Genomic DNA, 144,179 nt, shown 5'->3' on the forward strand with positions numbered 1-144,179 from the left:
TAAAGTGGTCTTAAATTGCAGATCATATTCATAGCTGTCATGAGTTTTTTTGACTCTCCATTTCCAGGAGTGTATTAAAAAACAAATACTGATAAATAAAAAATTATTTTTTTAAATTTGTTTAGTTCTAATTACTAATGGCAGAAGGTTTCAAAAATATTTTATTACTGTATTATTATTCATGTTCGGGGCCTAATAGGCCATGCAATATACCATACAAGGCTTTTTCAGAGTATTGTTTTAGATTTTCTTTGTGCCCGAATTAATTTCAGTCTTTTAGAATGGGCTCTTTTCAGTCGTTGAACCAAGTTGTTCCAGTTATCTCAGGTTTTTCTGCCAGGTCAACTGTACAGTCATGAATGTTGTGTCTAATTTTTTTTCTGTCTACTACGTCAAGTTTTGTTATTCCTGCCTCCTTCAGGCCTTTTTTTACAGTTCAGATTCATTTTCTTCATCTTTTGTTCATCCTGAATTTGGAGTATGTTAAATCAATTACTTTTTAATGTTCTTTGCCTTTCTATTAGCCCAATATTGTTTCCTTCTTTCTGAGCTTGCTTTCATTTCTTCTTCTGAGATTTAGATCATTTATTTGGTTTTGATTTTGTCTTTGATCCTCTCTTTCTCATCTCTGGTTACTTTTTTTTGCAGTTTTATCTATGAGTATATTTTCAGTGATTTCGATTTCTGTTAAGTCCTTCTCCAATTCCTTAAACCAATTTGTTTTTTTGTGATAGTAAGCAAAAACGTTTTTGGTTAATTTATTTGGGTTCATTCTGAGGATGTGTCGATAAAAATCAATTTTTATTTTTCTCATTTTGTCAGAGAGGTTTTTTAGTAGTTTGATAAAGGGTTTCATTTCTGATGTAGATTTGTTTCTAGGTATGGAATCTGAGGCCAATGGTTTTTCTTAATATCTTCCTTTCTTTGAACTCCAGCCTTTTAAATGGGCCATGATTGGTGATGGACTGTGTTTCAGCTGCATACGGGGCTTTTGGTTTGATTACTGTGTTACAATGTCTTATTTTTGAATTCCTTGAGAGGGAATTTTTCTTACATGTGATTTTGGTGATTTCATAGTCTAGTTAAACTTTACTATTTCTGAGTTTCTTTGCCTTTTTCTTGAGCGCATTCCATTTGTTCCATTCTCCAAGACATTTGTGTTCTTTCATAATCTCTGTTTTTTGTTCTTCCACTTTAAAATGTTTTCGTTGGTTTTTTATGTGTCTCATTTGCTTGGTGTTTTCAAAAGGTGAGTTCAGCCCTATTTTTTCTGCTTGTTTTGTAGTCTGAGGGTCTGTTCTTTGGCTTCTTCCCATGTCTCAGCTAGTAGCACCATGTCATCTACAAAGGCTAGACAATTGACTTTGACACCTCCATTTTTGATTCCTAATCAGATTCCACTCTGGATCTTTGTGTTCCATCCTCTGACTACATTCAAAAGTCCTAGTCCATTAAGTCATATGCTTTTTGGAAGTCAATGAAAGTGACAACACACGATTTTGTTCTTGGCATTTGGTAGTCCATGAGGATTTGTTTTGGGCAGGATATTCCTTTCCTGAAACCTGTTTCATGTTCCCCAAATTTATGGTCTAACTGGGGTTCTGCTGTGTTTGGTAGCACTTCAAGTAGTAACTTTTATTTTACATCTAGGAGTGAGATACCTCTGTGATTGTTAGGGTCTGTTTTTGACCCTCTCTTATGGATTGGACGGATGAGGGCCATCTTCCATACATCTGGGATTCTTTCATTTATCCAGAAGATGCAAAGCTGGTACTTTTTGCCGATGATACAAGAATAGCTATCACACCCAACAGTCAAGAATTAACTGGTGAAATTGTAAATGATGTTTTTCAGAAAATCATTAGGTGGTTCTCTGCCAATGGGCTCTCATTAAACTTTGACAAAACATAGTATATACAGTTCCACAAAGTAAATGGAATGACACCATATATAAATATAGACTTCAATCAGAAATCAGTAGCTAAGGTAGAATATTCAAAATTTCTAGGTGTATGCATTGATGAGGGGTTGAACTGGAAAAAACACACTGAGGATCTGCTGAAACGTTTGAGTTCAGCTACTTATGCTATTAGGGTCATTACAAATTTTGGCAATATACATCTGAGTAAATTAGCTTACCACACCTATTTTCATTCTCTGTTTTCGTATGGCATCATATTCTGGGGTAACTCATCATTGGGTAAAAGAGTGTTCATTGCACAAAAGCATGTAGTCAGAATAATTGCTGGAGCTCATCCAAGATCATCCTGCAGACACTTATTTAAAGAGCTAGAAATCTTCACTGTAGCCTCACGATATGTATATTCACATATGAAATTTGTTGTTAACAATCCAAACAAATTCAAAAGTAATAGCAGTGTACATGGCTACAACACTAGGAGAAAGGATGATCTTCACTACTCAAGGTTAAATCTAACTTTAGCTTAGAAGGGGGTAAATTATGCTGCCACAAAAGTCTTTGGTCACTTACCTAATAGCATCAAAAATCTGCCAGATAGTCATATAGCATTTAAAAGGAAATTAAAATAATTTCTTAATGGCAACTCCTTCTACTCGTTAGATGAATTTTTGGATATAGTAAATGAGTAATTTCCCTACCTTTAAAAAAAAATTTTGTGTTATGTAATATTTTGTGTAATGTAATATCTTGTATAGGCATCTTTTATTAACTTGACACGTTCCACATCATTACGAAGTGTCGTATTCATGATCTGTGGAACAAGTACTAATCTAATCTAATCTTCAAAGATGTGTTGGAGAAATTCCTTGGCATTTTTTGTGACTTTTTCCGAAGTTCAACTGTGATCTGCTTATCTCCTGAGGCCTTATAGTTCTTGAGATTTCAAATGACTGATTAGTTCCTCAGTGGTGCATGGTTCCGTGTAGGGGTGATAATTGTTGAGGTGTTAAAGTGCACTTTTTCTATGAGTTCTTTGCAGTATAGGGGGATTTGAAATATTCTGCCAATATTTTGCAATCATCCCTGTTGTTGTGGGCAATATTGCCATTTATGTCTTGGAATTGTAGAGTTTGTGGGCTGTATTTGGATATATCTCATTTAGAAAGTCATTTAAAAGTTCTTTGCAGTGTTTTTGATTAAGTCTTCATTGATCTGAAGGAGGAATAAGTCATCTTCAGATTTTTTTTAAATTCTTTTGAGATGTTTGCTCACCAATTTTCTTACACTTAAGGTTTGTTGTTTACATTCATTTTTCTGTGATTGCCACCGTTGCCACACTTTTGTTCTTAGTTCAAGGAATCTGCCACATTCTTCCATCCACTAGGAATGAATTTTGGCTTTGGTTTTTGAAGCTAGTTGTTCGAGCCTAGTAATTAGGCTTTCTTTTACTTGCATGTCTTTAGTTGTGAGGGGAAACTTTGGAGTTTATTTCCTCTTTAGAATAGTATTTTTTCTTTTGGGATTGTTGGTTTAGTTCATCAGTTTTCCTTTGGGTAGTGATCAGAATCTCCGTTGGCTCCTCTTAGGACTTTCTTTATGGAATCCAATTTTCTTTCCACATATTGAGTTGGAATTCACTGAGGTGTGGATTTTGTGAGACCCATGTTTTCTGTTTTCTAGCTAGCTTTTTAAATGCTGTGGATTTCAGGAGCATGTTGTGTACTAAACGTAGTTCTATCAGTCCGATGTCATTTTGGTTAGTTCTGTTAGTGCTGCATGGTTTTCAACTTTCTTTTTTCTCCTTCCTTACCTGGGCACTGAAATCACCCATAAGTAGGACATCACATTTTTCTGGAATTTTTTGAACAATTCCATCTACAAGGTGGCGCACGAAATGTGTTACCAATTGTTTCTTTCACAATTTACGACGCACATTAGATATCCCGCTGGGATCTCTACAGCAGTACTAGCAGAGATTGGAAAAACAAATGAGTTACGAAATGACGTGTAATTCACGATACTGCCGCTAGGAGACTAGTAAGCAGCAATGGCTGACAATGGAAGAATGACAACACAGCAACGATCGGCAATTGTGTTACTTTTTCATGAAACAAAAAGCCTTGTTGTGACTCAGAGGCATTTTCGACAACAGTTTAACAAACGATGGGTCCCTTGCAATATGACCATCTACAGGTTGTACGATAAATTTGTACAGTAAGGAGCATAACTGGAAGTGAAGCGACCTTGGCCTAAGCCTGTTTGTTCGCCGGAGAATATTGAAACGGTACGAGTTGCTGTACAGAGAAGTCCTGGGAAATCATGTAGAAAGGCAGCAGTGCAACTGGGAATATCCAGACACTCAGTTCAATGCATTCTTAAAAGTGACCTCCATATGTACCCCTACAAGATGAGGTGTGCACAGAAGCTCACTGAAGAACACAAGCAACGGAGACTACTGTTTGCTCAGTGGGCGGAGGATAGGGAAGAAACTCTCAACAACGTTTGGTTTTCAGACGAGACGCATTTTCATTTAGATGGTGTGGTTAACAAACAAAATGTATGCTCTTGGGCCACTGAAAACCCACAAGTGCTTCATGAACAACAACATTATGCTCTGAGGATTACAGCGTGGGCAGCAATTTCCAGTCACGGACTTATTGGACCCTTTTTCTTTGAAGACACTGTGAACAGCAAGCGTTATTTGAGCATGCTTCACAATAGCTTCATTCCACAGCTTTTTGCCACTGCCTTGCCCTTCAACACGCAGTGGTTCATGCAAGATGGAGCAAGGCAACATACTGCAAACACTGTGCTGGAGTTTTTACACGAGCATTTCGACATGCGGATCATTTCACTCAGGTTTCCAGGTTGCATCAATGAGGGACAAAATGCCCCCCCTCCCCGCCGCCCCCCAATAGTCCAGACCTCAATCCATGTGACTTTTTTCTTTGGGGATACCTAAAGGAAAAAATATTCCTGAAACGTCCACATGATTTAATGGAGCTCAGAAGACTTATTCTTCAAGCTTGCAGTGAAACTACAGAAGACATGTGCCATAGGGTAATCACTAACTTGAGTGTTGGTTTGAAGGAAGCATGTGCTGAGTTAGAACAAATCTCCATGGAGATATATGTTCCTTTCAGATTGTATTGACAATAAAGTTTATATTCAAAAACAAAATGGTAACACATTTCATGTGCCACCCTGTAGCTGGGCCCAAAAATGTCCCACATTTTTCTTGTCCTCTCTATTGTCGTCATTCTTGGGGGCATGCGCATTCACAATAATGTATATTTTGTTAGCAAATCTGAAAGTAAGTGTGCAGAGTCTTCATTTTGTCATTCTAACTTGATAAAAGAGTCCAAAATATTTTTGACTATTGTGAAGTCAGCTCCAAAGTGCGATGTGTTTTTCATATTTTTTTGCCTATCTTTCCTTTGCATATTGCCATTTTTATGTGCTATAAGATGCACCTCCATTTTTTTAAAATAACACTTTTATCTTTTTATTATTAGATTGCAAAGGCAGACTAAAAACATTCTTAATTTATGAAACTGAACTAATGTTTAAAATCCCTGAAAATCATCATCTTCTAGTTTTGGCCATTTCGCATTCAGTCCTCTATCTGCATCTTTCATCTTCCTCAATTTTTCATTTCTTCTTTACTGGTCTGCCAAATGCAATTCTTTTTTTTCTGTTGGTGGGCGGCTGAAATACTGCTCAACTGCTCTGTTTCCATATTCTTCTACATATACTATTACTTTCAATTTATGGGCCTCATTATATGAACATGTTTTACTTTTTCCATCACAAAACTAACTGTTAACAGAAATATTGCACTGTTACTGATAACACAAATCACTTTCAGTTCAAGTTAACTGGCACTGTAGACTGCAATGATGCATGATAGGCTAGTCAACGTTCTGGGTTTTAGATGTCGGGGCAAGAGGGAGACAGTATTAGCAGTTTGCGAGTCCCGGCAACTCATGTTTGTCACATTGTTGCTCTGCTGCTGCCAGTTGAATCCAATGTTGCCAGTTAGAGATAGGTTTCCCATGGCGTTGAATATATGGCCATTTTTAAGATTGGTGGGAATTTTAAATCAAACACTGGATGTTTTTATAATAATCTTGAGTATAGGACACACCTGAATTTTGGAGGCAATTTTTTGAAGATAAAAGTGTGTCTTACAGTCTGTAAGAAACCTCTAAAATCCAAATTGTTTTCAGCCATGAATCTTGTTTCTTTTAGGACTGTTATGAAAATTTTGTAATTTTTGAGAATATCTGTAACATGTTTTAATTTTCCAGTTTTTAGAAGGGAATTTGTGTTGAAAGGATCTATGTAATTCGGTTTTCTATATTTCATCTTGCTTGAGGTTCCAAGACACTTCAACTCATGTTTGTGCAATGCTGCAGACTTCCCAGAATCTGATTGTCTGCTGTGCACTTTAGTGTAGTAGATTGTCCATCTAAGGTAATCTGTTTCATACCACAGTCAACAGTCTTCCATGATGTATGGAGTGGCTCTTATTGTTAGAGCCACTGGTTTACAACCACAGTTATTAGTGCTGGTATTTTTTCTCAGAAGCCATTAACCTGGAGAAGAGATGCTGCCCAATCTGAGGACTGTCACCTTAGGATTTTGATTTCTTTGATGGTCCTTGAGTAGTATTTTACTTCCCACCTACTCTGCATCTCTGTAGAGCCTTCCTCTATCTGGTAGGGGAACAGAACCTCTCCCCTCCCCCTCTTTCTCTCCTCTCTCTATCTACCTTTCTGTTTAAAGCCCTATAATGAAACATTAGTTTGATGATTGTGTTGTAATGTCTCAGTTTTGTGTATTTTGAAAGGCATATTTTGTTTGTTATTGGTGCTTCAGTAATAAGTGGAGTTGTTTTGAAATACAGACCTTCTTCTTTCTGAATATGGAAGCCAGACTTATGGCCCACTGAGTCACTTTCTTATTATAAATTTTTTGATGTCTGTGAATTAGTTTTAGAATTAACATTTGCTCTGGGCAACATCTGTTTTATCATAAACCTTCCTGATATTCATATATTTTGCTTGAAAGTTGTTAGAAGAGAATTTTTGTGGAACTGAAAGACGGAATATCCCTCTAAAATTAACACAGTTCTGTCTCCCTTATTATGTAATAGATGTAGCAAGGCAGCTACCCAGTCACTTGGAATTTTCTCAGCTCTCACAATGTTTTTTATGACCAATATAATATCTTATAAGGTTTTTGGGCCAGATCATTTCAGAAGTTCTGCAACAATTCTGTCTTCAATAGTGCTTTGTTATTTTTACAGACTTTTTATTTATGTAGCAGTTTCCTGTTCATTTATTACTTGTGAATCTTGATTGGTTTTCAGGGGAATTTCTGGTAGAATCAGTTTAGGGACTTAATAAGTTTTTCAAATATTTGCAAGGTTCTCTGCAATTTTCTTGGTTGTTAAAGTGCTAATTGTCCACTTTCCTTTTTGAAGGTGAGACTTTGGTCTGGTACTGTTTTAAATGTGTTATAAGAGTCCTGTGTACTGAATACTCCTTGTCTTGTGGATACAAAATTTAAACATGAAGGAAGAAGGAAGGAAGATCAGGGTTTAACATCCCATTGACAGCACAGTCATTAGAGATGGATTGCAAATTTAATCAATTTGGAATTCATCTATATTCTGATTTGTTTTTAGGGTTTTTCTTAAAATGGGTCAATATAATTTTGAGGTTGAAATTTCTGCACAATTCCATCAGTCTCCCTCCATTTTGATCAGACTATTTTTGTGCAGGGAATTCACCTATGATTCTCCTGAATTTTCTTTTTTTTCCTTGCATACTAAAGTTTCCCATTACAATTTTGACATTATTATGCGGAATTTTGGAGATTACATTTTCTAACTCTTCCACATCTTAATTACTTTTTCTGGGTTTATATAAAAATGAAAATAATAAATTTTTGACAATATGATGTTATTCAATAGATTTAAAAAAATCTACTCACAAGTGGTGGCAGAACAACACACACATAAATGGAGATTATACTTATGCAATCTTTCGGAGCCAGTGGAGAAGGATGAGGGGTGAAGGAAAGGGGCTGGAGAGATTTAGGAAAAGGAGTACATTTCAGAAAAGTCACTCAGAACCAGGTCAGGGGAGATGTACCAGACAGGATGAGAAGGAAGGTCTGGGACTGTTTTATTTTATTAGTTGATTAGCATATGTGTATTTATTACCATGTACATTTTATTTGTACATACTGGTATCAAGGAAATTGTCATTAATCTTTATCATGTGTTGTTGTTCACAGTATTTTAAGGAAATCAACAGAGTAACTTCAGCACACCCATTTATGCTCAGAATCCATTACAGTTACAGTATATCATACACACTTGCTGGAGTGTAGAACTTACCGGAGATGAGCTTAATATGAATTGCACTTGTGGTGCTTGTGAGTATGACCATGTTAGGATTTCTTGGTTTGGTGTCCAATTTTAGCATATAATGGTTCAGTAAAATCAATGCCTGTTACTGCAAATGATCTTTTGGGTTGAACTCTGTCCTGGTGTAGTTGCACCTCCACCTATTCACATTGATGACTGTATTACCTTACAGTATAGACAAGAGTGAAGAGCTCTCCTAACAACTTCTTGTACTCGCAAAATCCAAAACCTTAATGCAGTTCTCCTAGCACAATGTGTACACTGCGATGATGCAAAACTACGTGCATACATTTTATCAGAAGCTCCATGAAACAATAACAACCACCCAGTATAACTGGATACTTCTCTCAGTTGGGCAGTGCACCACATTGCTGCTTACCATCAGACAGGAAAGGGATGTATCAAGCAATCTTTGATCCTTTGGGTAATTGTTCTCTTTTACCCAATACAGGTAGTTTGTCAGCAAATATTTCCTCTTGAACTCTTATGATCCAATGTGTCTGGGGGTTTTGTAACTCCAGGACATTCTGACTGCCAGCAGTTCTAGTATTGATCTTTGTTATATCAATAAATCAAAATACAAGAGCATTTATGTGCAATATTTGCCAGTATGAACTGAATTTTGCAAAGTTGAATAGGTGTTCAGTGATGCTGATCAGAGTGACACTTGTTCAGTTTTTGGATTCTGGCAGTCTTAAGTGGAGCTGGGATGTCAAGTGACCATGACTGCTTGCCTCCTAAAAGCCATGGTACACCATGCTGCAAGGTGTCAAGTATTACTAACAGATTTGCTTCTAGTTTCTATGTGATCTATGAGATTTTGAATTCTTGAACAGTGTGTCCATTGGCTAGGTAATGTGTAGATCGGTGTTCGTGTCACTCAGTAATAAGTGTATGTTTCCCATTTCTTTGGATCATTTCCTACCTACTCCAAGGTGACAGTTCAGTTGCTCCACAAGGTAGCTCTGTTGGCATCAGACTCTGTTTCCTGACAAAAGCAATAAAGGAATCATGTGTTGACTGATGTGTGCTGTGTAACCAGTTTCAGTAGTTCTCGGTATACAAAAGACAGTACCATAAGCTGTTTCAGATGTGTCACAGAACACATGCACATCTGCAGAATCACTTGTGCCTGCCATACTTATCTATGTGGGAATGTGCAATTATGACAAGTGATGAAGTTTTGAAACGCAGGAGTAGCAAGTACATGCAAGATTTGTGAGTAATACTTCCTTCCATGCAAGACCATTCAGTTACCTGTTTTGGAAGAGTAGTTTAGCAACAATTCCAATTGGTATGAACACAACAAGAGGCTCATAAAACAGAGCTGCTGCGTGAAGAATGTTTCTCTTAGTTGATATTTTATCAATCAGGCCTTCAGCTGTCTTCTGGTAGTCTGTGAAGATCGGTAATTTTCTGTATTCCAGTTGCTTCCCAAGATTTCAAGGCCTTCAACATGCCATATAGTCTTGAGATATTTCAAATTAGTCACCCATTTTGGAATTGGAAGGCTTATTTGCAGGAAGAGTTCTGTCGGTTCATGAGAAACAGTTGCAATCTTGTCACAGGCTTTCACATTAGCTGAAAAACTGTATCCATGAATGCAGAGTCATCTAAGAGAGCTGACAATCATAGATATTTGTTGCTGTTTGGTCCTGCTATCTTCCTTACAGCTGGTGACAAAAGAAATGGGCATGGCAGAAATACAAACAGCAAATGTTTGAAATGAGATGTTATTACATCATTCACTGTTTCTTCAACATGATGCCAAAAGAACCTAGTTAGATCTATATCCTCTTCATTCTTGGTCTGTTGTAATAAGGCTTGGTCCACACAACACACTAGTCCCATCAGTTTGTGGAATCATAACAACTTTGTGAGTATGCCTTGTGGTAAATTTGGTCCTCTTTTGATAGTGTCATTCAGAGATGGAAAGTCTGGGTTGTGTGATGTCACATAGAAAATGATCCTGTATTTGATAGCTCCACTGCTGCACTTGTTAATTTACAACCCTGAAGCTCAGGAGCTATAGTAAGTCAGAATAACTGAGGGTATGGTTTGGGAGAGACAGGTGACTCATGCTGAAGTGTGCAGAGAAACACCGGCAAGTGATTCATTGACTTTATTGCACTGACAGCATGCAGCCAGGCTTCCGCTGATCCTGGTAATGGTGCTACGTAGCTTTCATGTGTGGGTCAGCACCCATGCCAATGGCAGAATCTACTGCTTTGGCATCTAGCCACCCAGCCTTGAAGGCACGGCACTCCTACTCACGCCATGGCTAATTGCCTGCCATGTGTGTTGGCAGTGCTGACAGCCTGAGACATGGCTGACTGCTCCCTCAAGCACAACTCATGGACCCCATGTAGAGTGTAGAGTGCTGAAGGGAAATGGCCATCTACTGTCATTGTTCTAAGCCTTAGCAGCTCTGGCTGTCTGCCCAGGACAGCTCAGTCAGTGACCATCCCATTGACATAGATATTCAACAGTAAACTATTGTAGCAGTATGTGGATGTATGTCTGAAAACCATTAATGAGGCTTATCAAAAGTGCACTGGCCATATTAAATGTGTATATGGGAGGGTTGTGAAAAGTGAAAATAAATGACTGTGGAATGCAAATGTCCACCTGTCAGCTACATCATTTACAGTAGATAGTACTGCACTTCCACCCCCTATTTTTTCAGCCAGTACGTCAACACCGAGGACAACAAATGAAGAAATAAAGAAGGCAAACATCATCACAACTTGTCGAATCTTGCACACTGTTTCAACTTGAGAGTTGACAAGCTCAAAACAAAATAAGATGCAATAACATTGTTCCACATTTTATATCAATTTCCCCATAGTACAAAATCCGACAACTACCACTTATAAGTGTTCACTTGTCAACAGCTAGCCAGCAACTGGTTGTTTCTGCAGTCATAGAAAAAAAATCAGGCATGCACACTATGTTTGCCTGCAAACAAAGAAAGTGCACCTGATTCCGTTGTTGGCTTCAACAATAAAAAATAAGGTTGGATGCTTTTGAACAGCCCTCACATACTCCCAGGAAATATTGCTCAATAGTCTTTAAAAGACTTAAACTCAGTAGCTTCATCTCACTCGTTTTTTAATAGTGTCCATTACAGTCACAGTATATGACACACAACTGCTGCAGTCTATAGTTTTCAATAAGATGCCAACAGATGTCACAAGTGTCTTTTATTCCACAACACCTATATTATGGAACTAAGAATGTCTTGTGGAAGTGTGAATGCATTACCCATAACTGGTGCACTTATAAGGATTCTTTTGTCTCTTTTACTTTTGAGCATCCTGTACTATCCAGAATCAAGAATCTCATCTGTCAGTCTTGTCTCTTGCATGGCTAAAGTTTCAGTTTTTATTCTTGAAGTGTTTCTGCTAATTTGTAGAGCTATCCTGGCTTTATGAATGAGTAGATATTGATTGTGCCAAAGAAAATTTTGGCTTTTTGCTGGAGTGGATAGAAGACTCTGTCTTCCTCCAGTTTGTGATACAGCATCTCAGCCTGGTCTCCCCATAGTCCATTACACTATATGTGGTGCTGATGGCAGAAGATTTGTTACCTCCTGGGTTAAGTCTGTGATTACTACAATGCTCCATTGTTGTTTGGAATTAGTATGTTGAGTTCCTCAAAAAGAAAAAAAAAGAAAAAAAGCAAAAGAAAAAAGGCCATCAGTGTTTTAAGACTGGCTCCAGAATACGAAGTTCCAGACGCATCTCTTGTGAATAGATGCAGACCATATTCCCACTTGCTCCAAGTCAGACAGAAAGTCGAATTTTTATGAGTCCACATGCTTGAGCTGTTAGAAAGGAGTTAAAAATAGCTGTAACAGAATAAATGTGCAGATGTAGTTACAAGCAAAGTCAAAGTTGTGGCATCTGTTTACTAGGACTTTAATGAACTGCTCATGTTATTTCAGGGGCCTCCAGTTCTAAGTGAACTCATTTGCAAAACATCTGCTGATTGATGAGCTGATTCCAGACTTCAGATAACACCAGTTCCTTCATATACAAAGTTTTATCTGCATATTAGAGAAATATACATATGCTAATGCTTTAGAGAATCAGCGCTTTTAATGAATCTACAGAATTTGATGTGCACATATGGCAAACAGAAAGCTCTCACTTTTTTAAGAACTATAATCTGTAATATCAAAATAAACCTTGTGTTTATGAATGTGATGGAAATTTCAAAAAGTGTTTCAGAAAATATCTAGAGATTGTGATAGTGACAAAAGACTTTTGTTGTTTCAGTTCTTGGAAGAAGAAGCAAAATCCCGAGGGATATCATTAGAGGCAATAAGTAAGGGATCTAAAAAACAAGAGATTACAACTGAGACAGCATTCACTGTTCCACCTTCACCTCCCATTCCTCTGACTAGTTCAGGTTAGAAATTCAGCCAGTTTTTTTTTTTTAATCTTCATGTAAATAGTGAGTAATTTTCTGTAACACTTTCTAGTCTACATAATGTTAATACTTTTGGGTTAACACACACACACACACACACACACACACACACACACACACACACACACAAACACACACTCGAGCACGTGCGTGCGCGCATGTCACATAACAGCACTGCTGCAAACACTGCATAGCGTATTATGTCAGCATGACTACCAAGCTGTCCACCAGGATGAAGGCCACCACAAAGCTGTTACAAAGAACAAAGTTGACCACCTGATGGTACAACATGCAACTGAGCACAACACCCTCAATTTCAATGGCTGTTTCACAACCCAATTCATCTGGATCCTTTCCCTTCCCACTAGCTTCTCTAAAACCAGTACAAAGAACTGAATGTCTTGGGGTGTTAGTGAAAGTACAGTGAAACAAATTTCAGGAAAATATAAAGAAACTTCATTTCCTGTATCATCAAAAAAAGAGTTCTGGTGGGCAACAGAAGTATATATCGGACAAGTTTACACAGGAAAATGGTCTTGCCGCAGTGGATAAACCGGTTCCCGTCAGATCACTGAAGTTAAGCACCGTTGGGTGTGGCCGGCACTTGGATGGGTGACCATCCGGGCCACCATGCGCTGTTGCCATTTTTTGGGGTGAACTCAGCCTCACGATGCCAATTGAGGAGCTACTCGAGTGAATAGTAGAGGCTCCGGCCACAGAAAACCAATGACCAGGAGAGCGGTGTGCTGACCACACGCCCCTCCTATCCGCATCCTCAGCTGCAGATGACACAGCGGTCGGATGGTCCCAATAGGCCACTTGTGGCCTGATGACAGAGTGCTTGCTATACTTTTTACACAGGTAGTCATAACAAATATGGGAGTCCATATTTTATTTTCTCAGGCTTGTCTGACATTTGGCATCACCCCCAAAGGCCTCACACTTAAAGTTCCCATCTCTGGCTGCAACCCTTCTTTCCATCAGTCCCTATACCAGTTCCAAACCCAACAATCCATTGCCCTCACCCACCTAAACCTTCACCTACACATCCACTCAGCCAATCAACACACCCATCAACTCCTATCCTTAATAAAAGTCCTCAATCTTTCCTCTCCCACACCCACACCGGTTGTTGAGAGCATCCTCCTACAGGCCAACCACAAATTAGAACAGCATGCCACCCTCCACCTTAAAAAACTATCCAATCTCCTGGTTTCCCACCTCCGGAAAGGCAACTCACTCACCCTTCACAACCTTTCCAGCAAACCTCAACCTCCTCTCATTGCACACAAACCCAGTCTCTCCCATCTACTCAATCTCCCACTTCCAGCTCCACTCCCTCCAAAACCTCAAAATTCCAATCAACACTATCTGGAACCACAACACCCCAATTCAGTAGTTAACCTTTCTGCCAAACCTCTCTCCCAATCCGAAACCTCTGTCCTATCCAAAGGCCTCACCTTCAGCCCCACTCCCAGATTTAACCAAACAGCCCTCGTCAAAGATTTACTGTCCTACACCCGTACTCTCTGCTGGAAATATCACTTTGCCACGAAGAAAAATGATCCTAATCCTACTCCTAATGATCCAACTCCCCAAGACACTATCCAAATTGAACCATGCCTGGAACAGTTCCGTCCACCGTCACAGCGCGACCCACCTCCTCTTCCTCAAAATCACCCTCTCCTAACCTTCCAGGAATTTCTGACTTCCAGCCTTGCCTCTCAATCCTTCTTAAAAAACCTTAATCCTACTCCCAACATCACCACTGCTGAAGCCCAGGCTATCCGTGATCTGAAGGCTGACCAATCCATCGTCATTCTTCCAGCGGACAAGGGTTCCACGACTGTGGTACTTGATCGTCGGGAGTATGTGGCTGAGGGACTGCGTCAGCTTTCAGACAACACTACTTACAAAGTTTGCCAAGGTAATCCCATTCCTGATGTCCAGGCGGAGCTTAAAGGAATCCTCAGAACCTTAGGCCCCCTACAAAACCTTTCACCTGACTCCATCAACCTCCTGACCCCACCAACACCCCGCACCCCTACCTTCTACCTTCTTCCCAAAATTCACAAACCCAATCATCCCGGCCGTCCCATTGTAGCTGGTTACCAAGCCCCCACAGAACGCATCTCTGCCTACGTAGATCAACACCTTCAACCCATTACATGCAGTCTCCCATCCTTCATCAAAGACACCAACCAATTTCTCGAACGCCTGGAATCCCTACCCAGTCTGTTGCCCCCGGAAACCATCCTTGTAACCATTGATGCCACTTCCTTATACACAAATATTCCGCATGTCCAGGGCCTCGCTGCAATGGAGCACTTCCTTTCACGCTGATCACCTGCCGCACTACCTAAAACCTCTTTCCTCATTACCTTAGCCAGCTTCATGCTGACCCACAACTTCTTCACTTTTGAAGGCCAGACATACCAACAATTAAAGGGAACAGCCATGGGTACCAGGATGGCCCCCTCGTATGCCAACCTATTCATGGGTCGCTTAGAGGAAGCCTTCTTGGTTACCCAGGCCTGCCAACCCAAAGTTTGGTACAGATTTATTGATGACATTTTCATGATCTGGACTCACGGTGAAGAAGAACTCCAGAATTTCCTCTCCAACCTCAACTCCTTTGGTTCCATCAGATTCACCTGGTCCTACTCTAAATCCCATGCCACTTTCCTTGACGTTGACCTCCACCTGTCCAATGGCCAGCTTGACACGTCCGTCAAACGGTCCCTTCCCTACAGCCTAGGTCTTCGTGGCAAACGAATCTGCTCCAGTTCGGAATCCTTGAACCATTACACCAACAACCTGAAAACAGCTTTTGCATCCCGTAACTACCCTCCCGACCTGGTACAGAAGCAAATAACCAGAGCCACTTCCTCATCTCCTCAAACCCGGAACCTTCCACAGAAGAACCCCAAAAGTGCCCCATTTGTGACAGGATACTTTCCGGGACTGGATCAGATTCTGAATGTGGCTCTCCAGCAGGGATACGACTTCCTCAAATCCTGCCCTGAAATGAGATCCATCCTTCATGAAATCCTCCCCACTCCACCAAGAGAGTCTTTCCGCCGTCCACCTAACCTTCGTAACCTCTTAGTTCATCCCTATGAAATCCCCAAACCACCTTCCCTACCCTCTGGCTCCTACCCCTGTAACCGCCCCCGGTGTAAAACCTGTCCCATGCACCCTCCCACCACCACCTATTCCAGTCCTGTAACCCGGAAGGTGTACACGATCAAAGGCAGAGCCACGTGTGAAAGCACCCACATGATTTACCAACTGACCTGCCTACACTGTGAAGCGTTCTATGAGGGAATGACCAGCAACAAACTGTCCATTCGCATGAATGGACACAGGCAGACAGTGTTTGTTGGTAATGAGGATCACCCTGTGGCTAAACATGCCTTGGTGCACGGCCAGCACATCTTGGCACAGTGTTACACCGTCCGGGTTATCTGGATACTTCCCACTAACACCAACCTGTCAGAACTCCGGAGATGGGAACTTGCCCTTCAGCATATCCTCTCTTCTCACTATCCGCCAGGCCTCAATCTCCGCTAATTTCTAATTTCAGTTTGCCGCCGCTCATACCTCACCTGTCTTTCAACATCATCTTTGCCTCTGTACTTCCGCCCCGACTGACATCTCTGCCCAAACTCTTTGCCTTTACAAATGTCTGCTTGTGTCTGTGTATATGCGGATGGATATGTGTGTGTGTGCGAGTATATACCTGTCCTTTTTTCCCCCTAAGGTAAGTTTTTCCGCTCCCGGGATTGGAATGACTCCTTACCCTCTCCCCTAAAACCCAAATCCTTTTGTCTTTCCCTCTCCTTCCCTCTTTCCTGACGAGGCAACCGTTGGTTGCGAAAGCTAGAATTTTGTGTGTATGTTTGTGTTTTTTTGTGTGTCTATCGACCTGCCAGCACTTTTGTTTGGTAAGTCCCATCATCTTTCTTTTTAGATATATTTTTCCCACGTGGAATGTTTCCCTCTATTATATATATATATATATATATATATATATATATATATGCGAGTGTATACCTGTCCTTTTTTCCCCCTAAGGTAAGTCTTTCCGCTCCCGGGATTGGAATGACTCCTTACCCTCTCCCTTAAAACCCATATCCTTTTGTCTTTCCTTCTCCTTCCCTCTTTCCTGACGAGGCAACCGTTGGTTGCGAAAGCTAGATTTTTGTGTGTATGTTTGTGTTTGTTTATGTGTCTATCGACCTGCCAGCGCTTTTGTTTGGTAAGTCTCATCATCTTTCTTTTTATATATATATATATATATATATATATATATATATATATATATATATATATATAAAAAGAAAGATGATGAGACTTACCAAACAAAAAAAAACCAAAATATATATATATATATATATATATATATATATATATAAAAAGAAAGATGATGAGACTTACCAAACAAAAAAAAACCAAAATATATATATATATATATATATATATATATATATATATATATATATATATATATAAAAAGAAAGATGATGAGACTTACCAAACAAAAGCGCTGGCAGGTCGATAGACACACAAACAAACACAAACATATATATATATATATATATATATTTAAAAAGAAAGATGATGAGACTTACCAAACAAAAGCGCTGGCAGGTCGATAGACACATAAACAAACACAAACATACACACAAAATTTTGTGTGTATGTTTGTGTTTGTTTGTGTGTCTATCGACCTGCCAGCGCTTTTGTTTGGTAAGTCTCATCATCTTTCTTTTTAAATATATTTTTCCCACGTGGAATGTTTCCCTCTATTATATATATATGGTTATAATAGAAGGAAACATTCCACGAAGGAAAAATATACCTAAAAACAAAGGTCTTTAAATATGTCTGCTTGTGTCTGTATATGTGTGGATGGATATGTGTGTGTGTGCGAGTGTATACCCGTCCTTTTTTCCCCTTAAGGTAAGTCTTTCCGCTCCTGGGACTGGAATGACTCCTTACCCTCTCCCTTAAAACCCACATCCTTTCGTCTTTCCCTCTCCTTCCCTCTTTCCTGATGAGGCAACAGTTTGTTCCGAAAGCTTGAATTTTGTGTGTATGTTTGTGTTCGTTTGTGTGTCTGTCGACCTGCCAGCACTTTCATTTGGTAAGTCACATCGTCTTTGTTTTTAGGTATATTTTTCCTTCGTGGAATGTTTCCTTCTATTATAACCATATATATATATATATATATATATATATATATGTCTGTTATAATTTGTAATCTAATTACCAAACACATAGATAAAATTATCATTCACAAATTAGAGTTGAAAATTTTTAATGATAGTATATTTCACAGAAGATAATTGCTTTAGGAATTATTATGAGATGGTTGTGTTTTCTTATGATTTCAAATTTCAGTCTTCTCTAACTAGCCCATTGTGTGTTACTCATCTGTGCACAACACAGATGCTGTTTTCTATGCTTATCTCTCTATGTACAGTTCCAGCAGCATGAGCTGCAAAGGCTGGCTTCCTTAAGATGAGATAGGCAACCAAGGTAAAACACATCCCCATGTAATCTCGAACAAGGTGGCAGGCCTGTATTGTTTATTTGTGTATCCCCAATGCTATCAAAATATTACATACTACTACTTTTTTCTACACTGTCTTAAATATACCTGAACTTTTTTATATTCTTTATTTTTGCAGGAAATACATTAAAGATTATTTAACGTTTATATGAAATACTTTCCTGATACACAGAGTATTCAGAAACTCCTGTTACAGACTTCTAGGATCTGTAGAGATGAGTAAGTACATAATATTTTGAACAGTAACTCGTGTCTGGAAATTTACCATTTCCATGTTACAACCATTTGAAAACATGTTAGTAATGCGACCATTTTTACAAGTAATTTATCAGGCATGAGCCAGTACATCACTTGTTTTGCAGTTCCACTCATTAATAACCAAACAAACAAAAAGGAAACTTAATCATTTTTCACAAACATACTTCCAATTCGGCTGTGCAGCATCTCCCTGGAGCACCACAGTTGTACCTACTAACAGTGACTGTACTCCTTTCTTGAAGCTGTTGAGTAACTGTGGCAAGAAGGGAGTCAGACATTGTGGATAACGATCTTAATAGATGAGTAGCTCTTCCATTACAGTGAGCTTCACCATATAGAAGGATTATGTCGAGTATTCTGCAAATGTGCACTCAACCATGTTGCTCTGACACTTGCAGACTTGTAAATGAGTCTAGAACCACGTCAGAAAGGGAGGATGGACATCAAATGACCAGATGATCCAACATAAGCACCCCCCCCCCCCCACCATGTCTACCCTGTTGCATACCAAGCTCTAGGGCCCTTTTATGTACTTCTCTATGAAAATTATTTCAACTTTTAGTTTCACAACTGTAAACTTGGTTGTTTGATGCTAAAGATACACTATGTACTTTAACACCACATTCATACGAATTTGAAAATGTTTGTATGCTGGTAGTCCTTTTCATTATTTCTAGTGCTTTTAATTCTAAATGATCTTTGTCAAAATCTTGCATGTACCCCCAAACATCAAACCACATAACAGGTTATGCACATTTGCTTAGCAAGCATATATTGTTTATGTTCAAACAAATTTTGGGCTTGCAGTCGGTCATTGTTCAATACTTCGCATAATATTTCAACTGGGCACCTGCCAGTCATCTTCATCTTCAGGTGAGTCTGCAACGGCTCACCTGAAGATGACTGGCAGATGCCCAGTTGAAATATCGTGCAGAGTATTGGACGACGACCAGCTGCAAGCCCGAAATGTTTTTTAACCGTCAATTCGCCAGGAAAATTTTAAAATTCATATATTGTTTATATTTTCAGCAGTCCCTATACATTCTTAAAATCTAATGGTATTAATCCAACTTTTTGTTCAGCAGAGCAATATTTTTTTTTTTCTCTTTGTAAATTATCATGTAACCAAACACATAGAAACTTGATGTAAGATATTGTTCAATGCCACTGTTGTTGTTGCCTTCAGTCCAAAAACTGGTTTGATGTAGTTCTCTACAGCCAATTCTGTGCAAGCTTCCGCACAGCTACTGCAACTTGCATTTACTTGAACATGTTTACTGTAGTCAAGTTGTCATCTTTCACCACAGTTTTACCTCCCTCCCTCCCCCCCCCCCCCTCCCTCCCCAAACACATACACTCCCCCCGTTACCAAACTGACTATTCTTTGATATCTCTGGTGTGTGTGTGTGTGTGTGTGTGTGTGTGTGTGTGTGTGTGTGTGTGCAAAACATTTTGTTTTGAGCTAGGGACAATCAACATTAATGTTTATCGGGGCCAAAATGAACATAAATTGAAATGAATTTGGTTAAAACGTAGAAAATTGCATGAAATAACTAAAAGGCAAGTTGATATAAAATAACATTCCCTCTCTCCCAGTCTCACCCACAATCACCTCCTCAGTCACACTAGCTCACCACATGGAAAACAATGCCACAAATGGGGAGGTGTGCAAAAACTGGCAATTGAAACACAATTAAGACTGGAGGAAAACTAAAGGAGATTCACAGCTATGTGACTGGTTGATTACTCATCAAAAACTCAGATGACCTACCCACCCTGAAAATAAATTATAAATGGCACCTTAAAATTTAGAGGAAGAAGTCTGACAATTCACAGAATTTTAAAGGTCATATCACATCAGTTTGACTGTCAGCTAAAATAGATGGCATATAAGCTTCTGCACTGTAAGTTACAGCTGACGAGTCACTGTTGCAATAATGGAGGAGGAACAGAAAACTGCAAAATCGTCCACCAATAAGGGGCATTGTACAGGACTTCTTACCATAGATGTGATACTATTTATGGCTACGGCAAAACACTACCCTGAGGAACATGACTTTCCTGCTCAAAATGATCCAAAAGTGTGTCATCGGGACCTAAAAAACCACTTACTCAGGAAAGACCATATGAATATGGCGAGGTGGCCATGAAAGCTCCATTGATTGAGCTGCATGAGAAATCTGTGTTTCCTACTATTGTTGTACGCCTTACTGAAGTCAAAGAATATACCAAGACAGTAATGTACACGTAGGTAAGCCTGATGAATAAGCAGGGTCAGGTCGTCGACAGTGGTTCAAAATCTCCAGAATCCACACTGAGTGGGGCTAAGGAGTTGCCTGGTCTCTAATAACCAGGTCAGACCATAGCTAACCATTCGTTGCAGGGTCTTTCCTACACAGCTCATTAAGGAGGCTCTCCGGTAACTACTGGGACATGTTCGGACCTTTCCTGCATTCAGGAGAGGTATCTTGCCTCTCTCCATGAGTTGGGAAACTAAACTATCTGCCATGTCAAATTAAAACAGTCGAGAAGGATTTTCTATGACACTGGTGGCAAATGTCAAAGCATGCAGTATCAGATTTGGTCATGACCAGATGTGATATCGCAAGTCTCAGGCAGCACTGAGTCCAGCTCTCTCATGGAGACAGGGCAGTTGTAAGAATCAGAAGTGTTTGCTCTAAAGTCCAGCATGCCCATCTCTATGGTACACAGTAGCAGAAGAATGCTGGATCTTGGCTAGCATTGGCAGGAGTCATTGCAAAACGCTTTGCCATCATCTAAGTGATGTCTCTGGGTATTGTTTGGAGACACTCCTGTTTCAGCACCACTGCTATTGAGAAATGACTGTTTACCAGAAATCCTCCTGATGGCTTTCCACACTTTCTTAAAACAATTGGAATCACTGATGGAGTCCAGGAATGCTTACCACGACCTTTGTTACTTGCCTTAATGATGTGTCGAACTTTGGCTCCCGTGACTCGAAAGGCCATGGAGTTGTCTGCTGTTGGGCAGTATTTAAACTGTCGAACAGCCACATGGCTGTTCACATTGCTGAGCACCACTCATCACTCCACCAAGGTACAGGTTGCCCTCTTAAGGTGATCTGAGGACATTGGAATGAATAAGCCAGTATTATGAAGGATTATGTGTGTGAAGTAGTTCACCAATTCCTGGATGGCGTTGCAGTGTTCAAACACAACCAGCTGGCTGAACAGTGTCCAATTAGCTCTGCTGACCATCTATTTCAGTGGCTTCTGTTCAAGTAATGCCCCATCCTATAGGTGGATCCAACGTGGAAAGTAGTTACTGAAATGATCATCAGTTGCTTCCAAGTGAGCAGAGCTGCAAAGGCTGGAGAGCAGAAAAAGAGGTCGATAGCTGAGGATGATCCAGTAGCAGTGGAGAAATGAGTGGGAGCCACCTGTGTTGAGGATTCACAGCTCCTTAGATGACATGAAGCTCTCCAAGGATTGACCCCTAGGACAAGTATAGTTTGAGCGCCATTATACATTATGCACATTGAAATGCCCATTAGGGGAAATGGAAGGGGCAGTTGTTCTGTAAGGTCTGCAAGAGCTTCAGTGTCTATTGCATCCTTTGGAAGTAGTACAGTGAGAAGATAGTAACCTTCTGACCCGTATGAACCGTAACGGCTATGGTTTGTATTTCAGTACCCAGGGAGACAGCAGAGGAGTTGACAAATACAGCAACCCTTCCCTTGGTCCTTTCCTAGTCATGTAAACATAGTGATGAAGGGTATAGTTCTGCAATACAGGGGTATCACATGCTTTAAAATGGGTTTTCTGCAAACACGAGCACAGGGTGCATTCCTGTGCTACGAGTTTCAGTGTTTCCAAATGCGTCCTGAACCCATTAATACTCTACTGTAGTATGGGAGCGATTTATGATGGGATTGCACTTTCACTGGCTTTCTGATGAGGTCTTGGGCCAAGATGAGTGCCCCACAGGGACATCAAGGTCCATTGGCTCCAAGGACCAATCCTGAGAGACATCACGGAGAGTGACGTCAACATCCTTGGACTGCTTTCTTCCTGCCTCTGTCAGCGGCTGAACTTTGCTTCTGGTTTTTTGGCCTGTGGAGGCTTCGGAGCCACAATCATTACAGTGGTAGTGGCAGTGCTGGATGGTGGAGTAGGCTGAACCTTTGGAGGGGCAGGGAGCACCGCGATGTCTGCAGCCATGGCCTTTTCTGGGGTTCTGAGGGTAGGGTATGGGCTTCAAAATAAATGAAGCAGCTCAAGTGTGTTGACAAATGCAGGTACTAGTGCTGACACTGGCAACCCCTGTCTGTGTAGAGGCATCAGTCTTCTGAACTGGTAGTTTAATAGCAGAAGCAAAGGAGGTAGTGAACGTGGGGGAAGGGTGGCTGCATAATCTTATACATCTTTTTGGCCTTACCATACAGGATGAGGTTCATTGTTTTAATTTCCTGTATCTTCCTTTCTTAAAGGAAGACACTGCAATCCCTACTCCAGACAGGCTGATCCCCAGAGCAACTTCACACACTTCGGAGGAGACGAACAGCCAACTCCATCGTGGGTGACCTGATCATATTTGTTGCAAGTGGCTTCTTCCTTACAAACAAGAGTAGTGTGCCCAAAGTACCAGCAATTAAAACAGTGCATTGGATTTGGGACATATGGCCACATGCTTAGGCGAAGAAAACCTGCCTTGACATGCTCTGGAAGTTTTGTGCTGTTGAAAGTCAGTAGAAATGAGTCCGGTTTGATAAAATTGCCATCAACCCTTTTCATTATGTTTTGCACATCAACAGTGCCTTCTTGGATCCACTCAGCTTTCAGTTCTTCTCTGGGGATGTCAACCAGATTTCTGCAAGTCACAACATCTTTGCTGTAGTTTTAATCTGCCAGGAAGTTTCATCTTTGCTGTAGTTCAAGTTGTTTTGCAGTTCAGCTTCTATTGAATATTCCCTGAGGCACTGAGCTGTCTGGAGGTTCTGTACTTGTTGGGACCTCTTACCAACAGTGCCCTATTGTGCAATCGCTTGAAAGATTTTAAATTTCCAGCAATCCCCTCTTCTGAATGTGAAAGGGGGGACACTTTCTCGAAGCCGCCCTCTTCCCTGTTACCTATTACAAACTCATTCTAGCCAGCAGTATGCATTCTGTTACTATTAATATAAATACTTTAAGAAATCCCTGTCAGGACAACTGGCTACATGAGCTCTCTTGTTGGATTGGGTGTCGATATACACCAGCAGCCCCCCCCCCCCTCCCCCCCTGCTCATTCCACTGTAACTCGAAGAATTTAATTTTGAGGATTTCACTTCAGTCTCATGAGAAGATATGGAAATACAGATCTACTCAGAGAGCTACATGCCTAAGTAAGCCTTATGCAACTTAAGTCCACCAGGTTCCCCAGGGGTTGCTCACTAATGACTGTCCCACCCTAACAGCCATGTGTCTCATCAGCACACAGTACACCTTGAGACTGAGGGCTTTTTTAATAGAGGTTTTTTCCATCACCACAATCCAGATGCTCAAGCCAAGATCTGCGTACCCTTTGACACACAAAGTTCCACTGCCGTGCTGCATAGTGGCTGCTAAAGCATATCTAGAACTTAAGGTGACAGAGGACTGGTAGCGCTTCCCAGCACACAGCTCAGAACACCAGGGTTACCAAGTCTGTACACAGTAAACGAATTCTGAACCCCTGAGGGCAACTGATCCTGATTCAGTACCTATTCATTAGTTACTCGATCTGCACATCTAATCTTCAGGATTCTCACTACTGTCAAATCTGCATTTTACGTTACCTGTACTTCAGCTATCTTCACGTATCTTGTTTCCCAACAGCAAAACTCTTCTAACACTTTGCGTGGCTGATTTCCTAATCAGACTCCCTTAGCACTGCCTAATTTAATTCAGCTACACTCAATTGTACTTCTTTATCTTTTAATGATGTTTATCTTGTAATGTCATCACAAAACACTGCCGCCCATTCCGTTCAAACCATCTTCTCCAAGTCATTTGCTGTCACTGACAGAATTATAAGAAAATCTTAGAAGTTTTTATTTTTTTGTTTCCAGATACGTTGAAATCCTTTCGAAATTTCTCCTTCATTTCTTTTCCTGCTCATTGTAAGATTGAATAACGTGGGAGACAAGTAGATGGGTGTCCGTGTCGGCAGTAATAATGATTTTGCAGAAAAGCCTGCACTGATGCAGATACCCACGTGCATATCTGCATATAGTTAGGATAGTTTTGGCAGAATGCAAATAACTTAGCAGTAAAGGTGACTGCTCACTAAATAGAAGCAACATTGAGTCATCCACAGGCATACAGAAGAGACAGTGAAAACTTGCTAGCTTTCAGTAGAAACCCTGTGGTAACCTAGTGCATCTCCCCCCCCCTCCCCCCTCCCACACACACACACACACACACACACACACACACACACACACACACACACACACACACACATATCCATACATTGTGCCAGCTTAATACAAAATGCCAGGATTGCAGTTCAGCAAGTGGACCGGGGGCTGAGGTGGATAAGAGGGAGAAATAAACAATAAATTATGGTCAGTATCCACATCTGATCCTGGGAATGTTTTGCAGTTTAAAATCTGGCTTATAGAGCCATGTTTTATCATTACGTAATCTGTGAAACCTTCCAGGTCTCCACGTCTCTACCATGAATGCAACTATCTTTCATGATTTTCATATTAAGTATTTGCAATGATTAAATTGCACTTTGTGCAAAATTCTACAAGGCTTCTGTCCGTTTCATTTCTTTCCCCCCAATTCATGCTCGTTTATTATTTTTCTACATATTTTTTTCCTTACTTTTGAATTCCAGTTGCCCGGTACAATTACATTTTCATCACCTACAGACCCCTAATTCCAGGATTATACAGTAGTGCTTACAGCTCTTGTTCTTATGGCACCAAAGCCAATCAATATTGTTTTCTTCTCCTTTATTACCATGCAAATGTGTCTAAATGATCTTACTGCCATTTATTCATTTATGCTGATTTCTTTTGTTTTTTCTGCAGAGTTGAAAGGGATTCTGTATGTGTATTTACTAAGAGATCTGAATTATCCGTATCACATCGATTAGTGTGTGCTGCTAATGCAAATATCTGGGTTGTTTCCTTTGTCGAATGTGGGGGTTTTACAATCTGTACAACACCCTAGAAACATTGATGCTGTGCATGCTGCTCAAATGTCTGTGTTCAAAGAGCACTCCAACTTCATTTCCTCTATACAAACTTCAAAATGTGCAAAAACTGAATCCTAATGATTGTGTACTGCACCTAGAAATATGTGAACAGCTTTTGAGGTATATGTAGCCTCTCCACTTATGTAAACCATGTATATTTTTTGATTAATTATTGTTGTGGAATATGGCCACTGCACTTAAAACAGCAAACATCAGTGCCAACAACGTAAACAGCACAAGTGTCACTGTAGTTTGATGAGCCCAAAGCTGTAAGTCTGAAGCATTCTGCACAGAATAATATTTGTCAGTATTTCAAGCTATGAGAAGTATTTCCATAATATTATCAGTGGTGTACACATAACTGAATTCAACCTGAAACTGGTACTCAAAAATGTAGTAGTTGTAAGATCAATTATGTAAATTACACCCCACAAATGATTTCAGCCAAGCCCCACAAACGAATCTGCTATGAGTGAGCTGTTCCTGTCCAGCAATGACTTCTGGTAGTGTGATGGTAAAGCTGAGTCATCCTATATCAGCAGTATTTGGTGGGCTGCTTGCAGTAAAAAAACGAAAGGGATTTGTGGGATACATAACATAGCCTACCCTCAGTATGTAAGGCATGTATTGTTAGTGCAGTTTTGGTGTGTGTGTGTGTGTGTGTGTGTGTGTGTGTGTGTGTGTGTTCGTTTTCGTTTTCTTTTCTGAATGCTAAAATCCAACAGTCTACAACTGAATGAGCCTCTCTGCTGTTCAGTGCCTTCCCACAAGACGCCGAAGTGGCGTAAACTAAAAAGGACTTACAATACGGCGGCCAAACATCCCCGAATGGGGACTCCCGGCCAACAATGCCATACGATCATTTCCATTTGTATGTGGTGTGTAATCTATCCTAATATTCATAGCACAATAAAAATAATCAATTTTTAACGATATAAATTACATAATTGGATACATAAAAAAACTACTCACCAAGCAGCAACCGGAGAACACACACACAAAAAACAGTTTTAGGTAGGCAAGCTTTCACAGCTAGTGGCTCCTTCTTCTGGCAGAAGTGTTGAAGGGTAGGATGAGGGGTGAAGAAAAAGAGGTAAAGTTTTGAAAAGTCACCCAGAACCCCAGTTCAGGGGACACTTACTGGATGGGATGAGAAGGAAAGACAATATTCATATGTTCACGGCCAGTGGATGACAGGAGGCAACATTTACAGTTACAACACATTAAGACTCTTAATGACCCTACAATAGTTATCGGAAATCTGTGTGTAAACAACACTGTCTGTTAAAGAGGTTACATAGTACTATGGTCTCACTGTCTGTATTCAAAGAGAGGGAGAAAACATTGAAGTAGAAAAAGTTTCTTTTTATCAACTCAATTAGTATGTACAATAATTTTTATCAGTTTTTGAAAATAAAAGTAGATTTACATGTAATACAGAGATTATATTAGCATTTGTACATTATACTTTTTCATTGCCATTCCAGGTTTCATTGGATGGCGATCTTCCCTGCAGTCTTGCTCCCTTGAGAAAGTTGGTCCATTCTACATTAGCCCAGTTCATACAATTGAGCCACCAGACCTGCCAAAACAGAAACCACAGCTTACAATTTTCATAGGCTGAGACTCAGTTTGTAAGTAAAACACACACACACACACACACACACACACACACACACACACACAAAACCAAATAAATAAAAAAATAAAAAAATAAAAAAAATCATTTGATAGGGCTGGAAAAGTGTCTACCATGTTCATGACAAAATTGCAAACATAACAGAAATGAATTTGTAAGCTTCACAATGATCTTACAAGCAGTGTAAATGATCTTATAAGCAGTGTAACTGAGAATGAACTACATTTTTACACTTTTGAGTGTTCCAGTAAATAGGAAACTTTAGTATTGTTCTTCTGTAGGAACCATGAACACAGTAAAGCTTCAACAGGAAATTTTTCAGTGATATAATGCACTCCTTTGATGTCACATTAACAATGTATGGTATGTTTATTTGCTACAATACGAGTAACATCAAAATGAAACAGAGAGTCACATAGACAGGTAGAATTTCAGCACATAAAACTTTACATCTAAAATGGTAGGTGGTACTGCGCATAGTGGCAATAGTAGATCAGCTTCTCTCAGGTACATTACAAATTTGTTCAAGCATGCAAAGAGGTTAGTAATGAAATTTAGATAGCTGAAGCTGTGTAATGGGGCACTGCAATATGATGTACTGTAGAACAATTTTGCTTAAGTGCAGAAAAGTCTCCATCTAGTATGGTTGTGAGAGTCTCAATAAACATGCTTTCAAGCCATCAATTATAGCTCTCATTAAGGTATGATATTTTTTGCTAACACTAAATCTATACAATTGAAACTATCATAAATACACAGCATGTTGAACTGGACTGAAACACTCTGAACCTAGAAGGGGGTGCATTGTAGTTACCAACTAGGTAATTATACCAAGAACACGTGACGATTCTATGAAAGAACGCAAAAGCTCTTCAGAATACATCAAATCTTACCGACCATTTTAAAATATTGAATGTGAAAGCTGTGTATTCACTTTAAGGAGGTTTGGGTTTCATGATGGCTGCTAGTGCTGAAGGACTAATGTTATGATTGCACTGCAGTATACAGTATATTTATTTACATACCGTATTTACTCGAATCTAAGCCGCACTCGATCTAAGCCGCACCTGAAAAATGAGACTCGAAATAAAGGGAAAAAAAATTTCCCGAATCTAAGCCGCACCTGAAATTTGAGACTTGAAATTCAAAGGGAGAGAAAAGTTTTAGGCCGCACCTCCAAATCGAAACAAAGTTGGTCCATTGTAATATGAGACACAATTTAGGTCGAATGAATGACGGTACTGCTACAGTAGTTTGGTTCGAGTCGTAAGCTTAGCAGTTAAGCTTTACTACGTAGCCATTGCTATGCGTCAGGCGCTCCGTCCGTATTTATACGGGTGCCCTTCCTTTTTCACGTGCTTCGTCTGGTTTGAATCGATTGCTTATTTTGCTTTGAGCTGACAAGTGCCGTTTTCTTTGTTATAGGTGTTTGCGTCACTCTTAAGCTGAAAATGCATTACTGCACTGTGTCATGCATTGTTTGTCGCATTCTGATAGTGCGTGTTTACGGCCTGTCGCGGCTCACGGCATGGCTTGCTTTTGTGCGCGCTACCGCCGCGTACAATTAAAAAAGAAAAGTGAGGAATCGTCTCATTAGCTAAATAATGGCAAGAGACTGCTATTTGTTGTTACTTACACTGCTGCTTTCTTTGATAATGATCAACAAGAATCAAATAATAGACTGCGTATGATAGAACATGTTCTGAACGAGAGTTAGGCGAAAATTTTTCTCCGTTTGAAAATCTTTGCGGCCGCTTCTTTATTACATCAAATTCTGCACAGAAATTAGAGTCATCTTAGATTTAAAAATCTAGTCACTTGCCGTGCTTCATTTCTGACTGTATCGCTGTTAGGCATAAGAATAATACGAATATAAACATGACACGATACGTATATTCTTCCGCGTTTGCTGTTGTCTCACTCTAGTTTCGTAGTTTATTAGGCAGACAGGATTTAAATGAGAGAGCAGCAAACACGAAAGAATACATGGCAAAATGTTTATATCCACATTATTCTTATGGTGAAGAGAATACTGTATGTGATTCAAATTTCATCAGGTTCCTATTAGCAACCATCTCTTCTCACAGATAGGAAAAAATTCAGAACGTAGAGTTGGCCATATTGACAAACATCCCAAACAGTCTTGCCAGTCAGATTTTCGTAGTACACTGAAATTGTGCTACATTCGAAGATGAACAATACGGAATTTGTATTTACTTCGTTGGATAATGTATGAAAATGCAGTGGTCGAAACTCGCGGCGGAGAAAAGAAAAACTCGTCTTCCACTTTTTTTTTTTTTTAATTTATTTACTGACACAGAGGTTTTGGCGCCAGTATTTATCTTTGTGCCTACAGAGCATGCGTGCGTAGCGCTACATATATTCGACGGCAGAAGTTAGTTGTGGCGGTACGTACCAACATTTTTCATAACTTCCGCTTGCTTTGCACTCGATTCTAAGCCGCAGGCGGTTTTTTGGATTACGAAAACCGGAAAAAAAGTGCGGCTTAGATTCGAGTAAATACGGTATATAAATTAGCCTGACACCACTCACAAGATAGTGTCATTTTCTTCCTCTCAACAGCTACTTGACACAGTGTCTACCACCCTCAGCATGCACAGAACAGTATAAAAGATTCTGCTGCAGCCCATGAGAAACATTGGTGTGTTTCAAATCTCACTGTGGGGCATTGCAATCAGAACAGTTAATTTGAAGTTGGTATCTCTCAACATTAAGACAAAAATTGATAGGGCCACCTAATTCCTTGGACTAATCACAATCCTGGCACACTTACTTAAGCCTGTATTACCTAACTTGCATTCACGGATGTCCTATTCTAAAATTGACTGGAGAACATGCCCTGAGTGTTAATTAATATTCTATCAATTTTACGGAATTGTGCTCTACATTCCTACTTTGCAAAACAAACATATAATGTGATTGGCACAATAATGTTAGAGAGGAAAATTGAGTTTACAATGATATTTAAAATTATTTGCTGATTTGGTAGAATAACAGAGTTAATGACTTATGGAATAAAAAGAAACAACTTTGTTCAATTAACATAATCAGAAATGGCTCTTTATGAACAATAAAAAATATTCCAATATGGAAACAATACATACAGTAATCAAAAATCTCAGTTACTTCTTTAGCATAGCCAGATATTTTTAAATATACAGTAATGAGATATTCAAAGAAAAGTTATTAACTTACAATAATAAGATATCAGTTGAGTTCTGTTATTGCTTTAAAATATAACCATGTGACATGTATTATAATAGTGCTAATATAATAAACATATTCTGTACAAAAACTATTTTCATTTAAATGTTAGTACTGAAACAAACCTTTTTACACCCCAAATCTTTTCTTTGCAAGTGTTGGAGGCAACTGTGAAATTAGGGTGGATGGGCTTACTTCAACAACAGCTAGTACGCCATCTGCCAGCCACTCTAAATGAACAAGATGCTGCAACAAAGAAAATTAGCAGCTTGAGTAACTAGTGTTTGAGCTTCAGTGTGTGTGTGTGTGTGTGTGTGTGTGTGTGTGTGTGTGTGTGTGTGTGTGTGTGTCTTTGCGGCTGTTACATTAACACAGTTGCCACTTCTAAAATCTGTGACTTGATGTTAAAACTATGACTGTACCATGGATAATGTTTATAAGAAAATTAAAGGTAACATAAAAAATAGCATGTAGCTGCTATACACAAAAGTTAAGCTGTCTATCTTTACTTCCTTTTCCCTCCACCAGGTTCACTTCCACCCCAGTAATTTTTTTTTTTTTTTTTTTTTTAAATCTGTGTTAACATGTATGTTTGGAGCTTTACAGTCATGCTAGAATTTCCACCATGATCTTTATTTTTTGATAAAATTCATTTAAGTATACTGTAAAATACTTTATCTCTTAGTAAGACAATGTGAAATAGAGGAAAAGGCCATCATTTACAGAGTCAAGAAAACACAACATTACTCACTTTGTATTTTTTAACAATGTGAAATGCGTGCACTATTGATGCAGCAGGTGACTGGCGTGAAATATTACTCTCTTGACTGTCTGAAGCAGGTGAATCTATTCTTGGTATTTTTGCTTCATTTGCAGGCAGTTCCTGGAATACAAAATAATGACTGTAGAACAAGACTAAGAGCAGCAGGAAATTATTCTAACCACTTAGTATTTTATAAAAATATAAGGAATACAATTTAAGTATTACTCCAAATAAACAACAATGGAGAAATCCTCAAAAGAGAAATAACAGTCTACAATCAATAACTCTTGCAAACAGGTATTACATTTCATTATTCCAGAAATAATATCTGCAATTGAACAGGGCCACTTTAAATAATTCCATGAGTTTCGCTTAGTACATTAAATCGTGAGAGATCCTTGGTCATTCATACATATTATAAAGACGCATCACTTACCTTCTTTTTGTCTACAATACAGAAGGTGCTGTCATCCTGCAACATTATCATATCTGGGTTTCTATTGTCAAATATGACATTTGTTACTGGGAAGTTCCGCGACAGCCACTGCTTGGGATGTCGACCGTCAAGATCTCGGGAAAACTTTGTGAAAGCTTTCCGTCTTAGATCATACTCAGTAATCTGTAAAGGAGCAAAAGAAGTTTTTCTCTGTGGTGTAGTAAGTGTACAGAATTAGGAAAGATGCTTGAATTTATCAGTTACTAACCTTGTGATCTGAATACACCACAACAAAATTATTGGTCTTACTAATGGCTGCTGCAGTTGCTGGACAGCGATAATGAGGAAGAGTCACATAATGCTGGAAAGAAAAGCAAATTAAATCAAAAATACAAAACAGAGATTACCATATTGTACTTCATGGAAGTTACAGTTAAGAATTTCCAAAGCGTAATTATAAAAGAAGGCAAGGCAAAAAATGTGGGTACCATAATTATCTGTACCTGTCTTTGTAGCCAAGATTGCTAATGCATGCACATGTCGTGGTGCTCAGTTCAGAGGTAGCTGGTTCAAATCTTGATGGTGAACAACATTTTTGTCTCCATTATGTGACCGGTATGGGGAGGAAAGATAGTGGCAAAAAATTCCTGATTATGGGACATTGTATGAATATGCCGGGCCAAATTCTGAACCTGCCCACAAAGTCTCAAAGTGAAGGCAAGAGACAAAGTTGATGTGAGCTATATGTCAATGGGAACATAGAGTTTGGTATTATTCAAGAGATTCTTCAAATGGTTCAAATGGTTCTGAGCACTATGGGACTTAACATCTATGGTCATCAGTCCCCTAGAACTTAGAACTACTTAAACCTAACTAACCTAAGGACAGCACACAACACCCAGTCATCACGAGGCAGAGAAAATCCCAGACCCCGCCGGGAATCGAACCCGGGAACCCGGGCGTGGGAAGCGAGAACGCTACCGCACGACCACGAGCTGCGGACAAGAGATTCTCTCTTCTTCTTTCATCAACAATGTGAACACAAAAATAATAAGCCACATGCCCTCATCACATCACTTATACTTGAGAGATAACTTTCCAATACAACTCTCACACACTGTGAAAGGAGGTGCCCCTGGATGCAAAGTAATAGAATCTTTCCAATTACGTGAACAACCCTACCTCTAGGAAATCACCAAGCCAAAAAACTCATACAACTTTATATCAAGCTGCATGGAAGAAAACTGACATTTCCCATCTGGTTTGATACTGCATGGCCTCACTATGGTGGATGGGCTTACCTAACTAATAGTGCCACAACTGTCAAAAGCCAAACTAGTGCGGTCATACACATTACACAGTACAATTAGTTTAATGTGTCATATTGCGATTCATCTGCCATTTGTAACTAAATCCATTTATGTTATGATGCTTAAAGTGCCATCTAGGGGGAAAATTGTTAATGAAAATTTCCCCCCTCCCCTCATACAGTTCCCCTCTTCTTCAATAATATTCTGTTCAAATTTGACATCATTCTGAGCAATTTTTTTTAACTGGAACTTCAATTATAAGCATCCTGTATATTATATCTAATGGCAAAAAAATACACTTGACCTTTATGAGGATGTCCACAAAAAAACTGACTACAAAGGAGATGCAGTAACAATGATTATTAAATATTAAGGGCAACAACAACATGTACAAAGAATTACATATTCTATAAGCTAGATGAAGTGGTAGTAGTGTCATATCTCAAGGAGTAGCTATAAATATTTAGTTCTGAGCAGGAGCATGCAGACAAAGTGTGGCCCAAGTTTACAAAAGTTGACCAAGCACTGAATAGTTATGTACCCAGCAGAACAGTTCATGATAGGAGGGACGCCCTTTGGTAGACAATCACTGTAAAGGAACTTCTAAGAAACGGTGACAGTTGCATAATCAGTGTACAGCAAAGTGTAGGATTATAAATAGAAAGATGATGTATGAAGTGAGTTTGCTGCCAAAAGGGCAAAGCATGAGGCAGTCAATGACTACCTCAGCAGAATCTTGGCGAAAGATCGCTCATAAAACCTGAAGAAATTTTGGTCACATGTAAAGGCTGTCAGTGGCACCAAATGTAGCGTCCTGACATTTCTGAATGACACAGGAACCAAAAATGTGGGTAGCGTAGCAAAAGTAGAAATGTTAAACTCTACTTTTAAATGTTCTGTTGAAAAGGAAAATACAGAATCAGTTCCACAATTTCCTTTTGTGCAACAGCAAAAAGCTGAATGTTATAATTTCAAGTTGCCGCCGCTCATACCTCACCTGTCATTCCACAACATCTTTGTGTCTGTACTTCCGCCTCGACTGACATCTCTGCCCAAACTCTTTGCCTTTACAAATGTCTGCTTCTGTCTGTGTATGTGCAGATGGATATGTGTGAGTGTGCGAGTGTATACCTGTCCTTTTTTCCCCCTAAGATAAGTCTTTCTGCTCCCAGGATTGGAATGACTCCTTACCCTCTTCCTTAAAACCCACATCCTTTAGTCTGTCCCTCTCCTTCCCTCTTTCCTGATGAAGCAACTGTTGGTTGCGAAAGCTTGAATTTTGTGTGTGTGTTTGTGTGTCTATCGACATGCCAGTGCTTTCGTTTGGTAAGTCACATCATCTTTGTTTTTAGATATTAGTATCAGTTTCAATAAAGAACAGTTCAAACCATTAAAATTAATGAATTTGCAAATGAGATAGTCCCCCTTTTAACAGCTATATTGTAGAATCCTATAACAAAAAACTGTGATCACTGGTTACATGACTTCTAGCCAAGGATCAAGGCTACATGTGGATGTGGTATTTTTTATTTCCACAAATTATTTGACTCAGTACCAAAAAATGTTTATTAATGAAAGTATTATTACATTGGTTAATAAACAAAATTTGTGAATGGATTGAGGATTCACTTAAAAAGTTTCAACAGGCAGTATCAACTAAAGAATTGAGGAATATTTTTCAGCCACAAACATATTCACCCACAGGGACCCCAAAAACGAGATTAGATTAATTACAGCAAGCACAGAGACATTTAAGCACTCGTTCTTCCCATGATCGAAACTCAACTGGAACTGGATGAGAACTTAACACCTCGTACAATGCTAAGTATCCTCTGGCATGCATTACACAGTTGTTTGCTGAGCATGTGTGCAGATAATCAATAAGTAAAACCCCTACCTGACTCCAGAAAATACTGCCTATCAGATGAACTTGACATCATCTTTTCGGCTCTAAGTCTCTGGCTTCCACAAACAGCTGTTTCATTTCTGATCTGAAGAGGTGGACCCACATTAACAAATTTGTACAAAATCAGACAGATACTTTTTAACACACTCCAAACATAGAAAAAATTTTGTTTTGGTCAATGTGACAACAACTTGCACAAAGCTTTTTCGTAGTTAAGTCTTGATATAAAAAGTACCAAATTCTTTTCATCTGATAAACCTTTGGTGTCAGATATTTCATATACCTTTTGTCCCCTATCATCCAATACTTTATTGTTCAGAGAGGTACCGCCTAGCTTGAGTTAACCCGCTTGTATCTTATCTGTTGATAATGGAAGAGTAGATTGCTTATAAATTTTTACCGACTTTGGATGAAACTCTGTGTGGCACAGCAGAAAAAAAGCAGCACAGTATGTGCCACTCAATCAATGAGGTCAACATCACTGATGCACATGCAAAGGTAAGTAATAAAAATATAACTTTTGTTGTATGGTGTGTTTATTACTGCATCCTCTAAAACATTTAGATTTATTTGGAATAAAGTGAAGTTAAAATGGTTTTTAGGTTGCAGAAATTCAGTTTTACGAAACTGGAAGTTTTAATCTTTCACTATTGAACTAATTCTTTCCTCAGATGTAGCAACACACTCACATTTGTATGCACACCACTCATTCATACATGACCATTATCATCTCCACGCACTTTTTCTACTTCCTGGTGCTTCCTTGTCAAATTCCCAACAGCACACACTTTCCACCCACTTACCATACACACCATGACACACTGACTTCCCAGCCACCCTGTAGCAACCAACTCAACTGCTCAAAACACACAACAGCCATAAATATTGCACTCTGTGTCCCACATTCTCCTCCAACAAAAGTATTCCTGGATGTTTCCACCACCTCCATTGACACATATAAATCTCCCTGGTCCTGTCTGCACCACATATACAAGGTGGTCCATTGATCATGACTGGGTAAGAACGAAACTTGTATAGTTTGAAGGGGAAACCAGATAGCGCTACGGTTGACCCACTAGATGGCGCTGCCATAGGTCAAACAGATATCAACTGTCCCCCCCCCCCCCCCACTTTTTTTAAAAATAGGAACCCCCATTTTTTATTACATATTCGTGTAATACGTAAAGAAATATGAATGTTTTAGTTGGACCACTTTTTTCACTTTGTGATAGATGGCGCTGTAATAGTCACAAACATATGGCTCACAATTTTAGACGAATAGTTGGTAACAGGTAAGTTTTTTAAATTAAAATAAAGAACGTAGGTACATTTGAACATTTTATTTTGGTTGTTCCAATGTGATACATGTGCCTTTGTGAACTTATCATTTCTGAGAACGCATGCTGTTACAGTGTGATTATCTGTACATACCACATCAATGCAATAAATGCTCAAAATGATGTCCGTCAAACTCAATACATTTCGCAATAGGTGTAATGACATTCCTCTCAACAGCGAGTAGTTCGCCTTCCGTAATGTTCGCACATGCATTGACAATGCGCTGGCGCATGTTGTCAGGCGTTATTGGTGGATCACGATAGCAAATATCCTTCAACTTTCCCCACAGAAAGAAATCGTGGGACATCAGATCTGGTGAACGTGCGGGCCATGGCATGCTGCTTCGATGACCAATCCACCTGTCATGAAATATGTTATTCAATACCACTTCAACCGCATGCAAGCTATGTGCCGGACATCCATCATGTTGGAACTACATCGCCATTCTGTCATGCAGTGAAACATCTTGTACTAACATCGGTAGAACATTACGTAGGAAATCAGCATACATTGCACCATTTAGACTGCCATCGATAAAATGAGGGTCAATTATCCTTCCTCCCATAATGCCGCACCATACATTAACCCGCCAAGGTTGCTGATGTTCCACTTGTTGCAGCCATCATGGATTTTCCATTGCCCAATAGTGCATACGGTGCCAGTTTACGTTACCGCTGTTGGTGAATGACGCTTTGTCACTAAATAGAATGGGTGCAAGAAATCTGTCATCGTCCCGTAATTTCTCTTGTGCCCAGTTGCAGAACTGTACATGGTGTTCAAAGTTGTCGCCATGCAATTCATGGTGCATAGAAATATGGTACAGGTGCAATCGATGTTGATGTAGCATTCTCAACACCAATGTTTTTGAGATTTACGATATTCACGCAATTTGTCTGCTACTGATGTGCGGATTAGCCACAACAGCAGCTAAAACACCTACTGGGGCATCATCATTTGTTGCAGGATGTAGTTGACGTTTCACATGTGGCTGAACACTTCCTGTTTCCTTAAATAACGTAACTATCCAGCGAACGGTCTGGACACTTGGATGATGTCATCCAGGATACCGAGCAGCATACATAGCACATGCCCGTTGGGCATTTTGATCACAATAGCCATACATCAACACGATATCGATCTTTTCCACAGTTGGTAAACGGTCCATTTTAACACAGGTAATGTATCACGAAGCAAATACTGTCAGAACTGGCGGAATGTTACGTGGTACCACGTACTTATATGTTTGTGACCATTACAGCGCCATCTAACACTAAGCGAAAAAAGTGGTCCAACTAAAACATTCATATTTCGTTACGTACTACACGAATATGTAATTAAAAATGGGAGTTCCTATTTAAAAAAACGCAGTTGATATCCATTTGACCTATGGCAGCGCCATCTACCGGACCAACCATAGCGCCATCTGGTTTCTCCCTTCAAGCTAGACGAGTTTTGTTCTTTGTAGTTTTTTTGTTTGGAGCTTATTTTGTGAGATATTTGGCCCTGTCACGATCAATGGACCACCCTGTATATGTGGTGCAGACAGGACCAGGGAAATTTATATGTGACCACCCTGTATATTCCTGCTCCTTGTACCTAACAGACCTGCTGTACACCTTGTCTTCAATGTAGCCCACAAAAAGGAGTCACATGTGTTCAGATCCGGAGAATATGGTGGCCAATCAAGGCCCACGCCAGTAGCCTCTGGTTACCCCACAGCCAGAATGCAGTCCCCATAGTGCTCCTCCAGGACATCAAACACTCTCCTGCTTCAATGTGGTTGAGCTCAGTCTTGGATAATGGGGATGAAACAATCTTCCACACCCTTCACATACTGTTCGGTGGTCACCCTGCCATGAAGGAATATTGCACCAAGTACTCTGACTGGACACTGCACACCACACAGTGCACCAGAGGGTAAAGAGACCCTCAAACGCACCAGTGTTGCTTATTGATAAAACCCATCCAAATGAACATAGGTTTTGTCATTAAACCAAACCATATTCACATCAAAGTCCTTTTCATCAATTCTGTGAACAATGGTTTTGGCAAAACAACCGTTGTTCTATGGCCCTTGGGCTTAAGGCTCATGGGTTTGAATTTTTTATGGGAAGAGATGCAGGTCATCAACAATAATTTGTGGCTGGCAGTGTCTCACAGTTGACTGCCACCCGTTGTGCTGCTTGTCTGATCGATTTCCTGGGGCTGGGTTGAAACACCATATTTGTCTTCTCTATGTTTTCAGGTGTTTTCACCCTTTCTGGACGACCAACATTGCCAACACTGTTGACACGACCGACACTGACAACACTCTCATCATCATGTTCTCTCAAACTTGCGAATCAAATTCTTGATTTTTAACACACTTGGACCAGTTGTCTTCAGCTTGAACTTGGTCACAAACTTCCTTTGAGCCACAGCTGGGCTGTTATTGCTTGGACAGTAGCCTTCACAAGCTCTATACAGCCAGGCATGCTGGATCATAACATTTTCATGTGAAAATGGCTAACAACATGTGCATGCTTTTTCCCACCATGCCCTGTGGCCAATTGTGCAGTTTGAACGTCCTAAAACAAACCATTCAGAAATTATGATGACTTTATTTCATACTGTTCAATAATTTTCATATCGTGCGCGCGCGTGTGTGTGTGTGTGTGTGTGTGTGTGTGTGTTTTATGTCTATGGAAGGACTTGTCCAGTAGTGTAGTCACCTTTCAAATATACTTTAAATGTTCCTCTCTGTTGCCCAACACCTCTTATGTGGTTCCATTATTTAGTTTTTATCCTCAAAATAAAGTGTTCATTTTCAAAAATCATACCATAAATGTTGATAAAACCAGGATCAATGTTCATTAGAAAATGAAGATTTTCATTTTTGTCAATGAGTTGATTCCTGAAACAAATCATATGTAACAAATAAAAAACCAGTTAAGTTTGAGTAGAACTCGCACTCTCAGGGTTCAGTACGAACATTCTGATGAGTGAGTTTGCAAGTATCAAAACACATGTTAGGGCAGTATTCTCTCACTGCATTGGCTTCGAAGCTTATATTTTATACACCATCAAGGGTAAGATATTTGCCATGAATTTCAACTTTGACACCTCTATCTCTTCTGAGGAAAAGGCTCTTAATAGACAGGCAATAAAGTGATCCCATAAGGATTCCGTTTTTACCAACTGAGGTACAGAATCCTAGGAGAAAAAAAAAAAAAAAAAAAAAAAAAAAAAAAAGAAAGAAAAATAGGGTTTCACGTATCATTGACGACAAGATCATTAGAGATGGGAGCACAAGCTTAGAATGAGACAGCACATGAAAGAATAAAGGATTTGCCCTTTTCAGCAGAACTATTCCAATATTTGCCGTAAGTGATTTTGGGATATGACGTAAAATAGGGTTTGTGAATTATTAGCTCATTCACCATCAGGTCAGTCAATTATGAAATCCAAAGATCTATGAAAGCAAGGAAAAGAAAACAGAGCTTACACACTTCTCCAGCAAGGAAGAAACTGGGAGGGACAGGGAGTGGGAGAGTAAGTGGGAGCTGAAATTAACTGTTAATATGTAACTATACAAGGCGTTTTCGCTGAACAAATGGAAATGTTAGGATACTGGCGGCATGAGGATCACGTACAACAATGGCAAATAAAGAATAATCAGTTAATAGATATGTTGTTTGGAAACATTACATTAAAAAACAACAGCAACGACTGTCTCAGGAAACCATACACTGACACACTCGCAAAGTAATGGACTTTGGATTAGTGCAGTGTGAATGAACTCTACTGAAAACAAAAGTATAAATTATCTCCAAAAAGAAACTAAAATCAAATGAAGAGAAGAAATTTTCCACACAAATGCATACACAAATGTTATGTGGGACACATGTTAAGACTTTGTAATCAAATGTTCTTATAATCAGCAACTGAGAAGGAAAGGTTATAGGTAAAAAAATCATACAGGGATTAAGCTGTATCAAAATTTAACAGCTTTGTTGTACAATTTTTTCAAAAAATGGTTCAAATGGCTCTGAGCACTATGGGACTCAACTTCTGAGGTCATTAGTCCCCTAGAACTTAGAACTAGTTAAACCTAACTAACCTAAGGACATCACAAACATCCATGCCCGAGGCAGGATTCGAACCTGCGACCGTAGCGGTCTTGCGGTTCCAGACTGCAGCGCCTTTAACCGCACGGCCACTTCGGCCGGCTACAATTTTTTCACAGATAAAGTTACACACTGAGTCCCATGTCATTCAATGCATTATCTAGTACATAAACTATTACAAGTGATAGAAAATTAATCAACCTATCCTTAATTAAGTGCATTGCATAAAATTTTAATAAAAAGTTGTGGAACTATACACAATCCAACTACCACAATCAACATGGATTCGTGTGCTATTGGCCAACAAAACTTCAGAACTGTGTTTCTTCAGAGGCAACACATCACAGCATTGTTCCTGAGTACTGGAGTATTAATTACTTATTGTTCATTATTTCTTCAGCACTAGCTGCATATTACAAGTCTCATTTTTCAATAGTAAACCAGTTAACAGCAGAACATTGTCACAGGCTTCAAAAATACTAATGTAAAAAAAGATATGAAAACCAGAAACATCATACTGACACTAATTTCAAATGGCAAGTATTTTACTTAATATATGCATCCAAACAAACTCACTTAGAGGACAGAATAGTAAGATATTACATTAATACTACTTGTCAAAACTGCTAGGCAAAGACTCTGGTACATAAAAAAGCATAGCTTGTCATGTACAACAAAATGATCATACAGTTTCTCTTCCCTTTTGTTTACAATAGAACATATTTTATATATATGGTTTATTACCTTTCCACTCTGAAGGAACCATACCACAATGTGACTTTCATGGTCAGCAGCAAATAAATATTGATCATCTGGAGAGAGGCCCAGCAGGAACACAGTGTCAGTATGAACTGCAACATGAAAGCACTTTAACAATACTTTAATTTTTTTCTAATAGGTGAATATAAATTTATTAGTAGTTATTTTATTAGTAGTTTACTTCTGTTCTGTAGCAGAAGCCATTTTACAAGCTAATAGATCACACCTTCATGGCACTTGCAAGCAGCACCATAATAAATCAAAACTGCTTTCCATAAATAAGCACATAAACAAATACTGCTCAAATATTAACATGTTATCCTTTATTGAAATTTAAACAATTATTAAAACTGAAAGAAATCTTTAAAAAAATTGTGTTACAAAAAATTGGATCAGAATGTCTACAGTAAGAACACTATGTCACAATAAATTTGAAGAAAACCCAATCATTAATATGTTGTTGTTGTGGTCTTCAGTCCTGAGACTGATTTGATGCAGCTCTCCATACCACTCCGTCCTGTGCAAGCTTCATCATCTCCCAGTACCTACTGCAACATACATCCTTCTGAATCTGCTTAGTATATTCATCTCTTGATCTCCCTCTGCGATTTTTACCCTCCACACTGCCCTCCAATACTAAATTGGTAATCCCTTGATGCCTCAGAACATGTCCTACCAACCAAACCCTTCTTCTAGTCAAGTTGTACCACAAACTCCTCTTCTCCCCGATTATATTCAATACCTCCTCATTAGTTATGTGATCTACCCATCTAATCTTCAGCATTCTTCTGTAGCACCACATTTCGATAACTTCTATTCTCTTCTTGACCAAACTATTTATCGTCAATGTTCCACTTCCATACATGGCTACACTCCATACATATACTTTTAGAAACGACTTCCTGACACTTAAATCTATACTAGATGTTAACAAATTTCTCTTCTTCAGAAACGCTTTCCTAGACATTACCAGTCTACATTTTATATCCTCTCTACTTCAACCATCATCAGTTCTTTTGCTCCCCAAATAGCAAAACTTCTTTACTACTTTTAGTGTCTCATTTCCTAATCTAATTCCCTCAGCATCACCCGACTTAATTCGACTACATTCCATTATCCTCGTTTTGCTTTTGTTGATGTTCATCTTATACCCTCCTTTCAAGACAATGTCCATCCCGTTCAACCACTCTTCAATCTGACATACAAAGTTGAATTCTGTGAATCACTGTCAATGTCAATTTTTGAGTTGGTAGAGCCAATCTGTTTTCCTGACATGTGGTCATGAAAGCATAACTGTTCGCCATCGGCTGGTTATATACCTGTTTCCCTACTGCCTGGTTTGTCTACTCCACTATCAGATTTGCCTCGTTTAGCAGTGTTCTGTCATAAACACCAACTTTTACAGTTGTGGCAACTATGTATTCCTGTGGCAATACTAGCCATAAAAGAAAGATGTCTCAACACAGTAACATCTGAGTCTCTTCCACAAAATGTTATCTACAGAATGAAAAGTCTTAAAAGGACCACGTGAAAAGAAAGCAGCATAATTTTAGTTCCTCAGTTGTCACAAATTTTAGTCTTGGGATCAAACATGGGATTATTTAAAAAGGATCTTTTATTATTGGGATCAAATGTGGGATTGTTTAAAGAGGGTCAAGAAAGTTAATGAGTATTTATTCTCAACAAGTAAAAAATATGACTTTTTGGGCTTGACAGTAACTACTGTCAAGAATCTGAGTAGTTAGTATGCACCGATGGAAAAAAAAAAAAAATGCAACACCATGACTGAGTTACACAACACAAATGAAACAAAAGTTGGTAGGCAAGTTTCTACATCTGAAAGATTATGTCTATTAAAATTTCGCACTAGTCACACCAGGGTAGCACTAGAAACACCACTGTGAGAACCCAAGAATGTTTAATACATGCTCTAACAGTCGTGTGCATTAGTTACCTTTGAGACTGGACATGGTGAGTTGATGTTAGTAAAAAATATGAGGGTTGGAACTTAAATAGTGGCAACTATTTATTCACAACCAATACGAAAGTGTTACATGTTTGCACCTGTTACTGTCCTTCAAAGTAGTTACCAGCGTTGTGTAGAACCCATTGCCAGCGGCATGGAAGGTGTATACCATTAGTAGAGCCTGTTCTGTTGTTGATGCCAATGGAGCGGTCTAAAGTTACGGTGATTCTTGTGTATGACTGTGATGGTGTTATCCTAACGCATTACATTCATCCACAGCAGACTGTCAGCGTACATTTTTGGAGCATCTCCTGCAACCAGCTTTGCAAAAGAAGAGGTGACAATTTCTGCGCAAACCTGCCATCAGTTTTCCACGACAATGTGCGGGCGCATACAGCACAAGTTGTGGCTGCTCTGTTCGGTCGATGGGACTGGGAAGTACTGTACCATCCACCATACTCCCACGACTGAAGTCCTTGCGACTGATTTGATTCCGAAGATGAAGGAACCACTTCATGGCATTCGCGTCAGAACTGTTCCAGAGGTTCGACAGGCAGTAGACCGCTCCATTCGCACCATCAACAGAACAGGCTCTGCTAACGGTATACTAGGCCATCCACATCACTGGCAATGGGTTCTACACAGTACTTATAACTACTTTGAAGGACACTAACATGTAAATCTTTTGTATTGGTTGTGAATAAATAGTTGCCACTATTTAACTTCCAACCCTCATATCTTTAAGGCAACAAAGACACCACAATCAATGCCTCCTCACTGAATTTGAATGAAGTCCTGTGATAGGGCTATGAGTAGCTGGACGTTGCTTCTGTGATACTGCAGAAAGACGGTAGGAATGTAGTCACTGTGAATGATGGCTGGCATGAGAATGTATGGTTGCAAGGAGACCAGGCTCCAGATGGTCACATGGCACTACCTAGAGGGAAGTCTATTGTGTTCAGCATACAGCTCTGGTGCATCGTACTGAATCTGCAGCAGCAATCTGTGCAGCAGTTTGCATCACAGTGACACGACGAACTGTTACAAATTGGTCATCTCAAGAACAGCTCTGAGCCAGACGCCCGGCAGTGTGCAATCCACTGACCCCAACCCAATGCCACTTATGACTTCAGCAGTGTCAAGTGAGAGCTCATTGAGGGAGGGGGAGGGGGGGAGGCAAGCGGAAGACCTGTTGTGATTTCTGAGGAAAGCTGATTCTGCCTTGGCACCAGTGATGGCCATGTGTCAGGAGGTGGTCAGCTGAGGGCCAGCAACCAACCAGTCTGTGTGCTGACACACTGGACCTACACCTGGAGTTATGGGCTGAGGGGTGATTTCGTATGACAGCAGGAGTACTCTCATGGTTATCCCACACCACAGTCGACTACAAATTTACGTATGTCAATCTGGTGATTCAACTTGTGCTGCCATTCATGAACAGCATTCCACAGGGTGTTTTCCAACAGGATAACACTCACCCACATACTACTTTTGTAACCCAACATGATCTACAGAGTGTCAACATGTTGCCTCAGCCTGCTCAAGCACCAGACATATCTCCAACTGAACACATATGGGACATCATCGGACAACAACTCCAACGTCATTCACAAACAGCATTAAGGGCCCCTACATTGACCAACCAAGTGCAACAGTCAAGGAACTCCATCCCATAAACTGACATTCAGCACCTGTGCAACACAATGCACATACATTTGCATGCTTGCAGTCCACAGTTTGGTGGTCACATCAGTTATTAATGTACCAGAATTTCACATTTGCAATGGCTTCTCTCACACTTACATTAACCTGTGATCTTCTGATGTTAATCACTTAAATATGATATCTAGATAAATCTATTCCTGAAATTTCATTATTTTATATCAATTATTTTTAGTGTTGTGATTGTTTTTTCCATCAGTATATTTCATAAATTTAACACCATGTTCACACGTTACATGCTGAAAGAGCAGTATAACCTTAAGAAGGAAATTACCAGGATACTGAAAGGTGCACTGTAAATTTCAACAAGTGCACAAAACTAATTGGTGCATATAATTACTTATGCTTTTGATGAAATTGTCTGATTACTTACGTTTTTCATGAATTGGTCTGAGACAGTACACCAAACATGGTTGATCAGACAGTTGGAGAACAACTATTGCTCCCTGAAAAGTTGCTATTATAAGTCTTGTACTATCATGACTAAATAGGAGATGATGAGCTGGTTCACACTCATCTGGCAAATGTTTCACTTTTTGTAAGCTTACGTCTTCATCTTTCTGCAAAAACAAAAAAAGTTTCAAGTTACACAACTGCTTTACACACTTTAATATTTCCCAACTGATTGCAAAAATAATTACTTTGTTAAAAAACGTATTATTGCAAATACTGAATAAAATCTTGCTCACAAATAACTCCCTTGGTAAATATACTGTAGCTACTAGATGTTAACAATGTTTACATGATAACTAACACACTTCATTTATGAAAACACTGGACAGTCATTTTTGAATGATCATTGGAAGCTGGTGATTAATGTAAACTCAACATGTTTTACTTTAAAATGAATGTTTTCCTCTAAAGCAGAGTGTGTGTTTATTTTGAAATTTCTTGGCAGGTTACTGCCACTGTGTGCCACCCGAGTGAAACCTGAAAGCTTTACTCTTATGGGAAAGGCAAGGTTCTGGGTACAGCTTCCAGTCTGGCACACACTTTTAATCTACTAGGAAGTTTCAAAACACACACATTCTGCTGCAGAGAGAACAATTCAGTGTCAAAGCAGCCACTGACCAACACTCCAGGTGCCTTCCTTCAAGGGTGCTAATCTGACAAGTTTTGAAGGAGAGCCTCTGTGAAGACTTCATATAGAAGAGAGGTCTGGTACAGCTTAAGTTCTGAATGTGGCCTGTGAGTCATATTTGGTTGGTTCAATCAGTAATAGCATTCTTATGAAAGGGACAACAAGATCAGGACAACAAGATCATTGGAGACGGTGTTGTAATTCAGTTTGTTCAACAACACAGTTTTTGTTAAACACAAATAATGTACAAATAAATCACAGAAAGTAAAAGTTCCTGACTCTTCTGGGCATACAGAACTCTGGAAGTTGCTGAATAACTCACATGATAGTGCACAGTACTGTTTATAGCTTTGCCTAGGAAGTACTCCAATACAAACTGCCATCCCATGTATCTATAATCTGCTGGTTCTTTCACTGAAAACACAACTGTAGGTTGAGTGGTGTATGAGTAGAGTACTACATTAGGCAGATAGGCAAGTCTGTGCACTAGCCAAATGTTACCAGTAGGTAACAAAAAAGTCTAAATTACAGTCCAGGAGACAGCCATGTAATGCAAGGTTTTCATCAGCCGATACCCAAGAGAGCTTGCTGTAAATATTGACTACTTGACAAATGAAACTGTAATGATCCACAGCAGCCCTTAAATCTGCCGCAAGCGTTTTGTCTTGTGACCTGGCACCAGCAGACGTATCCTTCTGCACCTAGCGACCTTGCTGAACATAATGCATAACTGTATCAGTTGATCCATTGAAACATCTGGTGGGATTACAAGAGGCTGCATAATATACAAGAAGTATTAAGATACATAACACTACAGTTCAGCTTCTGAACTTGCCTTCATTGTTAAACCAATTCATGAGTACACAATATAAAGAACGTTACAGAAGGCACCTCCTTGAACACACCAACCACGTGTTGTTACTATCACTGAGATCTATACTGCCTAGCACTAACAAAGGACACAATGTTTCTGTCTTTCTTTTCCCAAGCATTTATCCCCCCTACTTTGGAATCCAATATTTAAGATATGGCAAAATTTATCTTGTTACTTAACTTTTTGATGGGATGTCCTTCTTGTTGCCACAGTCATCAAGGTAACATAAGGCAGGGAAGTTAGAGTGAATTCTGTCTGTGAATCGTGTAATCTTTGTTCTGAGTGTCATTGCATTTTAAATGTTTGTATATTGTATTCTCTGATGTGGAATTTTGGGACCAGCCCTGCATTTGCCTAAATAAGCATGAGAAACAGTCTAAAAACTGCACTGAGGCTGACTGCCATACCAGCCCACAGTCACTAATCAGTCAAGCAGATTCCATCTGGGTTTGGCTCCCATCCCTGTCTCACAAGTTAGTGCACTGCATATTATGCTTTATGAATTAGTGACTAACAATGGACAGTACCAGAATATTTCTCCAATACATTCTCCCACCATGAGGGAATGAGACAAGCAAGATGTAATGCTACTTACATCAGCACAATTTTTGGATAGTTTATTCCACTTATCACAAATCGTCTCTGGTTACCCAAAATTTAGGCTGATATCAGATTTATTCATAAGAAGGAATTTAGTTTTCAGTCACAATATTGGAGTAATATACTGGGGCAGATCTTCACTAGTCACTCTGAAAGTACTGAGGTGAGAATGACGGTGACAACACTGATCAGAATCTATAAATAACACATTCAATTCTGTAACTGGCTACACTGTAATGGTATTAAAGAGTTCAGTACGCTGTGTATTTGTTTAGAGGAAGAGAATGTATGGATTTTGTAGTGGAATTACACCAGTTTGGAGATAATAGCTATTACAACTGTGGAAACCTGCTCTCAATGATGTAGAAAAACTTTGTGCATACTAAATCTTACCTCAGATCACAATTATATGACATTATAGCTTTGTCAGGAAGGGCGCTAACGGTATTCCAGGGGAATATGGTACTTCACAGTGACAGCTAGTTAGTTCTAGTATTCTGAGAGGTTGGAGAAGAGAATTCCAAACTTTCGTACAAGCAAGTCATCAATAATTTGTTACTTTTAAAATACTACACAATTCTGAAATCAACATGCCACATATATATTACACTCACATTCACACTGCTTATACAACTAAACCGTTATCAAGTCTCATCATTTATTAAGCCCAAAATGCATTGCATGAATCAAAAGAAACAAACTTCAGGGTACGAATAAGAGTAATTCTGATTAATTTTTTAATGTTTCTGGTATGATAACACATAGCAAATTGAACATTAAAACCTTCTTTATACACGAGCTTTTTGTTACATGTGCGTCCAGTTTAGTGATAAGTGCATAATTATAATCTGCAGAATACTGAAAAATCCTCAGTGGAATAACATCCCCTCCCACACTCATGGAGTAACAAGGTGCTCAACATATTATTTTTGTGTCTTTTCAGCTATCCCATGCTTCCACTATAACAGAGCTGTGGTCTTTTCTTGTATTTTTTTAGCATAAAATTGCTGATTTTGTGAAACATGACTTGATACCATAGTTGGTAACATTTCAGATTATAATTCAAAGGTTCTTAATGACTTATTTTTTGCATTTAATGTGAGTATACATAGTGTACAATAGAAATACGACTTAGGATGCATATTAAACAAAATTTGTTTGATGGACTGAATCTCTGATTACATGAATGCAAAGTGCTATATCACCTCCAGAACCACACCTAATAAAACACTGTTGTTTTCAAGTCAAATAAGATGTTGATGACTGCCTTTCTTTACCAGATTTGTGCAGTATATTGACTTTCTATATATTTTATAACAGGAAGTATGACTGCACATATCGATGTCTTTTTTTGTCAAACACTTTATGACAGTTTACTTTCCAGCGTATTTGAGAGTATTCAGCGAAAACACAAACTAGTAAAGAAAGCAATAACTTGCTCAGATTTTACGAAAACTGGGAATACATCTAGTTATTAGGCTGCTGTTTCCTGCAATGACTGAGGGATAATATGGAAATTAATACAGCAGATATCAAACAATTTCAAAGTTGCATGCTGCACTGCAAAGCCACGTAACAATATATGCCCAAATGTTGCACTCCCATGATGAAGTGGTAATACTGAATGTCAAAATAAAGTTGTGATTGTTCTAGTAAGAAGTTTTTCAAATTTTTACTTGCTCGATATCTTTCATTGCATTTATTTGGTTGCCTAACTGTGTTTGCATTCCCACTGTATATTCTTTTCATTGTCTCTGGCGTTGTGTCATTATTTCAATATTGCTGCAATGTGTGGTGCATGCATTGGGGCATAGTGGTCAGCGTTGATTGCTGGCATGCTGCAGGCCACCAATTCAAACCCAGTCAGCAGCAATTATTTGTCTTCTACAATTTATCATTTCTGGAAAGATCTTGAAATATCTTATGTTTATAACATCTATATACATGAATATTTCAGTTTGCATGTATAGGAGCACACAGAGCCAAGATTTCAGTTCAGTTCTGCTCTGTTCTGGCTGTACATATGTGTTCATAATAAATGTGCTTTTGATGCTAAGTGTTGTACTTCACTGATGACCTTGGTTTCAGATTTGGACTTGATTCGGGTTACGGTGTGACACTGTCTGGTGGAGATGCTGATACTCCAAAATATACACATCACTGTGGCTATAATTAGGCAACAAAAAAGCTGTCACCTGTATGGACAGGAATCAGAATACAACCAGCACATTGTTTTCACAGTCTGTATATTCAGGAGACCAATGGATCCCAGAAAAGAGTTTACCAGCTGCACGTCTAGCAAGCATTACTGTTTTCCAGAGACACTGGTCAGGACCCCATGAAATGTCTGGGAAGATTCAACCAAGTTGCCAAATACAACAGGTAGGATGACATGACGTGTTTGCAAATGAGTTCTTTTACAAGGATGTCATAGCCCAGGAGTGGTTCACAAATAACGAAGAGAGACTCATCAACTGGCATAAATTCCCAGCTGAACTGATGTGGATGAGCTAAATATTTGGTCATGATGCCTTTGGTGTCCCACCTCGATATGCTTACTATGCTTATTGTAGCATACTGGGGCAACACAATAACTCCCCCCCCCCCCTCCCCCGAAGACATTTGAAGAACAGCTAAGCTGCCTGACAACAGTGTTCAGAGTGCAAACCTCTGCCTAAATTAAAAAACCAACTCTTTGCCACTGAAGAAATAAAATTACCTCCATGGCATCTCATACCAATTCCACAAACACCAGCACCTACCACCCAAATTGAAATCAACCTCTTGCAGAAGTTCCTAAAGTTGACAAATGCAAATCAAAGGATAATAATCTGCACTGTCTCATCTACTATGCAGACTTAAAAGCTGTGCTGGCTGAACAAGCTCGAGAAATTGCAAAGTTCCTTGTAAAAGACAGTAATCTGAGGCACAGAGCACCCCAAGTGATGATATCTGATCATGAAAAAGTTTTTCCAGTTGACTCTAGTATCATAGGCAATTTCATATTGTGGCATCAACCACAGGATGACAACTGCCTATCATCCACAGACGAATGGCCTACAGAATAGTTTAATAAGACATCAGTAGATATACTCTCAATGTACATTAATGTCAAACAGAGACATTGGGATACAACACTGAGCGTTCTGATATTAGTCTACAACACAGTGAAGCAAGACACCACAGACTTCACAACATTCTTTTTGTTCCACAGTCACGAGGCCAAAACAGAGGATACATTGTTCCAGTTTCAACCACATGACACTTAGGATGGCTATGTGAAACACCTCACCACCATGACTGTTTAAGAAAGGCAATTTCCTTGATTAAAGACCCTGGACACCAAAGGCAAAGACTGAAAATGCTGTAACGCTAAGCACCTGCTAATGAGATACAGCCCGGGAGACTTGGTACAGCTCTTTAGGGCTGTGTGGGAAGAGGGACTATCAGGAAAGTTACGAAAGTGCTACTTTGTGGCACACTATATCCTTTGTTGCTTGGCACACTTCATATATGAAGTCTAAGATTATAATTCTTCATCAAGAGACAAAAGGGCATAGATGCTATCCATGTCCTCTGCATGAAGCCCTGCTACAGTCTAGAGGTGTAGATCAGTAACGTGAGGTTCAAGGAAACCAAAGATCCACTCAATGACTGTGAAGCTTTGATGGGAGGGGTTACTGTTGCGGCTCATCATAAGTGGAAGAACACAACCAGAATGTAAGGATATGTCAATGATGCCAAATGGAGGGCCAGTGACAAGATCCAGACCAAGGGTGCTGTAGTCGGCTTCAGTGAGAACTTCTGAAACAATGAGTCACTGTTCCTCCAGGAGATGGAACAAAGCTGTGAGCTGTTGTGGATGTAGTGTGGCGTAGTGGTTAGTGTTGCTGGCTGACACCAGTAATTATTTGTTATTTATTGTTCCCGAATTTATTGCCCTCCAGGATAGTTCTTGCACTCAAATTATTCTTGGGACCGAGAGCTGGCTGAAACCTGAAGTGGAAGCTCAAAGATATTTAGCAAGTTATGGAGCATACATTGGAAAGGCAGGTTAGAGGCCACAGAAGGGGGAATGATCATTGCTGTTGACAAAAATATTCTCTCTATTGAAGTCAAACTTGAGTGTGACTGAAGTTATCTCTGATTGAATATAATAGGCTAGGTGAAACCAAGTTAATTGTTGGATGTTTTTACCAGCCACTTGATTCTTCTGTCAGTTCTACAGTCATTCAAAGAATGTCTATGGTCAGTGGTGCATAAATAACAGATCATGAAATATTAGTTGGAGGCAACTTTAACCTGCAGAATAAAGACTGCGATGTCTATAGATTCACTACAGGGGGTACGGACAGAAAATCACGCGAAGTACTTTTGAACACGTTTTATGAAAACTATCTTGAGCAGCCAGTTCGGCAGCCCACACACAATAGAAATATCTTAGATCTTGTAGCTGCAAAGAGGCCGGACCTTATTGACAAAGACAGTATAGATATGGGGACTGGCCATCATGATTTCATTATAGCAACTATGGTTACTGAAGTTAAAAAAATCAGTCAAAAAGGCTAGGAGAGTATTTCTGCTAGAAAGAGCACATAATCAGTTGTTAGCACCTCACTTAGACAGTGATATCACTTAGTTCCAGTAAGATGGCAATAGAGGAATTATGGGAAAAGTTATTGTGCCCAGAATGAGATTTTCACTCTGCAGCGAAGTGTGCGCTGATATGAAATTTCCTGGCAGATTAAAACTGTGTGCCGGATCGAGACTCGAACTCGGGACCTATGCTATTTGCACGCCTTTTCCCTGCAAAAGGCAAAGGTCCCGAGTTCGAGTCTCAGTCCGGCACACAGTTTTAATCTGCCAGGAAGTTTCAAAGTTACTCTGGTCTAGATAATTATGTGCCTAGTAAGTGGATTAGGGACAGAAACAACCCACCATGATTTAATAATGAGATTCAGAAACCGCCGAGGAAGCAGAGGTTGTCGCATCCTCAGTTCAAAAGAGAACGCACAAATTCAAAAGGTAAGAGTTAGTAAAGATTTGTGTATCTGTGAAAAGATCTAGGCGCAAAGCATGCAACTACTACTGACGTCATACCTTAGCAAAAGTTCTGGCAGAGAACCTAAGAAAATTCTGGTCCTATGTAAAATCGCTAACAGGGTCTAGGACTTCCATCCAGCAACTTGTCAATCAGTCTGGTGTGGCAGTTGAAGATTGCAAAACAAGCTGAAGTTTTAAATTTCATGTTCAAGAAATCGTTCACAGAAGAGAATTGTACAAACATACTGTCGTTTGACCATCAGACAGACTCCCATATGGGTGACATAGTGATAAGCATCTCTAGTGTAGAGAGACAACTGAAAAAGTTGAAAACAAGTGAAGTATCAGGTCTGGACGGAATCCCCATTGTGTTTTTCAGAGAGCCCTCTATGGCACTGGCAGCTTACTTAGCTTACATTATCATGAATCTCTTGGCCAGCACAAAGTCCCAAATGACTGGAAAAAAAGTGCAGGTGACTCGTTTGTTTAAGAAGGGCAAAAGAAAAGATCCACAAAATTGCAGACCAATAACCCTAATATCAGTTTGATGCAGAAGCCTATAGCATATTCTCAGTTCAAATATAATAAATTTTCTTGAGACTGAGGGTCTTTATGTCCATGAATTAGCATGGTTTAAGAAAGAATCATTCATGCAAAACTCAGTCAACTCATTTCTCACATTATACACTGTGAACTACGGATAAAGGGCAGACAGACAGATTCCATTCTCAATTTCTGGAAAGTGTTTGAGACCGTGCCGCATTGCAGGCTGTTAAGGAAGGTACGAGCATATGAAATAGGTTCACAGACATGCGAGTGGCTCGAAGACTTCTTAGTTGTAGAACATAGTATGTTGTCCTCGATGGCAAATATTCATCACAGACAAGGATATAGTTAGGAGTGCTCCAGGGAAGTGTGATACTGTGATAGGACTGTTGTTATGGGCAGGTTCGAACAATGCAAAAGTGTTGTGGAGGTGCTTTGGGAACTCAAATGGGAATCCCTGGTGGGAATGCGACATTCTTTTTGAAGAACATTGTTGAGAAAATTTGAGAGGTCCAGCATTTGAAACTGACTGCAGAACGATTCTGTTGCCTCCAACAAACATTGCATGCAAGGACCAATAATATAAGATACAAGAAATTAGGGCTCATACCGATGCTATAGGCAATAATTTTCGCTTGTTTTATTTGTTAGTTGAACATGAAAGGAAAGGACTAGTAGTGGTGGAGCATACCCTCCACCACATACTGTAATGTGGATTGTGGAGTATAGATATAGATGTATATGTACATGTATTTATCATTTCTGCGAGGTTCGTGAAATTTCTTATGTTTTTGATGTTAATACATTCTCAAATACTCAATGCTTGTATAAATAGTTGCACACACTGCCCAGGAGTTCAGTTTATTCTGGCTAAATGTTGGTGCTCAAAATAAATATGCTTTCAGTGCTGAGTGTGTTACACTGATGACCCTGCTTTCACATGAGGACTTGAGCTTGATTATGATGGGAAAATATTTTGAAGTTTTAATTCCACACGAATAACGTAATTTCTGCTATTTTGTCAACTAATTAAACTGTATATCTTTTTTCCTTAGAACAAAGTTTTCACTACCATACAGCAAAGCTAGCTATAACATTATGGAATTTTAGCAGCATTTCTTCATGTATAACAAAAACAGTCGGTCTAGATGGTTTCAATCAAACATGACCATCTTGCGACCACTAACAATGAAATCAACAAAATGGACCAAGTATGATACAGATAAGCAACATACAAACTAACATCCAGCAACACATTTACTAGATAAAATATGTTTACACCCTTTGTGGCATGTGAAGCCAGGACTTGGAGCTGCTGTTAGTACTATAAAGTACCAATCAACAATTGCTGACTAGCATGTAGATGCTAGAGGTTGTAAGGGAAAAGCTCGCCCTCAGTTCCAGAAGATCGGTAGGGTACAAATTACCGAATAACGTGTGTAGAATAAAAAGAGACCTCACTCTGTATAAGCAGGCATGATTGAACATTGATTATAATCCACAAAAACATTTAAAATACTTAAAAGGAGATTAAAAACTTCAAAAGTCAACGATAGTGGTTAGAATTTAAAGCAACTGTCCTCTGTGTGCACTAGATACAGCTATCACATTGTGTACTTCTTTCCACAGAGTGTAACATAGGCGATATAAACAACCAAGCAAAGATACATACTGTATTTACTCGAATGTAAGCCGCACTCGAATCTAAGCCGCACCTGAAAAATGAGACTTGAAATAAAGGAAAAAAATTTCCCGAATCTAAGCCGCACGTGAAATTTGAGACTCGAAATTCAAGGGGAGAGAAAAGTTTTAGGCCGCACGTCCAAATCGAAACAAAGTTGGTCCATTGTAATATGAGACACAATTTAGGTCGAATGAATGATGATACAGCTAAAGTAGTTTGGTTCGAGTCGTAAGCTTTAGCAGTTAAGCTTTACTATTGCTATGCGTCAGGCGCTCCGTCCGTATTTATACGGGAACCCTTCCTTTTTCACGTGCTTCGTCTGGTTTGAATCAATTGTTTATTTTGCTTTGATCTGATAAGTGCCGTTTTCTTTGTTATAAGTGTTTACGTCACTCTAAGCTGAAAATGCATTACTGTACTGTGTCATGCATTGTTTGTCGCATTCTGATAGTGCGTGTTTATGGCCTGTTGCCGCTCGGGGCATGGATTGCTTTTGTACGCACTACCGCCGCTTTTTTTAATTAAAAAGAGAGAGAGAGAGAGAGAGAGAGAGAGAGAGAGAGAGAGAGAGAGAGGGAGGAATCTTCTCATTAGCGAAACAATGGCAAGAGACTGCTATTTGTTGTTACTTACACTGCTGCTTTCTTTGATAATGATCACCAAGAACCAAATAATAGACTGCGTATGACAGAACATGTTCTGAACGAGAGTTAGGCGAAAATTTTTCTCCGTTTGAAAATCTTTGCGGCCGCTTCTTTAGCACATCAAATTCTGCACAGAAATTAGAGTCATCTTAGATTTTAAAATCTAGTCACTTGCCGTGCTTCATTTATGACTGTATCACTATTAGGCATAAGAATAATACGAATATAAACATGACACGATATGTATATTCTTCCGCGTTTGCTGTTGTCTCACTCTAGTTTCGTAGTTTATTAGACAGACAGGATTTAAATGAGATAGCAACAAACATGAAAGAATACATGGCAAAATGTTTATATTCGGATTATTCTTATGGTGAAGAGAATACTGCATGTGGTTCACATTTCATCAGGTTCCTATTAGCAACCATCTCTTCTCACAGGTAGGAAAAAATTCAGAACGTAGAGTTGGCCATATTGACAAACATCCCAACAGACTCGCCTGTCGGATTTTCGTAGTACACTGAAATGCTGCTACACTCGAAGATGAACAATATGGAATTTGTATTTACTTCCTTGGATAATGTATGAAAATGCAGTGGTCGGAACTCGGAGCGGAGAAAAAAAGCTCGTCTTCCATCCTTTTTTTTAAATTAATTTACTGACGCAGAGGATTTGGCGCCAGTATTTATCTTTGTGCCTACAAGGCATGCCCGTGTAGTGCTACATATATTCGACGGCAGAAGTTAGTTGTGGCGGCACCTACCAATATTTTTCAGAACTTCGCTTGCTTTGCACTCGATTCTAAGCCGCAGACGGTTTTTTGGATTACAAAAACCGGAAAAAAAAAGTGCGGCTTAGATTCGAGTAAATACGGTATATTAGGACGCCAACCAGTCACCGCAGGGATGCTTGCTCACTATTCATGCTGTCCCAGCAGTAACATACCTTGCAGGCCAGCTAGCAGGAAGAAGCATGGTCTGCCTTATGCTCAGCATTATGTGAAGTTTACAAAATACCTCCACGCACCAAAAGACAGTCAACTGATTACAAATGATGAATGAAATTAAAAATACTTTTTAAACTAAAATCAGGTGCTTTTTTTTAATTGTTTTTCTTTACAAGAAGGCCAAAAACGTCGCTCTGGCTGTAGAAAGTTTTTTTATTAAAACCACGACCAGTTTCATGCGAATTTAGGCACACCCTCAGGGGATACAAATTTTGTCTACAACAACAAATAATGGAAAATCGAGGATTAAATATGACAATACTACTAAAAGGATAGATTGCTACTCACCATATAATGGAAATGTTGAGTGGTAGACAGGAACAACTAAAGATTGTTAAACAAGTAAGCTTTGGGCCAAACTCAACATTTCCACTACATGGTGAGTAACAATGTATCTTTTTCATAATTTTGTCCAAAACATTATTTTATGCTGTCTGAAGCCTCTCCCCATCCTTCACATCACGGATAAATTAAAGCTAGCCTTATGCCCGTGCCCACATCTCCTCTAACTGATAATATGGAACACATCTTTCTATTAATTTGCAAACACTTCTGGTAGCTTTTCATTTTTCAGAGACATGAAGGACAGGGAGAGGCCTCAGAACAACATAAAACAACGTTGTAGACAAAATCTCCTGAGAACGCACCTAATCTGGTGTGAAACCAGTTGTGGTTTTAATAAAAAACTTTCTAATGCCAGAGCTGTGTTTCTTGCCTTCTTAGTAATTCTTATAAAAACATGGTCATTTGGCTGTGGTCGTCTGCAATTCAAAATAATACTACAAAATCAGAGCTGCTGGTAGCCCCACAGTTTATTAGGCAAGTAGCTTTAAAACTACATCAGAACTAAGCACTAGGAAACTGAGAGGCCACTGTAAGGACTAAAAACATAACATTAATATTTGTTATTAATAAGCAGTTATGTAGTAGTAGCTATATTTGAAAAATAATAATAAAATCATCTAAAAAGTACCTCTTAGTAAAAAGATGCTATGATGTGCATACAAATATTAAGGTACAATTATATTGCAGTAAGTCTTAAATTGCAATAACATACAAAACAGAGCATCAGGAACAAAAGAGTTAAAAACAGAAGAGCAGTAAGCACACATTGTAGTAAATCATCAAAAACACCACTAATATGTTTTTCTTTGAAATCAATCTACTCATTCTACAAGTTTTAGAACCAGCTTTTATAGTGACTATACAGCTATATTTTACTGTGAGGTGCTTTATATGAGTTTTTATTTTTAAAATATAGATGCTAATGCATATGTTTCTGTTAATACCAAGTATTAATGTTATGTTTTTAGATCTTACAGTGACCCTCATCTTCCTCCCTTTACTTTTCATGTGAGTTTTGAATGCTTTCAAATGAACCTAATTAACAGTGTCACTGATGGCAAGTAAAGATTTTATTTTAAACTTTAAAAAATATTTTTAATTTTCTTTAATGATTTGTAATTAACTGCCTGACTGTAAGTGCATGTAGACATTTTGAAATTAAACCTCATACAACGTGGAGCATTAGGCAGACCATACTTCATTCTACTGACTGGCCTGTGAGATGTGTTACTGATGGGACAGCAGAAATAGCAAACAAGCATACTTACAGCAACCGTTTGCATCGTACTGTATGTATAGCTTATGTTACACTCTGTGGCATGATGTACACAATGTAACAGTTCTACCTAATGCACACAGAGGGTCTAGCCACTACTATTGGCTTTTAAGTTTTTAATTTCAATTTTTTTCTGTAGTACAAATATTATCTCATAATTTTTTTTCTCACTAGTTTAATCTACCAATCACATTTGAAGTGGTGGGTGGAGCTTTCCCCTTTCACCCTAGGATCTACATGCTAGTCAGCAGTTGACTGGTACCTTGTGGTACATACAGAACCTTCATGTGCCAACTCCACACATCACCAAGGGTATACACATATTTTATCTTGTAACTATGTCACTGTATGTTAGTTTGTACGTTGATTAGCTAAACCATACTAGCCTCATTTTGTTAATATCAGAGTTACTGGTCTGAAGGTGATCATGTTTTCATCTCTTAGAATTGAGTGTACTGTTGGTGATTCGCATCTTTCCAACACAATATTTTAATGTTGTAACTAAGCATGTTCATCAGGAAACACCTGATGAAGATGCCAAGTTACAATTGTGAAATACTGTGTCAGCAAGATGCGGACCACCAGCAGTACAACCTGTTCTACATGATGACAATGAATTGTCAGGAGAATCTAAGAAATTATATTGTCATGTTTGTTCGAAACAGGTTAGCAGAATAAATAAATATTAACTGTGGTCCAGATTCACTGTTCTTGTCATACAGCTTAAGAAGACTGCTGTTATTCCAATATAACTCCAAAAATTTCTTTGAGTACGTATCTTCTCAATATTCTACAGAAATACCGAATTTATCTGACAAAAAGATGATCCTAAATATAAGGCAATGTCCCCTTTTTATAGAAGAGGCTTCTTGAGAAAATTTTATTTTTTAATATATTCTGAATATATTCTGACTAATCAAATTTATGAACAGTTTTATTGAGAAAAAATATCTCCCTTAATAAGTTAACATTATATCTACTCTAAACTTATGCCATTAACTGGTTGTCTACATTTTGGTAATTAAAGGACAAATAAAATAGGCAACAAGAAATGGTTCACCTTAATTTTTATTTTCACTTCTATTTTGCTTACTATCTTTGTGGTATAAATATTTTTAATTATCATCATCATCACCACCACCACCACCACCACCACCATCACCATCACCACCACCCCACCACAGGTATCACTACCTCCATTTGTAAGCATACTGGCATTTCTTCCTTTGCGACACTCCTCCGCTCGGTCACCGAGCAAGGTGGCGCGGTGGTTAGCACATTGGACTCACATTCGGGAGGACGACGGTTCAAACCCGTGTCTGGCCATCCTGACTTAGGTTTTCAGTGACCCACACATGAGCAATGGAAATCATGACATATTCGGAAATAAGCGACCAAATATTTTCAACAACAAAAATTATAAATGCCATTGCTGCCTGGGTGCTGTGCTGTAAGGTTCCTGCCTAACCACAATTTGTGAAGGCATGGCTTTCTATTTGCAATCCTGTTTATATATTAATCTGAGACATTAACTTCATTTCCAGAATGAGATTTTCACTCTGCAGCGGAGTGTGCGCTGATATGAAACTGCCTGGCAGATTAAAACTGTGTGACGGATCGAGACTCGAACTCAGGACCTATGCCTTTCGCACGCCTTTTGCCCGCGAAAGGCAAAGGTCCCGAGTTCGAGTCTCAGTTGGGCACATAGTTTTAATCTGCCAGGAAGTTTCATTAAATTCATTTGTTTGACAACATTGTCCATAGTGGTTATATACACACTGAAGGTATTTTAAATCAGTCTTTGCAACTGTAAGAAATTGTGTATTTTGTACACAAATGCATTTTATTGAAATATCTGTAATGAAAGATATTTACAATCTGGCTTGCTTTCTATATCAAAAAGCAGTTCATTACAAAAGATGTTGATTTTATTTTCAGTATTTTATGTCTGATTTTCATACACAGCAAAAAACACCATCTGCTTGCACAGCTTTGAGGTATTCCTATGTATGGCACAGTTGACTCCAGCCTATTCCCACATTTCTTTGTGGTGCTGCATTTAGTTATGTTTCACCCCAAGTAATGGAAAGTTCTACAAAGCAATGTGCAATTACAGTTGAATCAACAGTGCCAAATGAAGGAATATCTCGAAATATCCAAGCAGATGGTGTTTCCTGATGTGAGTGGAAATCAGACACAAAATACCATAAGAAAAACCAATATCTTCAATAATGAGCTGTTTTTCTATCTACAAAGAAAGCCACATCGTAAATATCTTTCATTAGAGACTGCTGACTACTTTTTATTTCAATAAAACAAAACACATTTGGTGACAATATATGCATTTTCTTGTAGTTGCAGACACACATTTGAAATATCTTCAATATGAGATATAAGTTATCCTTATATTATTTGTGCTGCATGTGTAATGTTCTACAGTATGACTGGCTGATGAGTCACGTAATGTAACTGGATAGCTAAAACAATCTACTTACCAAGTGAAAACCTCTACAGTCTGTTTCCTTCACCACTCTTCCTTCCCCTTCAACCCTTCTGCTGGAAGGAGGAGCCACTGGCTCTGAAAGCTTGCCCAAGTACAACCTTCTTTTTTGTGTGTGTATTCTCCTGCTGCTGCTGCTAGGTGCATACTAGCATACTACGAAAGTATGCAGTTTCAACAATATGTTACCTTAAAGATCCCTCCAAAATGCATCATTTTTAGTATGGTTTGTTGTGCTAAACTGGGAGTGCTAATTGGTATACAAAATCTTTACTTCATCAGTTACACAAATGACCACCTCAGCACCAGTAGTTTAATCTTGTAAGACAACTCTGTATCTTGTGAATGACAAATGTAAGAACAAATGTCATCTCATTATCAGGTAAATACATTACATGAAAATGATGCTGATACGCAAAAAGTTTATTTTCAAAAGCTGCAGAATGTCACTATTTTAGTGTTATTGTGCATTGTAACATAACCCCTGTCCTCTTCATCATTGTCACACACCAGCTTGTTCCTGGCTTTGAATACTATGATGCATAAAGTTGGAAAATTCCTGTTTATCTCCAATGGCTTCATTCATATAATTCCCCTGGTAATTGAGAAGCCTTCAATGTGTTCCTCTCACATTAGCTTAACATTATTTTCATATTGTCTGCATGAACCAATTGAGAACTGTAAACTTAGAGATTCAATTCTTAACAAAGTTATGGCTGTGATTTGCATCCATTATGAATTCCTACAATTTACTATTCTTACAGCTTTAAACAGAGTAACAATAATGTGTTTTCTTCTATGCTCCTTAGTGTTGAATTGGCAGAAATCATACCACTTTGGGCCAGCAGTATACTTAACCATTTATTGCCAATTTTGAAAATCGGCGGAGCTGTCGAGCAGTAATTGCTTTAGTACCATTGTTGAACCTTTTGTTTCATTTATGACACCACTTTTTGTGTGTTCTGTGCATACATATTTATGTTAGAATTAATTTGTCTCCTTTAGAAATGTGTACTACTGTTGAATATTTGTTTATTTATAAAGTTAGTTTAGTTCCAACTAATTTTAAGATTCAGACAAATTGCAGATAACAGGTCATTAAATAAATTCAAATTTATGTCACTTACTAAGAACTACAATCTTTTGATGGAGTAAAACATTTAAACTTTGACATCAGTGCAATTAAAAGATTTTTCTATATTTTTGGCATATTTTGATATTCACAACCTCACCATTAAACCCTAAAGGACACTTCCAGTTGACCTTGAGTCATTAAATTTGGCAATAAGCGATGTTTTACACTACATGTAAATGAAAAAATTGGAAATTAGTTAAACTGTTGATTATATCCATAAAATTATCTTTTTGCCATTAGAACTTACATTGCATTCTACATCCATCGAAATCATTATAGAAAAATATTTCTGCACGGAAACGTAAAATGAGAGCTTTAGTCATGCTTTCCTAAGAAAATAAAAATATTTTAATAAATCTCTCTCTCTCTCTCTTGGTATATAAATTGAGGTCTCTTGCTTGCTTCTTTTTGTATATCCGGTCTAATCTCAGGGACTACTGTAGAAATGTTGACATCATCTTGTAATTCTTGGGGACTGATATCTTGCCAGTATCAATATAAATAACAACCAAAAATTATTGAGATCCTCGAGTCCCAGCACAGATGACCAAAACTCCCCTTGAATGTTATTCACAAACGGCAGCACAACAGGTTGTTGGGTAGCAACAGTAGTATGTGGGTGAGTGTTATCCTGTTGGAAAACACCCCCTGGAATGCTGTTCACGAATGGCACCACAACAGATCAAATCACCAGACTGATGTGAAAATTTGCAGTCGGTGTGCAGTCAATGCCCACGAGAGTGCTCCTGCTGTTATACGAAATCACACCCTAGAGCATAACGCCAGATGTGGGTCCAATGTGTGTAGCATGCAGACAGGATGGTAGCAGGACCTCAACTAGCCTCCTCCTAACCAACACATGTCCATCTCTAGCACCAAAACAGAACCAGCTTTCATCAGAAAATACAACAGACCTCCACTCTGCCCTCCAACGAGCTCGCGCTTGACACAATTGATGCCACAAATGGCATTGGTTTGGGTTCAGTGGAATGAATGCTACAGGACACCTGGCTGAGAGCTTTCCTTGAAGTAACCAATTTGCAATAGTTCACTGTATCCCAGTGATGCTATCTGCTGCTCAAATTGCTGTTGCAGATGCAGTACAATGTGCCAGAGCCATACACTGAACATGATGGTCTTGCTTCTCAGTAGTGCCACATGGCCATCTGGTTCCAGGTCTTCTTCCGATGTTACGTTCTTGTCACCACCTCTGTCAGGTCAGATACAGTGGCTACATTCCTGCCAAGTCTTTAGCAATATCGCAGAATGAACATCCAGCTTCTCGTAGCATGACTTCATTCAAACTCAGTGATGTGCTGATGGTGGCGTCTTTGCTGCCTCAAGGGGGTAGGATGTCAAAAATTTTAAAAAATTCAATTTTTCAAAAATATGCCTATTATGTACTGCACATCTTCCTGAATAGTTTTCAGTATAGAACATATATATTTGAGAGATTATAAGGCACCTTATTTGGTCTTAAATGTATCAAGATGCAGTGCCACACCTCTTTGCACAGCATTCTTCTATCATATGTAAGTGAAGAATATCATCACAGGAATTGTCTACCAACTGATGTGATGGAAGTCGTCAAACCTATATTCAGGGACCTTGCAAATGAAAACTTATTGAAGAAATGTCTTTATGGCAATACATAAAACCCAAATGAAAGTTTTAACCAGTGTGTATGGGAAAGACTACCAAAATCCATTTTTGTGGGAAATGCACTTGCTATTGGTGTTTATGTTGCAATTTCATGTTTTAATGATGTGTTGCAAAACCGGAAATATGTTTTAGAGAAAACTGAAATTAAGCCTGGAATGAACGGCATCAAAGCTTTGTATGAAATAGACAGAGCGTGTAGTGAATGCAGATAAATCATACACCTGCTAAGTATGGTTTGTATGCTGTGCAAAATTCATCAAAAATCTCTCTTACTTATGAATAAAAGTGTACCTATAGCAACAAATGCAGCCAATAATAAGTGAAAAAATTATGAAATTTCACATGTAGAAAAAAATTATTTTGCTATGTTTTAGAACTTCCACTGTTGTGAGTGTGAATCGTGAATCCTTCCTGGTTATGCTGACAAAGTTTTATGAATTTATTTTTAAAAGTATAGATACTGAAATTAAAAGTCTTGTGGTGCCTCTCCTGCTCAAAGTCCGCCCATTTGACATCCTACCCCCCTTAAAGGGTTTCTTGCCTAACATCAACTCACCATGTCCAATCTCAAAGTTAACTTATGCTTACTACAGTTACAGTGTGTATTTGAAGCAAACCTGATTGGCATCCTCATAGTGGCACTACTAGCACCACCCATATGCAACTGGCATGAGATCTGAATAGACATCACCTTTCAGATGTACAATAACACCTACCAAATTTCGTTTAGGTCGTACAACTCTTTCTTAGTTTTTTATTTTTTACCATCAGTGTAAATAATTAAGTTTGTATGGAACCCTCAGCACGAGTGTCCTGTTTGCATTTGGCCTTTTTGTTGTGGTTCAGCTCCTAAAAAACCACAATCTATGTCTTTGTCACAGGAATATTCATTCTGTACAGTTTAACAGTTTCATTTTACTTGAAAATGGCCTTCTGTAAAGAACTTGACTGTCTATGAAAAGAACTGCAGTCAAACTTACGACACAACATATGTATTAGTTTTACATGAAATTAAAACTAAATAAAAAGAAAGATTATATGTCAATACCACATGAAAACTGAAGAGCCGCAAGCAACTATGAGTAGAATAAGCTAACCACTGGCTGTCACTGCTGATGGTTGCTGCTGTGACTGCTTCTGCACCTCGACTGTTAAGGGTCAGCAGTCGTGTGGCCGGTTGTGACATGATACCATCCCTTTCTTCACCTAGGCGCCACACTTCTACAAAGTTGTGATGTCTTAACAAAATACAGCATGCCTCATGTGCAACCACAACACTCCGTCCCTGGAAACATAATACCCAAAATTAAACATTACCATTAACAAAAACTTAAGAGCCATCATTTGAATACAGTCCATAACTACTAATTTATATGATTACTACATCTGAAGCTTATATTTATTTAAAAACTTGTTTTTGAATAAATCCTGAAGTAAAACACCTTAAGAGGATTATTGTATCATTTTACAAAGAAAATGACAAGAGGAAACTAAATAAATGCACACAAATTCTATTGGTTTCACAGTTTAGAAAAACAAAATTTATCAAACAAGTACACTAACTAGATACAACAGTAATAAGACTACTTGGAACTATTTTGCAAGGCATTTTAATATTTGACTGTTTCTTGACATCAAACTGTGTCCTTTCCCTGTGGAAAGTTTCATCATAATCTGTCACTTCAATGACATTGGGTGACAGATTTAAAACACATTCGTCTTTGCTCTCCACCTTAAACTATCTATACAAACTGACACAAAAGAACCAAGACTAGTCATGAAAATCTGTGTACTTAACAAATGCATTCAGTCAGTTGTGGTCACCTACAAGGTAGATCCCATTCAAGTCCATAATGCCCGCATTCTTCCCTTCCACAGTACAAAATATTTCTGTATGTAGTTTTACACAAAGTGGTGGAGGAATTCTGCCATTTATGCTTCCAACACAAAAGGATGCAATTATTCTGATGAAACTTGTCTCAGCATTAGACCACAATTCAATGTCAAAAAGCAGGTGCAGGTTAGTACAAATACTATAATGCAAGTAGTTGCTGAATAATGTGAGCAGCAATATATGGCAAGTTTTTATATAATTCATGCTTTAAATTTCATTGTAACACGTGGCTGCCATTGTTGCAGTAGCCACTTTTGGTTAGTTAGTATAGCAACACCTTCTGCAGCATGATATTTAATGATTTATTATTAAACACACCAAAGTCTGTAAATTCCAAAATAAAGTAGAAATTACAAAAGAAATGAATAAGTTAAGCTGCATATTCGCAAACAGTAGCTTTTAAAAGCTAGTTCTTATGCTGCAGCACCTGCAAACAATAATACAGTCTTGTAACAATGACTGGATTTACCCTATTTATACACCAAACAGCACCAATGAAGACCAATATCCAATGAATAGTATACTCATTGTTCTCAAAAAACTTTTGCTCTGTCAGTTATTTACTCACAAAAGTAAATTTTACAGGTCTATACTATTTGTTCACAATGTCTTGAAAGAGTGTGTCCTAGTTCTAGATTGACTGAACTCAGCAGAAGTCAGTCAACTTCAGGGCAGTGGCGATCTAGAAATACAGTACTCAGTACATGTGTGTGCAATAGCCACTATGAAGCAACTGTTGTGCTGGTGGAGGAAAATTCAGTTAGTTAGTTAGTTCCTCCTCTCTATACCCCCAGTACCACCACTCTACAGCAGCTGTAATTGGGTAGGGCTTTGGTAGGCAAAGTTCACTTCCGCTGCTCTACATCGCAACTGAATACTCATTCAGGATGTCTTGGACGAACTGTATTTATGTGTACAGTTACTTCTATATTATAGGAGGCACATGTTGCTATGAATATTACATCCTGAAGCACTAACTGGAATTTTCTATTTCAGAATCAATATACTGAAAAAACTTGAAACATATTTTAAATGATACTATTTTAATTCAGTTTGGAATTTCTTGGAATTACTGACATGCGACAACAAATATGTTACAAATGGAATTACAGATAGAACTACATTAGCATTGTTACAGTACAGAAGGTGAGAAGTTTGAGTTCTAAAAGGGTTTAAAACTTAACAAATAATTTTATTCAGCCAGTTTTTCACTGTGTTACCATTACATCAATATTTCCTGAAATGCTGAAGATAGTAGTAACGTTGGACATACCTGAAGGAGGGGAGGATATTTTACCAGGACCTTTGGAGGATAACTGCTAATTGCCAAATAACCATCTAAACCTGTAGAATGGAAGAAAAAATGTCACAGTAAAAAATAAACACAAAATATTGCAGAGGTGTAAAAACAAACAATAGTAACACCATTACATACTTGATTTTAATGGCTGCTTTCTAACACAGGCCATCTGGATTCTCCCCTCCACCACCAGCTTTTCTGAACTCTGCAGATGAGAGTATTTTTAGAATACATTATCCGCTCCCAAAATTATCCCTGCCTCAAACTACAGTAATTTACTTTTCCCACACCCTCTACCCAACAGTTTCCACCCTTTCTGTCCTACCACCTCCATCCCTTTCCACATCTACTCACCCTCATTGTGTTCTCTCCCCCGCCAGTGCACCTGCCCATCCTTTCCACTTCCCTGCTCCTTTTGTTTCCCTTTTCCCATTTTTTCCCCATTCACCCTCCCCTCTCCCCCCCTCTCCACCACACACTCAAACAAACACCCCTCAGCTCCTGCCACTACACCTGGCAGTTTTGTCAGGTGACCACCTAATCCCAGCATGCCCCACAAGACAGCACTCTTCTCTCCCTCGACCCATACCCTGCTATCCCTCCCCCTTCCCTGCCTCACCCCAGATTACTATTCATGTGACAGTTGGATTCCGGTCACAGCTGCCGCTGATAGCAGTCATAAGTGCATTAGGTGTGCTTGCGTATGAGAATAAGTGTGTGTTTTCTTTGCTGAAGAACACTTTCGCCAGAAGCCATAATGTGTAACTGTCTTTTCATTGTGCCTGTCTGCAACCCGACGGGTGAGTATCAATCTATCCTTTTCTTAATATTACTGAAATGTAAAAATCCAAACATGGCCATTTTGCATACTGGAGCAAATAAGAAAGGACTCACTGCAATATACAACACTTAAAAAAGTACATATACTTGGCTGTCTTGCGAGCTGGAGCAAATAGGAAAGGATTTATAGTAACATACAACATTTAAAGAAATACACATTGTGTCTAAACCATGAATATCTTACCTTCCTTTCTACTTCTGCTAGCTTTCAACTCTCTCCCACTTTAGCTACCTATGGAATGTTTTCAGTTTTTAATTCTTGGAAACTTGCCTTATAACTATTCAATCTTGTGATACTTTGTATCTGTAGACCTTCTTATAAACAATTAGGCAGAAATTGTAACTTTTCCATTTTTATACATAATTCATATTAATTTGGTACGGCAATGCAGAGCAAAATTTATCCCTTGAAGTCTCTATGTAGCAAACATAACTGTTCCATCAATTAAGATGTGAAAGTTATGTTTCTATCGTGGCAGAATAAATAATGTATTATGTTTGCACAGTACGAGAAAAATGTTTATTTGTAATTCTTCATCACGCTTTTCCAGTGATCTGTAGACATCTTGAGGTGCCAGGTGTTCCGGCTAGATATCAGTGTAATCCATGCACAATATTTCAACAATCTGACTCAGTCTTCATCAGGTCAAATGGAATGTATTCAATATTTATACATAATGCCTTGTCCCCAAGACACAGCAACCAGGTGCACCATATTGAGAACAGAATGCCAGATTGCTGTCAGGGCCACCAGACTAAATACATTACATCAGCTCACTGCTAGGCACACCAGACTGAAAACAGGACATCAGATTGATGTCAGGCTGAAAACAGAACATCTCAGAAGGATTCCAGTGGAAAGAGATTGCAGATGGAGCACATAGAACCAACCATGAGGGGCACATGCATTAGATACAAATACTGGACCCATTCCACTTAACTGGCAATCTCAGGTAGCACCTAAAGCGGATGCGTCATGTTGTTGAAATATTGTGCATGGACGAGATACAGACTTAGATCCATCCCGACACCCTCACAACTGCCAAATTCAGTTTTTTGAAAGATTTTTGAACATAGTATTACATTAGCAACACTCCTTGAGTCGGCCCCTGGTAGCTGAGTGGTCAGCACAATGGCCAGGGTTCAGTTCCCAGCTGGGTCAGAGATTTTCTCCATTCAGGGACTGGGTGTTGTGTTGTCCTTATCATCACCATTTCATCCCCATTGACACGCAAGTTGATGAAGTGGTGTCAACTCGAAAGATTTGCACCAGGCGAACGGTCTACCTGACGGGAGGCCCTAGTCACACGGCATTTACCTTTCCAACACTCCTTAAGTGGAGTGCTTCAAACTCTAGCACTTTGTTGCAAATGCCTGAGCAGCTGATCACTGTGATTTTAGTAGTCTCGTCTGATGTAGGATTTCTTTGACTCCTACACTAATACTCTGTCGTCTCTTGAACTGAAGAGTTGCCTAATGTAAGATCCTCAAGTGCATCTCACACAGTCAGCTAGCTGGCTAGCAGTGTCTGATGTGTAGAGCACCCCTGACTCATTTCAGGGGTCCTGACATCCTCAACCATTTGATAATTGTCTAGGCATTTGTGGCCTAAACTGTCTACAACATTCTAGGTCTCTTGGTCAAGTTTTCCATTTGATTCAAAATAATGGAACCACAGTCAGTTCTGTGAACAGTACAGCAGATAGTGAAATTCACTGAAATTCTATGAACATGGTTGGTCTTCCCAACTTCTTGCAGTTGGTGGAATGGATAATCCCCGAGCCCAGATGCCAGGCATTGTTCATTCTAATGTGCGCCACAATTTGCGGCTGGCTAAACCCATTTCACTCAACAGGATAAGGAAAGAGGCAGATTGGAGAGTACATAGATTGAAGTAGGCAACATGGCTGGAGTCATGTACGGGTAGACTGGGGCTGAGAAGGTTGTGAAATCAAAAGATGTGTTGCTAAGACAATTCACATTTACTTAATGCAGAGAGGCTGTTATCATAAATGAGAATGCACATGGCACAGGTTGCAAAGCAGTCACTAAAACTGAGAATGTTGCGTTCAGCATAGTGTTCTGCCACTGAGTGGTCAACTCTGACAGCAGCAGCGGTCACTTGTTAGGTCAAACAACTGGCTAGTAATGAAGCCCACATAAGAGTTTGTGCAAAAGCTACAGCAGAGCTGATATCTGACATTTAAGACGAGTAGTTGACTTTCCCAGCCTCAGAGTATCATGTGTCACTTGCACCCACTTCCAGACCCCCCCCCCCCCTTCACCACCTCAACAAATGGCCTCATACTTCAACAGTGTGAATACACCATGTTAGGCAACAGTTTACTGAGCCATGAGTTTTAGAATACATGCTTCCCTAGCTACCAGGTACACTAAATCATTACTCTGAATTTGTCCGTGCTGTGGTACCTGGTACATGAGCTCTTACTTCCCATCTTTACAAATGGAGAAGATAGTCCTGGATGTTTAAAGCACATTTGTCTGCTGGGTACATATATTAAATAGATTTAAGAAAACTTGGAAAGCCAGAGCAGGTGATGAATTTCTCAACACAAATACCTCCCCTTAGCTCCAATACCCTCAAGATTGCACATAATTCTGCATCAAATGTTGTAAATTCACTTGGCAAATGAATGTTGAGCCTCTCCCAGTCTTTCCTGTATCTCACTAAATCTAATCAAACAATGGAAATTCCAGGATGCAACATAACAATATTACGAAAAGGAAATTTGCCACTCACCATATGGCGGAGACGCTGAGTCGCAGATGGGCAAAATAAAAAGACTGTCACAATATAAGCTTTCGGCCATCAAGGCCTTTGTCGAAAACAGATGACAGACACACAAACACGCACACAACTCACACACATGACTGCACTGAAGCCACACTGTGAGCAACAGGAACAGTGCATGATGGGAGTGAAGGCTGTGGTGGGAAGGGGGAGGGATAGCAGGGTAGGGGTGAGGGACAATGGAGTGCTGCTGGGAAGTGTGCAAGGACGAGGTGGAGAGAGAGTAGGGCAGCTAGGCGCAGTCGGAGGTTAGAGGGAGGGGGCAGAGGGGGGGGGGGGGGGGCACAAAAGGAGAGAAGTAAAAAGACTGTGTGCGTTTGTGGAATGACGGCTATGTAGTGCTGGAATGGGAACAGGAAAGAGGCTGGATGGATGAGAAAAACGACTAACGAAGGATGATGCCAGGAGGGTTATGGAAACGTCGGATATAATTCAGGGATAGTTCCCACCTGCACAATTCAGAAAAGCTGGTGCAGGTGGGAAGGATCCATACGGCACAGGCTGTAAAGAGGTCACTGAAATGAAGGATGTCGTGTTGGGCAGTGTGCTCAGCAACAGGCTTGTTTCTCAGGCACAGTTTGTCGGTGGCCATTCATACGGACAGACAGATTGGTGGTTGTCATGCCCACACAGAATGTCGCACAATGGTTGCAGCTCAGCTTGTAGGTCACATGACTGTTTCACAAGCAGCCCTGCCTTTGATGCGACAGATGTTTATTGTGACCGGACTGGAGGAGGTGGTGGTAGGAGGATATATGGGACAGGTCTTTCCTCTACGTATATTACAGGGATATGAGCCATGAGATAAGGGGTTGGGAGCAGGGGTTGTGTAGGGATGGATGAGTATATTGTGTAGGTTCAGTGGACAGCAGAATACCACTGTGGGATGGGTGTGAAGTATAGAGGACAGGGCATTTCTCATTTCAGGGCATGACGAGAGATAGTTGAAATCCTGGTGTAGAATGTAATACCATTAGAATGAAATTTTCACTCTACAGCGGAGTGTGCGCTGATATGAAACTTCCTGGCAGATTAAAACTGTGTGCCGGACCGAGACTCGAAGTCGGAGCTTTGCCTTTCGCGGGCAAGCGCTCTACCGACTGAGCTACCCAAGCACGACTCACAGCTTTGATGAGGTCAGGGCGTGAGTCGTGCTTGGGTAGCTGAGTCGGCAGAGCGCTTGCCCGTGAAAGGCAAAGGTCCCGAGTTCGAGTCTCGGTCCGGCACACAGTTTTAATCTGCCAGGAAGTTTCATATCAGCGCACACTCCGCTGCAGAGTGAAAATTTCATTCTAGAAACAACCCCCAGGCTGTGGCTAAGCCATGTCTCCGCAATATCCTTTCTTTCAGGAGTGCTAGTTCTGTATGGTTCGCAGGAGAGCTTCTGTAAAGTTTGGAAGGTAGGGGACTAGGTACTGGCGGAATTAAAGCTGTGAGGACGGGGTGTGAGTTGTGCTTGGGTAGCTCAGTCGATAGAGCGCTTGCCCGCGAAAGGCAGTCCCGAATTCGAGTCTCGGTCCGGCACACAGTTTTAATCTGCCAGGAAGTTTTGTAATTCCATTGTTCCAGTCCTGGATGGTATTGAGTTACGAGGGGAAGACTCCTCTGTAGCCGGACAGTTCGACTTTGGGAGGTTGTGGGTGAATGGAAAGATAAGGCACAGGAGATTTGTTTTTGTACAGTGTTTGGAGGATAATTAGGGTCTGTGAAGGCCTCAGTGAGATACTCTATATTTTGAGAGGGATCACTCATCACTGCAGATGTGACGACCATGGGTGGCTAGACTGTATGGAGCGGACTTCTTGGTATGAAATGGGTGGCAGCTGTCAAAGTGGAGGTATTGTGTGTGGTTAGTAGGTTTGATATGGATAGATACACTAATGTAGCCATCTTTGAGGTGGCAGTCAACATTGGGGAAGGTGGTTTGTTGGGTTGGGTAGGGCCAAGTGAAGCAAATGGGGGAGAAGCTGTTGAGGTTCTGGAGGAATGTGGATAGTGTGTTCTCACCCTTGGTCCAGATCGCAAAGATGTCATCAGTGAATCTGAACCAGATGAAGACCATCCACCAAACCTGCACAATATACTCATCCATCCCTACACAACCTCTGCTTCCAACCCCTTATCTCATTGCTCATATCCTCATGACAGATCAAGAGGCAAGACCTGTCCCGTACATAACCCACCACAACCACCACCTACTCTGGTCACAATCATCATCTATCCCATCAAAGGCAGGGCTATTTGTGAAACCAGTCATGTGATCTAGAAGCTGAGTTGCAACCACTGTGCTGCATTCTATGTGGGCATGACAACCACCAACCTGTCTGCCCGCATGAATGGCCACCGACAAACTGTGGCTACGAAACAGGTGGACCACCTTGTTGCTGTGCATGCTGACCAACCGGATGACCTTCATTTCAATGACTGCTTCACAGCCTGTGCCATCTGAATCCTCCCCACCAGCACCAGCTTTTCTGAACTGTGCAGGTGGGAACACTCCCTGCAATATATCCTATGTTCTCGTAATCCTCCTGTTCTCAACTTTCGTTAGCATTTTTCTCACCCATCCAGCCCCTTCCCTGTTCCCATTCCAGCACTAACACAGTCCTCATTCCATCAATGCACACAGTCATTTTACTTCTTTTTTTAAATCTCCCCCACCTCTCTCCTGCCCTCCGTCTAACCTCCCGACTGTACCTAGCTGCCCTACCCTCTCTCCACCTCGTCCCTGCGCGTTCCCCAGTAGCACTTCACTGTCCCCCACCCGAATCCTCTTATCCCTCCCCATCCCTGCTCCAGCCTCCTCCTTACCCCCACCCAGTTGCAACTCCCATCATGCATTGCTGGTTACAGTGTGGCTTCAGCTGCCAGAGGCTGCAGTCTGTGTGTGTGTGTGTGTGTGTGTGTGTGTGTGTGTGTGTGTGTGTGTGTCTTTCACTAAATCTAAAATTATTCTGGACCTCTTTAGCCACCAAGCTGACAGTTGGGTCTATCCCCGGTTAGAACTGGTATTTGTCTCAAACTAAGTGTCACTAGGTCATGCTTTGCACAGATACAAAATGATCCCCATCTACATTAACAATTAGTCAAATTGCTTCCCTTGAAGGGCAAGTTATGCTTTCATGAACCAGTGATTCTACAACATTGGAGAAGCTGTACATCTCACACACCATGAGGAACTGCTACTACATGGTAAAGTCGCAATTCCTCAACTTCAGCACAGAAGCTACATATAAAAATAGCCCTGCAAGCACCTGTCACCAGAATAACCTCTCTACAGTACCCAACAGCCTTGCAGTACATAGGTATTGGTGATACATATAACATGTATCCATAACATAGCAAGGATCATATGGAAGCATTATAAAAGAGGAGCAGACATACCTTGCTGGCTTCCTAAGGCACTTCAATGCCTTAGGTGATCTTGACTTCAGATGTCCTATTTGTATTAGCTTTGAATCAAATATGACCCACACAGTTAAACCAAATCAATACAACATCAAATTGTGTCCTCCATTCACAGACTAAGGGACAATGCAGTGAACTCCTAATTTTGTACATTATACTACTCATGGCAATTGAAAACAGAATTACATTTAAAATAATGGCTTGAGGGGGACTCGATTCTCTTGCTAAAATATGTCAGATAAAACTTCGCCAGCTCGGTATCTGAGAAACCATGGTAAAAGGAAGGAATGTATGAGCAAAGGCACATCCATGGAGGCCCAGTTGATAAAGCTCTTGAAGAATACTGTGCCTCCATACAGTATCACATGCTTTTTCTGTTGAAAAATGTGCCCATAAAATGCTTCTTTTTTTTCTTTCAGAATCATTAGTCTTCTGAGTGGTTGGATATGACTCTTCACAAATTCCTCTATTGTGCCAACGTCTTCACTTCAGAGCAGTACTTGCACCCTACATCCTCAATTACTTGTTGGATGTATTCAAATCTCTGTCTTCCCATACAGTTTTCACCCTCTACTGTTCCATCTAGCACCATAGAGGTTACTCCCTGATGCCTTTACTTATGTCCTATCATTCTGTCCCTTCTTCTTCTCAGCATTTTCCAGGTCTTCCTTCCTTCGCACATTCTGCAGAGAACCTCCTCAGTTCTTTATCTTATCCGTCCATCTGATTTTTAACATTCCTCTGTAGCATCACATCTCAAATATTATGATTCTCTTCTGTTCCACTTTTCCCACTGTCCATGATCCACTACCATACAATGCTGTGCTCCTCCAAATGCTCATTCTCAGAAATTTCTTCCTCAAATTAAGGCCAAGGGTTGATACCAGTAGACTTCTCTGGGCCAGGAATACTCTCTTTGCCTGTGCTAGTCTGCTTTTTATGTCCTCCCTGCTTTGTTCCTCATACGTAATTTTGCTTCCAAGCATAATTCCTTAACTTCATCTACTTCAACTGTCTCCCTGATGCCTTTACCTTTTCTAAAGCAAAATCGATCATCATCTAACTGATCCTCAGTTTTCTTTTCCAGTCTTCTGTATGTTGTTATTGTCAGCAGCTTGGATGAATGATCTGTTAAGCTAATTGTGCAATAGTTTTAGTACTTATCTGTCCTTGCTATCTTCAGAATTTTGTGGATGATATTTTTCTGGAATTCTGATGGTGTGCCTCACCAGGCTCATAGATTCTACACATCAACTTGAATAGTCGTTTGGTTGCCACTTCCCTCAGTGATTTTAGAAATTCCTATGGAATGTTATCTATACCTTCTGTCTTATTTGATCTGAAGTCTTGCAAAGCTCTTTTAAATTCTGACTCTAATGCTGAACCACTTATGTCTGACGCCAATTTCTTCTTCTAACATGTCATCAGCCCTTCAATGCACTCTGACCACCTGTCTGCTTTCTCTTCTTTGTTTAACAGTGCAATTCCCATTGCATTCTTAATGTCACATCCTTTGCATTTAATTTCACCAAAGATTATTTTGACTTCTCTATAAGCTGAATCACTCCTCCTGACGATCATTTCTCTTTCGATTTCGTCACATTTTTCCTGCAGCCATTTAACCTTGACTGCCCTGCATTTGCTATTTATTTCATTCCTAAAGTATTTATAATGCTGCATTCCTGTCTTTCCCTGAATATTTTTGTACTTATTTCTTTCATCGATCAACTGACAATCAGTCTCTTACCCAAAGTTTATTTGCGTTTACTTTCTTTGTACCTATGTTTGCCTGTCCAACAACTTTGTTTACCCTTTCTAGAGATGTTCACTCCACTTCAATTGAGTTGCTTACTCTGGTGTTCCTTATTGCAGTGTCCACATCATTAGCGAACTTCAAATGCATCTCGTCATTCTCAGTGTTTCCTTTTACCCCTTCCTTCCACATTGACTTTTTCAGAAGATTCTCTTAAACTTTAGTCTGCTCTTCATGATTACCAAATTGTGAACTATGTCTATATCTGCACCTGGGTACATTTTACAATCCAATACCTGATTTTGGAATCCCTGTCTGACAATGATGTAATCCAATTGGAACCTTATCATTTTTCCCCTCTTTTCCAAGTATACCTCCTCCTCTTATGATTCTTGAACTGAGAAGATTCTTGAACATAGTATTCACTATTACTAACTGAAATTTCTTGCAGAACTCAGTCTTTCTCCTCTCTCATTCCTACTGCCAAGCCCATATTCTCCTGTAACCCTTCTTCTATTCCTTTCCCTACAACCGTGTTTCAATCCCCTATGATTATTAGATTTTCATGAATTACCCGTTCAACATTCTCATCTATTTTCTGTAACTCTTCATCTGCTACTTGCAATGTTGGTATATATACATGATCTATCCCTGTCAGCAATGGTCTGCTGTTGAATCTGATGAGAACGACCCTATCACCAAACTGTTTACAGTTGCTCACTCTTTGCCCTACATTCCTATTCATAAAAAATCTACCCCTGTTACACCATTTTCTGCTGCTGTTGATATTACTCTACATTTGTCTGATCAGAAATCCTTATCTTCTTTCCAGTTTTCCTACTACATTTAAACTTCTGACATTCCATACTCTGACTCGCAGAATGTTATCCTGGTGTTGGTTATGTCACTTTTTCAAAACATGGTCACCTCCCCCTTGGCAGGCCCCACCTCGAGATCTGAATGGGAGACTAATCCTTAAGCTTTTGCCAATGGAGAGATGATCATAATACTTTTTTCAACTACGAGTCACATGTCCTGAGGATACATATTCTGTGTCTTTAATGCAGTGGTTTCCATTGCCTTTTGCATCCTCATGCCATTGATAATTACTGATTCTTGTAAAATGCTATCTCCATAGAAAAGCCTCTTGCATAGCTGTCAGACAGGTAGTCAATGGTGGAGAGTGTGCAGGGATGTTTCCTGAACTCAAACCAAGACTTGTTAAGAAGCTTCCTGGTCGCCAGCAATCAGGCCACAATGAGTTTGCCATAAGTTCCAAGGTTTTCCATACAGAACTAATTAAGGCAATGTTTCAGTAATCATTTGGGTGTATGTGGTCCTTCCCTTGTTTTAAGAGATGACCAAAACTGCTTTCCTTAACAAGATGAGAATGTATGCTGTCTTCCACATTTTATTGAAAAATTCTAGAAGGATTTCCTTTTATTTCTATCCAGGTTTACCCAGTACTCTACTTGATTCAGTAGTCAGCAGCGCAGTATCACAAGCTCCAGACCATAACAAATTCAGCTCCATCGTACTGTTACAGCAATCAACTTTTCTTGGACCGATCCATCACTTTCCATGATTAGAGGGTGTGACAGGGTGCCAGATCCAGTGTGACAACAGCAGTTGTATTGGCAAAATGCTGGGCCATTGTCAGGGTGTTGTTTGGATATGGTCTTCCTTCAGTATAGCCGCTGCAAGTTGCTTACTTGTGCTTTCCAGAAACCCATTTAATTACTTCCCATACTTGTTTAGAGCAAGTGGAATGATTTAGGGTGTTAAGGGATGTAGTCAAAATTTCATCTTACTCTCCTTTACAACAGTGGAATTTGGTTCTTACCATCCAAAAGGAAGCAAGAGTCTCAGCAGTTTATCAGCAGAGCCACTCACTGATCCTGATTGCGGTGCAGCACTTGAGCACTGCTTAATCTTCGAAATGCATCTTGATGATGAAGTTGTCATTGGAGTGCAAATCATTGACCACTTCTCACTGAGCAGTGTTGGTGACGTTAGGACAGCGTACAAAGAGATCAGTGGCAGATAATGATCCACGGCAGTACTGAAGTCGACACTCAGCCCCTTCTTCAAGAGGTATAATATTTCTAGAGATATGAGAACCTGTTTTGGAAAGACCTCATTGTTACTGCTGTGGAGGCTGAGTTACCCACTGTTGTTATGGTAGGTCGAGTTTGTCAGTTCGTGAAAGGGCTTATGGTGCAGTTCGCCGCTAAGACAATTCCTGCCTGACACCATTACACAGCTATGTCCCAGGATCAGGTAACAGGACAAGAGAACGAACACTCCAACAAATTAGTAACAAAGTCACACAAATGAATTAAAAGGTTTACTTATCTTTGTGACTAGTTGAATAATTAAGTCTGCAACACTGATTGTAATATAACACAAAAAGGCCCTCAATGGCTAAGTGCAAATAATCATAGGTTAACTTCACAGTACATAGCAAATGCAATTTGCAACTACTGTCTGTTTAGTTCTAACTGTTCACTAAACAACATTCCCTGTGTATGTCAGCCCAGGACAATGATCTATAACCAAGTGGGCGAGAGCTGCTCTTCTACCTTCCAAGTAGCCTACTTTCTGTCCGTTGTCGTGTCGTCATTGGCAGATTGCACTCGGCCACAATTGGCCGAGGCGAAGTCGATATCTTCCTCCTTGGCGGTGATGGAACTCTATGGCACTGGCACCAGCTCGTATCTTTGTGCCTGTGGTGCTTTTGCCCTGGGTTTGTCTTGTTTAGATGACACAGCACCCTCAACAGCTCAACCTCAGTGACAGTACTTGGTAGATCCCAACAACACATTACATGCATCGAAGTTTCCCCACAGAAGAGGAACGGATGGTAAACTGTGCAGTAAGGTCCTTTGATAGACTAGAACTAGGAATGTATCTTCATTAGTGGGCAAGTATATGGGAGTAAGTGACATGCTGTATGTCAGATGCACTACAGCAGCACCTGCTTGCAAATTAATGTTGAGGAGGAGATGCAAGGAGTGGCATTTGCCACAAACAAATATTGGCACACTGGCCATTAGACCTCCCCCTATGAGGGTATCCTTACGGTAGTGGCTGTATCTTCTTAGTACAGGGTTATCAGTAACTTCAAGATGAGTCACATCAAGACATAAACACAAAGGCCTTCCCTGTGCTAATAGTTTGAGCACCTACATGTGTCTCCTGAACCCATTCACACTGCACTACAGTATGAGAGTCACTTTGTAGGTGTGGTTTTCCTACGACGATCTCAATTGAAGGTTTAGATGAGGGACTGATTGGTTTCACCTGGCAGACTTCATATTCCAATCCAGAGGAGATACCGAGTTGCACAGAGAGACAATGAAAAAGGGACTGCCAGATATTATCAGCTACTGGACTAAGTTATTCAGCAGAGGTAGACAAAATCAAACACACACATTCCAACATTTCCATCACAGACTTTCCATTGTTTGGCTTCATAGTGAGAACAGGTCATCTGCAGACTCATCAGTTAAAACAAATGTGGAATGGTCTGAGAGTTCATTCTCTTCCATTTCTGTTTATTTTAATTCCACTGTGATGCTTACTAGGCTTTCTAACATTCTTTTGTTGTTGTGGAGCTTGCTTTCATGTGCGCTTAGTACACTATTCATCTTATTTGCTTACTACTGGCAATGGCATAATTGTTTACTTGCAACAACATGTGCTTGAGCATGCATTTGTACTTAATGATGCTGATCTGCATCTGAACAGACATGCTGGCTTTGGTAATTGGCATCTAAACTACTGAAGCAATTGGTGGCTCCGCTGACTTGTGTAATTTTTTTCTCCTCAACATATGACACACACTTGGTGACTAATCCCCTGCACCTTCTTTTCCTCCTGAAATGTTTTGCAATTTTGATTCCACAGGACATGATCCCTGGAGAACTTGATATACAATTCTGGAAATCAGCCACTGATTCCTGCTCTATAAGCTTCCATGCACATCACATTTGCCACACAATATCTGTCCATTATATGGAAGTGTTGTGTAGCTAATATCACCGACACTTAAAACACAACAGAGGTTTGGTATAGGGGGAAAGGGGGGGGGGGGGGGGGGAGTCTGCCATACATCAATCAACAGCAAATAAAATTAATTTTACTTCCTTACAAACATAAAACGTGATATAAACGTTCACTGTTAAATTACAGTAAGAAGTCTGCAAGCATTAAAATAGAGGAGACAATGTTCTTCATGAAATAACTAATCTATTATAACAATGAAGATAATCTATGCTTGAAAATATAATATAAACAATGTAGACAGACTGGTACTTACTGTAAAGATGACACGTTAAGTTGCAGACAGGCACAACTAAAAGACATTTACACAGAGCTTTCATCCACAGTCTTCATCAGCAGAGGACAAACGCGCCATTCATACTCAAAGCAAGCACACCTTACACACACGACTGCCAACTCCAGCAGCTCATGCCAGAATGCAACTGTCACTTGGGATGGAAGCTGCAGTCTGGAGGGGGTGAGGAAGGGGACAGGACAGTAATGTATGGGTGAGTGGAGAGAGGGATGCTGACTAGCAGAGTGTGCAGGGACTAGAATGCCAACAGGTGTAGCATCAGGAGTTTGTAGGACAGGGAGAGGAAAGAAAAGGAATGAAAAAGGCGAGGAGCAGGGATACATTGGCAGGTACATTTGCAGAGGGCAGCAAACAAACAGGGTGGGAGAGGTGAATAGGGAGGAGATTATAGGACAGAGAGGGTGGAAACTGTTGGGTATAGGGACAGTATGTTACTGTAGATTGATGCTGGGATATTAAGAATAACTGCCATCTGCGCAGTTCAGAAAATGTGGTGGTGGTGGTGGTGGAGGAGAGGATCCAGATGGCTTGGGTAGTGAAGCAGCCATTGAAATCGAGCATGTTATATTCGGCTGCATGTTGTGGCACAAGGTGGTCTACTTTATTTTGCCCACAGTCTAGCAGTGGCCATTCATCCTGGTGGAGAGCTGGTTGGTAGTAATATCAACATAAAAAGCTGTGCAAAGACTGCAGCAGAGCTGGAAATAACATGGCTGCTCAAAGCAAATCCTGACCTTATCATCCTATCTAAAGACAAATGTTGCACCATCGTTGTTATGAATCGCAGTGACTACCTGGCAGAAGGCCTCCAGCAATTGTCTGACTCCTCCACCTATAAACTCTGGCAAAGTGATCCCTTCCCGAAAGCCAAACACAACCTCCAGTCCCAGCTTAAAGCCTTAGGCCCTTGTTAGAGCCTTTCCCCCAAATCCATCTCCCTCCTGACCCCTATGACACTCAGCAAACCCACCTACTACATGCTGGATGCCCCATTGTGGCTTGCTGTTGTACCCCTACAGAAAGAATTTTGACCCTCATTGACCAACACCTCCAAGCAATTGCCCGTAATCCAGCTTCCCACATCAAAGACACCAACCACTTTCTTCACTGACTCTCCACCAACCCCATCCCTTTACCTCCTGGATCCTTATTCATCACTATTAACACCACCTCCCTAAACACCAATGTCCCTCATGCACATAGTCTTAGCACTATTGAACACTATCTTTCCCAGCATCTTTCACACTCTAAATTCACCACCTCATTCGTCATACACCTTACTAACTTTAACATAGCCTAGAACTACTACTCCTTTGATGGGAGGGTATACAAACAATCCACAGCACAGCCATTGGCACTTGCAGGGCACCTTCCAATGCCAACCTGCTTAAGGGCCATCTACAGGAGACCCTCCTAACATCCCAAACGCCAAACCCCTAGTCTGGTTCAGGTTAATTGATGGTATATTCACGATCTAGACTCAGGGCCAAGACACGCTATCTTCATTTCTTCAAAACCTCAACACCTTTGCTCCCATCTGCTTCACCTGGTCCTCCTGAATCCAGTGTGTCACTTCCTAGATGTAGACCTTTTCCTCTATGGAGGCTCCATCCGCACCTTTTGTCCACATTAAACCCACCAAACACCAACAGCACCTACATTTCGACAGCTGTCATCCCTTTCAGACCAAAAAATCCCACCCATACCGCCTGGCCCCCAGGGACGGCATATCTGCGGAGACAAGAACTCTCTTACTCAGTATGCCAAGACTCTCACCAAGGCCTTCACAGACCTACTCCACAAATAGATCTCCCATATCATTTCCCCTCACAGCCCCAATCCTCCCACCAATCCCAAGAACCAGCCACAATGGAGTGCCCCCTTCATCACCCAGTACCACCCTGGACTGGAACCACTGAACGTTATCCTTTGCCAGGGCTTTGATTACCTACCATCACACCCCGAAATGAGGGATATCCCACCCCTTTGTACTCTTCATAAAGTGGTGCTCTGGCACCCACCCAACCTCTGTAACATCCTAATCCATCTGTACGCCACTCCCAATCCCAACCCCTCACCTTATGGATCATATCGCTGTTGAAGACCCAATCCACTTGCCCAGCACTTCCTATCTCAGTCCTGTCATAGGTTTATCAGGGGCCGGGCCACCTGTGAAAGCAGCAATGTTATTTATTGGCTCTGGTGCAATCACTGTACAGCTTTTTATATTGGTATGACTACCAGCTGTCCATGTGGATGAACAACCGCCGCCAAGGTGTTGCCAAGAGCAATGTCAGCCACCCTGTGGCATGAACAGCCACTGCCAAACTGGCCAAGAGCATAGTAGGACACCCTGTGGCAAAACATGCAGCTGAACATAACATGCTTGATGTCAGTGGCTGTTTCACAACCCAGACCATCTGGATTCTCCCGTCCACTACCAACTTTTCTCCTTAGAACACACTCTCTGCTCTCAAAATATCCCAGTCTCAACCTACAGTGAACTACTGTTCCCACATCCTCCCCCCCCCCCCCCCCCGTCCTATCATCTCCTCCCCATTCTTGTTTCCCACCCTATTAATGTCCTGTCAATAACAAGGTGATTACAAATGGGACACAAAGGCAGGGAAGGAAAAAGGCCCTGCTCTTTTGAAAGGGACCATCCCAATAATATTCCTTTCTTTGAGTAAGAGAAAGAAGGAGGTGGAGCTAAGGTGTGACAATGGGGCACAGAGAAAAGTAGGGTAACAAAAGAGCAGTTGAGACAGTCAAGAACACACAGTAGCTTAAGTTATTATTCAATATATGTCCATTAAATGCTTAACCTCACTTTCAGAAAAAAACTTACCTCCTGAGAATAAGTGACCATTCTCATCCAGAGCTAATGCTCTGACATCGTGGTCATGAATACGACGCTGTACTGATTTTACCCAGCGACTTTTTCGGCCCTGGCCCTTGATTTTTACATTAACGTAATTGGCAATGATTGGATCCATCCCTGTATGAAAATTAGCTATGTAATACACAATAAAAACTGATACACAATTTGACATGCACCATTCAGTACACGAGAGATTCTTATAATTAATGCAAAAGTACAAGACAGATTCCATTTACAGAAGTTATGATTTAATTTTTGCACTAACCAGCACAATAAATGTTTGTCTGATCTCTAGAAAGACACAAACAAAAAATGTCTGCCATGTGGCTCTCATGACTTTCTGACAAAACACCCATGTTGCCATCCCAAAAGCACACCTGACCCCTGAAATGAAGAAGTCATAGATGTAATATTCACATAATTTCATAGTGTTAGGGATATTATCTCTACTCATTCACCATGGTTCTACATGATTAAAATTAATGAATCATGTGAACATTACTGGTAAGCATCTCAGAACATTTACCACACAAGAGACCCGCCACCTGTTCAGTCTTACCTACATTTGCTTAACCATGCAAAAATAAAGATATCTTGTGTAACCCCAAATTTTTTCTTTTTCTTCTTTTAACTTTCTGGAGCTACTCAGCCGTACACTGGCACATATAAGCAGACAAAATCTCATATATATATATATATATATATATATATATATATATATATATATATATATATATATATATATATATAAAAACAAAGATGATGTGACTTACCAAATGAAAGTGCTGGCAGGTCGACAGACACACAAACGAACACAAACATATATATATATAAAAAGAAAGATGATGAGACTTACCAAACAAAAGCGCTGGCAGGTCGATAGACACACAAACAAAACACAAACATACACACAAAATTCTAGCTTTCGCAACCAACGGTTGCCTCGTCAGGAAAGAGGGAAGGCCTTTACAAATGTCTGCTTGTGTCTGTGTATGTGTGGATGGATATGTGTGTGTGTGCGAGTGTATACCTGTCCTTTTTTCCCCCCTAAGGTAAGTCTTTCCGCTCCCGGGATTGGGATGACTCCTTACCCTCTCCCTTAAAACCCATATCCTTTTGTCTTTCCTTCTCCTTCCCTCTTTCCTGACGAGGCAACCGTTGGTTGCGAATGCTAGAATTTTGTGTGTATGTTTGTGTTTGTTTGTGTGTCTATCGACCTGCCAGCGCTTTTGTTTGGTAAGTCACATCATCTTTCTTTTTAGATATATTTTTCCCACGTGGAATGTTTCCCTCTATTATATATATATATAAAGATGATGGGACTTACCAAACAAAAGCGCAGGCAGGTCGATAGACAAACAGTCCCTGTTAAGATATTCATCTATAGAGTAGAAGGAACTGCCTATCAAAATATCTTTCAAACTATGTTTAAACGGTGCTTTATCTGAAACCAAGTTTTTAATGGTAACTGGCACTGGCATTTTATTGAAAATGTGTGTTCCTGAATACTGGACCCCTTCTTGGACCAAGATAAGTGATTTTTGGTCTTTATATTGATTGTTCTGATTCCTCGTATTGATACTATGTATTGAGCTATTGGTTGGAAACAAAAATATATTAATTGTAACAAATTTTATCAAGGAATAAATATACTGAGAAGCAGTGGTTGGAACACAAAGTTCCTTGAACAGGTTTCTACACTATCTTCTTGAATTTACACAAAAAACAATTCTTATTACATGCTTTTGCACGCTAAAAACTTCTGCTAGATTTGATGAGTTATCCCAGAATATGATCCCGTATGACATAATGGAATGAAAGGCAGCAAAGTATGCAAGTGTTTTTATATTTATATTTCTTACATCTGACATAGTTTTCATTGCAAATACAGATTTGTTTAGGCACTTCAGCAATTCTGTGGTATGCCCTTCCAAATTGAATTTATTATTGAGTTATAATCCCAGAAATTTAACACTGTCAATCTCTTTGACCTGCCTGTGTTCACACGTTACACATATGTTGGTAGGAAATCTCTTAAAGGTTCTGAACTGGATATAGTGGCTCAAGCTTAATAACAGTGAATTACCTTTAAACCATTTATTTATGTCAGTGAAAATTTGATTAGCAGCCATTTCTAAATATATACTTGACTTGCTACTTATTACAATGTTTGTATCATCTGCAAACAAATCAAACTTAGCATCTGAAAATGTAACAGACGAGAGGTGTCTGTGTAATAGTAAGTTTGTTACTCCTTCAGACTGAAATGGCAGGATGGATTTGATTGAAATTTGGAATGGAGGTACTAAATTAACACACAGGCAATCTTATATACACCTTCCTATCAAAGGAGTGGGAGTGAAAAAGTAACGTAGATCTCGATGCCTGTTTACCCATATTTTATTCATCCAGTATTAGAGAATGATAGTACTTAGTGACTTGCAATTAAGTTTACAAATAATATCAAACATCAGCAAAATTTTTCTCGCTGATAACTCCCACAAAATGACGAAAGGAGAAAAAGTGTACCACTTACTACATTTTCACTGTTGATGCAGTAAGACCGCAGCATGAAGTATGATGTTTTACTTTATTACTTCTTTACTACAAAATGTTTCCACAACATTTTGCAGACAGTATTAACATATACCACTGAATGTATTGGCAAAATTATACCATTGGATAGCACGTAGTTCAGAAGGCTTGATGTCATAAACACCGAGAAGTACAAAAAACTGCCACATCAAGTATGGCATTTCAATTTATTACTTCTTTGCTACTAACTGCATTCCCAACATGATTCACAGACTGTATATACATATATCACTGCACGTGCCTGCAAAATTATATCATTGTATGACACACAGGTCAAGAGATACGACATCATAAACACTGAGTACGTGAAAATAAAACTGCAGGGCGAAATTCACTATAAGTGAGATATGTGTGCAAAAACATGTGAAATATATTTGACAAGTGCATATGCAAACAAAGCAAGGGTAAAAAGTTCATCTTAAACTCCTGAAATGATTTCAAGCAAATTTGGTAAACAAAATAGATATGATCTGGAGAGAAATGGTGTGCGGGTAAGAACCACTGGCTTCCTACTGGGCAGAGTAATAATGTGGAGAAAGAAGGGGGGAGAATGAAATGGACAGAGAGTGGGAAGGAGGAGAAAGGCTAATAGAGGACTAGAACAGACACATACCCAAGTTTTTTTTTTAATAAATAGCTGTTTAACCGCAGGTCACACTAAGGGGCACAGCCAGTCAATAATAAAGTGTAGTGTATTTCTGTTTTATTTCCCATGTTACACTATTATTGCCTGCCATACTTCTCTTTTCTTTGGTCTTAAAAGTCTTTACTAGAAACCTGTCAGGATCCATTTTTGCAAATATTAATTCCACCACCTTTTCCTTTCTACCAACATTTCTTTTTACACTGAACATATTTAGTTCAATCCTGATATCGACAAATCCCATACAGATTACTACTGTCAGATGTCTCAAAAGGTGATAGAAATACGCAACCACGGTGGAAAACAGAAATGTTAGAATCAAGTAATTTTTGGGAAATGTCCATAACTAACTTTTAGAAGGGATGTTCGTGAATGTAAATAGTTAACTATATCAACAAAATAGATAAACTCTTCCCTATTTTGGGCCCAATAGTCCATCATATGCCTCAGTACATCTAATACCTTTCTATTTCTCTTTTACAAGTTTGAGAATTATACATATATCAATAAACTTAGCTTTGCAACTTATATGGATAACAAGTTTTAAATACCACAAATTTCTTGCCTGGTCTGACGGCAGAAGGAAGAAAGTATGATTGAAGTATACACTGATGTCATTGCAGACAGAACACTAGCTTGAACTGGACAAGGCTGAAAACTGATGTGGGTGGTGTAGTTTTGTTGAGGGAAGAAACCTTCTAAAGTTTTGTCAGGAAGGTTTTTTTTTCTTTTTTTTTGGGGGGGGGGGGGGGGTGCGCAAAGACCATAGAAGACCTAAATAAGAATGACTGGGCAGTTATATTTTAAAAAGACAGGAAAAACAAAAGCTGTACAATAGATCTCACCCTTTGTTGAAAAATTACATGCTTTAAAAAAAATTTATATATATATATATATATATGTGTGGTATAGAATGCTACAATATCTACAACCAACTCTGAAAATATAACAACTTGCCTCGAGTCACCGCTAATTACAGTAAAATCATCAGTCACTGCTAAGCACCACACAATAGTTTCTTTTTTGGTTTGTGAGCGTCCTGTTGTCATCCTATGGATAGCATGTCCAGTATTCACATTCCAGATGCGTATTGTATCACTTGAGCCACTCACTATGAAATCTCCAGTTGCATCCCAAGAAAGACACAATATGCGGCCTGTCAAATCAAATTAATAATAATTACTCATTACAACTGCTCTTTTCAGGGAAAACAAATAATGTATTCGCGGCACATCAAAGAAAGAAAAACTACTACATAGTATATTTGCATATAAATAAGTTTCAAGAGAAAAGATGGCAATCCATACCCCCTAATTTAAAAACTATGGTGTAGAAGTTACTACATAATGAAAGTTTATTACAAACCTTCCTGTTTGTCCAGAACTTTTTCATATTGCAGTCCATCGTCTGTTATGGAAAATATGTTAATGTAACCATCTTCTGTACCAACCTGGAAAATTGATATATTATCTAGAAGAATGATGGGAGAAAAATAACTTTTATCTGAACTACTTTTTGCAATTGCTGTAAGCTGATTTATATGAGGTGCTATCCAAAATTTTCGGGACTGGTGCTACCATCTGTTGAAAACCTTACCTTTGGGCTAATAGTCACTATCACCCTTGAAGTAGTTCCCATCAGCATGGACACACCAGTCCCAGTGCTTCTGCCACTGGTCAAACATTTTCTGGATGTCCTGCTCTTTGAGGGTGTTTATCACCTCCCAGTGATGCTTCTTGAATCCTCTCTAGAGTGTCGAACCGACGGCCTTTTTGGGAATAGTGCGAGTACGGTGGGTGGGGTACAACCGCCATGTTGTTTTTTGCCAAAAATGTCCTGGTGAGCAAGGATGTGCGACAGGGCGCGTTGTCATGATGCATCAGCCAGTTCCCTTGACGTCAACGTTCGGGACGTTGTCGCCGCACGTCTTCATGGAGCCATCGCAAAACGTCCCAGTAGTACACGGAATTCACTGTTTGGTTGGGTGGGACGAATTCTTCGTGCACAATTCCCTTGGTATAAGGGAAAACGATGATCATGCTCTTCACCTGTCTCACTTTTTTGGGTCTTGGAGAGCCTCTCAAACACACGCGTCCGGCTCATGCTCTGTCCCCCAAACACTTGCTGAATCATTGCAAGGGCCTCCGTAGCACCCGAGATTCGCACAGAATTTGATACATACGTGCTGTTCTGTTCACGGACCTATCGTAAAATCACCACAAATCAAACACAGAGTAATACGGAAATCACTGTGGACACACAACACATCCTCCCAGCTGAATGCCACTCTGCACACTGACTCATCAGATATGCAGCTAATGCTAATGTTTTTCCGAGGAAACGTACCGAACAGATTGGTAAATGCTTCCAGAATGAGATTTTCACTCTGCAGCGGAGTGTGCGCTGATATGAAACTTCCTGACAGATTAAAACTGTGAGCCGGACCGTGACTCGAACTCGGACCCTTGCCTTTTGCGGGTAAGTGCTCTACCCCAAAATGAAGTGTTTTTTTTTTTTTAAACATGGGTTTCATGGTAATAGATTTTTGAATAAAGGGAAACATTGTGTTTGACATGTAGCATGTGAACTTACAGATAATGAAATACAAGCAAACTCGTTAGTATCTAGAGAAACACTCATTAGTACTAAGAAGATTAAAATAAAACTTTGTGATACACAGTTTTCTCATAACGAAAGTAATGTAAATGGTAGGTTAGGTTATAGTCTGATAGATTTACACATCCTAACAAGGGTGTTGGGTGAATGTGTGTGTTGTAAAATATGTGGAGGGCCAGTTAGTTTACATGAAGACAGTGAGGTATCAAATGGACTATCCAGGAAACTTGTCATTAATTGTGCCAGTTGTAAATATACTCACTCGTTTTGGAATTCTGATAAGTGTAAAGATAATTATTTTGAAGTAAATGTTAGGTGGTTTTATGGATTGACAGCTATTAGCGAAGGATACACTGCAGCAGAAACAATGTGTGCCGTGCTGACTATGCCATGCCCACCTTGTAAAATGGACAAGTATGCAGGATTTATTGGAGCTGTTGTGGAATCTGGTGCATGTGAGTGAATGAAGGGTGCTGCAAACAAAGCTGTGGAAATAAATGATGGTATGACTGACATACCAGTAACTTTTGATGGCACTTGGCAGAAGCGCAGCTACAGTTCTAGGAATTCTGTCACTACGGTGACCAGTGTGGACACTGGAAAGGTAATAGATTTCCAGATTTTAGCCTAACATTGTTATAAGTGTAAATCAGGGAATGAAGAAGGGCATATCTGTGACAGAAGTTAAAAAGGAACAAGTGGTGGTATGGAGTCCTCTGCAGTTATTGAAATCTTTAGTCAATCTGTGAATGAAAAGGGAGTGTGTTACACTAAGTTCTTAGGTGATGGAGACTCAAAAGCATGTAACAGTGTACTAGCCACTCAGCCTTATGGTGTGAAGATTATCACAAAACTGGAATGTGTTGGTCATGTCCAGAAGAGGATGGTTACCAGGTTGAGGAATTTGAAACAAAGTCTGAGAGACAAGAAACTTTCTGATAGTAAAACCACAAGAGGCAGGCTGACAGACAAAATGATTGATGAACTACAGCAGTATTATGGGATGGCCCTAAGAAATAATACTAAGGATTTGTTGAAAATGAAGCAGGCGAAATGGGCTACCTTCTACTACGGACTGTCAACTGATGAAAAAGCAGTACACCACCTTTGCCCTCCTGGACCTGATTCATGGTGCAATTACCACAATGCCCAGTACTCAAACAGTTCATGCAGCCATAAACATACCATCATGGATATCCTAAAACCTATTTACAGAGACCTGGTAAATCCTGAATTACTGAAGAAGTGTCTGCACGGTCAGACTCAAAATCCCAGTGAGTCGTTCAATAATCTTATATGGACTCGCTTACCAAAAAATGTTTTTGATGGAATGAAGACACTAAAGTGGGGGAGGAGGGGGGGGGGTGTCAGTGACTAGAGAAACTGAATACTCCATAAATCAGAAGCATCACTGACTCAGGGAGTACATCTGAAATCAATATAGGAAGCAAAGCAAAAGTGACTGATACATCACAAATGTATATTTCGAACCTTTTTCAGTCATCGGTCATACATATGTTAGACATGCTCCACATCCTTTTATCATGACCATGTGCACACTTAATACACTCAATGGACCAAATACATTTTAATCTTTGGTATTCACTAAAATTATTCTCCTTCATAATTCCCCTGATTACTCAGTTTCTTAACTGAGTGCCTTGATATATGTTCCAGCAACATGTCTAGACGTGTCTTCCATGGTCACAATCTTACTGATAAATATTATTTTCTTACTGTTTATATATGTGATTGACATACTGTTGTGTTCAAAACAGACGACCAACTGAGGTAATAGAATGGTTAAGATAACGGCCCTAATTCTGGAGGAGTGGGGTTCAAATCTCTGTCTGGCCACCATACTTAACCCATATTACTACACATAAAATTCCAACGAGGTCCTTGAAAAATGCTGTGGAAGTTTCCTGGCCCACTCTCTCATTCACATAAAGAGTGCTCTCTCTCTCTCTCTCTCTCTCTCTCTCTCTCTCACACACACACACACACACACACACACACACACACACACACACACACACACAGAGAGAGAGAGAGAGAGAGAGAGAGAGAGAGAGAGAGAGAGAGAGAGAGAGAGAGAGAGAGAGGGGGGGGGGGGGGAGGGAGAGGGGGAGGGAGAGGGGGAGGGAGGGAGGGAGGTTTGAAGAAGAACTTTATCAAAATGTTTAGCTATTACTTGCCTGTCTGTACATTGCTCTCCACCTTTTCTATTTGGTGAGTAGTTATTTAACCCCATACGAAACTTGGTGTAGTCTGTTCTGGCCTTTGGACTTCCCAAATGAGGACGAAAGGTCAGTTCTGATAAATCAGAGCTTTCGACACCATCCATTGAGTTTGACCAATGAAGCCATCCTGTGCCCCGAAATGCAAAATGGAGACAATGACATCACTCACCCCCATGGCACAAAAATAGGAACATCAATTATGCAATTGTTTAAATTCTTAATAATAAATATTGAATCAAGGAAAATTGGTGCTTCTGGATAGGTACAAACTAAAATAACAACCACAAACCAAAGAAAGGAAAAAAAAAATGACACAACAGTTGGAAAAAAAGAGGCACACAAAATCAGTATGAAACAACTTGAACTCTTGAACTGATGCCAAAAACTGCACTCAAACCACACAATGAAAGGCCCGATGCCAATACAGTAAGTCAAAATCAATACTGATACAGAAAACCAAGAAGCAATGCCAATATTCTGTTTGAACAGGACTACTGACTAACCGCTGTCCCCAAGGGGGACAAAAGAACAGGACAGCATTACATAGATAAAAACAGTAAGACAATAACACTGAGCTCTAACATAAAAGCTGTTGAATAATATTGAAATAATTTTCTGGAAAGCGCGATAATTATGACTTCACAGAAGTATCAAATATTACACACAGTACAAAAAAAGATGCTTCACACTTCTTGTTAAACATCTGTCATACATCACCAACAGATTATGAAAGTACTTATGACACTGAACACTCGCATATGATGGCGTTTCTACCAGAGGATTAAATCTTGTGGGGGGAGAGAGAGAGAGAGAGAGAGAGAGAGAAAGAGAGAGAGAGAGAGAGAGAGAGAGAGAGAGAGAGGAGGATGTTGGGATCTATATCTACAAAGATACTCTGCAAGCCACCATATGGTGTGTTGGCAGAGTGTACCCTGAACAACTACTACTCATTTCCTTTCCTGTCCTACTCGAAAACAGAGCAAGGGAGAAGTGACTGCCCATACGCCTATGTATCTGCCCTAATTTCTTGTGTCTTATCTTTGTGGACCTTATGTGTAAATTTTGTTGGCAGGAGTAAAATCACTTGGCAGTCAGTTTCAAATGCTGATTATCTAAATTTTCTCAATAGTGTTTCTTGAAAAGAATATCGTTTTCCCTCCTTGGATCCCCATTTGAGCTCCTGAAGCATCTTCTAAAGACTTACATATTGTTCGAACCTACCTGTATTAAATCTACCAGACTGCCTCTGAGTTGCTTCAATGTCTTCCTTCAATCCAACCTTGTACAGATCCTAAACAAAAAATCAGTTCTCAAGAATAGGTGATACTAGTGTCCTATATGTGGTCTCCTTTACAGGTGAACAACACTTTACTAAAATCCTCCCAATGAATCAAAGTTGACCATTCGCCTTCCTTTTTACAGGTCTCAAATGCTCGTTCCATTTCATATCGCTTTGCAACTTCACAGCAAGATATCAAATGACTTCACTATTGCAAGCAAGACACTACTAATACTGTACCTGATCATCACAGATTTGTTCTTCCTACTCATCTGTATCAACTTACATTTTCTAAAATTTACAGCTAGCTACCATTCATCACACCAACTATAAATTTTGTTAATGTTAACTTTTAACATTCTACAGTCACTTAACTATGACAACTTACCAAACACCACGGAATCATCACCAACCATGCATGCCAAATAATTTATTTATACAAAGAGCAACAGTGGTCCTATCACTCTTCCCTGACGATACCCGCCTCCAATGAACACTCACTGTCAATGACAACATACTGTGTATTATTACTTATGAAGCTTTCGAGCCACTCACATATATGTGAACTTATTCCATATGTTCGTATCTTTGTTAACAGCCTGCAATGAGGTACCTTGTGAAATGCTTTCTGGAAACCTAGAAACATGAAATCTGCCTGTTGCCCTCCATCCATAGTTTGCGGAATATCATGCGAGAAAAGGGCAAGCTGAGTTCTGCACGAGCAACACTTTCTAAAACCATACTGATCTGTGTGCATAAGTCTCAAGAGCCTTTATTATATTCAAACTGAGAATACGTTCCAGGATTCTGCATTCTGGGCTGAAATTGGCAGTTTGTTTCTGTTGGTATAGCCACAGTATGCGTTAGACAAAGAGAATCGCTGTATGTTTTCTTTCAGCAGAAAATTTGATTTGATTACACTTGTTTCCAATACAGAGAGTGCTAGAATAGTTTTTACTGATCTGGTTATCGTGAATTTCAAGGTTTGTTGCTGACTTTCTTCTTCATTTCATGAATAGAAACAATTAGATGTGTTGACAGACTGGCCTGTAGTGATGCCTGAGGCCTAGGTTATGCTGCACTTTGATAATCTGGTTGAGCTGGAGAAGCCAATGAAAACAAGTGAAAGAAAAGCAGATGATCTGACAAACTGACCTGTAGCACAGCCTGAGGCCAAAATTAGGTTGGAATGTAACAGTTTTGTTGGAGAGTTGGCAAAGCCAACAAATCTCAACACAAAAATATGATTGCCATAACAGATTGATGTGTAGTGTTCCCCGACACATATGTTTGTCACTGCAATAACCCATTTGTATACCTTATTCCAGACTTCACTGAAAATTACAATGAGGTTACATTCTAATCTAACAGAACAAGTACTAACTAACATTATTTACGAACCATAGGAAATTATGAATGGGGATTCCGATTTGCTACTGACAACCAATTCATGCGTCGTGTTCGGTTCCCATCATTCATCACACGAGCTGTGAATAACACTGGTGTGAAATACAACAGCAGCTGACACTGTAAATGCACTTTTAACTATTATTTTACCTTAACAGTACCTATGATTGTATGAATCATAAAATTCTACTTTGTAAGGTAACACGTTACATTTTTACCTGTACTGGTATCTGTCTAACATGTATGCAGTCTTCTTTTTATGACAGAAAACAGAAGTTCACAATGCCAAACTGCACAACAAAACTAAAACCAAACTCAGAATGGAAGAGTGGTTTTCAAGATCTGGTGCCATACCTCATTGTGTTTTTAACTTACGTAAGTGACCTTACTGTGACCCTGGCTGGCACTTCAAAAAGTGCAATATTTCCTGATGACATAGCCTACTACACAATTCAAATAACGAAGAAGACAGTCAAAAAAACCTAATCCTTTTCCATAGATAGCAGTTTCCATGTTGATCCATTATCATAGATTTTTGGCCTGCAGCTACAGAAAATTCATTTTTTATACTCATATTTTAGTTGTACACCTTTTGGTTATCTTCCAGATGAGCATATTGAAATTCAGTCCACTCACTCAGAAGATGGCTCAACAATATTGTTGTATTGCTTGGGTGACACAGGGTTTCTATGGCTGCAATCCTGAAATCTAATGAATCAGTGAATTTAGCTGAAAAACTTGAAGTCGCACATTAGTTTGGGTCTTAATCACAGAAAGGCTCACATTAAGTATACCTTCAAACAAAATTACCTATTGATGCCAGAAGTGTATGTTAATAGCTTTCTCCTTCAGCTCAAGAGGTACACTTATGCCTAACATCAATTATTTGTTGGATATAATCCCACTGTGTTCCCTACAGATTTTGCTCTCCATGCTCTAGTACCATTGAAGTTATTACTTGATTCATAACACATGTTCTATCATGTCCCTTTTTCTTGTGAAAGTTTTCCACATGTTCCTCTACTCACTGATTCTGCAGTGAGGCTCCTCAGTTCTTACCTTACCAGGCCACAATCTTGCATTTGGTGTGGATGGGGCAGGAAATTGGCTGTGTCCTTTCAAAGGAACCACCCCCCATTCACCTGGAGCAATTTAGGGAAATCACAGAAAATCTAAATCAGTATGGGTCTGAACTGTCATTCTACTGAAGAGAGTCCAGTGTGCTAACCACTGCACTTGGTTAAAATTCATTGAAAAAAATAACTAGCTAAAACTGGGTCCACATACATAGACTATAAGCCTATCAAAAATCGCATTTCAGCTAGTTTTGCACTTAAAAGCCTCTTATTATGTTGAGTTGAAGACAGGGGTGTTAACTTATTCCGCTCTTCTGTTTCCCCGTATCAATTTTTCACTAACAAATCTCATTGGCAGAAGAAACTGCATATGTAGACAAGCATGTGGTCTAAACTATACAAAAACAAATGAGCCTATTTTATGTTTATGGTACGCAAGTAGAAGAAAGAGCACGAAATCATGAATATAGATTAAGCCTAAGATAAATACAAATTCACTCGCACACCATTAATCCGGTCAAAATGACAACACAAGGCAGCAATCTGCGAGTTTATGATACGTTTTTGTTCTAAATATGCAAATTTCCGATGTGTCTGAAATATTGTTAAAACACGCACACAAAAGCGGCTCCTCTGGCAAAAACGAACTATAAATTCATTCATTTGTGTGGAAAGGTTACGTAATTGTACTATACAGTGAGTACAGATTTCATATAAGTTAACAGATGGAATACAATATTGTAAGAACAAGGAGTGGAAGGCAAATAAACTGAACACCCGTATTATTGTAAAGCAGTCGCTGATTACTTACTGCTAGTGAAGAATGAGTCCTATTTACGTCCAAACACCAGGCAGAGAACCCTGCTGTTACCGGCGTGACTGACTGAAAAAAAAAAAAGAAATTTAATGTTAAACGAAAATATTTTTTTCCGTTCTGTTAGTCATCTTGATTTGTATCAAACGAAAAACACGTACCTTGGGGGAAAGTTTGATGAGATTATACTCAACAATAACACCCTGAAGGCCAGTGCTGAAAAGTCGCGTTCCACACCAACTAAGTGCTTCTATAGAACTATCCGATGCACCAGGAATGAAACGTTCCACGTGGGGAGCATTACTTACATCCCAGATTTCTACGGAGCTGTCAGCTCTGCAAAATAAAGTATTTAATAACATATGCATGTTAAGTATGAAATAAGTGAACACTTTATTAATCTGTCACTTAGGATACTCACCTCGATACGGCAAGTTTTCGGTGGCTTGATTCATATGCTATGCAGTGTATGGCTCGTGGCTCCAAATTATAGAACCTGATGTTATGCACTTTACACAAATTCTTTTCCATTTCCGACTGTTTCACTTCCACACCAAAATATAAACAAACCGACAACGCGCCCACATGGTCCCTAGTGCAAAGAAATTCCGAACCGAAGTACTTCCACGAGGATCAAGGCAAGCAAGCGTGTATCCCGAAGGCGCTCCTCTTTCGAATCGAAGGTATGTTGACACGCAACGAGGTTTCTGCGCACATCACAATCTGCGCAAACCGCACGTTGCGTGTGGACAGGATTTGGGCAGGTACGAGATGGGTGGGAGTAAAACTAGAAATGGAGAGTTTGAGAAACTTTCTCAAAACTGTAGGCGCCGACTACACCTGCGCAGGCAAATCGTAGCCTGTGAATAGAAGATCGTCGCAAATCTGGCGTGCGAAACGTGTTTGATTCAGCTATTTGATCAGTATGTTGTAGCGTTTCCCGTTTATGTATGTAGAGTGAACTTTACAAATGCAGATACACGCTAGTGCTCCAGAAAGTTCATCGCTGAACTTTCTGAAATGTGTATGAGTCAAACATGTTTGTGGGAAGTTAAGAGCAAGGAATACAGTAATCAAGATAAGAATGTTGGTTGGTTGATTTGGGGGAGTGGACCAAACAGTGAGGTCGTCAGTCCCAACGGATGAGGGAAGAATAGGTAAGGAAGTCGGTCGTGCCCTTCCAAAGGAACCATACCGGCATTGGCCTGAAACGATTTAGGAAAATCACGGGAAACCTAAATCAGGATGGCCGGACGCTGGTTGGAGCCGTCGTCCTCCCGAATGCGAGTCCAGTGCGCTAACCACTCCACCACTTCGCTCGGTGAGATAAGAAGGCATCTGCTTACAGTTATTTCACAAAAAACTTAAAGGTGGTTGATCCTATGGCAAACAGGTAGACAGTACCTATTACTAATAAAAAACCGTAGTGGACTGTTTACCGCAAATAGCTAAACAAATTAACGAAATCTATTAGTTCGGGGCCGGGGTCGACGAAATATATAAACCAAATTTGTTGTATTTGGACATCTTCTGCTTTATGACCGTTGAAAATGCATCATACAAAACACAATTTAATATTTCTCTTGTAGATAACAGTAACTGTTATGTACTTGTCTTTTGCAAATCTGTTGACTCATCTACACGACAAAAATCATGCAAATAACGACTGAGGGATATTACACCAGAGCTGTATGCAAATCCTCTAATAGATGCTTCTGATAGATAACATTTCATCAAACTGAGGTGGCACTAGCATGTAGATAATTGAACCTAAATGCTCAGTTGTGATTGCTTTGCAATTAGAAATCGCTCTTATTATGTTGGCCTGCAAAAGAAATTACCGCTGGATATATTTCGTAAACCACATCAAATACTGACGAATCGATTCCACAGACCGAAAGTGAGGAGAGGTGTTAGTGTAATTGGTTAATACAAACCATACAAAAATGCACGGAAGTATGTTTTTTAACACAAACCTACGTTTTTTTAAATGGAACCCCGTTAGTTTTGTTAGCACATCTGAACACATAAACAAATACATAATCAGTTCCGTTTGTTGCATTGTAAAATGTTAATTACATCCGGAGATATTGTAACCTAAAGTTGACGCTTGAGTACCACTCCGCTGTTCGATCGTGATTATCGGAGAGCACCGAATTACGTAGGCATCCAAAGGGAACGGTGATGGACCTTAGGTACAGAAGAGACTGGAACAGCACATTACGTCCACATGCTAACACCTTTTTATTGGTCTTTTTCACTGACGCACATGTACATTATCATGACGGATGAGGTACACGTACACACGTGGTTTCTATTTTCAATTACGGAGTGGAATAGAGTGTGTCCCGACATGTCAGGCCAATAGATGTTCAATGTGGTGGCCATCATTTGCTGCACACAATTGCAATCTCTGGCGTAATGAATGTCGTACACGCCGCAGTACATCTGGTGTAATGTCGCCGCAGGCTGCCACAATACGTTGTTTCATATCCTCTGGGGTTGTAGGCACATCACGGTACACATTCTCCTTTAACGTACCCCACAGAAAGAAGTCCAGAGGTGTAAGATCAGGAGAACGGGCTGGCCAATTTATGCGTCCTCCACGTCCTATGAAACGTCCGTCGAACATCCTGTCAAGGGTCAGCCTAGTGTTAATTGCGGAATGTGCAGGTGCACCATCATGCTGATACCACATACGTCGACGCGTTTCCAGTGGGACATTGTCGAGCAACGTTGGCAGATCATTCTGTAGAAACGCGATGTATGTTGCAGTGCTCTCCGATACACACGATTGAACAGCGGAGGAGTGGTACTCAAGCGTCAACTTTAGGTTACAATATCTCCGGATGTAATTAACATTTTACAATGCAACAAACGGCACTGATTACGTATTTGTTTTTATGTTCAGATGTGCTAACGAAATAACGTGGTTCTATTTAAAAAAAACGTAGGTTTGTGTTAAAAAACATACTTCCGTGCATTTTTGTATGGTTTGTATTAAACAATTACACTAGCCCCTCTCCTCACGTTCGTTCTGTGGAATTGGTTCGTCAGTATTTGATGTGGTTTACGAAATATATCCAGCAGTAACGTTAGGTGACTCACCCTGTATTTGAAAATATTTCGTTCGTAGGATTCTGGCCAGCTGTGTATTTTCGCAAAGAAACGGTTTCATAGGCCTTAAGCTGAGCACGGATTAAAAAATAACAATATTAATCGTAGACGCCCTCTATAGCTAAATTACTGCCCTTCGCGCATTTTCTGGCTGCTGTCTACAGGCAGTCTTATCAAACTACTCTGTTACGTCAAAGGTATTATACGTGAATTTTCCGGCTCGAAAAATAATTTGCTAGTAGTGAGATGTTTTCATCTGAAGCACCGGTAGATTCCATTCGCTTGTTCAGAAGGGACGGCCATCTGTCAGGTGCCATATGTCCAGCAACGAGTACGGTACTTCCCCTACCGCTCCCATGCACCGCAGTAAAAGGAAAAAAAAAAACAGTTCATCGTTCACTTTTTCCCAGAGAAAACAAATCAGTACACTGTCCAGTGACCGACATGTTAAGTGTTACTGACGTTCTAAGTGCAAAATAAATTCTAGTTTCTGTGTGAGAATACTACGCCATACCGAAAACAGCTAGTTCAAAGTCTACTCATATAAGGCAGTTGCTGCAAGATTTTCCGCATTATACAATAAATGGAAAAATTATTTTCTGCCAAGCATGCAACAAGGAGGTTAGTTGATGTTTTTCTTAGACTTCTTATTTTCCTGTCACTTAGGATTCTTTTTTATCGCTATCCTTTAGTAATACGAAATACTCTTTATATACGATTCTAAACTGCATTTTCCCTTTTCTCTGGTATTAGGTTTCGAGTGTTAAGAAATCTCACTTAACTCAGCATGCAGATGGAATTGCACATAAAGCTAATGTTGAACGAAAGTCAAAATTGAAGTAAACTCTTTTAACCAATAAATCTGGTGAATCCTCCGAAGAAAAACAAGTTCTGCAGTGATTTGTGTCATGCACTTGTGGCAGCAAACATCCCCTTTCAGAAACTAGAAAACCCTATTTTCTGAGGTTTTCTTGAGAAGTACTGCCATCAGCCTATTTCTGTAGAGTCAACTTTACGTAAGAATTATGTGGATTCAGCTTACAATGGTGCATTGGACAGAATCCGAGAAGATGTTGGAGAATCTTGCATGTGGATTTCTGTGGATGAAGCTACTGACAGTCTTGGCCGTTACATTGCAAACCTGATTATTGGCAAGCTAGATCCAGATGCTCCATCCAGGGCTCATTTGATTTACTCAAAACAGCTTGCAAAACTATCCAACAAACAATAGCACAGTTTGTGAACAATGGGCTTAAGGTGCTATACCCAAACAGAGTGGATGAGAATCAGGTGCTTCTGGCCGTCACTGATGCTGCTGCATATATGATAGCAGTGTTTCAACTATTAAAAGTATTCTACTCATTGATGCTGCACGTAACTTGTGTAGTGCATGGGGTCAACCGCATAGCAGAGCAAGTAAGACTACAATTTCCTAAAGGAAATAAAGCAATATCTATGGTGAAGAAAATTTTTGTTCAGGCACCATCAAGAATACAGGCATTCAAAGAACAGCTTCCAGATGTCCCATTGTCGCCAGAGCCTGTTGTCACCCGTTGGGGCACGTGGCTGATAGCAGCAGAATACTATAGTAGCATCTATCAGCTGTCAAGAAGGTGGTTGAAAATATACTGGAGGATGCTGCATCCGTAACTGCAGCAATGGAGTTACTCAAAGATTCTTCTTTAAAACGGGACTTATCTTACATTAGGGCCCACTACACATTTATGGCAAGAATAATTCCACAATCAGAAGGCTCAGGGAGACCTATCTACGACAATATTGCTTTGCTTGAAGAAGTCAAAATGAAAATTAATGAAGCGCCAGGTGAAGTAGGGGAAAAAGTACGGGCAAAAATGCAAACGGTTTTGCAGAAGAACACTGGCCTGAAGGAGCTGTGTGCAGCTGCAGACATACTTAGTGAAAAATCCAGCACTCCTGACTGTGGCATTCCTGTCCAACATGTGCCGAAAATGAAGTACGCCCCTGTCACATCTGTTGATGTAGAACGTTCTTTTTTAGCATATAAATTGATTCTGACTGACAAGCGCCACAGTTTTTCACTAGAAAAACTAGAAAAGATTTTGGTTATTTATTGTGAAGCCAACTATGGTCAGAATATGTGAAACTACAAGTGTATTAATTAGACCAATGCCATATCTTTTTCACGCAGATCGTAATCTTGCAGGAACTCAAAAATATTTGGAGTTATGTTCAACATTAATGTTGTAGATTGCTGTGCTCTGTAACTGTGTAAATATTCATTCTCCTCGTTTTAATGACAAATAAGATGTTCATACTGTCGCACTGTGTATTTTAATTTATTTTTATTTTCTCTGCATCATTTTTATTAGAGCCTATTTTAGGTTTTAAATAGCCTAAATGAACTACTGAGGGAGCCTATTTTAGGTGCCTAAAACGCACTTTTTTATGACCTAAAAATCCGTTGTCTAAATTTATCAGCAACCTATCAGAATTGAGGTACTTACATGGAAGAAGCCTGGAGATAATGACAGGTTTCAGATAGATTATATAATGGTAAGACAGAGATTTAGGAACCAGGTTTTAAATTGTAAGACATTCCCAGGGGCAGATGTGGACTCTGACCACAATCTATTGGTTATGAACTGTAGATTAAAACTGAAGAAACTGCAAAAAGGTGGGAATTTAAGGAGATGGGACCTGGATAAACTGACTAAACCAGAGGTTGTACAGAGTTTCAGGGAGAGCATTAGGGAACAATTGACAGGAATGGGAGAAAGAAATACAGTAGAAGAAGAATGGGTAGCTTTGAGGGATGAAGTAGTGAAGGCAGCAGAGGATCAAGTAGGTAAAAAGACGAGGGCTAGTAGAAATCCTTGGGTAACAGAAGAAATATTGAATTTAATTGATGGAAGCAGAAAATACAAAAATGCAGTAAATGAAGCAGGCAAAAAGGAATACAAACGTCTCAAAAATGAGATCGACAGGAAGTGCAAAATGGCTAAGCGGGGATGGCTAGGGGACAAATGTAAGGGTATAGAAGCTTATCTCACTAGGGGTAAGATAGATACTGCCTACAGGAAAATTAAAGAGACCTTTGGAGATAAGAGAACCACTTGTATGAACATCAAGAGCTCAGATGGAAACCCAGTTCTAAGCAAAGAAGGGAAAGCAGAAAGGTGGAAGGAGTATATAGAGGGCCTATACAAGGGCGATGTACTTGAGGACAATATTATGGAAATGGAAGAGGATGTAGATCAAGATGAAATGGGAGATACGACAATGCGGAAGAGTTTTACAGAGCACTGAAAGACCTGAGTCGAAACAAGGCCCCCGGAGTAGACAACATTCCATTGGAACTACTGACGGCCTTGAGAGAGCCAGTCCTGACAAAACTCTACCATCTGGCGAGCAAGATGTATGAAACAGGCGAAATACCCTCAGACTTCAAGAAGTATATAATAATTCCAATCCCAAAGAAAGCCGGTGCTGACAGATATGAAAATTACCGAACAATCAGTTTAATAAGCCACAGCTGCAAAATATTAACACGAATTCTTCACAGACGAATGGAAAAACTAGTAGAAGCCGACCTCGGGGAAGATCAGTTTGGATTCCATAGAAATACTGGAACACGTGAGGCAATACTGACCTTACGACTTATCTTGGGAGAAAGATTAAGAAAAGGCAAACCTACGTTTCTAGCATTTGTAGACTTAGAGAAAGCTTTTGACAATGTTGACTGGAATACTCTCTTTCAAATTCTAAAGGTGGCAGGGGTCAAATACAGGGAGCGAAATGCTATTTACAATTTGTACAGAAACCAGATGGCAGTTATGACAGTCGAGGGGCATGAAAGGGAAGCAGTGGTTGGGAAGGGAGTGAGACAGGGTTGTAGCCTATCCCCGATGTTATTCAATCTAGCAGTGAAGGAAACAAAAGAAAAATTCGGAGTAGGTATTAAAATCCATGGAGAAGAAATAAAAACTTTGAAGTTCGCCAATGACGTAATTCTGCCAGAGACAGCAAAGGACTTAAAAGAGCAGTTGAACGGAATGGACACTATCTTGAAAGGAGGGTATAAGATGAACATCAACAAAAGCAAAACGAGGATAATGGAATGTAGTCGAATTACATCGGGTGATACTACGGGAATTAGATTAGGAAATGAGACACTTAAAGTAGTTTTACTATTTCGGAAGAAAAATTACTGATGATGGTCGAAGTAGAGAGGATATAAAATGTAGACTGGCAATGGCAAGGAAAGCGTTTCTGAAGAAGAGAAATTTGTTAACATCGAGTATAGATTTAAGTGTCAGGAAGTCGTTTCTGAAAGTATTTGTATGGAGCGTAGCCATGTATCACAGTGAAACATGGATGATAACTAGTTTGGACAAGAAGAGAATAGAAGCTTTCGAAATGTGGGGCTACAGAAGAATGCTGAAGATTAGATGGGTAGATCATATAACTAATGAGGAGGTATTGAATAGGATTGGGGAGAAGAGAAGTTTGTGGCACAACTTGACTAGGAGAAGGGATCGGTTGGTAGGACATGTTCTGAGGCATCAAGGGATCACCAATTTAATACTGGAGGGCAGCGTGGAGGGTAAAAATCGTAGAGGGAGACCAAGAGATGAATGCACTAAACAGATTCAGAAGGACGTAGGTTGCAGTAAGTACTGGGAGATGAAGAAGCTTGCACAGGATAGAGTAGCATGGAGAGCTGCATCAAACCAGTCTTACTACTGAAGACCACAACAAAAACATTGGCCTCTGTGAAATCTCCCTTAAGAACACAATAGATAACTTCATACATATTGGGTGTGATTTCACTCAATGCTTGTTTTGAAGTTGCAGTGCAACATTCTAGCTCCTTGTAGTTTTTTCTGTTGCCAGCAATCTTAGAGTCAGTGATAGCCATCCATATGGAGTAATTACTCTCCTCATACAAGTATTTTTCCTTATTATATGAGGACTGCTACTGTACTGGATATTTTGCTCTGCCTTTCTGTTTCTTGCATTTTTTTATTTTGAAAACAGGTTGTGAACACAAGCCATAACAGAATTTCCTCCATTACTGATTTCTAAATAAATGAGATAAACTTTGATGTTTAACAGCCTAATGACTTGCTGCTGAAATTTATTTTTTAGACACACAGGTGGCATATGAGCAGTAGGTTGGAACTTGTGTTGTGTGAACACAGCACATTTGCAGCGATTTATTTCATGCAAGACATATGTGCAGATACCTGTGCAGGCAGATAGTTATGTGCAGTTTGCCTGAGCGCAAAATATAGGAGGTCGAGTAAGTAGTAGAGAAAAGTGCTAATAATAAATTGTACATGGTTTTGAGCTGGCAGACACACACAGGCTTCGATTTATGTAGTAATACCAGAAAGCAATAACAATCAGAGCAACAAGTTCTAAGTTCTTAGGCTTGGATACTGATAACACTTGAACTGCAGAAAATATGCACTAAACCTCCTAAAGTGTTTACATTCAGCTACTTTTGGAATAAGAACTATTACGATCTTTTGGACATAGACATCAGTAGCATTCAACCGTTACCATTTTCGAGGCACAGACATCGGTAGCTTAGGCTTGGATATTGGTAATACTTAAAACGCCAAAAATATGCTCTAAACCTGCTAAAGTGTTTAGGTTAAGCTACTTTTGTGATAACAACAGTTGCCATCTTTGGGGCACAGGCATCAGTTACTTAATATGTTTTTATTCATTAATGGCCTACTTGATAATATTGTGAGGTAACTTACGAGACAGGTAAAAGTATTCATTGCGCAAATGAGAATAATTCAAATCATGGGATATTCACACACACTTATGTTTTATTCATCTGTTTAAGCTATAGAGAATCTTAGACACACCACCTCAGTACATTTATTCATTGATTAAATTTGTTAGCAACATTAAATGTCAGTGAGATGAAATGGTGTATTCACTATTGAAAGACTAAAAGGAGAATTATCTGTACCGTCTTCTGGTGAATCTCAATTTAGTGCAGGAAGAATTAAAGATATAGTATATGAGTGCACTGAGAGAATGTTGCACATTTTTTACTGCTCTTTGCTACACTGCACTGTTATGTGCCATATTATTATAATTAATTCTGTGGTTTTTAGTACTGAAATACGGTACTACATATGCAAATAAAATCCATAAATTTGCCACTGTTGTCTTATAATAATATAAATTCCATTGTCAATTGCAACCTCTCCTTGATTGATGCTGCAATTTTTGTAACTGTGTGACAATAGTGACGAATTCATAGATTATATTACCTGACACCAATAGTTTTATATAACCTAATGCGATGTTGTAAATATTTTAATGAACCTGATGATGGTCTGTGCAATGAATCTGTTGTTATATAAGAAAATTTTACAGCAGCTCCTGATAGTTATCATGATGTTCTTTAAATATTTACGAGCTATGGGGTACCACCTTCTGAAAATATTTAGACTTTAATGGTGAAACCCTGTGCAATGATTGACTGCTGGTAATATACGAAAGAAAGTACTAACTCATTCCATAGGTTAGGTTATTTTAAAAAATAGCAAATTTTTACTAACACATTTTCTCGAGATGAAGTAATTGAATTATAGACTGAAGCTAATGGCTGATACTATTAAAAAAGCAAATGCAAAAGATCTTACGATTAAGAAGATTTATTTGTGGATAAAAGTTACAAATCTGATGAATTAAATATCATATATCTATTGAAATTTGTCACATGATAATTATGTTGTCTTTTTTTTTGCCTTTGATACAAACTTCATACCTGGTTTTTTGTTATTACTAACCCTGGTAATAGTTGTCTCACTGAAGAAGTACTGCATGACAGGAAGTTTTGACCCTTGTGTTGAAAATGAAAAAAAGGAACAGAAATGACCATATAAATCTACAAAGTATAAATTTTTTTGTTTGGATGTTTTGAAACAGATGTGAGACCTTTGTGTCAAAAGCCAGACAATGTGCCAGAAATTTTCAACTTTTCCCATGTACAACACTTAAAGAAGAAAGAGTAAGTTCACCATTTCTAGTAAATATGAATAATGTGTCATCTGCATTTATCAATATAAGATGCATTTTATCCATAATTTTATTGATATGACTATAAGTATATTTGCTACGCACAGTTTTTAATTAGATGAATGTACAGGGCTATTACAAATGATTGAAGCGATTTCATGAATTCACTGTAGCTCCATTCATTGACATATGGTCACGACACACTACAGATACGTAGAAAAACTCATGAACTTTTGTTCGGCTGAAGCCGCACTTCAGGTTTCTGCCGCCAGAGCGCTCGAGAGCGCAGTGAGTCAAAATGGCGACAGAAGCCGAGAAAGCGTATGTCGTGCTTGAAATGCACTCACATCAGTCAGTCATAACAGTGCAACGACACTTCAGGACGAAGTTCAACAAAGATCCACCAACTGCTAACTCCATTCGGCGATGGTATGCGCAGTTTAAAGCTTCTGGATGCCTCTTTAAGGGGAAATCAAGGGGTCGGCCTGCAGTGAGCGAAGAAACGGTTGAACGCATGCGGGCAAGTTTCACGCGTAGCCCGCGGAAGTTGACGAATAAAGCAAGCTGGGAGCTAAACGTACCACAGCCGACGGTTTGGAAAATCTTATGGAAAAGGCTAAAGCAGAAACCTTACCGTTTACAATTGCTACAAGCCCTGACACCCGATGACAAAGTCAAATGCTTTGAATTTTTCGGCGCAGTTGCAACAGCTCATGGAAGAGGATACATTCAGTGCGAAACTTGTTTTCAGTGATGAAGCAACATTTTTTCTTAATGGTGAAGTGAACAGATACAATGTGCGAATCTGGGCGGTATAGAATCCTCACACATTCGTGCAGCAAATTCGCAGTTCACCAAAAGTTAATGTGTTTTGTGCAATCTCACGGTTTAAAGTTTACGGCCCCTTTTTCTTCTGCGAAAAAAACGTTACAGGACACGTGTATCTGGACATGCTGGAAAATTGGCTCATGCCATAACTGGAGACCGACAGCGCCGACTTCATCTTTCAACAGGATGGTGCTCCACCACACTTCCATCATGAAGTTCGATATTTCTTAAACAGGAGATTGGAAAACCGATGGATCGGTCGCGGTGGAGATCATGATCAGCAATTCACGTCATGGCCTCCACGCTCTCCCGACTTAACCCCATACGATTTCTTTTTGTGGGGTTATGTGAAAGATTCAGTGTTTAAACCTCCTCTACCAAGAAACGTGCCAGAACTGTGAGCTCGCATCAACGATGCTTTCGAACTCATTGATGGGGACATGCTGCGCCAAGTGTGGGAGGAACTTGATTATCAGCTTGACATCTGCCGAATCACTAAAGGGGCACATATCGAACATTTGTGAATGCCTAAAAAAACTTTTTGAGTTTTTGTATGTGTGTGCAAAGCATTGTGAAAATATCTCAAATAATAAAGTTATTGTAGAGCTGTGAAATCGCTTCAATCATTTGTAATAACCCTGTATATTTTTACTCACAGGATAAAAATTAATTTTGATGCTAGTACAAATTATGTGTATATAGTAGTGCCTATAAGTACAATATTTCAAATTTTGTCTGTTACTATTTTACCTGACCATACATTTAAATCATTGTCATTCGACACTGGGAAATTCGCTGTAATTCTGTGAACTATGTACAGTGCCACATATGTAATAGTAATACATTACATCAGAAGATAACTGATTTCAGTTATAAATGAGAAAAACTGTGACCACTAGTTCCACTGACAGTGACATCACCTTGCTATGACATGTTCTATGACTTTATGCTATGACTTTCACATTGGTTTCAGAGTTCAGCACAACAGAGAAGGAGCACATGTGGTCTACATGTATTTATATGTACGAGTGCAATTAGTGATCTGCAAAGAGTAATTCTATCTTAAATGGCCAGCATATAGCCTAATAAATTCCCTCTAAGTTTGAATAAATTTTGTTGAATGAACAAATTTAACATTATAATAATTATCATGAATGTGATATATTCAATATATTCAGCTTTGATGAATAATGAATTTTGCAGGTGGATTATTAAAATAATAAAGGCAATATGCCTTATAAATACAGCCAAAACAAAAAAATAAAGACAGCCAATGTAAATGGTTAGTATTACAATGTAAACAGTTTTGTACAATAGACTATTTACTCTCGGCATTGTAGCAAAGAAATTTTATCTCCAGTACTACAGCTGAATTCTACTTAACGCTAACCAAATTTTCAAATGTGTCTGAAATCTTATGGGAAATACCCGCTAAGGTCATCAGTCCCTAAGCTTACACACTTCTTAACCTAAATTATCCTAAGGACAAACACACGCACCCATGCCCGAGGGAGGATTCGAACCTCCGCCCGGACCAGTGGCACAGTCCATGACTGCAGCACCTTAGACCGCTCGGCTTATCCCACGCACCAATGCTAACCATTCTGTAGATTTATACCATCATGATCTTGTAAATACCAGGCAGATTAATTCTGTGCGGCAGACCAGAACTCAAACATATGGAATATGTGCTTAGTGAGTGAGTTATCCAATGCAAACCACAACCCACCTACACACCTTTATTTCTGTCAGTATCTGTCTCCTACTTTCTAAGCTTCATAGAAGCTTTTCTGCATACATTGAGGGATTATCACTCATGAAGGAAAGGATAATATGGAAAAATGACTTAGCCATAGAATATCGGATTGTTTCCAGAATGAATCTTTCACTCTGCAGTGAGGTGTGTGTAGTTCTGAAACTTTCTGACATTAAAACTATCTCCCTGTCCAGCATGCAGTTTCGACATTTTGTTACCTATAGATGTGCTCCATCATCCTGAGAGGGCACATCTGCAACTTATGATAATACAGGAATGTTTTTTGCATTGTAGTCTAAGTCTTGCTGGTCGATTATCATGTAGTAGATGGCCTTGCTCCCCCCAAGAGGAACAGTTTATTTTTAAAAGTCAATGGAAGACGCATATCTTTCTGTTCAAGAAACATATTTTATATGACAAGAACTGCATCTTATATTGAGTTTCAAAGAGAGATCCTATAATGTCTAACTGCATCACTAAAGACAACATCAACATTTTTTTAAAGTGAAGAATCACACTAATCAGAATATTCATACACTTCACAGTGAATCAAAGTGATAGAGTAGAGACTCTGATTACTAGAGAATAGTCTCCCTGGTTACTGAATTTCCACTTGATTTTATTTAGGACTGACATTTTTTTACTTTATTATAGTGGTGTCTGCCAAATATGAAAAACATGTATAAATTAACTTGGAGGTAATTCAGCTCTTAACAACTAATAATTGATGGCTACCCAGTGTACCGTTAGTTTCCATGTTAGACTATTTTGTAGATGGATTGCACAACTTCGTTTTTATGAGGCTTTCATGTAAAGTGAAGTCGTATGATATGGTTGAGCTGTAGCCCACATAGAGCTGTTTAAGCTACCTAATTGGAAAAGTTCTTTCTATCATTCCTGCACAATGGCACCTTTCCTTCACAAAGTTTGAGAGTTGTGTGTTTAAGTGTACTAGTCAAGTGCAGGTTCGAATGTAGTGACTAGATGACTAATTTCTGTGTGTGTGTGTGTGTGTGTGTGTGTGTGTGTGTGTGTGTGTGTGTGTGTGTGTAGCATGGTGCCATGTTTGTACCAGATGACTGTGAGAGAACAAAGAGGGTGCAACTCAGCACCAGCACTTAGCTTCTGCCCTCAAATGGCACCAAGCGGGCCTCTGCAATTAACGTCCCCATGTGATGGTTAGGCTACCATCAACTCTTCATGAGACACTGTGGCAGTTTAGTGGGGATCCACTTTGGTGAAAAAATTTGGTGGAGAAAATTTTACATTTTCAAAAAATCACAGCCGAATTTCTATAAGAGAAACAGGCACTCCATGGAACTATGAGAAAGAGAAGTGGGAAAGTAAGTCAAATGTAATATTAAATTCTGATTATTGTTCAGAATTTAAATACCATTCAAAGAATCTAGACGAATGATGCCACAGAAAATTTTATAAGGCACACTTTCAATTTAATTTCGCTAACAGAATCAAGATTCTCTATCAGCAATTGATCATATAAAATGAGAGAGGTTTCATCATTGGCAAAAAATAAATATTAACAAGAAGTGAATATTATTAACAAAAACAGTTTTAAATGCAGTTATAATAAGTACAAAAACAATGAATAAATAGTCATTGATTTAAATTCAGTTAATAAATTGATATAAATTCATACAAAAATATTAAGACAGCAAACACAGTTTGTAAGACATCATTTACAGGCTGTGACCATGAGAAAGTGCTGACTGCTATTGTGATAGCAACGCCAGTTTGCCAGTGTCTGTGGTACCGCGGCTATTCTCCAGCCCGAAGGTAATGGGTTGGGTTCCACTAGGGCAGCTAATGGGTGGTGTCCTGGCCCAACCGGATAGTCTTCAAATGCTAGCGTTTGCTCACAGAATGACTGACGTTTCCTAGCTCCCTTTGGTAAACAAACTTAGTGTCGGCTGGCGGCAGCAGTTTACAGAGGTACTCTGAGCGTTAGCCGGAAATGGCCAAATGCAGTGGGTATTTCCGGCTCTGGAGGCTGATTGGTTGAAATGCCTGCATGTGAAGGTAATGCGATGGAGCTGTGGGCAGGTCGCAACATCGAGGATTCGGTCACTGGCCCTTGTATGATGCAGAAGGCGAATTCGAGCTCTTTGGGGCGGAGGTGATATGGAGGCGTACTTCGTGAAGTTTGTACTCGCCTCCTTTCGCAAGCCTGAGAAACGTCTTCATCCATTACTTGCTTTCGAGGTGGGTGTTGCTGTTTTACGTACACAGATTTTTAGGAAGAGACGGCCTAACGGTGTGTGGAACAGCTGGTTAACTAGAGACTTTGTTGTTGTTGTTGTGGTCTTCAGTACTGAGTCTGGATTGATGCAGCTCTCCATGCTACTCTATTCTGTGCAAGCTTCTTCATCTCCCAGTACCTACTGCAACCTACATCCTTCTGAATCTGTTTAGTGTATTCCTCTCTTGGTCTACCTCTACGATTTTTGCCCTCCACGCTGCCCTCCAGTACTAAATTGGTGATCCCTTGATGCCTCAGAAAATGCCCTACCAACCGATCCCTTCTTCTAGTCGAGTTGTGCCACAGACTCCTCTTTTCCCCACTTCTATTCACTACCTCCTCATTAGTTATGTGAGCTATCCATCTAATCTTCAGCATTCTTCTGTAGCACCACATTTTGAAAGCTTCTATTCTCTTCTTGTCCAAACTAGTTATCGTCCATGTTTCACTTCCATGCATGGCTACGCTCCATACAAATACTTTCAGAAACAACTTCCTGACACTTAAATCCATACTCGATGTTAGCAAATTTCTCTTTTTCAGAAACGCTTTCCTTGCCATTGTCAGTCTACATTTTATATCCTACTTCGACCATCATCAGTTATTTTGCACCCCAAATAGCAAACTTATTTTAAGCGTCTCATTTCCTAATCTAATTTCCGTAGTATCACCCGATTTAATTCGACTACATTCCATTATTCTCGTTTTGCTTTTGTTGATGTTCATCTTATATCCTCCTTTCAAGACACGGTCCATTCTTTTCAGCTGCTCTTCCAGGTCCTTTGTTGTCTCTGACAGAATTACGATGGCATCGGCGAACCTCAAAGTTTTTATTTCTTCTCCATGGATTTTAATTCCTACTTCGAATTTTTCTTTTGTTTCCTTTACTGCTTGCTCAATATACAGATTGAATAACATTGGGGATAGGCTACAACCCTGTCTCACTCCCTTCCCAACCGCTGCTTCCCTTTCATGCCCCTCGACCTTATAACTGCCATATGGTTTCTGTACAAATCGTAAATAGCCTTTCGCTCCCTGTATTTTACCCCTGCCACATTTGGAATTTGAAAGAGAGTATTCCAGTCAACATCGTCTAAAGCTTTCTCTAAATCTACAAATGCTAGAAACGTAGGTTTGCCTTTCCTTAATCTATTTTCTAAGATAAGTCGTAGGGTCAGTATTGCCTCACGTTTTCCAACATTTCGACGGAATCCAAACTGATCTTCCCCGAGGTCGACTTCTACCAGTTTTTCCATTCGTCTGTAAAGAATTCAGGTTAGTATTTTGCAGCCATGGCTTATTAAACTGATAGTTCGGTAATTTTCACATCTGTCAACACCTGAGACTTTATTTAACGCATAAAGTGGAGTTGGCGTGGGATGTTAGAAGAGAATAAACTGCATTTTGCTTCAATGGAAATATGAACTGTGTATTTCTTGTGTATGTTTTCATCCTCTTTAACTTTATTCTATGATCCTGTGTAGTTTACAAGGGAGACGCTAGAAACCGCTTTATGACAATGTAGAGACTTACTGCGATGTTTATGTCCAACCCACTGGACGAAATGGGGAGTCTTTTGAGAACAGTTAGTTTCCTGGAGGATTTTTATTAGTGGTATAGTGGATGTGATCAATCTAACCTTGTCTGTCAGTTCAAAGCAGGGCTAGTGACCCTTATTTAGCTTGATAGAATACGTGGAATAGTGCATAGAATTATCCAGGTCAGCCAGTAAACATGGCAGTGGGAGTCTGTGGAGCAATGCGTCGCATCATTTGACTCGCGCGCTACACGATGATAAAGAGTTGTGGCTGCAAGGGGACTTCACCAGACGCCGCTAAATCTCCGAGATGACGGACGAGGAGGAACGTGTCACTTGTCGACACCTGCCAGAATTGGAGCCGCCGCGAAGAATTTCATGTCACCAGACGGAGACATCGACCATCGGCGGCACAATGAAGAAAACCGAATAAAGTAAATCCTACCGCTCAGGGCAGCACCGTTTTGAGTAATCATTGGGTGCAGTTGTTCACTATTGTGCTTGTATTGGCTATTATATCTTGAGAGCTGCGGACTACTGGAATTTGTTGCGAATGTCTACCGTTCAAATGAGGAGTGTGTGAATAAACAGTAGAGATATCTGAAACTTCCTGGCAGATTAAAACTGTGTGCCCGACCGAGACTCGAACTCGGGACCTTTGCCTTTCGCGGGCAACTGCTCTACCATCTGAGCTACCGAAGCACGACTCACGCCCGGTCCTCACAGCTCTACTTCTGCCAGTATCTCGTCTCATTCCAGTAGAGATATATATTTCATTTGAGTTTGGGAAGAGAAACAAATAACGAAATTGGAAGAAATTAGTGCAGATGAAAGTGGGTCTAATAGCGAAATTGTTGGCACAACTGGAGCCAGCTAAGAAAGAAAGGAAGTCGAAAAAGAGATAGAAAGAGGCTAGAGGACGCAAAAGGAGGCCGAAAAGGAAAGAAAAGAGCTGAGAAGAGGGCCGAGGAAGAGCTTATAATGAAGGGCCGAGAGGAAGAGAGAAACAAGTGGGCTGAAGGTATAGCAGAACAGTTCAGATTAATGAACCTAGCATGTAAAATGAAATAAAGGAACGAAAAGGAAGGGATGTAGAATTAGGAGACGGAAATTTAACTTCACTATACGGGAAAGATGACGATGTGTACGACTCAACCGCGTGAGATTAGCCGAGCGGTCTAGGGCGCTGCAGTCATGGACTGTGCGGCTGGTCCTGGCAGAAGTTCGAGTCCTCCCTCGGGCATGTGTTTGTCTTTAGGATAATTTAGCTTAAGTAGTGTGTAATTTAGGGACTGATGACCTTAGCAGTTAAGTCCCATAAGATTTCACACACAGTTGAACAGTTGTACGACTCAAATGATGATCTCTCTCTCAGAATAATGGTGAGGATAATATTTTAGCCCCACAAGAAGTAGATGTAGCCGTGTACCGTGCCTCTAATAGCAGTGGATTAGAAACCGAGGAAGAGGAAGATTCAGATGAACTAGGAGATGCATCTGAAGAGATAAGACCAGTTTTGAAAGTGTTGGTGCACAGTCACGTATTACCGATTTGTCAGTGACAGTTAATAGTGACCTCAAAAACAAGTTCTCTACAAGAGCTGGACGTGGAAGGTAATCGCAGATCTGGGGTGAAAAAACCGTTAAACAGTTGCCAAGTGTGGAAGGGTTTTGCGGAAATAATCCAGAGAGAAAGATTAGCAGAACCGATAAACGAAGAAAATGGATGCAAGAAGACAGAGATTTTTTCGGTAAGGTAGCGAGCAGAGGAAAGCGAATTAGAACTCACAAGTCGATATGATTCCAGAGGTGTGAGGCTATTGAGAGCGGCCAATACCGGAGTGCAGTTGCAGGCACCAGAGCGACCTGCTTTAAGTTGTTGGTGCATCTACGGCAGGCTGTTCCAACCGAGCTCCAGGGAGCCGGAGCGCTCCGGAGCGCTCACTGCGGCAGCTCGGAGCCCGCGTGGAGGGGGAAAGCGAACTCACTGCCCTCTGGCCGCATGCAGCCGCAACTGACGCAATAATCCGTGTTCAATGACAGCTATGACTAGCCGCGGGAGCCCTGTACCTCTATTGGAGGATACCTTTCTATTCACTGAGAGGGATGGTCGTCCGCAGTGTCTTGTATGTCATAAAGTATTTAATTCTGCAAGGAGGTAAAATATACACCGACATTATACACGTCTTCACGCAGCGCACTACGATCAGGTAGAAGGCGTTGCACGCAGAGAATTGGTAGCCAGGCTTAAGAACGACATACCAGGAGGCGTAATACGGAGGGTATCGAAACATGCAACATAGTTCGTGTTCTGTAATGCGTTTATAATTTTCAGGTGAATGAGAGTGGAGAAAACACTATTGAACCTGCAATTCGAGCAAGCTACAGGATCACTCACGTCTTTGCGACCGGTGACAAGCCGTTTTCGGTAGGACCACTCGTAAAATCGTGCATGGTAGCAGTTGCAGAATGTTTGTTTCCAAGGGAGGTGCAGGCAATTGAAGGGGTTTGCCTGAGTTTGCCTGTCGAAGCAAACAATGTCTCGTCAAATCCTGAATATGGTAGCGGTTTTAGAGACACAGCTCAGGGAAAAAGCGGAGAGCTTTGCTGCATTTTAGCTAGCGCTTGGCGAAAGCACCGACATATCAGACTGTGCTCAGCTGGCAGTGTTTGTGTGTGGTGTCGACATGGAGCTGCAAGTAACTAAAGAACTCTTGGATGTGGTACCACTCGATTACACCGCAACAGGACGTGACATTTTTGAAGCTGTTTGTGAATCAGTGGACAATATGGATTTCCCGTGGGATAAGCTCCATTCTGTAGCGACAGACGCTGCACCACAAATGATAGGGCGTCACCAAGGTTTTGCTTCTCGTTTGAAAAATAAACTCAGGGACGAATTCGGGAAAGACATTTTGACTCGTCATTGTTTTGTTCGCCAAGAGGCACTGTGTGCTGAAACAGTAGAGCTAGGTGGCCTAATGAAAGATGTCGTGAAAAGTGTGAATTTTGTGCGGCGTCACGGTATGAATCATGGCCAATTCAAAGGATTCCTGAAAGATATGGAAGCGGAATATGGGGATATACCTTACCACAGTACAGTTCGTTGGCTGAGTCAGGGAAAAGTTCTTGATGTTTTCTTTGCCATTCGTGAGGAAATATCCCTTCTTCTCGAAATGAAAGGGGAAGAAATGCGTTGTCTGAAAGATATAAAATGGATATCAGACCTGGCGTTCCTAGCTGACATAACTATGCATCTGAATAATTTAAATCTGTCATTGCAGGGCAAAGGGCAGCTAATCGTTGACATGCACGACCAGATCAAAGCGTTCATGGAAAAGTTACGTTTATTTGAGAGGCAGATGAGTAATGGACATTTAACGTTCTTCAATCGTCTTGCTTCTTTAAAACTACCTGAAGGTACTACTTTCGGCGATTACCAAGCAAAGTTAAAGCAGATCATCACGTCGTTTGAAACACGATTCCGAGATCTCACTAGTTTGGAAATGGAACTTACGGTGTTCAGCACTCCTTTTTCAGTTTCCCCCGATGACTTGTCATCGTCACTTCAGTTGGAGATTATTGATTTGCAAAATTCAACTTTGTTGAAAGAGAGGTACTACAACACGTTGGATTTGTCACGATGGTATCGTTCATTACAGCAAAAAACATTTCCCAAGCTTCACAACGATGCCGCTCAGATCATCTGCATTATGGGATCTATGTATTGTTGTGAGCAGCTTTTCTCAGCAATGAAAAGAGTAAAAAGTAAGGAACGATCGTTTCTTCAGGATGCAACAATAAAGGCCATCCTCCGCATTAACGCTGCGAACACTTTGACGCCAGATATTTTCGATCTTGTAATGAAAAGAAAATGTCAAGCTAAAGAGGCCCAATAAATTTGTAAAACAGTTGTTCCTTATTTATTTCCTGAACATCGTATTTCCTGGTGTAGCACGTCACCACGTCTTAGCAGCTAAGAGTACGAGGTTGTCGATCTTGTAAGACGCAACTGGCACATCAAAACGCTTGCCTTGCCGCCTGCCTCAGCCTGCCGTGCCACCTGCCGGCGTGCCGGCCCACTTTGAATGGTCACAGCGAGCGACACGGCTCCCTGGAGCAGGGAGCGCTCCGCGGCTCACGACGGAGCCGACTGGCTGGAACAGCCTGATCTACGGGGTAGGCTACCGAAGAGCGGAGATCGAGACTAAATACGATATCGAAGCACAGACGAACCTGGAGGCAGATTAGATTGCCATCGGTGCATCATCAATCAACGAAATCGCAGGCTCAAGAATCAAATCGTCCTTAACACCTCAGCAACCTCCGCTACTTGAGAAGCTGTGCCGTCACGAATCCTCCCCAGTGATCTCTTTCAGTGAAATGAATATGCAACAAGTTTACAGAGAAGTATCAGTGATATGCGTATCAAAATACGCGCTCCAAACGTGGAGACGTTTACTGGTTAAAGTGTTAAGTGAAAATGGGTATGGATCACGGGTGGCCAACAGTGCACATGAAGAGCTTATTTCAATAGAGGTACAAATCCATTACCTCCACTTTTCTGATTATAGTGCTTCTGACATTAATGGTCCAAACAAACAGGGAGAAAGGTTCATTTCTAGCAAGAAGCGATGTGCTTGAATATTTCTGGTATCTCAACTACAGATTTTTCAGCGCTCATTTCACTTTAGGACACTGTATCTTAAAATGAACAAAAATGGACTTGTACCACTATTGAAATAAGCCCTTCATATGTTTTCCTGCTGAAAATTTGGTTGGTGAGTGATTTCTGAATAGCGAGTGTTTTATTTTTCATTGTGGAACTGATATGCTCAGGTTTTAATGGATATCTCGACAGTAATAGATTCCATTGTTGAACGATAATGTAGGCTTCATTTTAATTTAGTTTCTAACAGATATGTTTTATTTGCATTTTAGCTGCTGATTTCATATACTTTTCAATAATATCATGGATGGACAGATACCCAAATTTTAAGCTCTAGTTATTTAGTGTCCCTTTATAGTGCTTCTGAGACTATAATTTATCTTGGAATGATGTAGATTTAATCCATAATACTTAAGATTTAACGATGCAGTACAAATTTCTTTGCTTCTTGAGTCTCTTGAAATTTGTTTTGTTTATTATTGCATGATTGCTGCTTCCTTAGATTTTTTGTTTTACGTTGATGGACCCTGATTTATTGTTTCTGAATCTGTTTTCTTGTATTGAAATCAGTAATTCCTCACGGCTTAGGAAAATTGTAAGTATTCTGAGGTTTATTTTTTCGCCGAAATGGTGTTTCTTGTGGAGACTGCGATGTTGTATCACGTCATGTTAGAGGGAGAGATTTGTCTCCTATTTGTTAATTTTTGTTAGTTTATGAGTAAAGATCGTGTTACTGAAGTTATAGATAGACTAGTAGTTGTCAGTTATATGGTGTTGATTTTTTTTTCGCATTACAGATGAATACTTTTTAAGAAGTACTGTAAATGTTACTTTTTCAAGTGTCTCGTCTTTATTTCATTTTTTAATAAGCTAAAGTATCAGAAACATCGTTTTGTAGACATAGAACTGTGTGTCAAGTAAGGTTCTCAAACGACAGTTGAACATTCAGCCAGCCAACTGTTCCTTTATGTTAAATGAATTTTTCGGCTGCAAGATCTTCATTATCCTGATTAGGAATAATGCCATCTGCCGCAGAAAAATGGAGGGGGGGGGGGTGTACTCTGTAACGAATCATTTTTGGCTACGGCCTTCGACAAGTGCTGACTGCTACTGTGAGTAACAACGACGGTTTACCAGTGTCCGTGACACTGCGACTATTCTCTAGCCTCAAGGTAACGGTCTGGGTTCCACTAATCCAGCGAAATGGTGGTGGCCTGGCCAGAATACGTGGTCTTCAAAGAAGAGCGTTTTTCCCACAGAGTGGCTGGCGTTTCTTAGTACCCTTTGGCAAACAAACTTCTGAAGCTGTTGGCAGGCAGCACCACTTTACAGAAGTATTCTGAGCCTTTGCAGGAATTGGCCAACCGCAGTGACTGCTTTCTGCTTTTGGTGTTGATAGGCCGAAACTTTGGAATCTGAAAATAAGGTCATGGAGCTGTGGGCAGCTCGCGAAATCGAGGAGTCGGTCGCGGTAGCCCTGGTAGGGTCCATGAAGCGAATTCGAGCCCCCTAGGATGGAGGTGGTGTGGAGGCGTACATCGTGAGGATTGCGATGAGAGACCAGTAAGGTTGCTTTCGTGCATGGAAGGCTCAAAAAGTGTACCTAAGTGCGTTCCGTTCCACGTATGTGGGAAACGTCTCAGTCTGTTTTCGGGGTGGCTGCTCCTGTTCAGTATACGCAGAATGTTTAAGAAGGGGCCGCCTGACAGAATGTGGAGCAACTGGCTAGCGAGAGACGCGAAACTGACGAAGTGGAGTTGACCGAGGGATGCCAGGAGAGAATAAACTGCGTTTTCCTTCAATATAAATTTGAACTGTCGAGTTCTTGTGCATGTCCTTATTCTCTTCAACTTCAGACTATGGTCCTGTGTAGTTTACAGAGGAGATGACAGAAAGTGGATGGTGACAGTGCAGAGACTGATTATGGTGTTCGTCGTCCAATCCAATGGTTACACTTGGGAGTCTTTTGAGAGTATTGATGTTGCTAGAGGGCTTAGTAGTGGTACAGTGGAAGTGACTAATCTAACTTCGTCTTACGGGTCAAAGCAAGACTGGCGATCCTTATTTAGCTTGATAGCATATGTGTAGCAGGATGTAGGAATTATTTAGGCCAGCCAACAAACGTCTCGGAGGGAGTCTGCGGACCAATACGCCACGTAATTTGTCTCGCGCACTGCACGGCCTCGTGATGACTGGGTGTTGTTTTATGTCCTTAAGTCAGTTAGGTTTAAGTAGTTCTAAGTTCTAGGGGACTGATGACCATAGATGTTAAGTCCCATAGTGCTCAGAGCCATTTGAACCATTTTTTAACTGCATGGCGGTAAGAATCAGGGCCACGATAGTACTTCGCCAGACGGTTGACGAGGAGGAACGTTTCAAGTTACCATCTCAAAAACGAATAACAATTGTAAACAGGAAGCATGTTTAATATTGAACCCACATTTATAATCTTACAAAATTATATCAGGATTATTCACTTCATTGAGTATTTTATGCTATAAAATAGGTTGTGTGTCAGCCAGTTACATAGTCTTACTTTAAGCCATGTTAATTTCAAGGACTGAGATGACTGTTGAAATTTGTTGTAGATTTTGAGAGAGTTCTTGTTGTGTGATTTTTCAGTTTATTATGCGCATGGGCCTCGGAATAAAGTAATCCTCTAGTACAATCAAAATAGGAGCCATCATTCAGTGACTAGTGTCTGTAGATTTCTACTTAATTCAGCGATCCTTTCGAACATCACATGTTTCGGCAAGTGATGATCAAAGGGATCTCTGCGTTAAAAATAAATATACAATACCAGTCACTGAATGCTGGTCACTATTTTGTATGGATCAGAGCTGCGATTTTTCCTACAAGTCGGTCAGGGGGCCTGAAGATGGTGTAATGTAGCGCTGAAACAGGTCGTTCAAATAAAATAACAATTGGAAATCTAGACGTCTGAAAGTGTTTCTATTCGACATTTTATTTTCTTCCAAAATTCTACAACAGACAGACGTCAGAAGTATAGGCCTATAGTTTTGTGCGTTTGTCCGACGACCATTGTTGAAAACGGGAACGAGCCGTGCTTTATTCCAATCATAAGGAACGCTTCGCTTCTCTTGAATCCTACGGTTCACTGCTGTGTAGAACCGAAATGGTATCTTGTCAGGCCCAGTTGCCTTTCCTCTATTGAGCGATTTCAGTTGCTTTTCTATCACTTGGTCACTTACTTCGATATCTGCCATTTTGTCGTTCGTTCAGTTATTTAAAGATAAACTACAGTGTGACCTTCCTTCGCGAAACAGTTTTGGAAGAAGACTTTTAGTATTTCCGCCTTTTCTGTGCCATTCTCTGTTTCAGTACCACTACGGCTTCGATCCGTTTATTATGTTAACGTAAGACCAAAACTTCTTAAGGTTTTCTGTCAAGTTGGTAGACAGAGTTTTTCTTTCACATTCGTTGAACGCTTCAAGCACAGCCATCCTTACGCTAATTTTGGCTTCGTAGAGTTTTTGTTTATCTATAACCATTTGGCTACGTTTCAATTTGCAGTGAAGCTCTCTTTGTTTTCGTAGCAGCTTCCTAATACGATTATCAGATCACAATGGAGCTTTTCCATCACTAAACTATTAATTGGGTCGTTTTACCGACCCCCGACTCAGAAGATATAGTTGCCGAACAGTTCAAAGAAAACTTGAGTCTCATTTTTCCTACAAGTCGGTCAGTTATAGTCGGTGGTGACTTTAATCTACCCTTATATGTTGGAAAAATTATACGTTTAAAGCCGGCGTCAGGCATATAACATCATCCGAAATGTACTGAATGCTTTCCCACAAAATTATTTTGAACAATTAGTTCATGAGCCCACTCGAATCGTAAATGGTTGCGAAAGCATACTTGACCTCTTAGCAACAAATAATCCTGGACAAATAGCGAGCATAGCGACGAATACAGGGATTAGCGACCACAAGGCAGTAGCTGCTAGGCTGAATACCGTAACTCCTACAACCATTAAAAAGAAACGCAAAGTATATCTATTTAAAAAAGCTGATAAAAATGCTCTTAACGCCTTTTTAAGAGAGAGTCTGCACTCCTTCCGATCTGATCATGTAAGCGTAGAAAAGTTGTGGAACGATTTCAAAGAGATAGTATCGACAGCAATTGAGTGATATAAACCACACAAATTAATAAGTGATGGTACTAATCCCCCATGGTACACAAAACGGGTCAGATCGCTGTTGCAGAAGCAGCGAAAAAAAGCATGCCAAATTTAAAAGAACGCAAAATCCTCAAGACCTGCAAAGTTTTGCAGAAGTTCAAAATATAGTTCGTACTTCAATACGAGATGTTTTCAATGATTCCCACAGCGAAACTCTGTCTCGAAATATGCCAGAAAACCCAAAGAGATTCCGGTCATACATAAATCACACCAGTGGCGAGACGCAGTCAGTGAAGTCACTGATGACAGTGCCACTAAAGCAGACTTACGAAACATGATTTTGCGAAACTCCTTCACCAAAGAAGACGAAGTAAATATTTCTGAATCCAATCAAGAACAACTGCCAAGATCAGATACATAGAAATAGAGGAGCTCTCTCATGGTTATCCCTCGCATCCTGATTGCAGAAATGTACGTCACTCTGGTGATTTGACCTGTTGTGCTGCCATTCATGAACAGCATCCCAGGGGGTGTTTTCCAACAGGACAACGCTCGCCCACATACCCTGTTGTAACACAGCATCCTTAATAGCGTGTCGACATGTCGTATTGGCTTGCTCGGTCGCCAGATCTGTCTCCAGTCGAGATAATATGGGACATCATAGGATGACAACTACAGTGTCATCCACAAACAGCATTAACAGTCCCTGTACTGACAGACCAGGTGCAACAGGCATAAAAGTTCATCCCACAAACTGACAGCCGGAAGCTGAACGACACAATACATGCACATTTACGTGCTTGCATTCAACATTCTGGCTGTTACACCAGTTATTAATATACCAGCATTTCTCATTTGCACTGCCTTATCTCGCTTTTACATTAATCTGTGTCCTTGTAATGTTAATCACTTAAATAGAGAAATGTAATCCCGAAATTTCGTTGTTGTTGTTGTTGTTGTGGTCTTCAGTCCTGAGACTGGTTTGATGCAGCTCTCCATGCTACTCTATCCTGTGCAAGCTTCTTCATCTCCCAGTACCTACTGCAACCTACATCTTTCTGAATCTGTTTAGTGTATTCATCTCTAGGTCTCCCTCTATGATTTTTACCCTCCACACTGCCCTCCAATGCTAAATTTGTGATCCCTTGATGCCTCAGGATATGTCCTACCAACCGGTCCCTTCTTCTGGTCAAGTTGTGCCACAAACTCCTCTTCTCCCCAATTCTATTCAATACCTCCTCATTAGTTATGTGATCTACCCATCCAATCTTCAGCATTCTTCTATAGCCCCCCATATTTCGAAAGCTTCTATTCTCTTCTTGTCCAAACTATTTATCGTCCATATTTCACTTCCATACATGGCTACACTCCATACAAATACTTTCAGAAACGACTTCCTGACACTTAAACCTATACTCGACGTTAACAAATTTCTCTTCTTCAGAAACGCTTTCCTTGCCATTGCCAGTCTAGATTTGATATCCTCTCTACTTCGACCATCATGAGTTATTTTGCTCCCCAAATAGCAAAACTCCTTTACTACTTTAAGTGTCTCATTCCCTAATCTAATTCCCTCAGCATTACCCAACTTAATTCGAGTACATTCCATTATCCTCGTTTTGCTTTTGTTGATGTTCATCTTATATCCTCCTTTCAAGACAGTGTCCATTCCATTCAACTGCTCTTCCAAGTCCTTTGCTGTCTCTGACAGAATTACAATGTCATCGGCGAACCTCAAAGTTTTTATTTCTTCTCCATGGATTTTAATACCTACTCCGAATTTTTCTTTTGTTTCCTTTACTGCTTTGCTCAATATACAGATTGAATAACATCGGGGAGAGGCTACGACCCTGTCTCACTCCCTTCCCAACCACTGCTTCCCTTTCATGTCCCTTGACTCTTATAACTGCCATCTGGTTTCTGTACAAATTGTAAATAGCCTTTCGCTCCCTGTATTTTACCCCTTCCACCTTTAGAATTTGAAAGAGAGTATTCCAGTCAACATTGTCAGAAGCTTTCTCTAAGTCTACAAATGCTAGAAATGTGGGTTTCCCTTTCCTTAATCTTTCTTCTAAGATAAGTCGTAAGGTCAGCATTGCCTCACGTGTTCCAATATTTCTACGGAATCCAAACTGATCTTCCCCAAGGTTGGCTTCTACTAGTTTTTCCATTCGTCTGTAAAGAATTCGTGTCGTTACAGTACATTAATTATTTTTGGTATAGCGTTTCTTTTTTTCTTTTTGCCTGTGTTGTCGCCTAATGAAGCGTCAGCAGCGAATATAGAATCAGCTGTTTTCCTTGTCTTAACTGCCCAGCCTATGGCCCCTAGTCTACTCTTCTTTAGCAGGTATACGACATGTCATTCTTCCACTTCAGATTGCTAGGTACAGCAAATAGATTAAATAGATATACTTTGCGTTTCTTTTTGATGGTACCGCGGCGCAGGTTATTTCTATGTGGACGCAAATGACGCGCCGCTTGGCACTTCGCCGGTTGCCGGCAGCGAACCCGTGCCCCACTAACGATCTGCTGGCGTCGGGAGGCCCAGTATAAAATATTTGCTAATTAATGAGGGGATTTATAAATCACGAGCTATACATTCGTACAGGCAGCGGACAAGGGGCGCCTTTTAGGATAATTTAAGTAACTTAATTCTGTGTCTCTAACTAACCGCGGTGCATCGGCACCCCTGACAAGCGTGCATTTTTTATTGCCTAACAGGTGACGTGTTTCTCCGAACGCTGTGGCGCGGGGACTGAGGGGGGGAGAAGCTTCCATCTTGGCAGTGGTTCACACTCAGGTACAGTCGTTCTCACCAAACAGGCCGCAGTACAGGCTGGAGGCTGAGATCAACATCTTACACGTTATAAAGGGATACTGACTAAATTTTTCAGGTTAGCAAATGGAAGATGCCGCACACAACATGGAAGCCAAACTTCGTCGCTTTGGTTCTGACGTCACTTGACAGTATGTGTAGTCAGAATGAGATTTTTCACTCTGCAGCGGAGTGTGCGCTGATATGAAACTTCCTGGCAGATTAAAACTGTGTGCCCGACCGAGACTTGAACTCGGGACCTTTGCCTTTCGCGGGCAAGTGCCCTACCCCCCAGGCTCTACCCCCCAGGCTGTGGCTAAGCCATGTCTCCGCAATACCCTTTCTTTCAGGAGTGCTAGTTCTGCAAGGTTCGCAGGATAGCTTCTGTAAAGTTTGGAAGGTAGGAGACGAGGTACTGGCAGAAGTAAAGCTGTGAGTACCGGGCCTGAGTCGTGCTTCGGTAGCTCAGATGGTAGAGCACTTGCCCGCGAAAGGCAGAGGTCTCGAGTTCAGGTCTCAGTCGGGCACACAGTTTTAATCTGCCAGGAAGTTTCAGTATGTGTAGTGCTACATTTAAAACAAAATGTTTATAGTGCGTGCAGTGTCTGGGAGAGATAAATGAATGAACAGTGTAGCACCAGGCTCTTACATTATTAACCCTTGGGTGCATGAGTGGCTGAACTCACAAAAATGCATGAAAGAGATCTATAAAATATAAAATGCTGGTATTGAAAGAAATATCATCAAATTTTGAAGGGGTTTGTTGCACAAATTGAATAAAATAAGTATGTATTATGGTATTTTTATCTTTATTTTAGCATAATATGAAATAAAATATTTCCTGGTATTGAATAACTGACTCTTTAGTTTTACTGATCAGCACCGAAGATTTCCTCATTAAAAACGACATTTTTCATAAACAGTTTAACTGTGCTGTTTCCAGATCTGCGTAATGTCTGAGCATTGTTTCTATCTAATTGAGGTGGACAAGTGGACATTTGAAGCATCGACTTTTTGGTGATCTTCCAGATTGCGAAATCTTCGTCTGTTGGCAAGGCGTGCTGTGACAAGGAGAACTTTCTTTTGGAGATGTGGGATGTTGATTCTACTCTCCATATGAGAAGAACTCTCCTTTTATCACAATTGTCTTCCATATAGGTGGAATGTTGCAGTCCAAACAACCAGAAGGCGTTTATTGTCGCTGAATCTTCTTTACTATTCCTTTCAAGAGTATGTAAGTGGAGGTTTACTATCTTTGGCGCGAAAAAAAACGTTCTTTGAGAATTTTTTTCTCAGTATGTGTTATAGATATCAATGTCAAATTTGGTCAAAATTTTTATTGATATTTTCTCTACAAGTGCTGTCGGAACGAAACAAAATTTCGATGTAGACCTCCACGTGAGGTATGTGACAGGTCAGCCGGCTCGTCTGAAATCAAAATTGAGTTGACGTTACCGAAGTATATAAGATTCTTTAGGAGTTGTACCTCGCTTAAATTATTTGCATCATAGGAAACAAAATGGCGGCCATTTAAAAAAATAGGGTTTTTTAATCGATTTTTCGACTTCGTCGGCCAAGTAAATATATTTGTAGTTAATGGTTCGAAATAAAAGTGGTACAACACCAAGACAATTTAGTTAGCTTCGTTATGCCAATCGGTTCAGTGGATTTGAAGTTACCATACCGCGCGATAAAAAAAAAATAAAAATAAAAAAATAAAAAAAAACTCATTTCGAGAAAAACGCGTTTGAAGTTTTGACTACATATAAACGCAATGTTATGCAACTTACGTTCAATCTGCTATTCCGGGTCAATAAACTAGCCCTTCCTCTTCCTTATAGAGGGCGTTCTGCTCGACCTGGGCCATCCTGCGCTGCTCCAGAGCCGCTCGTACGGCCGGTGACAAGCGGTTTTCTGCCGCTTGAATCCGGTGGCCGTCCGAATGCTTAGCGAACTGCATCGAATAGAGTCCCAGGGTGACGTCCATCTTTGTCATGGTCTTCAGAACTGCTAAATACCCTTCGTTGAAGCTGCTCACTGCCAGGAAAGTCGCAATCTCCACAGTCTTCGCACCAGAATGCAAATGCTTGGGGGCTAACTTCCAAACACACGCGTTCAAACTTTCATTTGAATTTTGTGTGTTTTCTCCCAAGCACCGGTACAATAACTCGTCCTCCGACAGAAAAAAGCTGGTGCGTGAAAGAGGCCGATTTCAGGCAGGTACATTTTTTTGTTCAACCTCGATTAACAAACATTTCCGTTCCGTATTCGGAAAAAACGCTTCAGGGGTGAATTCTAAACACTTTTATGGATCCAAAAATGCAATTTAAAAAAATCGATTTTTTGAACCAAAAGATAGTATACCTCCCCATTAGTGCGATCTTGTCAAGAGCATCAATTCGTAATTTACAAAACGTTCTCTGACAAATTTTTACGTCTTTCATCTACAATGGTGCTGTGGTGCAGCGAACTTAACAATAGCATACTTTTTTTCTTTTTGGCAACATAACGTACTATTCTCAAATTGTCTTTCGAAATAAAATGATGATGGTAAAACTTATCTGGTTATCAGAGCCTTCGCCGGCCGTGGTGGTCTAGCGGTTCTGGCGCTGCAGTCCGGAACCGCGGGACTGCTACGGTCGCAGGTTCGAATCGTGCCTCGGGCATGGGTGTGTGTGGTGTCCTTAGGTTAGTTAGGTCTAAGTAGTTCTAAGTTCTAGGGGACTTATGACCTAAGATGTTGAGTCCCATAGTGCTCAGAGCCATTTGAACCATTTATCAGAGCCTTCAGTTCTAGTGGAATTTCCTTTTTGCGTTGTTACACTACCTCTCACTGGAGCAGGAGGAATTTTCGTGGAACTGTGTACACGTATTCTGCTCATTGGTGGTAATGATTTACTCTGTTGAGTTCCACTGTGACCGATAAGGAAGTCAGCCATTCTGTAGCCTGTATCATCTAATTCTTCACTCTGCTTGCTTCACCTGGGACGCTAGAAGATCTGGGTTTATTGTCCTCGGGACCATCAGTATCTGAATTTATGTTATCTTCCTGATCAAAGCGAGCTTTATCTTCAAGCCATTCAATAATAGCTGACTGAAAATTTCTATCATTTGTGCTGGCTTCAGATGATGATCTTTTGTCTTTTACCAGCAGTATGGTATTCACGTTGTAAGTAAGAATAAAAATGTTGAAACGTCCCCTTAGAAAAATTATACACGACTGTGCTTAAACTGACACACAATATTTTTAGCACAACGCAATCTGACTTTCAAAAATCCCTACAAAAAATGGCCCTGACTAACATTAACCTATACGTTTCACAAATCGCTTACCTCACAAAAATCTTGGTTACTCGAACTACTGCAATACAGCGAGCGCCACTACTGCCAGCTAAATAAAAGATTCAAACTACGGAAGGCACTAACTACTAATAGGGATAGTTAGCAAATGAAAGATTTTAATAGAGAACAAACAATGTATTTACCTTAATATCATCAAAAGTCATAATATATGTAATTTCAAAACTCCGCCATTTTCTTACACAATCACCACTGCCAATGCTAACCAGCCACTGACTGCACACAGCACAGCCAGTGATTTTCATCAGAGCGCTACGTGGGGGCGGCGTTACCAATATAAGAACCTAAACAGCCTACTTACATAGCCCATTCTCATCTGAAATACTTTATCATTGAGAAATACATTTTCCATCATAACAATACTCGGCTGTAGTTTTACATATTTCGTAATTCTCAACAAAAGGTATAACTGTGTTGAACTGATAGCTGTTATCATTAACTTGCTACTTTAACACTCCATTCAGATCAATGAGAAATAAACTAATGGAAAAATGACTTGTTTTTTAAGGAGTCTAAAAGACCCCTGGTGCCCGTTACACCTGTACAATTACAAAATTTATAGAATAAAATAGTTTCTTTGACTTATAACCAACTGTATTTCCAAGCATTACATAGGTCATAAAAATCCATGTTTTTAGACAGTTATCTGGGAAAATGGAAGGTTTCCAGGTATAAAAGACTCCTCTTTGCATCCAAGGGTTAAGTAATTTCTTTGCAAAACAGTATTTCCAGTAGGGATAAACAGAATGCGGTGGCACTGTTTCAAACCGACTGGCCTTTTATTCGGGATGGTGGAGGCTCCAGTCTCAAGAATGGTTCCTACTTTAAGGCCACGGCCACATACCTATCCCATCCTTGTCAAACTAGACCTGTAACTATGTAAATGCCTGTATACATTGTTTTTGTTATTCTTAAATTTTAGTACCAAGGCATGTCCAATAGCCACGTAAAAGTGATCTACGGATGAATGAAATTACTACTATACATTTACAAATGGATGCCGTAGTACTGTGGAGATCTCCACATGTGGGGGGGGGGGGGGGGGGCAAGAGGGAGTTCGGATTCTTTTATTCATTCAGAATTTTCATACATTTCTAGAAATGATTGTCCACCAGAGCCGCATTTTTAGAATACACAGGCCATAGGCTGAAATGTGGTGTGCACAGTATCAGCAATAACTGCACCGCTAATACTGCATTTTAGAGAAATTTTCGGAATAAAATCCTGTGCCGCTGTATTTGAGGTTTATTACCTAATTTTATAAAAATTTGCTTAATGAATGTATAAGACTAACAAAAAGGAAAAAACCGAAATAATTAAGATTTCCAGCACGACATGTTAACATCGCAATGAACGACTCATTCTATTGCTGTACAAAAAGCAAAGCACAGAGGCAGACTTGCATGAAAATGTACTAAAGGCTGCGTACATTAGGAGGGGAGAGAGACAAGATTGAACACTATGCCCCTACTTGTTCCACATGTTGACTGAACGGCCACATACAAATTTAAGCAAAAGACCGAAGGCATCAAAGTCGTACGTTTGCGAGTGACATTGCATTAATTGCAGATTAGGAAAAGGAACTGACAAGCAAACTCCCCATCGCAACCCCTCCCCCCTCATATTTAGTGGCGAGGTGCCCCACTGGAAAGCCCATCAAAACTGGACATAGATCAAGCATGAAAACAGGAAGAAGGTGTACTGAACTGAGGTAAAAAGTAGCAAAATGCAAACAGTGTACTGTCCAAGATTAACGTGTGCAAAATCGAGCGACTTTGAATGGCCGTGGTGTCGTGATTATGTGATCATGGTGTTGGACTGTGTAGAGGGAGATCCAGGTTCAAATATCCTTCATGCCTCACTTTTTTTTTTTCACACGATTGTGAAATGTCCGCCGGCCGGTGTGGCCGAGCGGTTCTAGGCGCTTCGAGTCTGGAATCGCGCGGCCGCTACAGTCGCAGGTTGGAATCCTGCCTCGGGCATGGATGTGTGTGATGTCCTTAGGTTAGTTAGTTTTAAGTAGTTCTAAGTTCTAGGGGACTGATGACCTCAGATGTTAAGTCACATAGTGCTCAGAGTAATTTTTTTGAAATGTCCGTCCGGTCACTGACGTATCTGTTCGCTGCATTCAAATTTGAGTCTTCGTGTGTGTAACGTTTGCAACAGCGACGTGTAACGAAGGGATTTCCAGACGTACGTATCACGTATTTGTTTTACACAATTACTACATGTTATGCCTCTTGTGCTCCGTTTTGGAAGTTTCGACTCTTGAATTCCTTTGTTGTAGCATAGTTCACACCCGTTTGTTTGTTGTTTTCATTTCTGTGAGAAGTCTATGCGGCATTTCGCCTGTTCTCACCATTCATCGCATTTACTTGCGACGTTAATATATTGTGACCACATATTCTGTAACCAATACACAGGAAGACAATCGCCAAGACTAGAGAAGGAGAACAGACATGTGAAAGACCGGACGGACAGTTCATAAATTTGTGAAAAAAAAATTGTAACGCGAAGGAGGTTTGAATACGGACTTCCCACCTCGCATTCCAACTACACAAACACGACCCCTTCGTTCTCCAGAGTTGCTTGTTGCTGCATATCTTGTGCTTTGATTGTCCACTGTTTCTACTTTGCTTCTTTTTCCACAGTTCAGTACACCTTTTTTTCATGCGTGACCTGTGTTAGTTTTTGACGTGCTATCCAGTAGGACATTTTACCACCAAATCTCAAGGGGTGCGCTGGGGAGTTTTCCTTGTGAGTAAAAGCAAAACTGAAACCGAACAGTTCGAAAACCAAAGAAACGATTGTGAAAACCGCGAATGAAGGGATACCAGCAAACATCAAGGTAGATGATAACAGCATACAACACTGCAGTCAGTTCTGTTACTTAGGAAGCATTGTCATCCAAGATAATTGGTGCACCCCGGAAATTAGAAGGAGAATTTCCCTCGCTAATGAGGCCTTCTGTAGCAAGTAACAGCTTCCGACAAGCAGGCATACAAGTATTAAAATTAAGGAAGAACTCAGCAGAACATTTGTCTGGAGTGTATTGTTATATGGCTGTAAAACATAATCATAATGTAACAGGATAAGTGACGTCTGGAAGCAATGAAAATGTGGATGTGGAGAAGGATGCTGAAAATAAGCTGCAGAGATAAAAAGTCGAATGAGTAGTTCCTCAAGGAAGTGGATGAAATAATAGAACTAACCACTTCCGCAAAAAAGACTAAAACGAAATTCGTTGACCACACGATAACAAGAATTCTCGACCATCATACTGGAAGGATAGGTTTCAGGGACGAAAAGAAGGTGAAGAATGCGGCAGAATTATATCTGGATCCTGTGATGGATGGGTTTCAATTCAAACAGTACGCTGACTTAAAAAGCTCGATTGGGGAGAGAGAAAAAGGGTTGCATAGACAAGGACTAGCCATTAACAGATGATGATGATGATCACGATGATCATGAAGTGCTATATTTTTTTAAAAGAGAAGAAAAAGTCGAGTTTAATGTCAATGCAGAAATCACTACTTCTAAATGGCATGCTCTATGCGATCAATAGTATACAGACACCTTCATGTTAACTGTTCCTTCTACAGCTTGTTGGTGGAACAACAGAATTGTAAATGAAAAACACAATATTGTGTATCTTCTGCAGGATTAGTGGGCATTAACGTGGGATATTTCCGCCATTCGCCTTTATGACGGCTTGTGCTGGGTACACTTTCAGAGAAGTGTCTGGATGTCTATTGAGGAATGGCAGCCCAGTTTTCCTCAAGAGCCGAAATCAGAGAATGTAGTGATCTTTGACACTGGAGCCTGGAGCGAAACCGAAGGCTGGAACACTGCACAGGCTAGTCCGTTTCAGCAGTGCTAGTTTCCATGAACCATTGCCTCGCGTTCGCCGTTTTAGAACAGGGGACAGTGTCATGCTGATACAAACAACTGTTCCTCTGTATGCAGTACACAAAGCTGTAACGTGTGTTCATATCCCTCTGCATTTAGCTATTTCTTAAGCGCAGGAAGAAGACTGAACCCTAACCACGAAGAACACCCCGTTCTTCAATGTTGGCAGGTAATATGCTCCAGCCACTCGCCAAACCCAGACTCTTCCTTCGGATTGCCATAGAGAATAGAGTCATTCATGACTCCAAATCACTCATTGCAGTCATCCACTGTCAAGTGGCTTCGCTCTTTACACCACCTCAAGCGTTGCTCGGCACTAACCACAAAAATACGAGTATGTCACTTACGAGCAGCTGCTTGATCATTGTAGCCCAATCATTTTAACTCCCAACAGACAGCCACTGTGTCAGTTGGACTGCTGGTAGCACTTTGGAACTACACTCCTGGAAATGGAAAAAAGAACACATTGACACCGGTGTGTCAGACCCACCATACTTGCTCCGGACACTGCGAGAGGGCTGTACAAGCAATGATCACACGCACGGCACAGCGGACACACCAGGAACCGCGGTGTTGGCCGTCGAATGGCGCTAGCTGCGCAGCATTTGTGCAGCGCCGCCGTCAGTGTCAGCCAGTTTGCCGTGGCATACGGAGCTCCATCGCAGTCTTCAACACTGGTAGCATGCCGCGACAGCGTGGACGTGAACCGTATGTGCAGTTGACGGACTTTGAGCGAGGGCGTATAGTGGGCATGCGGGAGGCCGGGTGGACGTAGCGCCGAATTGCTCAACACGTGGGGCGTGAGGTCTCCACAGTACATCGATGTTGTCGCCAGTGGTCGGCGGAAGGTGCACGTGCCCGTCGACCTGGGACCGGACCGCAGCGACGCACGGATGCACGCCAAGACCGTAGGATCCTACGCAGTGCCGTAGGGGACCGCACCACCACTTCCCAACAAATTAGGGACACTGTTGCTCCTGGGGTATTGGCGAGGACCATTCGCAACCGTCTCCATGAAGCTGGGCTACGGTCCCGCACACCGTCAGGCCGTCTTCCGCTCACGCCCCAACATCGTGCAGCCCGCCTCCAGTGGTGTCGCGACAGGCGTGAATGGAGGGACGAATGGAGACGTGTCGTCTTCAGCGATGAGAGTCGCTTCTGCCTTGGTGCCAATGATGGTCGTATGCGTGTTTGGCGCCGAGCAGGTGAGCGCCACAATCAGGACTGCATACGACCGAGGCACACAGGACCAACACCCGGCATCATGGTGTGGGGAGCGATCTCCTACACTGGCCGTACACCACTGGTGATCGTCGAGGGGACACTGAATAGTGCACGGTACATCCAAACCGTCATCGAACCCATCGTTCTACCATTCCTAGACCGGCAAGGGAACTTGCTGTTCCAACAGGACAATGCACGTCCGCATGTATCCCGTGCCACCCAACGTGCTCTAGAAGGTGTAAGTCAACTACCCTGGCCAGCAAGATCTCCGGATCTGTCCCCCATTGAGCATGTTTGGGACTGGATGAAGCGTCGTCTCACGCGGTCTGCACGTCCAGCACGAACGCTGGTCCAACTGAGGCGCCAGGTGGAAATGGCATGGCAAGCCGTTCCACAGGACTACATCCAGCATCTCTACGATCGTCTCCATGGGAGAATAGCAGCCTGCATTGCTGCGAAAGGTGGATATACACTGTACTAGTGCCGACATTGTGCATGCTCTGTTGCCTGTGTCTATGTGCCTGTGGTTCTGTCAATGTGATCATGTGATGTATCTGACCCCAGGAATGTGTCAATAAAGTTTCCCCTTCCTGGGACAATGAATTCACGGTGTTCTTATTTCAATTTCCAGGAGTGTATATATAGTAACTGTTCACGAATGAACAGATACCATTGATGACCGTACAGCTTCTCTAGAATAAATGATAGTTAATTGAAACCTTCAGCTGCCGACAGGTGTTGTTGATATACCTCGATGGGAACAGCTGAAAATGTGTGCCCATCAAGGTATGTCAACAACATCTGTCGGCAGCTGAGGGTTTCAATTAATTATCATTTATTCTAGAGAAGCTGCACGGTCATCAATGGTACCTGTTCATTCGTGAACAGTTACTATCTTCAGATATATAGTTAAAGGCTACCCAGCTATTGACCTTCGTCTGTGCGAATGCGTACAGGTTGCCCGAACTCTTACGAGAATCGTCACCTTAGTGTGGGCAAATATCTATTACGTACATTACGTATGTAGATCGTGGACGGTTGGGAATGTGGGTCTCATGGGAAGCGTGCAAGGGATAAGTCCGTGCAGTCGCGCTATGCATCTGTGTCCTCGGTGGATTAGATGGATATAGCGTCTACCATGTAAGCAGGAGATCCCAGGTTCGAGTCCCGGTCGGGGCACACATTTTCAGCAGTCCCCATCAACGTATATCAACAACACATGTCGGCAGCTGAGGGTTTCAATTAATTATCACTTTGGAACTCACGAGTGATTCCTTCTGCTGATTTCAAGCAGTTTTTACAACCACCCTCCGCAATGCTTGACAGTCCCTGTCCGTCAGTACACGAGGTATGCCTGGTCTTGGTTTACCTGTGGTTGTTCCTTCGTGCTTTCAGTTCCACAATCACATCATTAACAGTCGACCTGGGCAAGTATGTAAGGCTTGAAAAGACTCTGATGGATTTGTTACTCAGGTGACATGCAATGGCTAGTTCATGTTCGATATCACAGTGGTCTCCTGACGTTACCGTTTGTCTATTGACTTCGCGCCTCCTCTTAAACTGGCATGCACACCTTTCGCGACACATCTTTCGAGACACGCAGCGGTCAGGGTGTCCGGATATTTTTGACCAGATAGTGCATGATAACTACAAGCAAACTGATGGTAGCTTATTACGACCAAAATATTTCTATAGAAATACCATCGTATTTTTAAAGAAGTATTTGTTTTAAGACTAAAAACAGCCGACCAGTTGCAATGGATAAAGAAATCTTTACCTAGGTTTCGGCAGATTTAAATCTGTCTTCTTCAGAAGGCGGCAATTTTTACATAAATATGGAATGATATATCATCGTCGTGTTTTTACAAATATCTGCATAGATCCATTAGCAGAGCTCTGCTACATCCATGTACTAATTTTATTTATATGACAAACCCTATTTTCAGGGCTATATTTTAATTTGGACTAATGGATCTATGCAGATATTTGTAAAAACACGACGATGATATATCATTCCATATTTATGTAAAAATTGCCGCCTTCTGAAGAAGACAGATTTAAATCTGCCGAAACCTAGGTAAAGATTTCTTTATCCATTGCAACTGGTCGGCTGTTTTTAGTTGCTGTTGCGCAGCTATGTTTAAAATATTAAAATATTGAAGTATTTGTTTATTTGATTTCTGAATTTCCTGCTAAAACATTTGTGGTGGTTGCGTGACCTTGGTATGACGTCACGAATCAATAAGCTATCTATCAGACGCTATAGATCTTAAGACATCTTGTAGGTTTCCCAAAATATCAGTCGGCCGGAGTGGCTGTGCGGTTCTAGGCGCTACAGTCTGGAACCGAGCGACCGCTACGGTCGCAGGTTCGAATCCTGCCTCGGGCATGGATGTGTGTGATGTCCTTAGGTTGGTTAGGTTTAATTAGTTCTAAGTTCTAGGCGACTGATGACCTCAGAAGTTAAGTCGCATAGTGCTCAGAGCCATTTGAACCAAAATATCAAATGTTCAAATGTGTGTGAAATCTTATGGGACTTAACTGCTAAGGTTATCAGTCCCTAAGCTTACACACTACTTAACCTAAATGATGCTAGGGATAAACACACACACACACACAGCCATGCCCGAAGGAGGACTCGAACCTCCGCCGGGACCAGCCGCACAGCACATGACTGCAGCGCCTCAGACCGCTCGGCTAATCCCGCGCGACCCCACAATATCATACTGACGAATAAAGTCATCTGTTAAGTGGTGTCCTCCAGCTTGAAGAAATCAAGAATCCGCTCCTGACTACAGGAAGTAAAAGAAAGAAAGACTGTCATGGCCTGGATGAAATGAGGTTCGCAAGGAATTCTGTTTTTGCGAAATATAGCTAGCTTCATGTACATCTACATCTACATCCATACTCCGCAAGCCGCCTGGCGGTGTGTGGCAGAGGATACCTCTCCCTTCTATTCCAGTTTCGTATTGTTCGTGGGAAGAAAGATTGTCGGTATGCCTCTGTGTGGGCTCTAATCTCTCTGATTTTTATCCTCATGGTCTCTTCGCGAGATATACGTAGGAGGGAGCAATATATACTGCTTGACTCGTCGGTGCAGCTATGTTCTCGAAACTTCAACAATAGCCCGTACCGGGCTACTGAGAGTCTCTCCTGCAGAGTCTTCCACTGGAGTTTATCTATCATCTTCGTAACGCTTTCGCGATTACTAAAGGATCCTGTAAGGAAGCGCGCTGCTCTCCGTTGGATCTTCTCTATCAACCCTATCTGGTACGGATCCCACACAGGTGAGCAGTATTCAAGCAGTGGGCTAACAAGTGTACTGTAACCTACTTCCTTTGTTTTCGGACTGCATTTCCTTGGGATTCTTCCAATGAATCTCAGTCTGGCATCAGCTATACCGACGATTAATTTTATATGGTCATTCCATTTTAAATTACTCCTAATGCCTCCTCCCTGATAAATTATGGAATTAACTGCTTCCAGTTGCTGACGTTCTATATTGTAGCTAAATGATAAAGGATCTTTCTTTCTATGTATTCGCAGCACATTACACTGGTCTACATTGAGATTCAATTGCCATTCCCTGCTTCTGTAATCTTTTGGAAATATTGGCGGTGTTGCCAACTGATGTGCTAGGCATTTGGCTGAGCGCCACAGGCAATTTGACGTGAGGGACCGCGGTGTTCCAGAAGTGATTCACATCCGCTGTCCACCGAAAAATCCAGCCGAAAAAGCCAGTACTAAAGTATAGTCACTTGCGATTGTAAGAGTGGCGTTGAAACAATCACATTTTGCTTTAAGTGTTGAATATCTGAGCGCATACTCCTTTGTGATGCGGGGCCTCGATGCTGCAGTTGAAATGCTAGCTTGTTATCTGTGACTCTATTAAACCTCAGATTTAACATTGTCGAGCGCAATGGCAAATGCCATCGCTTTTCCAATCACGATATACGCTCACGGAAAGAAAATACCAACACCAAGGAGAAGTTGTGCGACATAAACGAAAGTTGGTAGGCGTGTTTTTACATCTGAAAGATAATGTCTATTCCAGTTTTGCAGCAGACGCGTAAGAGTCTAGTAGTGTCACTATGAGAATGTAAATCAGATTTGCTTTAAATACGCGGTGTAACGGTCATGACGTTAGTTATCTTTGAGATTGGATGAGATGAGTTGATATTAGTAAGAAATCCATTTGAGGCGACACAGAGGCCGTTATCAACACCTCACAGAGTTCGAACGAGGACTACGAGAAGCTGGATGTTCCTCCAAAGATACTGCATAAATACTTCAAAGCAATTCAGCCACTGTACTTGACTGCTGGCAGTGGTGGTCACGAGAATGTACGGTTGCAAGAAGACCGAGCTCCGGATGGCCACGTGGCACTTCCGAGAGGGAAGACTGCTGCGTTTGGCTTATAGCTCTGGTGCATCGAACTGCATCTGCAGCAGCAGTTTGGGCAGCAGTTGGCATCACAGTGAACAGCTAAATGTTAAAAATCGATTATTTCAAGGGCAGCTCCGAGCCGGAAGCCGTGTAGCGGGTATTCCACTGACCCCAAACCACCGCCATTTGCGACGGACCTACACCTGGAGTTATCGTCTGGGGTGTGATTTAGTATGACAGCAGGAGCACTCTCGTGGTTATCCCACGCACCCTGACTGCACATTTGTATGTCAAGCTGGTGATTCGACCTTTGGAGCTGCCATTCATGAGCAGCAGTCTAGGGGGTGTTTTCCAGCAGGATAACGCTGGCCACATAAAGCTGTTGTAACCCTACATGTTCTACAGAGTGTCGACATGATGCCTTGGCCTGCCCAATCATTGTATCCCCAAACGAGTTTGCATGGGACATCATCGGACGACAACTCCTGCAACCAGCAATAGCCGCCCATGTATAGACCGACCAAGTGAGAACCCGCCATGTTAGCCGAGAGGGCTAATGTGCTGCTTCCTGGACTCGGATAGGCGCGCCGTCCCTGGGTCGAATCCGCTCAGTGGCTTAATGTCGGAGGCCGGTGTGCTGGCCAGCCTGGATGTGGTTTTTAGGCGGTTTTCCACATCCCACTGGGTGAATACCGGGCTGGTCCCCACGTACCGCCTCAGTTACATGGCTCACAGACCTCTGACCACATTCGCACTATTCCATGGATTACACTAGACACAGACAGTTGGGGTACACTAATTCTGTCCCGTGGGGGTACGGGGTGGCAGCAGGAAAGGCATCTGGCCACCCCTTCAATTAACCATGCCAAATCCGATTAACGATGCCAACCCTGCGTCACTGCGGTACAAAGGCACAAGCAAAAGAAAGGAAGTATAGACCGACCAAGTAAGACAGGCGTGGAACTCCATCCCTCACCTCTACGACACAAGGCATGCATCTCTGCATGCTTGCATTCAAAATACTGGCGGTTCACCGCTTATTAACGTACCAGCATTTAACATTTGCAATGACTTACCTCGTGCGCAGATTAACGTGTGATCTTGCTATGTTAATCACTTAAATCTGTTACCTAGACAAATGTATTCCCGAAATTTATCTACTGTACATTAATTATTTTTGGGGATTGCGATGTTTTTGCCTTAGTGTAGCGTGGGTCTGTTTGGTTGTTATGTTATCTACGGGAAACTATGCTTTTTCCTTGCCATGGCCATGGTTTCGGTGCTGTCCTGCAGCGAAAGTGGATGCTAACCAATACAAACCTCTGCTGTCGTATAGTCCTGTCGCATGTGGAACAATCGTTATTTTGACGCAGAAGAAAATCCGTCTGTGGCGCACGGATTTCAGCGTTAATACCCTGCATAACATGAACGTGGTTCCAGCATATTCCTGCCCGACACTGGATTCCATTTGTCACCGGGAAACCCCTCCCTCTTATGCAAAACTTAATCGCAACAGCAGTCGAATTTGTCCGTGGGCAAGAAAGACCTATCGCGACTTCTTCTACATCTATCTACATCTACATGGATACTCTGCAAATGACATTTAAATGCCTGGCAGAGGGTTCAGCGAACCACCTTCACAATAAGACACTTCTTGAGACTGTATTCAGTTTTCCACGTCGGAGCGACTGTAGCAGACTTGAAGAAAGTTGGAATACGAAGATGCGGATGTTAATGCATCAATCGAATTGAGAATACGTCTTTTGGTTCGCTAAAGAGAGAGAAAAATGTGTGAAATTTCAAGGTCGAAGATACAGTGAGGTGACAAGAGTCATGGGATAACGATATGCACATATACGGATGGCTGTAGTATCGCATACACACGGCATAAAAGGGCAGTGCATTGGCGGAGCTGTCATTTGTACTCAGGTGATTCATGTGAAGAAGTTTCTGAAGTGATTATGGCCTCACGACGGGAATTAACAGACTTTTCGCGCGAAATGGTAGTTGATATTAGACGCATGGGACACTCCATTTCGGAAATCGTTAAGGAATCAAATATCCCGAGATCCGTAGTGTCAAGAGTGTGCCGAGAATACTAAACTTCAGGCATTACTTCTCAACTCGGAGAAAGCAAAGGCCGACGGCCTCTACTTAATGACCCAAGAAGAGCTGCATTTGCTTAGAGTTGCCCATGCTAACAGACAAGCAACACTGCACGATATAACCGCGGAAATCAATGTGGGACGTGCGACGAATGTAAACGTTAGTACAGTGCGGCGAAATTTGGCGTTAATGGGCCGTGGCAAAAGACGACCGACACGAGTACCTTTGCTAACAGCACACTTCGGCTACAGTGTCTCTCCTAGGCTAGTGACCATATCGGTTGAATCGTAGATGACTGGAGAACCGCGGTCTGGTTAGATGAGTTCCGATTTCAGCTGGCAAGAGCTGATGGTAGGGTTCGAGAGTGACGCAGACCTCCTCGGAACCATGGACCCAAGTTGTCAACAGGGCACTGTGCAAGCTGGTGGCGGCTATGTTATGGTGGCAATATAATGGTGTGGAATGGACTGGAACTTCTGATGTAAATGAACCGATTATTGACTGGAAGCGGAGACCATCTGCAGCCGTTCATGGACTTCATTTCACCAAACAACGATAGAATTTTTATGGTTGACAATGCGCCGTGTCACTGGCCATAATTGTTCGCAGTGGTTTGAAGAACATTCTGAACAATTCGAGGGAATGATTTGGCCACCCACATCGCCCATGATTCCCATCGAACACCTATGAGACATAATCGGGAGGTCAGTTCGAGCACAAAACCCTGCACTGGCAACTCTTCCTCAGTTATGGACGGCAATAGAGGCAGCATGGCTCAATATTTTTGTAGGGGACTTCCAAGGACTTGTTGAATTCATGCCACGCGAATTGCTGCACCATGCCAGGCAAAGGAAGTCCGACACGACAATAGGAGGGATTCCAAGATGTGGCTGGTCCCGGCGGAGGTTCGAGTCCTCCCTCGGGCATGGGTGTGTGTGTTAGTCCTTAGGATAATTTAGGTTAAGTAGTGTGTAAGCTCAAGGACTGATGACCTTAGCAGTTAAGTCCCATAAGATTTCACACACATTTGAACATTTGATTCCACGACCTTGTATTTGTATATTATTATATATAACATCAGTGTATATTCTCTTGAGATTAGATTCGATTAGGTTAGTTTTTCGTTCCATAGATCTGTACTGAGGAGATCCTCGTGGATGTGGAACATGTCATTTTTTAAGTTGAAATAACAATACTAATAGTATCAATATATACAATACATCATTTGTTTCTATTAAAAAATTCGTCAATGGAGTAGAAGGAGTTGGCCACTAGTAAGTCTTTCAGGCTCCTTTTAAACTGATCTTTATTTGTAACTAAATTTTTTTATGTTCACTGGCAGATTATTGAAGAAGGGTGTTCCTGAGTAGTGGACCCCTTTTTGAACTAAAGTAAGTGCTTTTAAGTCCTTGTGGAGATCATTTTTGTTCCTGGTATTGTATGTATGAACTCAGCTGTTTGTTGGAAAAAGAGATGTATTATTTAGGACAAATTTCATTAAGGAGTAAATATACTGAGAGGCAGTAGTTAGTATACCCAGTTCTTTCAAGCGGTTTCTACAGGACGTCCGTGAATTTACTCCACAAATAATACGTATTACACGCTTTTGGACTCTGAAAACTTTTGTTTGACTTGAACAGTTACCCCAAAATATTATACCACATGACATTGTGGAATGAAAGTAGGCAAAGTATGCAAGCTTTTTCATTTTTATGTCGCCTATGTCTGCTAACACTCGAATTGCAAATACAGATTTGTTAAGGCGTTTCTGCAGTTCTGTGGTGTGCCCCTCCCAACTGAATTTATTATCAAGTTGTAATCCCAGGAATTTAAGACTGTCAACCTTTTCTATCTGCTCTTCTTCATACTTTATGCATATGCTGGGTGGGAACCTCTTACAGGTTCTGAATTGCATATAGTGAGTCTTTTCGAAGTTTAATGTCAGTGAGTTGGCTTTAAAGCATTTATTAATATCCATGAAAATATCATTAGCAGATCTTTCTAGAACTACACTCGACATACTATTTATTGCAATACTTGTGTCATCTGCAAACAAAACGAACTCAGCTTCTGGCAGTGTAACTGATGAGAGATCATTAATGTACACAAGAAAAAGCAATGGCCCTGAGATGGATCCTTGTGGGACACCACATGTAATTTCTTCCCATTTTGATGATGAATGAGGACTTAATTCATTAGTCCCTTGCACTGACACCCTTTGTTTCCTGTTAGCGAGGTATGACTTGAACCATTTTGCAGCACTGCCCGTGACACCATAGAATTCTAATTTATTTAAAAGAATGTTGTGGTTCACACAATCGAATGCCTTTGACAAATCACAGTAAATACCTGCTGCTTGTAACTTGTTATTTAATGAATTAAATACATTTTCACTGTAGGTGTAAATAGCCTTCTCGATATCAGAACCCTTCAGAAATCCAAACTGTGTTCTTGATAATATGTTATTTGTGGTCATATGGTTGAGAAGCTGCCTGTACATTACTTTTTCTAAAATTTTTGAGAATGCTGGCAAAAGTGAAATCGGTCTGTAGTTTGATGGTATCTCTTTACCTCCTTTCTTGAATAGAGGCTTAACATCTGCATATTTTAGCCAGTCAGGAAATGTCCCAGTTATAATTGACTGGTTACACAAGTAACTTAGAATTGTACTAAACTCACAAGAATATGCCTTAATTAACTTTGTTGATATTTCATCGTAACCACTAGAATGCTTTGTTTTTAAAGATTTTATTATGGAAGTTATTTCTTTTGGTGAAGTGAGTGACATATTCATGTACCTGAAGCTATTTGCAAAGGCTAGTTTCAGATATTCAGGGGCATTATTTACTGATCCTGACAGTCCCATTCTATCAGTAACGGATATAAAGAACTTGTTAAATAGATTTGCCACACTATTCCCATCGGTTACTAATGTGTTATCTACCGTTGATGCTATTTGTTCCTGTTCCTTTCTGGTTCCACCAGTCTCCTCTTTCACTATATCCCATATTGTTTTTGTTTTGTTCCCTGACTTTGCTATCTTCTTCTCGTAGTGCATTTGTTTAGATGTCTGAATTACTTTTTTTAATAGTTTACAGTATTCCTTGTATTTAGCTAACTCATCAGCATTGGAGATATTCTTGGTCGACAGATACATTTTCCTTTTCGTCTTACAGGAAATCTTCATTCCTTGTGTAATCCATGGTTTTATTATAGGCTTCTGTTTAATTTGAGTAACTTTTAGAGGAAAACAGTTTTCAAACATTGTACTGACGTTGTTCATAAATGTGTTATATTTTTCATTCATGTCATGAGCAGTATAAACATCTTTCCAGTTCATATCTTTGAGCAGTTTTCTAAAACACTCAATTTTTGATTGATTGACTACTCTCCTGTACTCAGATTTAGCAATCTTGATAATCTGCTTAGAATTTACATCTAAAACAAGGAGGTGCATGTCATGATCTGATAGTCCATTTATTACAGGTTTTATGATATGATTTTGTTCCTTTGATTTGTCTATAAAATGTTATCAATGGCTGTCCTTGAGGATTTAGTGATCCTAGTTGGGAAGTTTACAGTGTGAGTTAGATTGAAAGGTAACATTACTAACTGCAGTAAATGTTTACTGGAAGATTGCATTAGAAAATCTGTATTAAAGTCACCAGCAATCAAAATTTCTTCGTTTCTTCCTGTTAAATAACGCAAAAGAGCTTCTAGATGATTTATGAATAGATTATAATTTCCAGCAGTTGCTTGGTATATAGTTACTATTCTATAGGATCTGTTATGGAACTATACTTCTGTTGCACATGCTTCTAGATGCTGCTCTAAATGTCAATGTTCTTGAATTTATGGCAGTTTTTAATAAATGTTGCAACTCCTCCTCCATCCATATCTACTCTGCAGAAGTAGGAAGCTAGCTTAAATCCTGAAATGTCTAACATATCTATACCAGTGGTCACTTGATGTTCAGAGAGGCAGATTTTGTCAATTTGTTTAGATGAATTCATTTCATCGATACAAATGAGTAGTTCATCAACTTTATTTCTGAGTCCCGTAATGTTCTGGTGTAATAAAGATAACTGATACTGCATACTAATGGGATTATAACTGCTTTGGCGAAGATGAACTGGCAGTTTCTGATTACTTTCTGTTAAACATTGTTTAAATGGAGGCTGTATGCTAAAATCTGACTCCTGTTCATCTGTTTTCTCAAACTGAGTGTGTCTGCCAATCTCTCTTAAAACTCGTTTTCTTTCCCCCTTCTCTATCCTGAAAAGGGCATCCCTCTGATACCTGTGACCACTGGTATTTTACCACTTGTGACAGTGTCCCCCCTTACGTTTTCTGCAATCAACCCAGACAGTTTTCGCTTCTCTTTCCTATTGAGGTGAAGGCCATGCCAAGTGTAATCCCACCTATCGATTGCATCCACAGGAATCAAACCAATATGGGACCCTATATCCGTCCTAAGCAGCCACTCCAAGTTCACCCTCCCTACGGAAGAGTTCAAATGAGGCCGATCATGGCGTCTCAACACAGACACAAATTGGGAGCTTCTCAAACTCTAAGTGGCCAACACAGCGCATTGTGAAGTCATGTATTTATTAACTCTTCAGAGCAAGCATGGATACGAAATGATGACGAGAATCTGAGGAAACAAAAGACTGATTTTGTTCAGTTTTACGTTATTAAGAGACAGTGTAACTGCCAATTTGGCTGTTACTTTTGGAGGTTTACTACATTCATATCATCCAACGCTGGCCTTAGTTTAGATACAAAAATGTAGAGATACAAAAATGTAGTTATCATAATAGGTTTTCTTTCTCCACTTTAACTATGTTAGTCAACGTTAAAAAAGCTGAATGCACGAAAAGAATTAATAAATACATGAACATGGTCAGACGTCAAGTTTTATGACCAAGTTACAAATGGTATTGAAGTTGAATAAACGTTTTTTAAGTTTATTTCCTGTTTCTTTAATTTGAGGAGTATAAATCTATTTCCTACTATGCCATTTTTGTGTATATTCGCCAGGAATCTCTCAATGGTTATATTTTCGTTTTCTTCCAGATTTTTTCATTTTCAGTGATTATTTGTATATGAATGGTGCTGTGGTCTTTACGCCGAAAAATGGATTGATGTAACTCAGCACTCTAATCCATCCTGTGTGAGTCTCTTCATGTCTGTATAATTGCTGCCACCTATACATCCACTTTACTCTGTGTACTGTAGCCATACCTCGGTATATTTAATATATGAGGATGTAATTTCATATCGTTAAAACTAAAAGGTGGCATCTATACTAGTAGTGATAATATTAACCCTTCGTTGGTCTCTTATGTATCTGTGGGATAGATGGCCTAACTATTCTTCAATTTTCCGCAAGAAATAGAGATAAGCGCTCTCTGGCCCAGGAAATCTTGCATCGTACCTTCGTTACTGATTCACAGAATTTTAATCTTATAATTCTGAGGTCGCAAACGAGGCTGACGGCAGTACATGTACCGTGTAGTGTCTGCCAGAGACATAGCGCCAACTGACGTACGTATTGTCGCCACTATCGAATGCAACCATAGCGTTGTTTACACCATTATCAGGTCAGTAGCTCTGTTAACGTCTTGTACATCAGGGTATATTTCATTATTACTACGAATCCTAGATTTGACAGTGAGTGAAATATGATTCAGAAACTCCTAAGGATTTGGAAGAGGCAC

The 144,179-nt window shown here is 40.3% G+C and overlaps 1 protein-coding gene across 1 annotated transcript; it reads right to left on the bottom strand.

Annotated features, from left to right (window-relative positions):
* Window positions 1-27,183: 27,183 nt before the first annotated feature.
* On the bottom strand, window positions 27,184-95,941 carry LOC126175878 (U3 small nucleolar RNA-associated protein 4 homolog). The gene is made up of 16 exons (XM_049922919.1): window positions 95,748-95,941; window positions 95,488-95,662; window positions 95,324-95,395; window positions 87,257-87,341; window positions 86,849-87,047; window positions 82,919-83,037; window positions 82,621-82,770; window positions 66,573-66,643; window positions 64,454-64,690; window positions 45,383-45,569; window positions 41,307-41,413; window positions 32,171-32,263; window positions 31,903-32,085; window positions 31,455-31,586; window positions 30,829-30,949; window positions 27,184-27,421 (listed from the first exon to the last, which is right to left on the bottom strand). The coding sequence occupies exons 1-15, from the start codon at window positions 95,855-95,857 to the stop codon at window positions 30,833-30,835; spliced, it is 2,037 nt and encodes a 678-aa protein (XP_049778876.1). The 5' UTR covers window positions 95,858-95,941; the 3' UTR covers window positions 27,184-27,421; window positions 30,829-30,832.
* Between the last annotated feature and the right edge of the window lie 48,238 nt (window positions 95,942-144,179).

The sequence above is a fragment of the Schistocerca cancellata genome, chromosome 3 (genome assembly GCF_023864275.1).
Source record: "Schistocerca cancellata isolate TAMUIC-IGC-003103 chromosome 3, iqSchCanc2.1, whole genome shotgun sequence".
NCBI lineage: Eukaryota > Metazoa > Arthropoda > Insecta > Orthoptera > Acrididae > Schistocerca > Schistocerca cancellata.

Coding starts and splice junctions, on each gene's coding strand:
- LOC126175878 (XM_049922919.1), bottom strand. CDS start 95,857: ATGGAAAAGAATTTGTGTAAAGTGCATAACATCAGGTTCTATAATTTG. Junction 87,342..95,323: donor GGACTCATTCTTCACTAGCA/GTAAGTAATCAG, acceptor TCAATTTTCCAG/GTTGGTACAGAAGATGGTTA. Junction 82,771..82,918: donor GACAAACATTTATTGTGCTG/GTTAGTGCAAAA, acceptor ATTTTCATACAG/GGATGGATCCAATCATTGCC.